A 125151-nucleotide genomic window follows, 5' to 3' on the forward strand; every position below is an offset into this window, starting at 1 on the left:
TGGCCGAGCCAGATTTGTGTGCAGGGAGGGAGGGCCGTGATAGCCCTCACCTCGAACAAATCTGGCGAGGCGAAGGTCGTCATAGCCCTTGTCAACTCATTCAAACTTGGCGAGGGTTGTCGTGGCCCTCCCCCAGTGGCCATCGTGGGCCGCAAGCCTTCACTAGGTTGCACAAACCTGGCAAGGGTTGCACGACTCTCGCACAGTGGTCGGCACTGGCTTTGTGGCCCTAGCTGTGGCTAGCGAGTGTCATTGGCCCTTTGGGGGAAGAGGATGGTAAATGAAATAAAAGAAAAAGATGAAAAAAATGAAAAAAATTTAAAAAATATAACAAATGAAAAAATTGTTAATGTCAGCATCGATCACGCCACGTACGATGACCTGTGTCTACATTATTGATTCCGGCTAAAATTGATTGGAAGGACTAAATTGGCAAATGTCAAAATTATTGGTCCAAATTGAAATATTTAAGACATGTTTAGAAATTTTTAGACAATTATCCCTTTTGCAACCCACTAACAGAGTGCGCCTACATGTGGTATGGTGTTTTTATAGGAGGTACGGATCCATTTAGTATAATAACAGAACGTTATTCTCTTGATAAAAAGGGAAAAAAAAAAAAACAAATGAAATGTTAAAAAGGCTTTGGAAAACGATCTATAAAGCTCCGGAGCAACACATTCTGTACGGGGTCGTAGAAAGTCACGTCATCCGCGAATGTTAACGGCGGCCAATCGTTCCTCTACTATAGGGAATGATGGGGGTGGTGGGTGGGGTCTTGTATTCACATCTCCGGAGATTCTATAGTTCTCTCGTTTTCTTTGAGGTAATTTCAATATGGTCCCTAAAATGTCGATTATTTCCTTATTGGGACCTCCGCACTCCTCAGTATCTTTTAGAGCCGCTTTTTGATGACGAGAGCTGGCCACTCACTACCTAGTAGGGGTGCACTTTGTCGCAGCGGACATCAACCTCGTTTCCATTAAAAAAATTGAGGAGGAGGAGGACTCATTTTGCATTCTCAAAAGCTCTTTGCCGATTTCGCATTTCCCCACGCTATTTCTTGCTCTTTTTTATCCTAAAGGTGTGGTTTGAAATCAATGAAGAATGATAACAGGCAAAAACGGTGGTTGTGTTATTCGGCATGGGCGCTGAGGTCCCGGGCACGGCCTCGATGGGCCTGGATCTGGACGTTGGGGACTAGGGGACGGACACTAGGGTTGCGGGCACGGCTTCTATAGACCCAAGTTCGGCATCAATGGAACGAGGCGCAGGCGCAGGGGACTCGTGCATGGGCACAAAAGTCCTGGGCGTGGCCCTAATGGAACCGGGCTCAGGAGTCGAGGACCTGGCACGGGCGTCGGAGTCCGAGGCTCGGCCTCGATGTTGTTGGGCCTAGCATCCCTGGCAAGGGCACCGAAACCGGTGTCTCAAAGCTCGGTCTTGGTGGACCTGGGCACAACCTAGATGGACCCGAGCTGGCCTCGATGGACCCAGGCTTAGGCTCTAGGGACCTGGTCCCAACCTCTCGGGCTCGAGAACGAGTTTGGGGTTCTTGTGTCTAAGTGCATAGTTTTTGGTCCATGTGCCGATATCTAGTCATATTTTAGAAAATGATTTTCAATTTTTCAAAGAAAAAATCATTTTCCTTAATCTGAGCTTTGGTAAGAAAACATTTTTTGTTGACTAGGAAAACATTTTCCGTTGACTTATTTCCCAAGCGATCCAAATCCCAAAAAATGACGAAAATGTTTTTTGCGAATCAAATGGAGCCTAGGTGAAAGAGATTTTTTTTTCTTTTTAAATGCAAATAGTATTTGGTAAAGTGTAATTTAAAAATACATTAAGAAACAACCTTGATTTTGATGCTGTTTGGAAAAAAAATTACACTTCGAAAAGACTTTAGCTAGTTCTTTTATAAAAAGATCTCAAACCTTTGCGGCAAGCTAGATTTAGCACCGGCCCGAGGAGGCGCGAACCCAGACGACCGTTGCCCGGGGTCATGGGCCGACGAATGTAAATGCAACAGTGGAGCTCCTTAGTCATCATCACAGAACGTAGCAAAGGCTGACGAATTCGGGTGGTCAGGAGCTTATATTTGTTTCTCGTCCCCTTCTCTTCCCTTCTCCTCCCGCAATTCTCACCAAGGCAATCGAGTCTCTTTGCCGAAACATTTCGTTAATATTCGCAACAATCTCTATATTTTTTTTTAACGATTGCACCTTAAAAATCGTCGGAACACTCCGCTAATCTCTAGCGATCGTGGCAGTTTCCTATAATTACTCAAAAGAGAATATGCAAATCTGGTGCTTCAAAGTTCAGATGTGAGGTCTTGAGTGAGGAATTCATCGATCACGACACATTTTCCTATGCTTATAATCACGCAACATGATGCATGCCACTGAGCCGAGCTTTGTCTCATTCCCGGCCTTGGCCCGAACAGGCTGATCGATGGTGGCCCAATTCGCGAGCCCGTGACCACGAGATTGTAAGAAGACCAGTGACCTTGAGAGTGCAACAGAAGTGTGCATGTAAAATTTTCAATCTCGAACACTGTCCCTTTTGCTCATTCCGTCCATTCATCAGAAGAGCAAGCCGTTAAGTAGATTTCGCGGTTTTCTCGACTATCTCGCTTCTGTAAGCATGCGCATGCTGTCCGGGCACTCCTAATTAACGATATGCAGCAGTCGAATGCATATGTGTTCGGTCGATATACATCTCGTCTCAAGAAGCCATGATGTGTTGTTGTGTTCAAGCCGTGGTGGTGGTTTTGGTGGCAATAAGTCATGGCTGTTTGGTATGGCGTCACAGGCGGAGAAGGTGGATTGTCATGGCGTTAACACTGGTACGAAGCCGGAGCCGGAGCCGGTCGTAGATAGTAGACGGCGATGGTGGTGACTGGAACGACGAGGTGTGATACCGATGCAACGGTGCCTATAGTCTAGGAGGAATGATGAGATCAATAATCTTCTCTTGGATATCGTTTGACAATTCCGTTATCTTATCCTCTCCGCACGTTGACTTTCCTCTTTACGTTAAAATGGCTCAATCTATCTTCACGTCCATATGGATCCTTATATATATTGTTGATAGATGGGATAATGACATAAATAGTCCTTGAATTTTGATTCAATGTGTAATTTGATTCGTGAATTTTTAATTTGTTTAATATAGTCCTTGGACTTTAGCCTAATATTCAAAGTGGTCCCTAAACTGTTGATTGGTTCAATGTGGTCTCTGAACTTTTGATACATGTTTAATTTAGTCTCTGAACTATATGAAAATATTTACTGTAGTCCCTGAACTTGAATTAATGGAAGAACTACATTGAACATTTTCATATAGTTTATGGACTAAATTGAACATATCCCAAAAGGTTAGGGACTATATTGAATAAATTAAAAGTTCATACACCAAATTATACATTGGGCTAAAATGCAGAGACTGTTTGTGCTATTTTCCCTTGATAGAACCAAGGACATGGCGGGTAGGATCAAAGTTATTTTGTCTTGTACGTCCCTATGATCAAATTGAACCTTTCTATTTGTTCTTATCGTAAAAATTGTTCAAAAAGTTGTAAACTTGTTGCATTTTTGCCAATTCATTTCTAAATCTTTCAATTTTACCAATCGAATTCTCAACATTTTCATGTTTTGCCAATTGATTCCATCCGTCCAATTTTGGCCGTTAAAGTGAACAGCCTACATGGCACGGCTAGTGCTTAGGTGAACAACATTTTTTTCTAGTTGTTTTATTTTTATTTTCGTTTTTTTTCCTTTGGTTTTTTTTTTTCTGTGTCGCCGAGGGTTATCTATGACTAGACATGGCCACAGGTCGATTTTGGCCCGGAACCGGCCCGGGTCAAACCCGGGACCGACCCGTTGACCGAGCCCGGTTCAGGTTCCAAAAAAAAAAAAACTTTGATTACATTTTAAGTTCAAGCCCCATCTCTTTCTCTCTTTTTTCCCCAAATTTGATTACAATGTACATTTTGATTACATTTTATATTGAATAATTCATTATTTCATAATTTGATAATTCATAATTTATTTTTTTAATTTTTATCGGCCGTTTCCGAATCGGGCCGAAACCGAAATCGGAACCGGCCCGGAACCGCCGGTTCCAGTTCATACTTGGCCACGAACCGAAACCGCCGGTTCCAAACCGTGGCTATGTCTATCTATGACCCTTGCTAGCTGCGCCCTCACCTAGGGGCATCGCGGCCCCGCCAACTACAAGCCTCCTTCGCGGCCCCGTCGGCCGTAGGCAAGGTGGCCCTCTCTAAGATCTAGTGAGAGCCTTCGTGCCCTCACTCGTGGTCGGCGAGGCCTTCGTGGCAGGCGAGTCACCGTCTTCTAGCTTTCGTGGGTACCTTGACAGACCAATTGCCGATTATAACAAGTCGTATTGAAACACATTTTATTGCAATTTCTATAGAAAGCATGGGGATATATAAATTCTTGAAATTTTTTTCAATGAAGGGCTTATATTTATTTATTTGGAATTCTAGACACAGTTTGTTTCGCAGAAACCATTATTCTTATTTCTTGACGTTTGGATCGCTTAGAAACACGAGTCAATTGAAAATGTTTTCGCACAAAAATTTAAATTCAGGAAAATGATTTCTAGTTTCCATACATGATTAAGTATCGACACTTGGGCACGGAAAGCCAATGCTCGTTCGTGTGCCCTAGGCAATGGGATCGGGTCCCCGTCACTTGTGCCTAGGTCCATCGAGGTTGGGCCTGGGTCCATTTAGACTACTCTCGAGCTGGTCGCCGTGCTTGGGTCCATTGAGGTCGGGCTTGGGATGCCAGGCTCAATAATATTGAGGTCGGGCCCCAGACCCTAGTGCCCATGCTTGGGTCCTCAACTTCTAAGCCTATGTCCATCTTGGCCAAGCACGGGACTCTTGCGGCCAAGTCCCTTACACTTGCGCTTTGGTCCATTGATGCTAGGCCCGGCCCCAGACTCCAAGCCTCGATGGCCTCGATGGACTCGGGCATGGGTGCTAAGATCCTGGGTTTGACTTTGATGGACCTGGGTATGACTGTAGGGGACCGGGTGCCGGGTATGAGGCTTGGTCTTAATGGATCCGGGTGTGGGTATCTGTACCGGAGTTTTGGGCCCAGCCTCAACTGACTAAGGCTTGGATGCCGGGGTCTCGAGCTTGGGTCCTACCGAGGCTTAGGCGTTGGGGACTTGGGTCCGACCTCTATAGACTGGGGCGGGGTGTTAGGGAGTTGGCACAAACAATAAGTTCTCGAGCTTGATTTCGGTGGATCCAAGATCGTTGCCTATGCTCGTGCCTGGGAGCTGGGGATCCGAGCTTGACACTCCGATGCTCGTGCCGAGTTCCTTGGCTACCTATGTACAAGCCACTAGCGCTCCGAAAATGTGTATGCCTAGTCAGGGATCTTCCTTACCAAAAGATGGAAAATATTTTTCAGTTTATTTTCAGGTCACAAATAAAAACACCGAGAAACATTATTATTTTCCCAAAAAATTAATCCCCGGAAAATATTTTTCAAAAACCGTCACATCCTTTTCCTGTGGGTTCGGAAAATCATGATCGGAATAGCGGACCAAAGGCTATGGAACTTAGGTGTGGGCTCAACAAAAGCCCTAGAATTTTCTAAGCTTATGAAACTGGATCCTAGAGAACCCGGGAACGCAGTGGTGGAGGTGAATCGCTGGGGACGTGAATGCAAGAGTGAATCTCGGGGTAGCGGCCCTCGGCCGCACGTTGAGGATCATACATCTGATGACTACCGCCACCTCCACCATTTTGTTTAAATCACATCATCGATACTAGCAACAAACTCTTCCCATTCATTCGTTTGATCCAAGCTCTTTGGCTTATAGCTCAGCTCCCTCCCTCTTTCGGGCGTTGCGCGAGCGACTGTGCGGAGCAGAGTTCCGAGAGGCAGAAGAGACGATGCGCATCTCGAGGCGGAGCCACCCACGCAAAGCCGCTCGCTCCGTCCGGCGCCGCCGGTCTTAGGTCCGGGGAGCCTGCAGCGACGGAGAGTGTGGGGGGATGATGATGGCGATCGGGATCGGATCGGGGGGAGCCTTCTCGCGGCCCTCCGCGGAGGAGCTGTGGCGGTCGAACGCCGGTGGCGGGTGGGCCACCGCCGCCGCCCTGCTCCTCGTGCTCCTCTGGCATTGCCGGGGGAGGCTGAGGCTCTTCTTTGGCTTCCTCTTCCGGTCTACGCTCCCCTCCGCCTCCTCCTCCTCCTCCTCCTCCGCCTCCGCCTCCGCCTCCGCCGCGTCTCCCCAAATCGGGTGAGCTATTCCCGTTCCTCGTGCTGCTTTTGATGTTTTCCTTCTGAATTTTCTTTCTGGGAGGAATTTGACTGGAAGTTTTCTGCTTCCGCAGCGGATTCTTGGAGACCGTGTCGGACGATGATTTGAGGTTTCTGATTCGGAATTTGGACGAGAGCAATTGCAATGAGGAGAGATGGGAGGATGTTGTCCAGAAAAGGAATAGCCTGGTCTCGTACTCCGCCAAGTGCTGTAGACCGAAGGTTTCTCCTGCTTCGATGTCATACTCTCCCATGCATTTCACGTGTTGTTCCGTTGGGTGGCGAGATTATTCAGTCCTGCTTGCATGTCGAGAGATGTTCTTAGGAAAGGAGAGGAGGAAATTGTACACCAGTATGATGATGCTTAGGTGTCGCATATTCCCTCAGTACTTGCTTGCCATGCCATTAAAATCAGCACAACCGCCATTGTTATATCATCAATGCTTTACCTTTGGCTTCCATTTGAACCTTGGAGATGGATGTTTGTTGCGAACAAGGGTGTTTGCAGTTAGCATTCCTTCGCCGCTATGGAATTTGGCTGTAAACACTGTTTCTGACCAGGTCTCCGTATTCTCTTTGCTCTTTAGTTCACGGAAATGGTCATATAAGAACTCGAGAGCAGCAGCCCGTGTAAAATTGTTCAAGTTAGGACAGCGAACTGTCATACTTTCTTACGTTAGTGAGCAACTCCTTGGTCAAACAGGGGAAGGCAATCATTTCATTAGTGGCCCGATGCATGGATAAATTGTGCATCCCAAATCTTTAAGGACCAAGAATTCGGATTTAGGCCTAATGGGTCTTTTTGGTGAAAGTTCAATCTGCATCGTTTAGAAACAAAAGGTATGTCAATTTAGTTTTGCTAAATGGAGAGGCGCTACGTGTCTTTTATCTTGAGACTCTTTCAAGGTGAGAGCCTGGCGTGCTACCTAAGAAAATGTGGAAGACATACGTTGCAACAATATAATTGGGAAAATGAGCGAAAAAAGTTCATAAATTTGGAAAGAAAAGGACACTATAGATGTCCAAAATGGCTGAAGCAACCTTAAACCTAATGCCAAAGATATTATTGATACCTACAAAAAGGAGTGCTTTATTGGGTGTAAAGGGACAAGGAGTACCCCATTGAGTGGTTATGTATTAGGATGTATCATTATAATTCGTAGTGCTTGATCATATTATTTTACTTTTGACTGAATGATCTCATCATCAGAGTCAATCTCAGGAAGTGCGTCTGCTTCTTTATAGGTGTAGTGACAATATCTTTGCTTTTATGAATTTCTTGAGCTGATTGTGAACAATCTCTTGCCTTTTTGTTTTTGGTTGCTTACAGGATGGCCCCTTGAAATACCTGAGTGTGACAGAATTTGAGAATTGCTCTCCTGAATTGCTGAGAGACTTTTACATGGACAATTTTTACAGGCAGCAATGGGACAAAACTGTTACTGAGCATGTCCAGTTGCAGGTGGATGTAAATAATGGAACTGAAATTGGTCAAACAATTAAAAAGTTTCCACTGTTGACAGCCAGAGAGTATGTATTGGCTTGGAGGCTGTGGGAGGACTCAGATGGAGCTTTCTACTGTTTTACGAAGGTAATTCATGCATCTCTATGTTCTGGTAACTCTCTGAATTGATGAGCTTTCTCTTTTTCAATGATGGAATCTTTTGAATAAATTACTTGCATACAACTAGATTCTCTCTCTCTCTCTCTCTCTCATTCATGCTCGCCATACTTGTTGTATTGCATGACAGGACCGTATGGTTAGGAGATCATATGGCAAGAGCTTTCGGTCCAACAGTCAGAACTTGAAACTAATACCACATGTCACTTGCCCTTTATTTCTGTACCAAAGTAATACTAAATTTCTTCCTAATTTCTGAAGGTTTATTCAGGAGTTCAGTCTTGAGAATACTTTTGATGGGATGACTGCCTATATTGGTTCATTGGTTCATTTCCATTTCAGAAATAAATTCATGTTTCAGCTCATTTGATGCCAAGGAAAAATGATTTGATTGTTTGGTGAGACTTGGATGATACAATATGTTTAGTTAATTGGCATAAGGCCTCATAACTTTTGACTTTGCTGCTTCATCTTCTTGAAACGGTAATTTGGTGAGCTGAAGATTATATCAGGAGTTTATCATTTTGATTCTCCGTGATTGTGACCATGGTGCTTATCATAGTTGATTCAGTAACAAACCACCAAAAGAAATGTTGTTAAAATTGTGGAACTCATTGGTAAGATCGGTCTAGAACAAGGCGGAGGGAGGCAACTACAAGGTGATTGAACAAATATTTTTGTCAAAGTACTATATTGTAGTTATAGCAAGTCATATATGTTAAAAAAAAAAGAAAGACTGTCAAGTTTTGGGTGCGTGTCCTTAAAGCTCGATTATCACATTTCACAATGAGTTTTCTTGAGAAGAGGTGTGCAAAGGAATACAATAAATTGGATCGGATTTTGCAGTTTTTTCTTCTGCAGTACCTCCACGTGACATGAGCGTGAAAGGGATTCAAGAATCAGTTTTCTTTTTATAAGGGCTATAATCATTATTTTGGCTGTTTGACCCCATATTGTTGGGTGGATCTCCAAAGATATGAAAGAAAGTTCTCCCTCTAAGCCGTATGTACATACGAATTTCATTGAATATGGCTTTCCATAGAATTCGATATGTATCCGTGAGATCGAGTATGGAATTCTGTTTACTCACTTGAAATTGAGTATCCGTTTCCCTCCCTTTCCTGCTCAGATTGGAAATCCTGGCAAGGAAAGCTTTTCATCGATATGTATTCTAGCAAGGAAAGCTTTTGACTTTTCTGAAGTTTCATATGGACAAGACTACTCCTTCCTTTAGAGGCTTCTCTAAGGAGGACTCGAGACTTTGTGCGAGAGGGAAGGGAGGAGTGTCTTGTTACTGGCTTACTTGTCTTTATCTTTATTTGGGCTTACCAAGGAGTTATGGGTTCAACACCAGACTGTGCTCTATATTTTGCTATCCTAAGTGCAAAGTGTGTTGTCACATCAATTCCACGGCTTTTATAACGAGGCTGCAATTATCCCCAGGTGTCGCTACTTTTTGAAGGCTGTAGAAACATGAATATTAAGTGATGTCTCAACTCTGGGTGCTATAACAGGTCCGAAAGATCTTTCAAATCGGTGGTTTGTTGTAGATAGGGACTGGTTTGACGATGTGCACCTAGAGCCTAGAGGAGAGTTGATACTCCAATTTCCTTGCTGCCGGCAAGGAAAGTTATGTGACCATATCAAGTTGTGGTGACTAATATTTTGGTCTTCTCAATTACCCTGCAATATGCTAGAGTAATTGAGATTTTAAGAATCATACACGTGATCAGGAATAGGTATCTATGGCCTTCTTATGTTGAACTTACTATTGATGAGAAGACTTTGTATTTGACGATAAAGGCCTTGTTCATTTATCTTCTTCAACCATTACCAGGAATGTCAACATCCCTCAGCACCACAGCAGCGGAAGTATGTTCGTGTTAAGTACTTTAGATCAGGATGGAGAATCAGGAAAAGTATGTTCTCAAACTTCTTGTTCTAGCGATATTTCTTTTCCTTGATAATAGATTCTGTTTGAAGCTTCATTGACTGGGACAATAACTCAAACCCTTAGTGGGTGTTTGATTGTTTGGTGTGGCTTGTGCACTGACCTTTCTGCCTCTTATTAACTTTTAAGAGTTGGAAATCAGTTTTCCATTTTATGTTGAAAATCTCAAATATGTTTAAAAGAATTATAACTCCATTAAAACTAAAATAATCTATTATTCTTAGCAAGAAATTCATGAGGGGCTTTTGGAATGTCTTTGGGTTTAAATTTTGCTTTTAGCCTTAGGCAATTTCACTCTTATATGATATTGCCTACCTGAAATCCTTATGACAGATAGATATTGACATTTAAAGTTATTCGAAATCGTGTAGATTCTTTTCAATTATATTTTAAAAAATTAAAGTAGATAATCATTTTTCTGTGAAAAAGCCCAACGGCAGCTTTTAACTTTTAGAAGTTGAGGCAAACATGCACTGCATGTCGACTACCTTATATCAGCAGGCTTATGGGCTTTTGCTTCATTCATGAATCTCTTTCCCCCCTGCTTTGCAGTTCCTGGCAGGAATGCCTCTGAGATTGGAATGTTCCATCAAGAAGATGCTGGTTTAAATGTGGAAATGGCAAAGCTGGCTTTCGCAAAGGGGATATGGAGTTACGTGTGCAGGATGGACAGTGCATTACGCAAATACTCATCGAGTCATCTGCAACATGGCTCATCTCTCAGTGCTGTCACTTTTATCCAGAAGGTCTGACAAAGAGATTAATTTGCTAACTTTAGTTTTCTAGGTCGTGGTTAGTTTCACCATAACCTGATTACCTGCTCATACATGATAAACAGAAATAGGGGTACTTCTGATTTTACGGTGGTCACTAGATTCATTGACCTCCTTGGTTCCAAGAAATGAGCTTACGCTGCTCTATCCTTTACCTATTTTCTCGTTTCATCTGCAAGCAAAGTCTCCCGAAATTTTCTACAGGGTGGCTGATATGTGCTTTTCTCCCACTCCTAGGTACCTCGTGAACTACAAATGTCAAGCAGCGCTAACTCTTCATCTGTGGCTGCAGCACCTTCAGTTCGTGTTGAAACAATCAGTGAAAAGAAGAAACTATTGAGAAGACCATCTAAGAAAGCACTTGCCAATGGTTTTCTTCTTCTAGGAGGTATCATTTGCCTGACTCGTGGCCACTCTACGCTTGGAGCTAAAGTAGCCGTCGGCTACGTGTTGACAAAACTGACTAAACGCGGTGCTTCTTCCAGTCAAAGACTGCAGAACTGAGGTACCGTGACCTAAGAAGTTGCTGGAACTGTATTGAAGGTCTAACGAGCAAAGTACATTTCGTTACAACACTAGGCTGATCTATTGGTACGACGACCACCAATTGGATGGTGTAGAAGAGGTGAAAAAGAGAGGTGCATGGGTTAGATTACACAGAGCAGAAAGAGAAAGAGATCCTTATTAAAGTTTTCGTAGTGTTTGGTCAAATGTATGTAGTTACCTGGAACAAGACTTACCAAATCCACACAACAGAATTGTCAGCTTTTATGCACAAATAGCCCATTCTAAAACTGCATTGTCTGCGCTGCAAATAATCCTTGATGATGTGTAAATCATATGATACGGCATTCTAATGTTGTAATCCTTTATTTAGTCTTTAACATTTTAGATGTTATGATATCTGTATACTACTTTCCAGATGATAATAGAGTGGTGGAGGAACAGCGAGAAGCAGTTGGAGTCGTCTTTGTACTCTTCTTGTGGGACAAAGAGTATGAGATGGAAGTGTCCGCTGGGTTTGAGAAGTATATCATTGGCAATCGGTCATGAAGTCCCTCCCCATGGAAAATTTGCGGGATTGTGCATCTGCTTCTCTTGCAAGAACATATTTCTGGTTTGAAATTGCAATTTGCTCTGTGATCACCTTTCCGTTTTCTCAGGTTCTACGACAAGCCTTCCTGCGATGGCAGAGTTTGCATCGATCAAATTTAGAAGCAAGTCTCATGTTCCGGATGACAGAGAGCGAAATTCTCAGGTCTTATAACAAGCCCTCCAGCGATGGCGGAGTTCGCATAGGTCAAATTTTGGAAGTAAGTCTCATGTTCCCAACTGGCATACGGCCAAATTCCCAACTATTTTTGTGGCCCTCGCGAAAATCAACAACATCGCCTGTTGCTGGCTGCTGCGAGGAAAACCGAGGTAAACATTCGTGTCAGTTTATGAGTGATCGTAGCCCTACTCTGATGAGTTGATCTTGTTTGAATAGAGTAGATTTGCCATTGTACACGTCATACATATCAATTCACAGCATGCTCCAAACGACTTGGCTTAAGCGAAAAGAAAGCATTTTGTACTGATCTTCAATTTTGAGTTCACTGAAAACGAAATTTATGCTTTTTTGACTTGACTTTCGTGTTGGGTTGTTGTTGAACAACTAGAGAATGAGGACTATATTCATAATTCGTTCTTTGAATTGGGTTATTTTATTCCTACGTCCTAATTGGAGAAAAAGACGTTGATGGATGGGTTACAATTTTTGGATTAATTAATAATACATTTGGGTGTTATTCATATTTGTAATCTGCCAATCATAAAATATCTAGAGGAAAATATGTTTTTTTTTAATTGTGAAGTGTCATCATTTCCTCAAAGAAGTATTCAAGTGACAATTAGGAATCGACGAAATAGAAATCATAATAAAAGGACTGTAAGACTAATTAAATGTCGAATTTTTAGTTGGAATTAAATCCTCAAAATAACTGTTCTTATTTTGTAAGACGTAATTCTAAAGGTCGGGATTACGTTATTCTAAACTTTGATTCCATATCTTTGTGAAACAAACGAGGCCTTTAAGGTGATGCAGTCTCATAAAATGTGTTGCCAAATATACGTGTTACGTACTATACGACTCTTTTGTTTACTAAGATTGTGCTACAATACCATTACATGTATACCAAATAGACCAGTTTAACAACGATGATACGGAAGCTTCGCGGTATTTAAGTTCGAGATTGATTTATAAATGTCACACGACACTTGTTAGTCCAACTAACCAAGAAAACATCGGTGCAATCAAGATAGAGTTTTGTATGGCACGGACTTTCAATGAACTTAAAAGATCCCTCAAGTTAATGTGTAATTGAGCTTGTTGATAGCCAAGAAGAAAATGTGTTATTGAGTTGCCGTTTGAAAATGGAAATGTGTGAATACTTGCAAATACATTATGCATCCAAGCATAAATTTGAGCAAGATTATCAAGCGATCGACGGATTGCTAATGTGTATATAGTATAATACACACGTTAGATAAGAATAAAGCAGGGCCGATTACTTGCAGCGCATGAAATACTTGGATGGCTAGGGTTGTTACATGAAAAAAAAAAATATCGTCATGAATGGATTAACAAGTGAGACAATTACCACTAAATTCAATCAACCCGATGACCTGATGTGTAGCATATCGGATCTTTGTGATATTGAAGACGAACATATCTATAGATATAGGGGTGTCTATGGTTCCGTTTGGTCCCGAGCCGAACTGTTTGGGTGTGTATTGACTTTGAACCCAACCGCGGTTCGGTACGGTTTTTTGGTTTTCTTTTTCGTAAAATTAAGAAGAAGTTTAGCGAAAAAGGAGAGAAAATATGTAAATTGTAATATTAAGAAGATGGACGGATATCAATTCGGTTAGGTAACACCTAAACTATCCAAACCGGAACGAGAAACGGCTATCTTGTCTTTATCCTAACCAAAACTCGAATCAAGCCCAAAATGGACAAAATTTGGGTTGGATTTCGATTTTGCTTCCGACGCCCCTGGTCAATAATATGCATAAAAGGTGGGATCAATGACTCATCTATCCCGTGAAGAGAAAAAAGGAGCAGACCAAAACAAGATTTACGGACATCGCCGTCGCTGGATTTTTTGTTTTTTTTTTTTGTCTTGTTTTGACTTCTCTCACGTCACGTGGATAGAAAAAGGAGGAGTGGAGGCTAAAGATAGCAGGTGGCGGACGGTCTTACTTGTACGGCCCCGGCTACTCCGTGAGGAGGCAAATTTGGGAGTTCGACCCTGAGGCCGGCACCGCCGTGGCGGCGGCTCCACGTCAAGCCCCTTGGGGACCGCCTCTTGCGCATGCACATACATAACACATACCGAGCACCCGAACACCCACACACGCGCGCGTGCTCGTTCTCATTCGGAGCTGGTCCATTATATTGTTTGAGCTTGGGCGCGCTGGAAAATCAAGTCGCAGTCTGTAGGGCTCGAGAGACACGTACTGAAGTACAAGCGCCGCCTTACGGGAGGGCTATACGCGCCAACCTAACAATCCGTTGAAACCATCAAGGCTAAATGTCGGGAGGGTCAAGGCCCAAACATTACTTTGGGCAAGATGGTCAAGTGAATGACCAATTGAATCCGATTGCTCGTCCATTGGGAGTAGGCAGATTTTTCCGCAACCAATTATTGACTAATACAATTATGTACATAGTATAATCCACACGATGAATCATGCTGGGACTAGGCAGATCAAGCCGCCACCAATTATCGACTGATACAATTATGTACATAGTATAGTCCACATGATTAGCTTGGTTGACAACAAGACAGAGATGACGGTGGCGGAATCGGTAGTATGAGATGATAGTGCGAGAGAGGGGTTTAACTAAATTATAAGTGTTGACAAGGAACGATGATTATATCACGAGTTTTTAGGAACTCATAAATGCCAATTCCATCACCAGATGCGAGATTTTTTGCGAGATCTCGTAATTTGAATGGTTATGTAACTTTTTCTCATCTATAAGATTGTTAATATAAACCGATAATAACATCATTCTTATATATTGTTATAGTAATGCCGAGCTTCTCTCACATACTTTTGAGAACGGTTTACATCCGTTCGTATCCCACATCGTGTAATTTTCATCCCGTTCATAGGACCTGTTTGGTTCAACTTTGAAAATGCTACTTGGGGAAATGCAAATACCTTTGGGTGAAAGCCTATTGAGGAAATGCAAATGGTGTTTGGTAAAAATATTTTGTAAAGCTTCTTTGGTCAAAATATAGTGTTTGGTAAATTTTTTTTGCAAATGGACTTTGATAATTATTTTATTTATTAAAAAAAAAAACAAAACCTACCATCGCCGGAGCCGGCCGCCGGCGAGGGCCTACGGTCACCGGCGAGATAGATCTGGCGCCGGCGGCCGTCGCCCGAGGTCAGGCGACCACCGGCGAGCCAGATCTGCCGCCGCCGGCGGTCGCCCGAGGCCAGGCGACCCTTGGCGGGGGTCACACGACCTAGGCGACGGCCGCCTGGGTTGCGCGTCCCAGGCGGCCGTCGCCTGGGTCGTGCGACCCTCGCCGAGGGTCGCCTGGCCTCGGGCGACCGCCGATAGCCGCAGATCTGGCTCGCCGGTGGTCGCCCGACCTCGCCGGCCACCCTCGCCGGCCGCCCTCACCGGTTGCCTGGTGAAGAACAGCTTCAAACCAAAAAAAAATATATATATATATATTGGTGAACAGCAGCATTCGTGGAATGCTGAAAGCCCAAGACTGGTCCGGACAATAACTCAAACCCTTAGTGGGTTTTTGATTGTTTGGTGTGGCTTTTGCACTGAACTTTCTGCCTCTTATTAACTTTTAGAGTTGGAAATCATTTTTCCATTTTATGTTGAAAATCTCAAATATGTTTAAAAAATTATAACTCCATTAAAACTAAAATAATCTTTTATTCCTAGCTAGAAATTCACGAGGGGCTTCTGGAATGGCTTTTGGTTTAAATTTTTCTTTTCGCCTTAAGCAAGTTAACTCTCTTATGATATTGTCTACCTGAAATCCTTATGACAGATAGATATTGACGTTTATTGTCATTCGAAGTCGTGTAGATTCTTTTCAATAATATTTTAACAAATTAAAATAAATAATAATTTTTCTGTGGGGAAGCCCAAAGGCACTTTTTAACGTTTAGAAGTTGAGGCAAACAAGCGTTGCATGTCGACTGCCTCACGTCAGCAGGCTTATGGGCTTTTACTCCATTCATGAGTCTCTTTCCCCCCTGCTTCGCAGTACCTGGCAGGAATGCCTCTGAGATTTGAATGTTCCATCAAGAAGATGCTGGTTTAAATGTGGAAATGGCAAAGATGGCTTTTGCAAAGGGCATATGGAGTTACGTTTGCAAGATGGACAGTGCATTACGCAAATACTCATCGACTAATCTGCAACGTGGTTCATCTCTCAGTGCTGTCACTTAAATCCAGAAGGTCTGACAAAGAGATTAATTTGCTAGCGCTTTAGTTTTTCTAGGTCGTGGTTAGCTTCACCATAAGCTGATTACCTGCTCATACATGATAAACAGAAATAGGGGCACTTCTGATTTTATGGTGGTCACTAAATTCATTGACCTCCTTAGTTCCAAGAAATCAGCTTACGCTGCTCTACTCTTTCCCTATTTTCTCGTTATATCTGCAAGCAAACTCTCCCGAAATTTTCTACATGGTGGCTGATATATGCTTTTCTCCCACTCCTAGGTACCTCGTGAACTATAAATGTCACGCAGCGCTAACTCTTCACCAGTGTCTGCAGCACCTTCAGTTTGTGTTGAAACAATCACTGAATAGAAAAGACTATTGAGAAGACCATCTAAGAAAGCACTTGCCGATGGTTTTCTTCTTCTTGGAGGCATCATTTGCCTGACTTGTGGCCACTCTACACTTGGAGCTAAAGTAGCCGTCGGCACGTGTTGACAAAACTGAGTAATTGCGGTGATTCTTCCAGTCAAAGACTGCAGAACTGAGGTACCCTGACCTAAGAAGTTGCTGGAACTGTATTGAAGGTCTAACGAGCAAAGTACATTTCGTTACAACACTAGGTTGATCTATTGGTACGACAACCACCGATTGGATGGTGTATAAGAAGTGAAAAAGAGAGGTGCATGGGTTAGAAAACACAGAGCAAAAAGAGAAAGAGATCCTTATTTAAGTTTCTCTGTGTTTGGTCAAATGTATGTTATTACCTGGAACAAGACTTACCAATTCCACACAACAGAATTGTCAACTTTTATACACAAACAGCCCATTCTGAAACTGCATTATCTGCACCGCAAATAATCCTTGATGATGTGTAAATCATATGATGCAGCATTCTAATATTCTTTTCCTTTATTTAGTCTTTAACATTTTAGATGTTATGATATCTGTATACTACTTTCCAGATGATAATAGAGTGGTGGAGCAACAGCGAGAATCAGTTGGAGTCGTCTCTGTACTCTTCTCGTGGGACAAAGAGTATGAGATGGAAGCGTCTGCTAGATTTGAGAAGTATGTCATCCGCAATCAGTCATGAAGTCCCTCCCTGCGGAAAAAAATGTGGGATTGTGCATCTGCTTCTCTTGGAAGAACATGTTTCTGGTTTGAAATTGCAATTTGCTATGTGATCACCTTACTGTTTTCTCAGGTTCTACGACAGCCTCCTTGCGATGGCAGAGTTCGCATTGGTCAAATTTAGAAGTAGTCTCATGTTCCCAACTGACATACAGCCAAATTCCCATTGATCTTGTTTGAAAAGAGTAGGTTTGGCATTTTTCACGGCATACATATCAATTCACGGTATGCTCCAAACAACTTTGCTTAAGCGAAAAGAAAGCATGTTGCATTGATTTTCAATTATGAGTTCACTGAAAACAAAATGAATGCTTCTTTGACTTAACCTCCGTGTGTTGATGTTGTTGAACAATTAGAAATTGAGGACTATAGACATAATTCGTTCTTTGAGGTTATTTTTTTTTCCTCCGTCCTAATTGGAGAAAAAGACCTTTGACTGATGGGTTACAATTTGAGATTAATTAATAATACATTTGGATGTTATTCATATTTGTAATCTGCCAATCATAAAACTATCTGGAGGAAAATATGGTTTATTTTTTATTTTTAACTGTGAAGTGTCATAATCTCTTCAAAGAAGTATTCACGTGCCAATTAGGAATGATGAAATAGAAATCATAATAAAAGGACTATGAGAGTAATTGAATGCCGAATTTTTAGTTGGAATTGAATCCTCGAGATAATTGTAGAGGTCGTGATTACGTTCTTCTAAACTTAGATTCCATATCTTTGCGAAACAAACGAGGCCTTTAAGGTGATGTAGTCTCATAAAATGTGTCGCCGATTATATGTTTTACGTAATATACGACTCTTTTTTTTTTTTTTACTAAGATTGTGCTACAATACCATTACGTATATACCAGATAGACCGGTTTAGCAACGTGATATGGAAGCTCTGCAGTATTTAAGTGCGAGATTGATTTATAAATATCACACGGCACTTGTCCGTCCAACTAACCAAGAAAACATCAGTGCAATCAAGATAAGAGTTCTGTATGGCACGTACTTTCAATGAACTTAAAAGATCCCTCACCTTATCGGGTAACGGAGTTTGTTGATGGCCAAGAAGAAAATGTGTAATTGAGTAGGCGTTTGGAAAGGGAAATGTGTGAATACTTGCGAATACATCATGCATCCAAGCATAACTTTGAGCAAGATTATCAAGTGATTGACCGATTGCTAATGTGTACATGGTATAATACACACGTTAAATAAGGACAACGCAGGGCTGATTACCTGCAGCGCATGAAATACTCGCATGAATCGGGTTGTTACATAAAAAAATCATTGTCATAAATGGATTAATACGTGAGACGATTACCACTAATTTCAATCAACCCGATGACCTGATGTGTAGTATGTCGGATTTTTGCGATATTGAAGACGAACATATCTGTAGCTAATAATATACATAAAGGGTGGGATCAGTGAGAACTCACTCGATAAACCGAGGATGGAGTTTTTCGCAACAAAATCCTTGGCTCACCCGAAAAGATAAGAGTAACACACTAAGAAGCAATTTTGTGGTAATTAAGACCAAAACATGATTTGCGGACATTGCTATTGCTGGATCTTTTGTTTTTTTTCTTTGTTTCTTTTGACTCATCTCTCTCACGCGGATAGAAAAAGGAGTGGAGGCTGAAGATAGCAGGAGTGGACGGGTCCCTACACGTACAGCACCAACGACTACGTGGGGGAGGCAGATTTGGGAGTTCAACCCCGAGGCCGGCACCGCCGAGGAGCGCGCCGAGGTGGCGGCACCATGTCAAGCCCTGTGGCGACCTCCTCTTTGCGCATGCAGGTACATAACACATACCACGCACCTGAACACACACACGCTCGTTCTCATTCGGAGCCGGTCCATTGTATTGTTAGTGCTCGTGTGCGAAAAATCAAGTCGCAGTCTGCAGAGCTCGAGAGAGACATAATGAAGCATAAGCGCCGCCTTACGGGGCTAAACGCACCCACCCAACAATCCGTTAAACCCGCAAGGTTAATGGCGGGAGGGTCAAGGCACAAACATTTCTTTGGGCAAGATAGTCAAGTGAATGACCAATTGAATCCGATAGCTCGCCCATTTGGACTAGGCAGATTAATTAGCAATCAATTATTGACTAATACAATAATGTACATAATATAATCCATACGATGAATCGTTCGGGAAGTTAACTTGGTTACAACAAGACAGAGATGACGGTGGCAGAATCGGTAACGTGAGACGACGGCGTGAGAGAGGGGTTTAACCAAATTATAAGTGTTGACAAGTAATTACATGATTATATCATGAGTTTTTAGCACTCATAAAAGTCAAATCAATCACTGGATGCGAGATTTTTTGCGTGATCTTATAATTTGGATGGTTATGCAACTTTTTCTCATCTATAAGATTATTAAAATTAATCGAAAATAACATCGTTCTTATATAATAGTAAAGTAATGCCTAGGTTTGGTCACATACTTTTGAGAAAATTGACGGTTTGCATCCGTCCGTATCCCGCGTGGTGTAATTTTCGTCCCGTTCATACTAACAGAGGAAAGGAGCCCATGCGTACTATTTTGTTGGAACCTAGGTAAGAGGGCAACATAGGACCCGAATTGCACATGACTTGAGTGGCACTGTTGCGCAAAGCTTTTTCGGCACTCCATCAATCTGTCTTGGGTGTACCATTTTCTCATTCCTCGCGATGGAACAATCATCACGGGCTGTGCTCTTCAGTGTGTCCTAATGAGACTACATGAATATGTTGATCCCATTAAGTTACACGTGTGAGTTGTGTTAGAGAAATCTCATATTGAATAAGTGGTGCGGTGTTGAGCAATTAATGTATCATAGTTCCCATAATTTATTGGCTTAAACTTTTGATTGAAGGTGGATTCCATTGCATATGTTAATGGGTTCGGACTTATGTTTCCTCTTGGCGATCCCCTCGAGTGAAGATATGGACTTCTGCCGTGCGCAGAATATTTATGCCTTCATCTGACAGGTTAAGCTTTTGAAATAATTGACAATGGTCCTACAAAATCTACATAGTATCAGATTTAGTTGCATATTTCCTCAATGTTAGAATATTTAAACAATAAATCACGCATTAATCTAATAGCTTAAATTTTTAGAATAGTGGGGAATGATCCCGTAGGAGTGAGTATAAATAGAGGTCCCTCGTTTCTCCACAAGCCCACAAAGAGGTCTCTTTTCTCTACAAGCCCACAAAGAGGTATCTATCTTTCCCTCTGTAATTGGAGAGAGAGCTTGCCTCTTTTCTCATCAACTCTCACACATCTCTAAAAAACAAAAGAGGTTTCTGTCTCTCTGTATAATTGGTTCATGCTCTCGCAATGCCAAAATAAGATCAACGCGCGATTAAGTTTCGATAGCTTGAATGCACAATGATTGTTTTTTTTTTTTGGTAAAGGAATGCACAATGATTGTTGATGGTGACATAATCTCGGAAAACGGAGCCCGTGGATGTATAATGACCTTGTTGGTTGAGGAGTTTTGGTCTGTAGCAACTCATTCTTCATTTTCTGTTGTGGGTTATTTTTCTTTTTTCATTTGCATCAGGAAGGACAGAACGCGAGGACACAAATACGGAGTCACAATTTAAGGAAGAGGTCAAAAGAGAAGATCAGAATGTGGAGGCTGAAGATAGCAACAGGAGTGGACGGTCCCTACTTGTACAGCACCAATAACTACGTGGGGAGGCAGATTTGGGAGTTCGACCCCGAGGCCGGCACCGCCGAGGAGCGCGCCGAGGTTGAGGCTGCTCGCCAGCACTTCTACGACCACCGCCACCGCGTCAAGCCCTCCCATGACCTCCTCTGGCGCATGCAGGTATGTAACATACGCCACGCACCTAAACATGCAGACGCACTCGTTCTCATTCAGAGTCGGCCAGTTTCTTGCTTGTGTGTGGGTGTGTGAAAGAACTGTCGTGTCCATATTTTCTTTTCTTTAAATTTGAGGACTAGCTGAGCCACAGGCACGCAAAGTGGTACCATGCATCGCATGCACGAACGCACGTATCGAACTCAACATTAATACCTTGAAACAATTTTCGATTACGTTAGCTAATTATGTATTTAGTTTCCGAGACATAAATAGCGTGCTATCCAGTTGCTGTCGGGCCTCCACGTTTCAAGCAGAAGATCCGTGGCCAAAAAATCTCTTTTCGGTCAAAAAAATTCAACCCCACCTTCCTCCGACTTCACCATATTCCCTCCCTCTCTTCTTGGTTTTGTCTGTTTCCTCTTCTTTCCTTTTCAAACGATCTCGCTATTGCTTCAATCCCCCAAGCCCACCAAAAGGGGAGAAGAACAGCAGAAGTATCAAAATTTGTGTACGGCGCTCACTTTAGTGTTAAATTTTTTTTTGATCATTTCAGTGTCAAAATTTTTGAAAAACGATCACTTAAGTGCCAACTCCGGTCAGTTTGATCGGAAATCCGACGTTGCATTTTTTTATTAATTTTTGAAGTTGATGCGGCTCTCTGGAGGTCTAGTCAGCATATATAGTCAGCATGTACACATCAAAATGACGTAGTTTAGCATGTACACTTAGATTTTTTAAATATTTTTTATGATTTTTTTTCCTTATTTTCTTTTTTTCTTCTCTTTCTTCTTCTTCTACCTCCGGTGACTGGAGGCTGATCATTGGCCACGGCCAGCCGCCTGGCCTTGCTTGGACGAGGCCGCCGTCGCCCGCCACAGGCGAGGGCAAGCCCCAGCGAGGGCTCCCCTCGCCAGATCCGGCGAGACCGCTGTTGCCCAGGCCATGGCCACCTCACCAGATCTGACGAGGCTCGCCCTCGCCGGGGCTCGCCCTCGTCGGGGCTCGCCCTCGCCGGGGCTCGCCCTCGCCAGGCAAGTTGAGGCTGACCCTTGCTAGATCCGGCGAGGCCGGCCGTCGCCTAGGGGAAGGCGACGCCCGCCGTGGTCTCGGCGATAGCCGGCCTCGCTGGATCTGGCGAGGGGAGCCCTCGCCGGGGCTCGCCCTCGCCCAGGCAAGGTGAGGCTGACCCTTGCTAGGGCTCCCCCGCCCTCGCCCAGGCGAGGGTTGGCGGGGCCTCACCTGTGGCGGGTGACGGCGGCCTCGTCCGGGCGAGGCCAGGCGGCTAGCCGTGGCCGGTCTCCGGTCACCGACGGTGACCGAGGATAGAAGAAAAAGAAAGAGAAGAAAAAAAGAAAAGAAGGAAAAAAAAATTCAGAAAAAATATTTAAAAAATCCAAATATACACATGGAAATGTCACGTATACTTATTTCTTCTCAAAAAATCCAAATCAGATTAAAATTTTAACTATAAAAGTCACGTATTAATTTGGCAGAAATTTCTCGCCGTTGGCACTTAAGTGATCGATTTTCCTTCGATTTGGTACTTAAGTGAGCCGGCGAAAACTTTTGACACTAAAGTGAGCATCGTATATAAATTTTGGCACTAAAGTATGCTGTGAAAATGAGCTCACCACCGTAGTCTTACGAGAAATGCTAGATTTTTACTCATTATATGGGGGAAGTAATCATCTCGATCTCGGGACTTAGGGTTTGTAGATTAATAACTCTTATCGTTTGCTGCCCTTATAGCGGTCAAGGACAGATAGGTTTTAGTGAAAGCTGTCTACAAAATGATAAATGATGTGATAAACACGCTTTTGGAGAGTTGAATCGTCCTAAACGTACAAATATCACTTTCATCACGTTAGGACTTTGGTATATCATTTTTGAACTAATCTGAGAGTTGTTTGAATCCCCGTTATAATTTTCATTGTTATTGTTCAGCACACCATTACTGTTGTTGCTTGACATAAAATTTAAAACTTTTACGTGTGGTAATACCAAGTGATGGGCAATCTTAAGCTGACGCATGGTCCATGATTTCTGCGCAGTTCCTGAGGGAGAAACAGTTCAAGCAGACGATCCTGCCGGTGAGGGTGGAGGATGGCGAGGAGATCACCTACGACAAGGCGTCCACCGCGCTGAGGCGGGCCATCCACTTCTTCTCCGCCCTGCAGGCCAGTGATGGCCACTGGCCTGCCGAGCTCTCCGGCGATCACTTCTTCCTCCCTCCCTTGGTCATGTGCGTCTACATCACCGGCCACCTCTCCACCGTCTTTCCCACTGAGCACCGCAAAGAGATCCTCCGCTACATATACAACCACCAGGTACTTTTTCTCGCAAAAAGAAAGACACCCAGATGGAGAAACTAGCAGACGAACTTTGAAAGAGTTTGACTTGAAACTTCGCGTGTGTTTTGCATAAATTTTATTGCAGAATAAAGATGGTGGGTGGGGCTTGCACATTGAAGGTCACAGCATCATGTTCTGCACGGCCCTGAACTACATATGCATGCGCATTCTCGGGGAAGGGCCCGATGGTGGCCTACACAATGCCTGTACTCGGGCCAGGAAGTGGATTCTTGACCACGGCGGGGTCACCTACACACCCTCCTGGGGCAAGACTTGGCTCTCGGTACTCTCTCACTCTTCCTTCATTAATCGATAAAAAGTTGTTCTGAAGAGTTCTGTGTGTTTGAGTGAATCGAAATGTGACATTGTGCTTGTGTGTTGTCTTGTCATGCACGCTCTGTAGATTCTCGGCATTTTCGATTGGTCTGGATGCAACCCAATGCCCCCTGAGTTCTGGATCTTGCCTTCTTTCCTCCCCATGCATCCAGGTTTGTTTTATCTGGATCTTGTCCTCGATGGTAATCTATTAGTAGTCCTGTATATTTAAGTTTGGACAGGTATTAAGACAGGTGTTGGACTAGATTTCAAACGGCATTTTTGCTGCATCAACAAGAATATGGCATTGGCTTTTAATTGAAGTGGCCACCCTTACAGAGTTTCCTTTGACAGATCAAAAGTTTCAACTTCTGTTTCGTGTAATTGTGTTACACCTTAGTTTCATTGACATGTCTGAATTGTCCCGTTTTGAACAATGCAGCTAAGATGTGGTGCTACTGTCGGTTGACTTACATGCCCATGTCGTACTTGTACGGGAAAAGATTCGTCGGCCCGATCACGCCTCTTATTCAACAGTTGAGAGAAGAACTTCATACTCAACCCTACGACATGATTTGCTGGAGAAAAGTCCGCCATCTTTGTGCCAAGGCAAGTAGCACTAGCTGGTCCAAAATATCGATCCAGAATCAGATAGTTTGCAAGTCAGCAAATTTTTAACGAAATGATTCGAATGGTTGTTGTAGGAGGATCTCTACTATCCCCATCCTTTAATACAGGATCTGATCTGGGATAGTCTTTACATATTTACAGAGCCTTTTCTCAACCGTTGGCCGTTTAATAAACTTAGAGAAAAGGCTCTTCAGGTGACGATGAAGCACATTCACTACGAAGATGAGAACAGTCGATATATCACAATTGGATGTGTAGAAAAGGTAATGAATACATAGATTTCAAGAGGAGAGAGAGACATGAATCGCAAAATTCACACATCATGGGAAACATCACTGAGAATACATCTTTTGCTTTGGACTTGAACAGGCATTATGCATGCTTGCTTGCTGGGTAGAAGACCCAGACGGTGACTCTTTCAAGAAACATCTCGCTAGGATACCGGATTACCTTTGGGTTGCTGAAGATGGTATGAAGATGCAGGTCAGTAGTAGTGTCACCGAACCATAACAGAATCGGCTCTTAAATTGAACCGATAAATACTTATGGTGCATATTTGAAAGATGGATGTATTCTTATAATAATGAGAAGATTGATTAAGTAAAGTGAGACCATCTAGAGGAAAGCTTAGTTTGGCGGTTGGCTCATTAATCTGCAGGGTTTTGGTAGCCAAGAGTGGGATACGGCCCTTGCCATCCAAGGTTTGCTTGCCAGTAATATGACTGAGGAGATAGCACCGGTATTAGCTAGAGGACACGACTACATTAAAAAATCTCAGGTCTGATTTTTGATTGTTGTGAGCATCTGCTTGTCTCCACACATCTTCCTAGTTTCCTTTGCTTCCTCACATAAAACGAACTGCATCGATCTGTTTACACATTCCAGGTCAAGGAAAATCCTTCTGGTGACTTCAAAAGCATGCACCGTCATATTTCTAAAGGATCTTGGACACTTTCGGATCAAGATCACGGTTGGCAAGTCTCTGATTGCACTGCAGATGGTCTGAAGGTAATACTCCAATGAACCTTCACTGCATCCGCAGGTTCATTCCAATCCAAAATTGCTCACTTTCTCACTGAATCTCTTTCCCTATTTATTCAGTGTTGCTTGCTTTTCTCAATGATGCCACCTGAAATTGTTGGTGAGAAGATGGAGCCAGAGAGATTATACGATGCCGTCAACGTCTTACTCTATCTACAAGTGAGTATACCATCGTTTTTCTTTCTTGAGCAAGACTTGAGAAAATCTTTGAGCCAGACAAGAAATATTGGCTAGACTTAGTTTGCTCCATGCATCCCAAAATCATGTTGCTTTTTAAGTCTTTCTTTGAGTTTCCTAATTTTTCCAGATGTCCAAGTCTGATTTTAAATTATAATATCATCACATCAACCATGGATGTCACTTGTTCCAGAGTAAAAATGGCGGATTGCCAGCATGGGAGCGTGCAGGAGCTCCGGATTGGCTCGAGGTAAGTAGTTACTAATTTTGTAGGAATTCCTTGATAGTCCTCACAGACTAAGACATGTCTCTTTGTTCATAAATTACTAGATCTGCACATTCTTTCTCATCATTTATCACTTGCAGGTCCTAAATCCGACAGAGTTCTTTGCAGACATTGTTGTCGAGCATGAACATGTTGAATGCACATCCTCTGCTATCAATGCTTTAGTTGTGTTCAGGAAGCTGTATCCCGGTCATAGGAAGAAGGAGATTGAGGATTTTATATCAAATGCCGTACAGTATCTGGAGGACACGCAAATGCCAGATGGCTCGTGGTATGTTCCCTTTCCATTAGGTATTTCTGAAGAATTCAGATAAATTAAGGAAACAAGGAACCAATTGAGCAATTCTTGCAGGTATGGCTATTGGGGAGTTTGTTTTACATACGGCTCGTGGTTTGCGCTTAAAGGACTAGCAGCTGCTGGCAAGACATATAGCGATTGTGCAGCAATGCGCAAGGGAGTAGCTTTTCTTCTACGAGCACAGTTGCAGGATGGCGGGTGGGGAGAGAGCTATCTTTCTTGCCCGACCAAGGTAATTTCGAGAGGGACATTCTACAGCATGTTTGGCTTTAGCTGTTTTAGTTGCATGTCTGGCAACATGGAAATCTAGACTTTCCTAACTGTGGAAACAATCGATGTAGAAATACGTACCACTTGAAGGAAACAGATCAAATCTGGTGCAAACAGCTTGGGCTGTGATGGGTCTGATTCATGCGGGGCAGGTCAGTGAGTGATTTTGTTGCTTGGGTCTCAATCGCATTATGTGAAGTTTCTGACTTTGATGTTTCATCTACCATCAGGCGGAGAGGGATCCGACTCCCCTGCATCTTGCCGCAAAGCTGCTAATCAATTCCCAAATGGAAGATGGTGATTATCCCCAACAGGTTTGTACCTTTCTATAACTTGATCTCATATAGCGTTTGTATCTCAGGAAATAGAAGAGTTCACGCCACCAGTATCCTTGGAAAGTATTTCCTGTGCACTAATCTATACAACTAGGAGAACATAGAAGATGATTATTGTCGATGCATATCATCTTACAAACAATCTGTTTAATTACTTGAAACATGATCAGGAACTAGTGCGAATAAAAAAAACTGAATCGGAGAGAGAGAATTCGAATGGTTTGAATTGCCTTACAACAAAACAACATGAACTAAGTAAGAATTTTGACTGCCGTTATTCTTAATAGTATAATTTTGCGTTGCAGGAAATCACTGGGGTTTACATGAGGAATTGCATGTTACACTATGGCGCTTACAAGAATACATACCCATTGTGGGCTCTGGCAGAGTATTGTAGCCAGGTTCCCTTACCGTCAAAAAGCCTCTGAAGAAACAAGGCATATCATCACAGCTTCAATATTGAGAAAATGTCCAATTCACAAGCTCGACAGAAATAAAAACCCATGAATGTTGTTTTTCTTGTATCATGAATACAGATCCGAAGGACTTCCGGTCCAAGAATAGAGGATCCAAATTAAGATGATGGTGTAACCATTAGTCATTTTAATATGATCTAAAGTATTCTGGAAACAAATGCAAATGAACAAATACATGTTTATACACATGTATCTACACCTTATGTGGGTGGAAGCATCGGAGCTTTTATATCATTTTTCCTATTCCTTTTTTTCTGGTGTCGAGTAAAAATCGTTTGTCATTTTCCCCTTATAATAGAACAGGACCGACACAAGATTCATGGACATTTGTTCATTTCAATTTTAGCAAATATAGCCTGTCTGATCTGTATAAGATTCTAAGACGACTATTCTTAGATCCATTAGCACACGCATATATAGACGATATTGTACTTTCTTTATCCTAATGAATCAATTTAGAGATTGACTCTCTTATATATATATATATATATATATATATATATATATATATATAGAGAGAGAGAGAGAGAGAGAGAGAGAGAGAGAGAGAGAGAGAGAGAGAGAGAGAGAGAGAGAGAGAGAGAGAGAGAGAGAGAGAGAGAGAGAGAGTCATCTTTATTTTCTCACCTGTTTTGTCATCTTCATTGAACTTGTGAAGAGGGAATGAGATTTGCACATTATTCTCAATATGAATGCTACAAACACTAGAGTTTACATTGATCTGCCAAAGATTGGTGGTTTTCTCCGACACATTAAAGTCTTCGCCTGTCCCAAGCACTGTCTCGAAAGGGGTATTAGATTTCAGCACCGTTTATGTCTTCTCCAGGAGAAAGGTCTCCTGTGCGGAACAATTCCCGTCCAGCCTCTCATGCCTCCCCCCTTCTTGACCAAATACAGACCCTCAGAGAAAACAGCCTGCTCTGAAAGATATTTGCAGAACACTTTAAAAGGTTCATTTCTCTCCCCCAATCTCTTCAGATATGCTTCAGCATTAAAAGAATGTTCATCGTAGTAGTATGATTCTCAATACAAGTGATAAGCATGTTCCACGAAAGATTAATCATTGAGGTACAAGTGAGATTCTCACATGATGACTTTCAACCTCTCTTTCCCTGTTAAATTCATGCACGCCAAAGTTGATGCCGAAACAAGGAGCCTGAAGTTAGAACTGAAGCCAACAATGGAGTTGTATAGTACAGGATGCAAAGAAGCACTCACAGCAAAACAGATGGTACTGAGAAGACAAGTATGTATTTCACGTGAAAAGCGGGTCCTTGGTTAAACCGAACTAACTGCAGGAAATGGAGATGCATTGCTGGAGAGTTGAAGAAGCTAGGCGTCTTGAAGAAGCAAGCTAGACATCTTGAAGAAGCACGATTTGCTCAGGCAGCTGCATTCTCAATTGTTAAAAAGAGAGCTAAGTGCAAAGCAGCCATTGAAGTACCAAAGCATCACAGAAGATAGCAGAAATAGAAGCACAGAGGAGAGCCAATTCGGAAATGAAAGCCCTCAAAGATGCAGAGGACATGAAGGTCTTGGATTCATTAAATTACAGTGATGCAAGATGCAGGATGAACACTATCAAAGAGATTGAAGCTGTGACAAATTCCTTTGACAAGTCCTACAAGATTGGGGAGGGAGGTTATGGGCCAGTCTTCAAGTGTTCCCTTGATCATATACCTGTTTCAGTTAAAGTTTTCATTCCAGATGCAGCTCAAGGAAGATCAAGTTTCAGCAAGAAGGGAGAGAGAAAAGAATGCAACCTTTTTTAAGCCTTGCACAGTTGACTTTGTAACTCACAAAGGTCACTGTTTATATCAATCGACGAACTGAGAATGTTAGGGAAGTGCCGCTAAGTGAACGGCAATCGAAGCAAATGTTGGACATCTAACTTCCGTAAAGTAACAGATGAAATCTGATTATATCTCCACATGTGTATCTGTCCCACCGCAAACAGATTGAGTTAGATCTTATAGAAATTGCATACCACCAATGAACCTATCAAAGTCGCTGGTGATAAAGCAAAGGGCATACAATTCAAGATTCTTCACATTCTTTATCTAGTGAGGCACAATTTTTCACATTCAAGATTCTTCTTGTAATTCTTTTGATCACATAGTGAAATCCAGCCAGTAGTCTGTTAGCGTGGGAGAGTGGACGTAGGCTTGATATAAACCGAACCATTATAACTTCTTGTGTGTAGTTCTCTTTATCCCTAATCTCCTTTTATATTGTTTACACTGCACACTATCACATTCATAATCTGAACATTATTCAGACTTTCCTGATTATAAATCGTTTCCGCTTTAAATTCATAAAAATCACTCGAATCACCTATTCACCCCCCTTTAGGTAATACCTGATTATAAATCGTTTCCTTTTTCTTTTCTTTTCTTTTTTTTCTTTTCTCCTCTCGCCGGCCGACCACCGGCGAAGCCCGGGAAGGGCTGGGCGAGGGCGGCCTTCCCCATGGCCGGCGAGGGGCGACCGACCCTCGCCGGCGATAGGCGAGGCCGGCCCTCGCCGGCCCAGCGAGGCCGCCCTCGCCGGCGTCGGGCGAGGGAAGCCCTCGCACGGGCGGGCGAGGGTCGCCCTCGCCGCCGGCGAGGGCGACCCTCGCCGGCGTCGGGCGAGGGTCGCCCACGCCCGACTCGGGCGAGGGTCGCCCACGCCCGACTCGGGCGAGGGTCCGACCCTCGCCGGCGATAGGCGAGGCCGGCCCTCGGCGGCCCGGCGAGGCCGCCCCTCGCCGGCGTCGGGCGAGGAAGCCCTCGCACGGGCGGGCGAGGGTCGCCCTCGCCGGATCGGCGAGGGCGACCTCGCCTGCGTCGGGCGACCCTCGCTGGTGTCGGGCGAGGGTCGCCCTCGCCAGATCCGGCGAGGGCAGCCCTCGCCAGATCCGGCGAGGGCAGCCCTCGCCTGTCACCGGCGAGGGTCGGCCGCCCCTTGCCGGCCATGGGCAAGGCCGCCCTCGCCCAGCCCTTCCCGGGCTTCGCCGGTGGCCGGCTGGCCACCGGCAACCGGCCGGCGAGGGGAGAAAAGAAAAAGGAAAGAAAAAAAAAAGGAAACAAATATTTAAAATTAAAAAGGCTGACTGTACACGCTAAAAAATTTTATTTAAAATAAAAAATGCTGACTGTACACGCTGACTTAACCTCCAGCGAGCCACGTCGGCGTAAAAAATGAATAAAAAATGCCACGTCGGATTTCCGACCAAATTGGCATCAAAGTGATTCGAAAAAAAGTTATGGCACCAAAGTGATCGCCGTACACAAGTTATGGCACTTGTGGTGTACTTTTGCCGATAATAAGATACTAAAGAGCAGAGCGTTGGATGCATAGCTTATATTGATTTGAAAGCGATTTACAAATGAATAACCAACCTAAGGTGGAAATAAAAAATCTGACTTGGAAACTTTTCAATGTAGGAATTACAGGTTCATCTTTCGATCAATGTACATTTAAACTTGTAATTCAACATCCAATCTTGGGCCTGACATGCAGGAGAACGATACGTCACCGTACTACAAAATATGCATAATTCTTAACTTATCATGCATCGATTAGTGATTGATTACAAAAATATGCATAAAACTTAGAGATGCAAAATTAGATTTGCTAGAATTTGAGATTTGCTAAAGTGATCATAAAAGAAAATTACTAGATAAAGCTCGTACGTGATTATTCCACGTGGTTCAACCTCACGTGAGCTTTACCCACTTAGACATTTATTACCAAAATATAAATAATTCTTTTGCTTCTTTTACATTGATTAGAGATTTATAATTAAAATATGCATAAGAACTAGAGATGCATAATTAGAGATTTGCTAGGATTAGAGATTTATTAAAGTAACCATCAAAAGTAAATTAACAAATAAAGCTTGCAAATGAGCATGCCACGTGACTCAATCTCACACGAGACATATGTATGTGGTGATGGTTGAAGAGATGGACTTGACGTTGAAAATGCACATGGTCAGATCTGGATTAGATGTTTCTTAATTGAGGGCTTGGACTCCCCTTAATGTAAACCCTATTTGTTCCCCATCAATTTAAGAACAATTATTTTACCTTCAAAAAGCATAAAGAAAAATATATATAATTTAATATCAAATTCATACGTCTTTACAAATTTGGAACGATCAGCATTAAATAAAAGTCAAATTTCAAAGCCAAGCAAGCGCCAAAAAATAAAATAAAATTATATAGACTTTGTTAAATACTTCATCGAGAAGTGTTTATTGAACGCGTTTGTTAAAAATAAAAAAACAAAAATTGCTTATCAAATGGATAGAATATTCACCCCACGATGGGTGACTCGTCGACAGCCAACATTTATTGCCACTGGTGGTTAAAAGGATATTTCAAGAGGAAGACGATATGAGAAGAGTTCATTGATGGAAAAAAGAAAGAAAGAGCAAGAGAAAGACTTAAGAGACTAGTTTGACGTGAGGTGGACAAACAAGGATAGGATATAGCGAAAGTGTTAGTATTAAGTCAACTGAAAGGTAAGGCGAAATGGCTTCGATTGTGAAAGTAAAATAGAGGACCGCTTGGATGCATGAATGGTCTTAAGCTTGGACCGTTACACTGCATAATGCGAGTCATTTCAATCAAAGGAAATGAATGGGAGGACCAAGAGAAAGAATACGCTCCCTGCGATGCCCCTCCGTACGGGACAATTTTCCCCTTGGAGTGCAGGGCGGGGCAACTCATGAGACGAGGATAGGAGTCCTCCAGCGGCGGCCACTTACAATATCATTTTAACCACCAATGGCAATAGATGTTGGCATGCGTAAATTGCAAAATATGCTAGCAGAAGCCAGGTCTCAAGAGAAGGTCATGTCTATAATTACGGCGTCCTCCTATTAGAGATGTTCACGGGATTAAGTCTCACTAGCGACATATTCAGAAATAATTTGAATCTTCATAATTATGTTGCCAAGACTCTTCCCCAACGAGCTATGGAGATTACCAATCTCGTGCTGCTTCACGAAGGAGGGAGCCCCAACAGTTCCCAAGATTCGCTTCACGAAAGAAATCGCATATTTTTAGGAATGTTTGGAAACAATACATCGTATTGGACTCGCGTGTCTGCAGAGTAGCCTAGAAGATGCATGAGAATCGACAAAATTGCAACCCAGCTACACTCGATCAGGAAGAAACTTTTTGCCGCCTCTTTACTTGGATGGATGAGACACGAATAGATGACATTGAAGGCAGCAAGTTCTTTATTTCCTACAGTGAATCTCTCTTGTGCTATTTGAGTATGAAAAGGCAAGGATGATTATCTGACTTTCCTAATTTCCTTGTGAATCTAAGAAAAAATCGTCCCCATATTCCTACTTTCCACATCCGATGTCACGCCCCGAATCCCATCGAGCTCGCGTCATCCCTCTTCGGTCGAAATAGGCGACATCCCAGGGTATCGCCGACCTCACTTATAAACATCAGAGGTTTAATCAACAGCGGAAACTACATATTACCCGGACAATTCAAAACTGGGGAAACATTCAGGGAGAATATAAGCATATTCGATTCCATTATCAAACTTATAAAATATTTACAATTTACAACCGCCATTTACACTTGCACATCGTATTTAAAACCACCGATACACCAAAAAGATCGATGACCTGGTATTCTAACCTCAAAAATGGTACTCCACAAAAACCTATTCCGAACCCCTATACTAGCCCCCACGCCCCTTGCTCGGCGTCCATTCGGAATCCGACTCCTCGTCATCCGAATCTGAACTCCCCTGGACAGTCTGCTCCTCCGAGGACTCCGGCTCTGCCTCAATCTCGATCGGATGATTAATGTCACCCGACTCAGCTGTAACTTCGTTCTGATACTCCTCAGCTAGTACATCGAAGAAATTGTACTTAGGCATGAAATTGGGATCCATATACTGCTCATACGGAGGTATATACTCTGGTTCCTCCTCAGGGTCCTCAGACTCGTCAGGCTCATTCTCGGGTTCTACCTCGGGCTCCACCTCTTCTGGTTCCTCCTCGGGAATTGGTTCTAAATCTATATCCATCGGGTCGTCTTCAGCCTGCGATGCTTCGGGCTCGGGTTCGTGCTCAGCCTCGAAAGATTCTTGAGTTGCGGGTGTTGGATGCAATCCAGACTAAGCTAAACTAGTCTCCGCACTGGTCAACTCTCCATCTATAGGGGGTATGACAGACGGGTCCCAATCTCCAACCAGGTCAAACGGAACATCAAATCCCCTCACGGGCCCGAACTCATACCCTGCTACATCCCGGAAGAACCAAGCAGTATAAACATGGGTCTCCCATAAAGGCAATCCTACCTCTACAAAAACAGTAGTAGTATGCTTAATCCAGATCATGCCATCTCCCATAGGAAATTCTGCAACCTCATACTCGGTGTGCACTGGTACCCCAAAACGCTCTGGTGGCGGTGGCGGAGGATTCATGGTTCAGGTCGGGATTCTGAAAAAATATTGGTTGAAACAACCATGAGACTACATGTAACAGCCCGAATTTCGATGTAATTTCCGGGATCAATGAAACTGATATTATTTCGCATTTCATTTTAGTAAGTCTCACCCAGAGCTGATCACTCTCGGGATACTAACCAATAGGGTATGGCTAACTAGAAGATGGTACGTGGACCGGGGACTCTATCGCGAAAGGGATACCGATCACGAGAGACGCTGAGGAAATATTTTGGGCCAACGTGGGCTGATCTTAGGAAAGAGTAATGGATTGGGTTTGGCCAAGGCCAACGATGTACGATTGGGACGCAGGTGATTCTGCGAGACCAAAGGTGCACGTGGTCAACCAGTCCGGAACTTGAACCTAATGATAATTTCTCATTCTCTCAATGATCGAGACCATCACGATACGAATAGCCTTAGGTCGATACGCGTAACCTCTAAACAGCCACCCGTTAGTGAGAGACCCTGAAATTTGAAAGTTTAGCGAGTTTTGTTCACGGAATTGGGCCCGGATTTCGATATCGATTTTCGAAGGCTTAAGAGACTATTTTTGGGAATCTGACGTTATATTACGCTGACCACACACGTTTGGAGTTAGTATGAGTAAAAATTGGAATTTCGGTCCGGGGGTGAAAAATTACGATTTTACCCCTCGGGACGCCAGCGTTGCTTTTCGAGGCCAAATGAGATTATTTTTCGAGGCCAATGCCATTTTGGAGTGGCCACGCATACCAGGAGTCGTTTTGGACAAAAACTGGAATTTCGACAAAAATTGGAAAAATAATATTATTTTATTCCCGGAACTTTGACGTGGATTTTCGAGGGCTTAAAAAGTGAATTTCGCGATTCCGACGCCATATTAGGTTGGCCATGCATATATGGAACGCGTATGTGCGAAAATTGGAATTTCGCCTCGGGACCGGAAAAATGACGGTTTTGCCCCTAGGCCAATTTTGGTTCCGAATTTTGGGAAATTTTTAAGGAAATTAATTAAATTTGGACTTATCTTAATTATGGCAGCAAAGGACCAAAGTGCCCATGGATTATAGGATAAGATTTAATGTGAACCATTGGATGAGGGGTAAAATTGTCACATTGGCTTGATTTTTGACACTTGGCACCCCTAGTCTGGATGTTTGACCAAGATAAACTCTCTCTCTCTCTCTCTCCTCTCACCCTCATTCTGGCCAGAACAGCTTCCTCTCCTCCGTAGCTCACTCCCCCTCTCTTTTTTTTTTTTCTCACTTGATTTTGCCTTGCCGGAACTTGCCGCCAGCCGCCGGCCACCGGAGCACGCCGCCGACCGCCGTGCCTCGCCATCGACCCCCTCGGTCCCCCGCCTCAGCTCAGCCTCGGTTCCGTCCATTTCTCTCTCCCTTTCCCCCTCTTTTTCTCTCTTTTTCTCATTTTCCGTTCTGTGAACAGTACCGCCGGAGCTTCGCCGGAGCTCTGCCGGAGCCGTCGACACCCGGGCGTTCAGCATGTCCATACGTCGCCGTTCAGCCCAGTCCGTACAATGACCGTACGGTTACTGTTCACCGTCCGTACAGTCACTGTTCATCTCAACCGTACGGTCGTCGCGGCCGTCACCGGCACCTCGCCGGCCACCCGTTCCCCGCCTGTCCGTACAGTGTCAGTACGGGGGTCGTACTGTTCACGCCGTCCCGTACGGGGTTACTGTTCACCGTCCCGTACACCGTCGCCGGGAATTCGCCGCCGGTTGCACTGTTCACCAGTGATCGGCCGCCATTGCCCGTCGTCGTGACCCTTGATTAGGTGAGTAAAATTCCTAAATCCGGATTAGGACTGATAGTGCATTTTTCTGGACTGGTTTAGGGATGCTAGTACTGGCAGTGAAAAATATTGTGTACCGATCGATAGGAATTATTATCGGGAAAATTGTGGTGAATCATTGAGGATTTATTGGGGAGAGTAATTAGATTAAATGACCAATTTAGGAGCCCATTGGAAAATTACTGGGTATGTCCGGGTTGACTGGTGGTACGTAATTTGTATTTAAGTGTGATTAATTGTGTACTGCCATGTCGCTTGTTGTGTGGCTGATTATTGCGGTGTGCGATTGGCCACTGTTTGGCTTGCAATTACTTATTGATTTGTGAATCGCACGTTATGCCACACGGTATTAATTGGGCCAATTGAGCACGTGTTGTGATATTGAGTGTTTGAATTATGTTGGTGCTCGTGGTGCATTACATTGCATAACATGGACACGCATTGTGTATGCCAAGAGTGAGGCATGTGATGAAGTTGTGCGAGAATGCGTGTCTGCCATGAGCATGTGATCACCTAAAATACCCTGAAGCGTTTTACGCTGGGTTCAGATAATAATGAGTTGTGTGATCACCTAAGGGCCTTCGGGTCGTGACCTTCGGGTCGATACCGTCCTCATGCACTTTGAAGCAGGACGATGCCCGGTACATCCGGAAGGCGACCATCCTCATGCACTTTGAAGCAGGCTCTGGTTCGCAAGGAGAACAGTGTTGCGCCTCATGCACTTTGAAGCAGGCTAGAGACACTGGGCCAGATCGGTTGCTGCGCCTCATGCACTTTGAAGCAGGCTAGACGCACCGGGCCGTGAAAAATTAATGACTCGAGTCGTAATAATAATGAATTAGGCAAGTGTGCCAGTGTGGGCCAGTGGACCGGAGAAATGCGCATGACATGTCGACGACATTTGCATGCATGAACATGCATAGACTGGCATACGAAGGTGTGAGAATCAGTGTATGAGCATGTGATTGGCATACGGGTGATCATGCGTGCCACGTATGTGCCGTGATTATTACATATTGATCCGTCTAACCTGCAGGGTCTGAGAATGGTTTGACTATTGTCGTGTTGTGATTATAAATATTTGTTTCCGGTCAGGAGGTTGCATGCTAGCCTAGCCTAGGTGTAGGGGTTGAACTCACTGAGATTTATCTCACGGTTGTGTAAACCGAAACATTTCAGACCCCCAGCCGTAGGATGCCGAGGACACCACCTCTTTTTGGGATACCGCATCATATCCAGCGGTCGTCTAGCGTACATCCCTGTGGAGACGGAGCAGCCTATGTGAGATATTACTCGGTTTTGTTGTGAACGTGGGGGAGGATTACTACCACACCCAGGAGTACGTGGCTTGGTATTATAGGGGGGCTGACGGCGTGACCGGACCCCCACTTTTGATCGAGTAGCTGCTGGTGTGTGCTTTTCACTATCGTTGTATAGTTGAAGGTTGTAAAAAGTTTTCTATGGCAATGCCAGTGTATATATATTTTCAGAGTTGTTTGATTGCTGGTTGTTCTACCTTGGTCTCATGTGTTTATTTGTACGGGTGTGTATATATATATATATTTTATATTTGTATACGTACTTCCGTATGCGATTGATCTCTGATTGGGTGTTGGGTCGGCGACATTTCCTGGGAACGTTGCACCATAATCGACCATGACGGGATGTTGCGTTCCAGTGGGGTAAGGGGTGTGACACTACATCTCAGTAAGTACACCCCTAAACCCCACCTAAGCTATCACGTACCTCCAGACAATCCCAGAACACAATCATACATACATCAAATCATCACATAGCAGGCACATCACATACAATCACAAACATGTACAAATCTCATGTCATGCACTCATTCCGTTCTCATTATCTCTTTTTCCACATTCCTTGCTAGTGACTCGCGTTGCAGTACACGCCTCAGGTTCACTGCGACCACTTATCACAACACTCCAGGGCCCGCGTTACAGTACACGCCTCAGGCCATGTTTCTCGCCCGCGTTAAGGTACACACCGCAGGCTCAACATCTACCACCTACTGCACAACCCGCGTTGAAGTACACGCCTCAGGCTGGCAGTCTTCCGGTAATACCGGGCATCATCCCGCGTTAAAGTACACGCCTCAGGACAACACAGTTCCCATGAACACATGTCATACCACATTTCTTTCTTGCTCATGCACATGCTCAACAAGCATTTACCACACTTAACTGGCCAATCACACATGGCCCGTGCACGCATCAATTCACACACAAAACATGCTCACCAAGCATTTGACATGGCCAATTTTAATAATTAAATTAGTCTGGCCCAAACGTGCACCCAACAGGCATATTTCAATCATGTAATTACACAATCATGCACTCAATTTCATCACCACAACTCAGTCGCAGTTCCAATACACATTAAACACCAAATTGCCATTTTTCTCTAACCAAACGGCGTCGAATCAACTCCAGCCCTTCACGACACTTTCTCACAATTAATTGCCGGTTCTAAAAATCCAAGTTGCGTCCCGATCGGCCCATCACAGCCCATTGAACAGTCACTCACAGCCAACTGTTGTCTTCAAAATCTCCATTAAAAATTTCCCGAATTCAATCCTAGGCCCGCCAATTGATTCTACTCCTAATCCGTATAATTCCATACCCAAATAAACCCGATTTCAACCAAAATTACCCGTCGATACCGAATATTCTAAGTCGGGTTTAGAGCGCGACTTACCTGGTTCTAGACTATCGCGGCTAGAACGGAAAGCGGCGGCAAATCAGTCGGGAACAGCGGCGAACGGCGGCGCAGCTTGGCACGGCGGATGGCGATCGGCGCACGGCGGTGGCGCGGCTTCCCTTGGCCGACCAACTCACGGCCAAGAGAAGGAGAGAGGGAAAACCGAGAGAAGGACGGCTTGGGATGGCGGCGGCGGTACGGCGGCCGGCGTACGGGTGGCGGTTCGGCAGGCGGTGGGCGGTGGCGCCGGCGGCGATCGGTGAGAGAGAGGGAGAGGGGATGATCGGAGGGGGGGTTTCACGGTGGAGAGGAGGCCGAATGTGGAGGAGAGAGAAGAGAAAGAGATAAGCTTGGACTGGTTGACCAAAATGGCAAAAGACAATCTTGTCCCTTTCTCACAAACGAAATCAACGGCCCAGATTTGATCTTATCTTGGAACCGACGGCCGAGATCGAATCTTACCAAAAATATCCAAGGGTATTTTGGAAATTTCATAAAATTCCAAGGGCAAAATTGTCAAATCCAAAAAGTTAAGGCAAAATGACCAAAATGCCCTTCCACCATAAAGCATGCCCTTTACAAATTCTTAGGGGTAAAATGGTCACTTTCCTCATTTCTCATCGAAATCGAATTTTTCTGAAGGAATCAGGACCATCCAAAATTGCACGTTCCATCCGCAACGTCGTCCTAACGTCCCGTTGTGCCTTCCTAATTTTCCGGTGTCCGATTTGGGCTAAATTAAATAATCAAATTTTATTAAACGCAACTCGAGCGTTTCTCAAACTAACGGGTGGCTCGTTGGGGAAATTCGCATATTCGATCCGTGACTGATAATAAATCGAGTCACGTAAAATTTTATTCGGTTCGCGACGACTTCGGTTGTCATTTAAATCGTGAGGATCGATCACTAGATTCGAGGGGCACGATCGTTTGGTATAGGTTTAGGATCATTCGTCCAGTCATTTCGCGGTCCGGCGGAATCACCCGCGATCCACTACTATGACAGTGGCGAGCTGACCCCTGGCTATCCTTGGATCGGCCAACAGTGGCTCAAAATGCCACCTCGACGATTTCATGGTCGAAAGTCAGTCCACGATCGAATTTCCTTTAGTCGCACGAATTTAAATCCCTAATTAGCCTTTCCCTACTGGTTAGTATCCTAGGAATGATCAGTTCCGGGCGAGAACTAACTACGAGTACATTCATAAAACTCAGTATTTTATAAATCCCAAATGGACCAATTTTCAGGATGTCACATCTGATGCATCGATTCATCTAAGAAAAGGATCAGCCCATCAATTCACGCTTTCTACCAATTTTTTGTCAGAATAGCATCTTCTCATTCCCACCAAATTTTGTTTATCCCCACATTTTTATGTCTAACTCAAGATTTCTAATAAACCCACATATTCTTAGCCCTGATACCACATAGGTAAGATTTTTCGTAAAATCAAATAGAAAATAAGATACTAAAGAACAGAGCGTCAGATGCATAGCTTATATTGATTTGAGAGCGATTTACAAATGAATAACCAACCTAAGGGGAAATAAAAAAAGTTGACTTGGAAACCTTTCAATGTAGGAATTACAGGTTCATCTTTTGATCAATATACATTTAGGCTCTGTTTGTTTCACGGAAAATAACTTCCAGGAAAACATTTTTCGGATTTTTCGGTGTTTGTTTCACGAAAAATAGACTAGTCATGGAATACATTTTCCCTCAATGGATAAAACACCTTCAAAAGTGAGGAAAATGTTTTCCACTTTTTGAAAAGAGGAAAACATTTTCCCCCCTTTCTTCTTTTATCATTCATTATAATTATTTTTATTTTCTTTTTTTAAAATTCTAATTTTTTTATTATCTTTTTTTTCTTTTTCTTTATCTTTTCTATCTTCTTCTCCGGCTGGTCGCTAGCCATGGTGGCGGCCGGCGACTGGCCACAGGCGAGCTCGAGCCTCGCCACAGGCCGGCAAGGTTCGACCTCACCATAATCGACCTCAGGCAAGGCTTGAGCCTCGCCCAACTCGCCGGATTTTACGAGGCTCGAGCTCATCGGCCGAGAAAGAAGAAGAAGGAAAAAAAAAAGAAAAAAAAAAGAAAAAAAAGAAAAGAAAAAAGAAAATTAAAAATATTTTTAAAAAATAAAAATAAAAATATATTAAAAGTAGTGTAAGGAGGAAATTCTTTTCCATACCAAACAATGGAAAATACTTTCCAAGACTTTTTCAGTTTTCAGCCAAATACCGGAAAATTGTGCCATTTTCCAGGAAAATAGCTTCTTGGAAAACATTTTCTAGAAATGTAACATTTTCCGCAAAACGAACGGAGCCTTAAACTTGTGATTCAACATCCAATCTTGGGCCCGAGTCGCTTGACATGCAGGAGAATGATACATCACCGTACTACAAATTATGCATAATTATTAACTTCTCGTACATCAATTAGTGATTTATTACTAAAATATGCAGAAAACTTAGAGATGCAAAATTAGATTTGCTAGAATTAAAGATTGGCTAAAGTGATCATAAAAGCAAATTACTAGATAAAGCTCGCACGTGATTATTCCACGTGGTTTAACCTCGCCTGAGGTTTACCCACTTATATATATACTTAGACATTTATTACTAAATTATGCATAATTCTTTTGCTTCTTTTACATCGATTAGAGATTTGTCATTAAAATATGCATAAGAACTAGAGACGCAGAATTAGAGGTTTGCTAGGATTAGAGATTTATTAAAGTAACCATCAAAAGTAAATTATTGAATAAAGCTTGCATATGAGCATGCCACGTGACTCAACCTCGCACGAGACATATGTATGTGGTGACGGTTGAAGAGATGGATTAGACATTGAAATGGCACATAGTAAGATCTGGATTAGATGTTTCTTAATTGAGGGCTTGGACTCCCCTTAATGTAAACCCTATTTGTTCCCCATCAATTTAAGAACAATTATTTTACCTTCAGAAAGCATAGAGAAAAAATATATGATTTAATATCAAATCCATACGTCTTTACAAATTTGGAAAGATCAGCATTAAATAAAAGTCAAATTTCAAAGCCAAGCAAGCTCCAAAAAATAAAATAAAATTATATAGACTTTGTTAAATACTTTATCGAGAAGTGTTTGTTGAACACGTATGTTAAAAATAAAAATTAAAAATTGCTTATCAAATGGATGGAATATTCACCCCGCGATGGGTGACTCGTCGACAGCCAACATTTATTGTCATGGGTGGTTAAAAGGATATTTTCAAGAGGAAGACAATATGAGAAGAAGTTAATTGATGAAAAAAATAAAAAAAGAGCAATAGAAAGAGCAAGAGAAAGACTTGAGAGACTAGTCTAACGTGAGGTGGACAAACAAGAATAGGATATAGCGAAAGTGTTAATGTTCAGTCAACTGAAAGGAAAGGCGAAATGACTTCGATTGTGAAAGTAAAATGGAGGACCGCTTGGATGCATGAATGGTCTTAAGCTTGGACCTTTACACTTCATAATGCGAGTTATTTCAATCAAAGGAAAGGAATGGGAGGACCAAGAGAAAGAATATGTGCCCCGCAATGCCCCGCCTATACGGGACAATTTTCCTCTTGGAGCGTAGGGCGGGGAAATTCATGAGACGGGGACATGAGTCTTCTAGTTTATTGCCATTGGTGGTTAAAAGGATATTTTCAAGAGGAAGACAATATGAGAAGAAGTTAATTGATGGAAAAAATAAAAAAAAGAGCAATAGAAAGAGCAAGATAAAGACTTAAGAGACTAGTCCGACGTGAGGTGGACAAACAAGGATAGGATATAGCGAAAGTGTTAATATTCAGTCGATTGAAAGGAAAGGCGAAATGACTTCGATTGTGAAAGTAAAATGGAGGACCGCTTGGATGCATGAATGGTCTTAAGCTTGGACCTTTACACTTCATAATGCGAGTTATTTCAATCAAAGGAAAGGAATGGGAGGACCAAGGGAAAGACTATGCATCACGCGATGCCCCGCCTATACGGGACAATTTTCCTCTTGGAGTGTAGGGCGGGGAAATTCATGAGATGGGGACAGGAATCTTCCAATTTATTGCCATTGGTGGTTAAAAGGATATTTTCAAGAGGAAGACAATATGAGAAGAAGTTAATTGATGGAAAAAAAAAAAAAGAGCAATAGAAAGCAAGATAAAGACTTAAGAGATTACTCTGACGTGAGGTGGACAAACAAGGATAGGATATAGCGAAAGTGTTAACGTTTAGTCAATTAAAAGGAAAGGCGAAATGACTTTGATTGTGAAAGTAAAATGGAGGACCACTTGGATGCATGAATGGTCTTAAGCTTGGACCTTTACACTTCATAATGTGAGTTATTTCAATCAAAGGAAAGGAACGGGAGGACCAAGAGAAAGAATATGCACCACGCGATGCCCTGCCTATACGGGACAATTTTCCTCTTGGAGTGTAGGGCGGGGAAATTCATGAGATGGGGACAGGAATCCTCCAATTTAATGCCATTGGTGGTTAAAAGGATATTTTCAAGAGGAAGACAATATGAGAAGAAGTTAATTGATGGAAAAAAGAAAAAAAAAAAAGAGCAATAGAAAGCAAGATAAAGACTTAAGAGATTACTCTGACGTGAGGTGGACAAACAAGGATAGGATATAGCGAAAGTGTTAATGTTTAGTCAATTAAAAGGAAAGGCGAAATGACTTTGATTGTGAAAGTAAAATGGAGGACCACTTGGATGCATGAATGGTCTTAAGCTTGGACCTTTACACTTCATAATGCGAGTTATTTCAATCAAAGGAAAGGAATGGGAGGACCAAGAGAAAGAATATGCACCCCGCGATGCCTCGCCTATACGGGACAATTTTCCTCTTGGAGTACAGGGCGGGGCAACTCATGAGATGGGGACAGGAATCCTCCAATTTATTGCCATTGGTGGTTAAAAGGATACTTTCAAGAGGAAGACAATATGAGAAGCAGTTAATTGATGGAAAAAAGAAAAAAAAAAAGAGCAATAGAAAGCAAGATAAAGACTTAAGAGATTACTCTGACGTGAGGTGGACAAACAAGGATAGGATATAGCGAAAGTGTTAATATTCAGTCGATTGAAAAGAAAGGCGAAATGACTTCGATTGTGAATAAGTGTTGGTTGTCGACAAGTCACCCATCAAGAACAAGTTACCTGAGGAAGAAGGACAAGGAAAATCAGCTACAATTTTTATTACGGAAGCTAAGCGATCGAACAATAAAATTGACAAAACAAAAAAATAAATTGGACATCAGATTTACGTGATTCGGTCGTAGTGACCTACGTCCACGGAGAGAGCAGCACGAAATTCCACTATAGATCAAGTGATATAACGGAGATTATAACCACACTCGAGTCACTCAAACACTCTAAGTATTTCCTAAGCCCCAATTACACTCAATAACTCACGCAGTGTTTAGCTCCATAATTCCTCACGAAATAATCTCTCAATCTCACGAAGAAATTATACACAAATCTCACCATAAGATTTACTCAGCTTGAACACTAAATTATTAATGTAATTGCACGAACGAAACCAATGCCAAGCGCTCGCAAGAAAAACGGCACTTCAAAGACCTCACGTACAGAGGCGTTGCTTCAAGGTTTCATAGACTGCACGAAGACCACGCTGCCTTTTATCAACAACGGCGTATCAGGACCCCTCTGTCCAAATATTTATATGCGTATAAAGGGGAGCCCCTTCTTCTTTGCCGACTTCATCAAGGAAAGATAATCCTCATCTTTTTATTTCTTTCTTTTTCTGACCAATCAGCAAATCCACAGAAGCCCACTTTCCATGGTCAAAGTCCAACAAATACTTTTGGACTTATTAATGGAAATAAGAAGCCAGAGTCCCATGCGGAAATTGATTTCCGTATATTCCCAACGGAGTCCAAGACGAACTTTCCTGTTTCACGCCCAAGACTTGATAAAATTGATGTCCGTATATTTCCTCCGTGCAGTAGATTTCCTTCTTTCTTTTTTTCTCGAAATTTATATTTTCGCTTCAAGCTCAAACTGAAGATATATTTTCAATAATTTTCCCCTTGAACTTGAAGCGTAGGGCGGGGCAATTCATGGGACGGGGACAGGAGTTGTCCAGCGTTTGCCACAGGCAATACATTTTAACCACCACTGGCCGCAGATGTTGGCTGGCGACTAGTCACCCTTCTTGGAGAAGTTGCTTCAGGAAGAAGGAGAAGGATAAAATAAAGAAATGAAAACAATTAAAAGAAGAGGAAAAGACAAAAACATTAAAATCAAAGGTAATAATACGTTTTTTTTCCCCTAAAATGGAATAAATTTTAATTGTAATTTTACCTTTCAAATTTAAAAAATATCTTACACTATATCCACATACATTTACCAGCTAATTAGAGACGATGGGACATAATAATTAAAATATCGTTATTTTAAAGGCTATTATGCACCAATCTTTGACAAATTGAAAACAAATACCGATTAATGACATCCCACATATAATATTTGGCATAAAAGTTAAATGAATAACATGTTTTATATCAAACGGGCTCTAGTAGCCCATTACCCATTCATGCCATGAAAATGAGAAAAATGGAATGATTTCAACCATCAATTTTAAGATGGATCACACAATTATTGCGCCAATGGTATACATTTACGCTTGCAGTTTGACTTATAATCCAAGGCCTGACATAGAACTATAATTCATCATCCAGAGATCAAAACAAAACTAGGCCGAGTTTCAAAATAGTCACCCCCTAAATGTGGACGGAAAAATTATCCAAAAACTCATAAACTATTGCACTTTTGCCATTTCAGTCTTAAACCTTATAATTGTGCCGATTGAATCATAAACTTTTTCACTTTTTGCCAATTGAGTTCTTCAGGCCAATTTTGGCTGGAAAATCGCCGACGTGGGCACCGGCTGTCTTATGTGGCATGAACGGCGCTGATGTGGACAATATTTAATAATATTTTAATATTTTTTTGAATTTATTTATTTATTATTTTCTATTTTTTTTCTTTTCTTTGTTTTTTTTACAACTCTAGCCGGCAAGGGCCATGACGCCCTCCCCCAAATCCAGGCGAGGATCACAACACCCTCGCCTGGTCTAGGCAAGGGCGTCTGTGTCCACGCCCTCACCGGCAAAAGTTGAAAAAAAAAAAGAACAAAGAAAAGAACAAAAATAAATAAAAATTCCAGCTAAAGATATTAAAATATTATAAAATTATCCACATCAGTACCGTATGTTCTACGTAAAATAGCTGGCGTCCACATCAATAATTTCCGGCTAAAATTAGCCGGATGGACTCAATTGACAAAACATGAAAATACTTATAACTCAATTGCCATAATTAAAAGGTTTAAGACTAAATTGACAAAAATGTAATAATTTTAGGATTTTTTGGACAATTTTTCTAAATGTGGGCATTTCCTAAGCATTTCATCCACATGGCTCGAGGACTTGCTTAGGTGTGATGATGCTTAGGTGTCGCATATTCCCAAGGTACTTGCTTCATGTCGCTAGTATGTAGTGGCCTTCACTATTGTACATGTGCTGAAACATCAGTGGCTTGGCCGTGCGAAAATCGGCACAACTGCCGTTGTTATATCATTGATGGTTTACCTTTGGCTTCCATTTGAACCTTGGAGATAGATGTTTGTTCCGATTAAGGGTGTTTGCAGCAGCGGAAGTATGTTCGTGTTAAGTACTTTAGATCAGGACGGAGAATCAGGAAAAGTATGTTCTCAAACTTCTTGTTTTAGCGATACTTCTTTTCCTTGATACGAGACTCTGTTTGGAGCTTCATTGACTGGGACAATAACTCAAACCCTTAGTGGATGTTTGATTGTTTGGTGTGGCTTTTGCTCTGAACTTTCTGCCTCTTATTAACTTTTAGAGTTGGAAATCAGTTTTCCATTTTATGTTGAAAATCTCAAATATGTTTAAAAAATTATAACTCCATTAAAACTAAAATAATCTTTTATTCCTAGCTAGAAATTCACGAGGGGCTTTTGGAATGGCTTTTGGTTTAAATTTTTCTTTTAGCCTTAAGCAAGTTAACTCTCTTATGATATTGTCTACCTGAAATCCTTATGACAGATAGATATTGACGTTTATTGTCATTCGAAGTCGTGTAGATTCTTTTCAATAATATTCTAACAAATTAAAATAGATAATAATTTTTCTGTGGGGAAGCCCAAAGGCACCTTTTAACGTTTAGAAGTTGAGGCAAACATGCGTTGCATGTCGACTGCCTCACGTCAGCAGGCTTTTGGGCTTTTACTCCATTCACGAGTCTCTTTCCCCCCTGCTTCGCAGTACCTGGCAGGAATGCCTTTGAGATTAGAATGTTCCATCAAGAAGATGCTGGTTTAAATGTGGAAATGGCAAAGATGGCTTTTGCAAAGGGCATATGGAGTTACGTTTGCAAGATGGACAGTGCATTACGCAAATACTCATCGAGTAATCTGCAGCATGGTTCATCTCTCAGTGCTGTCACTTTAATCCAGAAGGTCTGACAAAGAGATTAATTTGCTAGCGCTTTAGTTTTTCTAGGTCGTGGTTAGCTTCCCATAAGCTGATTACCTGCTCATACATGATAAACAGAAATAGGGGCACTTCTGATTTTATGGCGGTCACTAAATTCATTGACCTCCTTAGTTCCAAGAAATCAGCTTACGCTGCTCTACTCTTTCCCTATTTTCTGTTAAATAAACATTAAATGTCCGTTTTTATTAGTGCGTTATTTCAGCAGTTTTATAGGAAAATGAAATGTCAAGAGTCAGCAGTTACTCTTACGGGTGATAATGGGTTTTAATTTTGGTTTATGGCTATTAATAGAATTGCCTATAATTAAGTTTATTTCAGTTTTAGAAGGGCAGACTACAACCTATAAATAAATCATTGTATTGCTTGTAAGCATGACATACAGAATCGAGAATAAAGCCTCTCTTCAGAAATTATTCTCTTTCCACAAGTCCATAGTTTGCAGCCAACAATCATTTTTTTTACAAATTGGTATCAGAGCCGATGGGGAGTGTAATCAATAATGTGCCGCTGCCCCAATTAACGAAGGTGCACTACGAGAATTGGAGCATCCAAATGAAAGCTCTTCTCGGTTCTGTGGATTGTTGGGAGGTGGTTCAAGAAGGTTTCGAAGAACCAGAATCTACCGCAGGATATACGGCGGCTCAAAATAAAGCGTTGAAAGAAACGCGATCAAAAGATAAGACGGCATTGTACATGCTATTCCGAGCTGTTGATGAGTCGGGCTTTGAGAAGATTGCGAGTGCGAAAACTTCAAAAGAAGCGTGGGACATCTTGGAGACTGCGTACAAAGGAGCCGACCGAGTTAAACAAGTTCGCCTTCAAACTCTTCGCAGCGAGTTGGAAGGCATGAAGATGAAGGAGTCGGAAGGTGTGTCCGATTACATCACGCGTGTTCAAACCGTGGTGAATCAACTCAACCGAGATGGAGAAAAGTTGTCCGATGCGCGGGTCGTGGAGAAAATTCTGAGGTCGTTAACCGACAGTTTCGAGAATGTGGTATGTGCCATAGAAGAGTCAAAGGATCTAGCAACGTTCACGGTCGACGAGCTTGCCGGTTCCCTTATGGCACATGAACATCGTAAGAAGAAGAAGAAGAAGGAGGAGACACTTGAGCAGGCACTTCAAACCAAAGCATCGATCAATGACGAAAAGATACTCTATTCTCAAAACTTTCGAGGTAAATGGCGTGGCCGTGGTGGTCGAGGAAATAGTCGCGGTGGGAAAAACCGCGGTCAAGAAGGGTATCATGAGGAGAAGGGGCAATCAAACCAACATAATTGGCGTGGAAGAGGACGCGGTCGTGGAAGAGGCAGTCGGTCAAATTATTCCAACATCGAGTGCTACAAGTGTGGCAAATATGGTCACTATGCGAAGGATTGCAATTCCGATAAGTGTTACAATTGTGGAAAGGTGAGGCATTTTGCAAAAGATTGTCGAGTCGAGAAAAAGGTAGAAGAGACAACCAACCTAGCCACGGAAGATGAAGTGAAAGAAGGTTTTCTCTTAATGGCATACAACAAAGTCAACACCGACAACGACACAGTGTGGTACCTCGACACGGCTGCAAGCAACCATATGTGCGGGCACGAGCATTGTTTCAAAGAGATGCGAAAGGTTGAAGCTGTGTCTGTATCGTTTGGAGATGGCTCGAAGGTTGAGGTCAAAGGCCAAGGTACGATTTATTATTTACAAAAGGATGATTTAGTTGGGTCAATCCAAGATGTGTATTACGTACCAGACCTCAAGAGCAACATTTTAAGTATGGGGCAACTCATGGAGAAAGGTTATTCGGTTTTTATGAAAGACCGGATATTACTATTGAAAGACAAGCAAGGGCGTTCAGTCGCTCAAGTTGAAATGGGGAGAAATCGGATGTACAAACTGAATTTGAGAAGTGTACGAGAAAAATGTTTGCAAGTCAACGTAGAAGACAAGGCGTCACTGTGGCATCTCCGTTTTGGTCACCTACATCATGAAGGCCTAAACAAGTTGGCAAAGAAGAACATGGTGCACGGACTACCGGACATGGAATACGAGGGAAAATTTTGTGAAGAATGTGTGCTCGGAAAGTATGCGAGAATGTCGTTTCAAAAGAAGGCAGAATATCGGGCTAAGCAACCTCTCGAGTTGATTCATTCCGACATATGTGGACCATTCACCCCCGAATCTTTTAGCGGGAAAAGGTATTTCATTTCCTTTATTGATGATTTCTCACGAAAAACTTGGGTTTATTTTCTGAAAGAAAAATCCGAGGCATTCGAGGTGTTCAAAAAATTCAAAGTACTGGTGGAAAAGGCAACCGGTAGACACATCAAATCTGTATGATCCGATAGAGGTGGCGAGTACACTTCGACGGTTTTCATGGAGTATTGTGAGGAGCAAGGCATAAGGCGATTTCTAACCGCACCGTACTCTCCACAGCAAAACGGTGTGGCCGAGAGGAAGAACCGGACCATTCTCGACATGGTTCGGTCAATGCTCAAGAGCAAGAAAATGCCAAAGGAATTTTGGGCGGAAGCCGTGCAATGCGCCGTCTATGTTCAGAATCGGTGTCCACATGCGAAGTTGTATGATCAAACACCACAAGAGGCATGGAGCGGACAAAAACCGACAGTCTCTCATCTCAAAGTATTCGGCAGTTTGGCCTACGCACACGTGCCGGATCAGCGAAGAACAAAGCTTGAAGACAAAAGCAAAAGGTATATTTTTATTGGGTATGATGAGAAAACAAAAGGATACAAGCTATTCGACCCGATAAGCAAGAAGATTCTAGTGAGCCGTGATGTACGAGTTCATGAAGCAAATGAGTGGGATTGGAATAAAGCAACAGAGGGTATCATCAAAGTTGGAGAATCATCAACTGCTATACCAACAACCATACCGGAAAATTCTGAAACTATTGATGATGAAGATGAACCGCGACAACCCAAAATGCGAAGTTTACACGATTTGTATGATTCGACAAATGAGGTACACCTTGTATGTCTTTTGGTGGATTCCGAGAATATAAGTTTTGAACAGGCGGTGCGAGACAAGAAGTGGCAAACTGCCATGGACGAGGAGATTAAAGCAATAGATCGCAACAACACATGGGAGTTAGCAGAATTGCCGAAAGGAACTCAGCCCATTGGTGTCAAGTGGGTGTTTAAGAGAAAGATGAATGCTCAAGGGGAGATAGAACGGTATAAGGCGAGACTTGTAGCAAAGGGATACAAGCAAAAGGCGGGAATCGACTATGACGAGGTGTTTGCTCCCGTTGCAAGAATGGAGACAATCAGATTGCTCATTTCACAAGCGGCTCAATTCAAATGGCCGATATTACAAATGGATGTCAAGTCGGCATTCCTGAATGGTGTGCTTGAAGAAGAAGTTTATATCGAACAACCACCCGGGTACATGAAAATCGGAGAAGAAAAGAAGGTGTTGAAATTGAAGAAGGCACTTTACGGGTTGAAGCAAGCACCGTGGGCGTGGAATACTCGTATCGATACATACTTCAAGGAGAACGGGTTCGAGCAATGTCCCTACGAACATGCCCTTTATGTGAAGAAGAGTGGAGGTAATATGTTATTTGTTGCTCTTTATGTCGATGACCTCATTTTTATGGGGAATAATAATGAAATGATACAAAAGTTCAAGAGCACAATGACACGGGAATTCGAGATGACAAATTTGGGCTTGATGAAGTTTTTCCTTGGTCTGGAGGTAAGACAAGGAAAGACGGGTATCTTTGTATCCCAGGAGGCATATACAAAGGAGATTTTGAAGAAGTATAAGATGGAGTCTTGCAATCCGGTTTCAACACCAATGGAACCGGGTGCAAAACTCTCTAAGTTTGATGGAGGAGAACGAGTCGACGCAAGCAAATACCGGAGTTTAGTGGGAAGCCTTCGCTATCTCACATGCACAAGGCCGGACCTTGCATTAAGTGTCGGCATTGTAAGTCGGTTCATGGAGGAGCCAGTTTATTCACATTGGAAGGCGTTGAAGCGAATCCTACGGTACATCCAAGGAATAGTGTCACTCGGGTTATTCTATACAAATGCGGTAGATTACAAGTTGGTCGGGTACTCCGACAGCGATTGGTGCGGAGACTTGGACGATCGGAAAAGCACATCGGGTTATGTGTTTTTTATGGGTGACACGGCGTTTACCTGGCTTTCAAAGAAGCAACCGATCGTGACACTCTCGACATGTGAAGCTGAATATGTGGCAGCATCTTTGTGTGTACGTCATGCAATATGGCTCAGAAATTTGTTGGGCAAGTTGGAGCAACAACAACTCGGTGCGACTGTGATACGAGTTGACAACAAATCAGCAATTGAGTTGAGCAAGAACCCGGTGAATCATGAGAGAAGCAAACCTATTGACGTTCGCTTTCACTTCATCCGAGATCAAGTGAAGGAAGGAAGTGTGGAATTAGTGCACGTGGCAAGTCGGGACCAAGTCGTGGATATCTTCACGAAACCGCTACCGACGATACTTCTCGACAACTGCAAAAGATTGATCGGCATGAAAGATGGCAGAAGCATTTAAGTTTATGGGGGAGTCTTGTTAAATAAACATTAAATGTCCGTTTTTATTAGTGCGTGATTTCAGCAGTTTTATAGGAAAATGAAATGTCAAGAGTCAGCAGTTACTCTTACGGGTGATAATGGGTTTTAATTTTGGTTTATGGCTATTAATAGAATTGCCTATAATTAAGTTTATTTCAGTTTTAGAAGGGCAGACTACAACCTATAAATAAATCATTGTATTGCTTGTAAGCATGACATACAGAATCGAGAATAAAGCCTCTCTTCAGAAATTATTCTCTTTCCACAGGTCCATAGTTTGCAGCCAACAATAATTTTTTTTACATTTTCTCGTTATATCTGCAAGCAAACTCTCCCGAAATTTTCTACATGGTGGCTGATATATGCGTTTCTTCCACTCCTAGGTACCTCGTGAACTACAAATGTCAGGTAGCGCTAACTCTTCACCAGTGGCTGCAGCACCTTCAGTTTGTGTCGAAACAATCACTGAATAGGAAAAACTATTGAGAAGACCATCTAAGAAAGCACTTGCCGATGGTTTTCTTCTTCTTGGAGGCATCATTTGCCTGACTTGTGGCCACTCTACACTTGGAGCTAAAGTAGCCGTCGGCTACGTGTTGACAAAACTGAGTAATTGCGGTGATTCTTCCAGTCAAAGACCGCAGAACTGAGGTACCATGACCTAAGAAGTTGCTGGAACTATATTGAAGGTCTAACGAGCAAAGTACATTTCGTTACAACACTAGGTCGATCTATTGGTACGGCAACCACCTATTGGATGGTGTATAAGAGTTGAAAAAGAGAGGTGCATGGGTTAGAAAACACAGAGCAAAAAGAGAAAGAGATCCTTATTTTTCTTTGTGTTTGGTCAAATGTATGTAATTACCTGGAACAAGACTTACCAATTCCACACAACAGAATTGTCAGCTTTTATACACAAACAGCCCATTTTGAAACTGCATTGTCTGCACCGCAAATAATCCTTGATGATGTGTAAATCATATGATGCAGCATTCTAATATTTTATTCATTTATTTAATCTTTAACATTTTAGATGTTATGATATCTGTATACTACTTTCCAGATGATAATAGAGTGGTGGAGCAACAGCGAGAATCAGTTGGAGTCGTCTCTGTACTCTTCTCGTGGGACAAAGAGTATGAGATGGAAGCGTCCGCTGGATTTGAGAAGTATATCATCCGCAATCAGTCATGAAGTCCCTCCCTGCGGAAAATATGTGGGATTGTGCATCTGCTTCTGTTGGAAGAACATGTTTCCGGTTTGAAATTGCAATTTGCTATGTGATCACCTTACTGTTTTCTCAGGTTCTACGACAGCCTCCTTGCGATGGCAGAGTTCGCATTGGTCAAATTTAGAAGAAAGTCTCATGTTCCCAACTGACATACAGCCAAATTCCCATTGATCTTGTTTGAAAAGAGTAGGTTTGCCATTTTTCACTTCATAAATATCAATTGACGGTATGCTCCAAACAACTTTGCTTAAGCGAAAAGAAAGCATGTTGCATTGATTTTCAATTTTGAGTTCACTGAAAGCAAAATGAATGCTTCTTTGACTTAACCCCCGTGTGTTGATGTTGTTGAACAACTAGAAATTGAGGACTATATTCATAATTCGTTCTTTGAATTGGGTTATTTTTTTTCCTCCGTCCTAATTGGAGAAAAAGACCTTTGATTGATGGGTTACAATTTGAGATTAATTAATAATGCATTTGGATTTTATTCTTGTGTGTAATCTGCCAATCATAAAACTATCTGGAGGAAAATATGCTTTTTTTAAAAAATTTTTTTAATTGTGAAGTGTCACAATTTCTTCAAAGAAGTATTCACGTGACAATTAGGAATGACGAAATAGAAATCATAATACAAGGTCTATGAGAGTAATTGAAAGCCGAATTTTTAGTTGGAATTGAATCCTCAAGATAATTGTAGAGATAGTGATTACGTTCTTCTAAACTTAGATTCCATATCTTTGCAAAACAAACGAGGCCTTTAAGGTGATGCAGTCTCATAAAATGTGTCGCAGAATATACGTGTTAGGTATTATACGACTCTTTTTTTTTTTACTAAGATTGTGCTACAATACCATTACATATATACCAGATAGACCGGTTTAACAACATGATATGGAAGCTCCGCGGTATTTAGGTTCGAGATTGATTTATATATATCACACGGCACTTGTCCGTCCAACTAACCAAGAAAACATCAGTGCAATCAAGATAAGAGTTCTGGATGGCACGTACTTTCAATGAACTTAAAAGATCCCTCACCTTATTGGGTAACGGAGTTTGTTGATGGCCAAGAATAAAATGTGTAATTGAGTAGGCGTTCGGAAAGGGAAATGTGCGAATACATCATGCCTCCAAGCATAACTTTGAGCAAGATTATCAAGCGATTGATCGATTGCTTATGTGTACATGGTATAATACACATGTTAAATAAGAACCACGCAGGGCCGATTACCTACAACGCATGAAATACTCGCATGAATCGGGTTGTTACATAAAAAATCATTGTCATAAATGGATTAATACGTGAGACGATTCCCAGAAATTTCAATCAACCCGATGACCTGATGTGTAGTATGTCGGATTTTTGCGATATTGAAGACGAACATATCTATAGCTAATAATATACATAAAGGGTGAGATCAATTTGAACTCACTTGATAAACCGAGGATGGAGTTTTTCGCAACAAAATCCTTGGCTCACCCGAAAAGATAGAGTAACACACTAAGAAGCAATTTTGTGGTAATTAAGACCAAAACATGATTTGCGGACATTGCTATTGCTGGATTTTTTGTTTGTTTGTTTCTTTTGACTCATCTCTCCCACGTGGATAGAAAAAGGAGTGGAGGCTGAAGATAGCAGGAGTGGACGGGTCCCTACACGTACAGCACCAACGACTACGTGGGGGAGGCAGATTTGGGAGTTCAACCCCGAGGCAGGCACCGCCGAGGAGCGCGCCGAGGTGGCGGCACCATGTCAAGCCCTGTGGCGACCTCCTCTTGCGCATGCAGGTACATAACACATACCACGCACCTGAACACACACACGCTTGTTCTCATTCGGTGCCGGTCCATCAAATTATTCGTGCTTGTGCGCGAAAAATCAAGTCGCAGTCTGCAGGGCTCGAGAGAGACATAATGAAGCATAAGCGCTGCCTTACGGGGCTAAACGCACCTACCTAACAATCCGTTAAACCCGCAAGGTTAATATCGGGAGGGTCAAGGCACACGTACAAACATTACTTTGGGCAAGATACTCAAGTGAATGACCAATTGAATCCGATAGCTTTGTCCATTTTGACTAGGCAGATTAATCAGCAGTCAATTATTGACTAATACAATAATGTACATAATATAATCCATACGATGAATTGTGCGGGACGTTAACTTGGTTGACAACAAGATAGAGATGACGGTGGTAGAATCGGTAACGTGAGAGAGAGGTTTAACCAAATTATAAGTGTTGACAATATATCATGACTTTTTAGCACTCATAAAAGTCAAATCAATCACTGGATGCGAGATTTTTTGCGTGATCTTGTAATTTGGATGGTTATGCAACTTTTTCTCATCCATAAGATCATTAAAATTAATCGAAAATAACATCATTCTTATATAATATTAAAGTAATGCCTAGATTTGGTCACATACTTTTGAGAAAATTGACGGTTTGCATCCGTCCGTATCCCGCGTCGTGTAATTTTCATCCCGTTCATACTAACAGAGGAAAGGAGCCCATGCGTACTATTTTGTTGCAACCTAGGTTAGAGGGCAATATAGGACCCGAATTGCACATGACTTGAGTGGCACTGTTGCGCAAAGCTTTTTCGGCACTCCATCGATCTGTCTTGGGTGTACCATTCTCTCATTCCTCACGATGGAACAATCATCACGGGCTGTGCTCTTCAGTGTGTCCTAATGAGACTACATGAATATGTTGATCCCATTAAGTTACACGTGTGAATTGTGTTAGAGAAGTCTCATATTGAATAAGTGGTGCGGTGTTGAGCAATTAATGTATCATAGTTCCCATAATTTATTGGCTTAAACTTTTGATTGAAGGTGGATTTCATTGCATATGTTAATGGGTTCGGACTTAGGTTTCCTCTTGGCGATCCCCTCGAGTGAAGATATGGACTTCTGCCGTGCGCAAAATATTTATGCATTCATCTGACATGTTAAGCTTTTGAAATAGTTGACAATGATCCTACAAAATCTACGTAGTATCAGAGTTAGTTGCATATTTCCTTAATGTTAGAATATTTAAATAATAAATCACGTATTAATCTAATAGTTTAAATTTTTAGAATAGTAGGCAATGATCCTGTAGAAGTGAGTATAAATAGAGGTCCCTCGTTTCTCCACAAGCCCACAAAGAGGTCTCTTTTCTCCACAAGCCCACAAAGAGGTATCTGTCTTTCCCTCTGTAATTGGAGAGAGAGCTTGCCTCTTTTCTCATCAACTCTCACACATCTCTAAAAAACAAAAGAGGTTTCTGTCTCTCTGTATAATTGGTTCATGCTCTCGCAATGCCAAAATAAGATCAACGCGCGATTAAGTTTCGATAGCTTGAATGCACAATGATTGCTGATGGTGACATAATCTCGGAAAACAGAGCCCATGGATGTATAATGACCTTGTTGGTTGAGGAGTTTTGGTCTGTAGCAACTCATTCTTCATTTTCTGTTGTGGGTTATTTTTCTTTTTTCATTTGCATCAGGAAGGACAGAACGCGAGGACACAAATACAGAGTCACAATTTGTTCAGTTGAAGGAAGAGGTAAAAAGAGAAGATCAGAATGTGGAGGCTGAAGATAGCAACAGGAGTGGACGGTCCCTACTTGTACAGCACCAATAACTACGTGGGGAGGCAGATTTGGGAGTTCGACCCCGAGGCCGGCACCGCCGAGGAGCGCGCCGAGGTTGAGGCTGCTCGCCAGCACTTCTACGACCACCGCCACCGCGTCAAGCCCTCCCATGACCTCCTCTGGCGCATGCAGGTATGTAACATACGCCACGCACCTAAACATGCAGACGCACTCGTTCTCATTCAGAGTCGGCCAGTTTCTTGCTTGTGTGTGGGTGTGTGAAAGAACTGTCGTGTCCATATTTTCTTTTCTTTAAATTTGAGGACTAGCTTAGCCACAGGCACGCAAAGTGGTACCATGCATCGCATGCACGAACGCACGTATCGAACTCAACATTAATACCTTGAAACAATTTTCGATTACGTTAGCTAATTATGTATTTAGTTTCCGAGACATAAATAGCGTGCTATCCAGTTGCTGTCGGGCCTCCACGTTTCAAGTAGAAGATCCGAGGCCAAAAAATCTCTTTTCGGTCAAAAAAATTCAACCCCACCTTCCTCCGACTTCACCACATTCCCTCCCTCTCTTCTTGGTTTTGTCTGTTTCCTCTTCTTTCCTTTTCAAACGAACGCGCTATTGCTTCAATCCCCCAAGCCCACCGAAAGGGAAGAAAAACAACAGAAGTATCAAAACTTGTGTACGGTGCTTACATTAGTGTCAAAATTTTTTTTTGATCATTTCAGTGTCAAAATTTTTGAAAAACGATCACTTAAGTGCCAACTCCGATCAGTTTGGCCGGAAATCCGACGTTGCATTTTTTTTTATTAATTTTTGAAGTTGATGTGGCTCGCCGGAGGTCTAGTCAGCATATAGTCAGCATGTACACATCAAAATGACGTAGTTTAGCATGTACACTTGGATTTTTTAAATATTTTTTATGATTTTTTTTCGTTATTTTCTTTTTTTCTTCTCTTTCTTCTTCTTCTACCTCTGGTGACTGGAGGCCGACCATTGGCCATAGCCAGCCGCCTGGCCTTGCCTGGACCAGGCCGCCGTCGCCCGCCACAGGCGAGGGCAAGCCCCAGTGAGGGCTCCCCTCGCCAGATCCGGCGAGACCGCCGTTACCCAGGCCATGGCCACCTCACCAGATCTGACGAGGGGAGCCCTCGCCGGGGCTCGCCCTTGCCGGGGCTCGTCCTCGCCAGGACTCGCTCTTGCCCAGGCAAGTTGAGGCTGACCCTTGCTAGATCCGGCGAGGCCGGCCGTCGCCTAGGGGAAGGCGACGCTCGCCGTGGTCTCGGTGATAGCCGGCCTCGCTGGATCTGGCGAGGGGAGCCCTCGCCGGGGCTCGCCCTCGCCCAGGCGAGGTGAGGCTGACCCTTGCTAGGGCTCCCCCGCCCTCGCCCAGGCGAGGGTTGGCGGGGCCTCACCTATGGCGGGTGACGGCGGCCTCGTCCAGGCGAGGCCAGGCGGCTGGCCGTGGCCGGTCTCCGGTCACCGACGGTGACCGAGGGTAGAAGAAAAAGAAAGAGAAGAAAAAAAGAAAAGAAGGAAAAAAAATTCAGAAAAATATTTAAAAAATCCAAATATACACATGGAAATGTCACGTATACTTATTTTTTCTAAAAAAATCCAACTCAGATTAAAATTTTAATTATAAAAGTCACGTATTAATTTGGCCGAAATTTCTCGCCGTTGGCACTTAAGTGATCGATTTTCCTTCGATTTGGTACTTAAGTGAGCCGGCGAAAACTTTTGACACTAAAGTGAGTATCGTACGCAAATTTTGGCACTAAAGTATGCCGTGAAAATGAGCTCACCACCGTAGTCTTACGAGAAATGCTAGATTTTTACTCATTATATGGGGGAAGTAATCATCTCGATCTCGGGACTTGGGGTTTGTAGATTAATAACTCTTATCGTTTGCTGCCCTTATAGCGGTCAAGGACAGATAGGTTTTAGTGAAAGCTGTCTACAAAATGATAAATGATGTGATAAACACGCTTTTGGAGAGTTGAATTGTCCTAAACGTACAAATATCACTTTCATCACGTTAGGACTTTGGTATATCATTTTTGAACTAATCTGAGAGTTGTTTGAATCCCCGTTATAATTTTCATTGTTATTGTTCAGCACACCATTACTGTTGTTGCTTGACATAAAATTTAAAACTTTTACGTGTGGTAATACCAAGTGATGGGCAATCTTAAGCTGACGCATGGTCCATGATTTCTGAGCAGTTCCTGAGGGAGAAACAGTTCAAGCAGACGATCCTGCCGGTGAGGGTGGAGGATGGCGAGGAGATCACCTACGACAAGGCGTCCACCGCGCTGAGGCGGGCCATCCACTTCTTCTCCGCCCTGCAGGCCAGTGATGGCCACTGGCCTGCCGAGCTCTCCGGCGATCACTTCTTCCTCCCTCCCCTGGTCATGTGCGTCTACATCACCGGCCACCTCTCCACCGTCTTTCCCACTGAGCACCGCAAAGAGATCCTCCGCTACATATACAACCACCAGGTACTTTTTCTCGCAAAAAGAAAGACACCCAGATGGAGAAACCAGCAGACGAACTTTGAAAGAGTTTGACTTGAAACTTCGCGTGTGTTTTGCATAAATTTTATTGCAGAATAAAGATGGTGGGTGGGGCTTGCACATTGAAGGTCACAGCATCATGTTCTGCACGGCCCTGAACTACATATGCATGCGCATTCTCGGGGAAGGGCCCGATGGTGGCCTACACAATGCCTGTACTCGGGCCAGGAAGTGGATTCTTGACCACGGCGGGGTCACCTACACACCCTCCTGGGGCAAGACTTGGCTCTCGGTACTCTCTCACTCTTCCTTCATTAATCGATAAAAAGTTGTTCTGAAGAGTTCTGTGTGTTTGAGTGAATCGAAATGTGACATTGTGCTTGTGTGTTGTCTTGTCATGCACGCTCTGTAGATTCTCGGCATTTTCGATTGGTCTGGATGCAACCCAATGCCCCCTGAGTTCTGGATCTTGCCTTCTTTCCTTCCCATGCATCCAGGTTTGTTTTATCTCGATCTTGTCCTCGATGGTAATCTATTAGTAGTCCTGTATATTTAATTTTGGACAGGTATTAAGACAGGTGTTGGACTAGATTTCAAACGGCATTTTTGCTGCATCAACAAGAATATGGCATTGGTTTTTTATTGAAGTGGCCACCCTCACAGAGTTTCCTTTGACAGACAGAAAGTTTCAACTTCTGTTTCGTGTAATTGTGTTGCACCTTAGTTTCATTGACATGTCTGAATTGTCCCGTTTTGAACAATGCAGCTAAGATGTTGTGCTACTGTCGGTTGACTTACATGCCCATGTCATACTTGTATGGGAAAAGATTCGTCGGCCCGATCACGCCTCTTATTCAACAGTTGAGAGAAGAACTTCATACTCAACCCTACAACACGATTTGCTGGAGAAAAGTCCGCCATCTTTGTGCCAAGGCAAGTAGGACTAGCTGGTCCAAAATATCGATCCAGAATCAGATAGTTTGCAAGTCAGCAAATTTTTAACGAAATGATTCGAATGGTTGTTGTAGGAGGATCTCTACTATCCCCATCCTTTAATACAGGATCTGATCTGGGATAGTCTTTACATATTTACAGAGCCTTTTCTCAACCGTTGGCCGTTTAATAAACTTAGAGAAAAGGCTCTTCAGGTGACGATGAAGCACATTCACTACGAAGATGAGAACAGTCGATATATCACAATTGGAAGTGTCGAAAAGGTAATGAGTACATAGATTTCAGGAGGAGAGAGAGACATGAATCGCAAAATTCACACATCATGGGAAACATCACTGAGAATACATCTTTTGCTTTGGACTTGAACAGGCATTATTCATGCTTGCTTGCTGGGTAGAAGACCCAGACGGTGACTCTTTCAAGAAACATCTCGCTAGGATACCGGATTACCTTTGGGTTGCTGAAGATGGTATGAAGATGCAGGTCAGTAGTAGTGTCACCGAACCATAACAGAATCGGCTCTTAAATTGAACCGATAAATACTTATGGTGCATATTTGAAAGATGGATGTATTCTTATAATAATGAGAAGATAGATTAAGTAAAGTGAGACCATCTAGAGGAAAGCTTAGTTTGGCGGTTGGCTCATTAATCTGCAGGGTTTTGGTAGCCAAGAGTGGGATACGGCCCTTGCCATCCAAGCTTTGCTTGCCAGTAATATGACTGAGGAGATAGCACCGGTATTAGCTAGAGGACACGACTACATTAAAAAATCTCAGGTCTGATTTTTGATTGTTGTGAGCATCTGCTTGTCTCCACACATCTTCCTAGTTTCCTTTGCTTCCTCACATAAAACGAACTGCATCGATCTGTTTACACATTCCAGGTCAAGGAAAATCCTTCTGGTGACTTCAAAAGCATGCACCGTCATATTTCTAAAGGATCTTGGACACTTTCGGATCAAGATCACGGTTGGCAAGTCTCTGATTGCACTGCAGATGGTCTGAAGGTAATACTCCAATGAACCTTCACTGCATCCGCAGGTTCATTCCAATCCAAAATTGCTCACTTTCTCACTGAATCTCTTTCCCTATTTATTCAGTGTTGCTTGCTTTTCTCAATGATGCCACCTGAAATTGTTGGTGAGAAGATGGAGCCAGAGAGATTATACGATGCCGTCAACGTCTTACTCTATCTACAAGTGAGTATACCATCGTTTTTCTTTCTTGAGCAAGACTTGAGAAAATCTTTGAGCCAGACAAGAAATATTGGCTAGACTTAGTTTGCTCCATGCATCCCAAAATCATGTTGCTTTTTAAGTCTTTCTTTGAGTTTCCTAATTTTTCCAGATGTCCAAGTCTGATTTTAAATTATAATATCATCACATCAACCATGGATGTCACTTGTTCCAGAGTAAAAATGGCGGATTGCCAGCATGGGAGCGTGCAGGAGCTCCGGATTGGCTCGAAGTAAGTAGTTACTAATTTTGTAGGAATTCCTTGATAGTCCTCACAGACTAAGACATGTCTCTTTGTTCATAAATTACTAGATCCGGACATTCTTTCTCATCATTTGTCACTTGCAGGTCCTAAATCCGACAGAGTTCTTTGCAGACATTGTTGTCGAGCATGAACATGTTGAATGCACATCCTCTGCTATCAATGCTTTAGTTGTGTTCAGGAAGCTGTATCCCGGTCATAGGAAGAAGGAGATTGAGGATTTTATATCAAATGCCGTACAGTATCTGGAGGCCACGCAAATGCCAGATGGCTCGTGGTATGTTCCCTTTGCATTAGGTATTTCTGAAGAATTCAGATAAATTAAGGAAACAAGGAACCAATTGAGCAATTCTTGCAGGTGTGGCTTTTGGGGAGTTTGTTTTACATACGGCTCGTGGTTTGCGCTTAAAGGACTAGCAGCTGCTGGCAAGACATATAGCGATTGTGCAGCAATGCGCAAGGGAGTAGCTTTTCTTCTACGAGCACAGTTGCAGGATGGCGGGTGGGGAGAGAGCTATCTTTCTTGCCCGACCAAGGTAATTTCGAGAGGGACATTCTACAGCATGTTTGGCTTTAGCTGTTTTAGTTGCATGTCTGGCAACATGGAAATCTAGACTTTCCTAACTGCGGAAACAATCGATGTAGAAATATGTACCACTTGAAGGAAACAGATCAAATCTGGTGCAAACAGCTTGGGCTGTGATGGGTCTGATTCATGCGGGGCAGGTCAGTGAGTGATTTTGTTGCTTGGGTCTCAATCGCATTATGTGAAGTTTCTGACTTTGATTTCTGACTTTGATGTTTCATCTACCATCAGGCGGAGAGGGATCCGACTCCCCTGCATCTTGCTGCAAAGCTGCTAATCAATTCCCAAATGGAAGATGGTGATTATCCCCAACAGGTTTGTACCTTTCTATAACTTGATCTCATATAGCGTTTGTATCTCAGGAAATAGAAGAGTTCACGCCACCAGTATCCTTGGAAAGTATTTCCTGTGCACTAATCTATACAACTAGGAGAACATAGAAGATGATTATTGTCAATGTATATCATCTTACAAACAATCTGTTTAATTACTTGAAACATGGTCAGGAACTAGTGCGAATAAAAAAAACTGAATCGGAGAGAGAGAATTCGAATGGTTTGAATTGCCTTACAACAAAACAACATGAACTAAGTAAGAATTTTGACTGCCGTTATTCTTAATAGTATAATTTTGCGTTGCAGGGAATCACTGGGGTTTACATGAGGAATTGCATGTTACACTATGGCGCTTACAAGAATACATACCCATTGTGGGCTCTGGCAGAGTATTGTAGCCAGGTTCCCTTACCGTCAAAAAGCCTCTGAAGAAACAAGGCATATCATCACAGCTTCAATATTGAGAAAATGTCCAATTCACAAGCTCGACAGAAATAAAAACCCATGAATGTTGTTTTTCTTGTATCATGAATACAGATCCGAAGGACTTCCGGTCCAAGAATAGAGGATCCAAATTAAGATGATGGTGTAACCATTAGTCATTTTAATATGATCTAAAGTATTCTGGAAACAAATGCAAATGAACAAATACATGTTTATACACATGTATCTACACCTTATGTGGGTGGAAGCATCGGAGCTTTTATATCATTTTTCCTATTCCTTTTTTTCTGGTGTCGAGTAAAAATCGTTTGTCATTTTCCCCTTATAATAGAACAGGACCGACACAAGATTCATGGACATTTGTTCATTTCAATTTTAGCAAATATAGCCTGTCTGATCTGTATAAGATTCTAAGACGACTATTCTTAGATCCATTAGCACACGCATATATAGACGATATTGTACTTTCTTTATCCTAATGAATCAATTTAGAGATTGACTTTCTCTTATATATATATATATATATATATATATATAGAGAGAGAGAGAGAGAGAGAGAGAGAGAGAGAGAGAGAGAGAGAGAGAGAGAGAGAGAGAGAGTCATCTTTATTTTCTCACCTGTTTTGTCATCTTCATTGAACTTGTGAAGAGGGAATGAGATTTGCACATTATTCTCAATATGAATGCTACAAACACTAGAGTTTACATTGATCTGCCAAAGATTGGTGGTTTTCTCCGACACATTAAAGTCTTCGCATGTCCCAAGCACTGTCTCGAAAGGGGTATTAGATTTCAGCATCGTTTATGTCTTCTCCAGGAGAAAGGTCTCCTGTGCGGAACAATTCCCGTCCAGCCTCTCATGCCTCCCCCCTTCTTGACCAAATACAGACCCTCAGAGAAAACAGCCTGCTCTGAAAGATATTTGCAGAACACTTTAAAAGGTTCATTTCTCTCCCCCAATCTCTTCAGATATGCTTCAGCATTAAAAGAATGTTCATCGTAGTAGTATGATTCTCAATACAAGTGATAAGCATGTTCCACGAAAGATTAATCATTGAGGTACAAGTGAGATTCTCACATGATGACTTTCAACCTCTCTTTCCATGTTAAATTCATGCACGCCAAAGTTGATGCCGAAACAAGGAGCCTGAAGTTAGAACTGAAGCCAACAATGGAGTTGTATAGTACAGGATGCAAAGAAGCACTCACAGCAAAACAGATGGTACTGAGAAGACAAGTATGTATTTCACGTGAAAAGCGGGTCCTTGGTTAAACCGAACTAACTGCAGGAAATGGAGATGCATTGCTGGAGAGTTGAAGAAGCTAGGCGTCTTGAAGAAGCACGCTAGACGTCTTGAAGAAGCACGATTTGCTCAGGCAGCTGCATTCTCAATTGTTAAAAAGAGAGCTAAGTGCAAAGCAGCCATTGAAGTACCAAACCATCACAGAAGATAGCAGAAATAGAAGCACAGAGGAGAGCCAATTCGGAAATGAAAGCCCTCAAAGATGCAGAGGACATGAAGGTCTTGGATTCATAAAATTACAGTGATGCAAGATGCAGGATGAACACTATCAAAGAGATTGAAGCTGTGACAAATTCCTTTGACAAGTCCTACAAGATTGGGGAGGGAGGTTATGGGCCAGTCTTCAAGTGTTCCCTTGACCATATACCTGTTTCAGTTAAAGTTTTCATTCCAGATGCAGCTCAAGGAAGATCAAGTTTCAGCAAGAAGTGAGAGAGAAAATAATGCAACCTTTTTTAAGCCTTGCACAGTTGACTTTGTAACTCACAAAGGTCACTGTTTATATCAATCGACGAACTGAGAATGTTAGGGAAGTGCTGCTAAGTGAACGGCAATCGAAGCAAATGTTGGACATCTGACTTCCGTAAAGTAACAGATGAAATATGATTATATCTCCACATGTGTATCTGTCCCACCGCAAACAGATTGAGTTAGATCTTATAGAAATTGCATACCACCAATGAACCTATCAAAGTCGCTGGTCATAAAGCAAAGGGCATACAATTCAAGATTCTTCACATTCTTTATCTAGGGAGGCACAATTTTTCAGTTTGGATTCTGTTTATGAGATTCTTCTTTTGCACAGTGACTTTTTTTATGAGGATTTGTCCGTTAAAAGAGAAACCAGAATTACGGTAACTTAAATTACATTATCGTTTTAATCTGTCCATTTGTCACGGTGAAGCAGGTGGAAGTACATAGCCGCATAAGGCATCCCAACATGGTGCTCCTCTTAGGTGCCTGCCCTGAGCACGGGTGTCTAGTGCACAAGTTCATGGCCAACGGAAGCTTAGATGACCTTCTCAGGCGAGGCAAATCCCTGTTCTTTCTTGATAACTTTGATTCCGAATTACTGCAGAGGTAGCCACGGGCCTTATGTTTCTCCATCAGACAAAACCGGAGCCTCTAGTCCACCGAGACCTTAAACCAAGAAACATCTTGCTCAGTTACTACTACTTCAGCGATGTTGGATTGGCAAGGCTAGTTACTCCTTCGGTTGCAAAAGCGAGACTGAGTAACGAATGACATCAACTGTGGGAACCTTCTGCTATATTGATCCCAAATATCAACAAACTAGAATGCTTGGTGTAAAATCTGATGTATATTCTCTCGGAATCAATCACAAGAAATGACCAATAGGAAGAACTCGTAACATCAGCACGTCCATAGAAAATGAAAACTTTTCAGAGATGTTAAACCCCAATGTCCCTAATAGGCCTGTTGAGGAGGCCTTGTGCATTGTGAAGCTGGCTTGCAGGGTGCAGAGTTAAGACAAAAAGATCGGTCTGATCTTGGCAGGGTGGCTTTGCCAGAGGTTAACAAATTGAGAGATTTTGCTGAGAACATACAAAACAGCTCATTATTAGGTGGCGCTGTACTCCCGTCCCCTCATCACTCTCACATTTCCAGTGCCAGGATAAAAACAAATTCTCTTCACTAAAATCTGGAAACTGGCCCCAAACATCCCCCTAAAAATGTTCCGCCACTAAGATCTTTGCTTAATGCACATTTCTAACATAATAAGAAGGCATGACTTGTTTTCCAAAATGTTGTGGCAGGAGGTGATAGGCGATCCTTTGCTCGTACATTCAGGAAGCTCAAGGAACCACTCCAACACTTTCAGCGAAAGCAGCTGGTTAGTCAGTGTATAACTTTGTTACTAGCATCTTGATCATACACACCATTTTAAATTTTCTGAATTTTATATTCCTCCTTGTCAGGACAGTGCTCGTGGTTATTCCCAGCAGGTTTGGAACTTTCTGTAACTTGTTCCCCTGCCTTTTATGTGCATGCAAATTGCCTGTACTGTAGAACGTCGGACAAAAAGGACGAGTTTGATTACTTGGAGCCTAAGCAGAAACCCAAAAGTGGTACCTTACAATGAAATATATTATATCTTCAAAGCTTGTATGCCAATATACTGAATACTCAGTTATGCCTATATTGCAGAAGATCACTGAGTTTTCATGAAGTGTACGCGCATTGTGTTGTCTACCGGGCAACGGATGTTTGTGGGCTTGCCGGATCATTGTAGGCAAGTTCCAGTCACATCAAGGACCCTTTGAGGAAGCAGAGTACATAGTCTTGTGTATACTGTCACCGTATATATCTGATGGACACAGATAGAAGAAGCTGTTCCTTTCTTTCATTCTTTCAGTTCAGACTAGTTCCAACACCAATTGTTTTTTTTTTTTGGTAAGGAGTTCCAACACCAATTGTTTGTGACTCCTATACCTTATATCAGAAGGACCTGTCTTTTATCTGCTGTTAGTTTATGAAAGACCCCAAACAACATGCTTTTGGTCAGTTTGGCTGATTTTAAGGAGCATTAGATTAGATCACGGCGGTTGAGCTGCGAAAACTTCCCATAGGTTTCTTCTTTCTGTTAGACGTTGAGTGAAAGTTGCTGATATTTTGAAGAAGGCAGAGCTTGGATGATGATGAAGATGATGCAGATGCATCACTGTGTATTAAATGATTGTCTTTCCTGAAAAGCCCGCTTTATGAATACAAATCAGTAGATTAATTCACTGACCACAAGCTAAGTATAAGTGCTCGACGTGCAGTTAGCTCAAATTCTCTTTTATTTGTGAGATCATATCACAAATACCTTGTCTGTAGGATTATACTGACTTTTTATAATATGGTACACTCTCCATTATGTCAATATGCATATGAGGAAACGCTGAATAAGTTTACAAAAAGTGAATTGATTGTAACTTAAATTTCGACTTCATTCTTTTTTAATTGGAACGAAAATTTTCAAGCCCATATTGAATAAGGGTATTGAATGGCAATTTATAAAAACAAAAAGAGACACAAGATTTAACGAATCGGACTGAAATTGTGCGGCGACCCTAGCTTATAGGGACTAAGGAATGGATTTGTGTGTATGATTCTCTACACAATTGAGCATAAAAAAATCCATATTTGGGTCACCCTTTATGTTATAAATCGGCGACACAGCGGAAGTGGATCGAAACTTTTCAATTAAGTCGGGAGCTATAGAAATTCGACAGAGAAATAAAACGAGGAACAATAAATGACACAAGAAATTTACGCGATGCGGTCCAAATGTCGGAACCTATGTCTACGGGAAGAACCGACAAATAATCCACTAATAAATCGGAGAATTACAAAGTTACAATTACCTACACACTCGAGTGTTTCCTAGTCCTAATATATGCTCAATACCTACGGTGTTTAATAACTCAACTCAATGGACTCACTCTCGGCACAAATCTCTCCATCTCTTGAGAGCTCTCTCCTTTGCTTTTCGTCTCTGGAGCTCTCTCTGGAGTCTATCTATCTCTCTCCTTCCGTCTCTTACTTTTATAGAAGTGGGGAGCAATTTCAAGAGAGAAGGAAGTCAAGAATGCGCCCATAATCTTTGAAGATAATCATAAGAAGGGGTGGGTCGCCGTCTTCAAACATCTTGTCCATGGTCGTTCAGCTCCTTCAATTAAGGCACATGGTAGCTTCACCCTTTCTTTCATTTTGTCGGTCTCGACTGAATGAAATAGCAAAGAAAATAAACCAAAGGAAGTGAATGAACGAAGACAAAACAAGTCCACAACTTTTACTTTGGCTTTCATCTTCAGCGTAGGCACATGTGCACGCATTTAAAGAAGGGGGAAATTGATGGACTTGAAAGACGCGCACATCTTTGACTTTAAACAAATACACGCGTGTGCAGAGGACGTTCATGCTTTGCTTCCCGATTGTCAATTTTGCGCGAGACTTTGAGCATAAATGATCTACGAGTGTGTGGGGTCTCGCGTATGGGCTCAAACTCGAGGCACAATTTAACACTTTATCTACTTATAAGTGGACTTTTTCTTCATAAAAAAAGGATAAGTGTATTGAAAGTTCTAAAATTTATCGCGAAGGTAAAATCGAGTTCTAGAACTTTAAGATAGTACAACCAAATTCTGAAATTTGTCAAACTGGTGCAGTAAATCCCTTTGTTACTCTGTCCAATTTAGCTAACAGAAATTGTTGATATAGCTTTTGTTATGACTTTCTTAAGACACGTGGTACCGATGTGGTGCCCACCTAGCGCCATATCAGGAAAAAAACTTGAAAATTTAAAAAGATATAAAATCAAAAGAAAAAGAGGATAAGAACTAACAAAAAAAGCTAAAACTTTAAAAAAAATATATATGACCATCGTGCTGTTCTACTTTGTCGGTGAGGGCCGATGACCCTCGCCTGGCTACTGGCAAGGGCCAGCGAGCTCTCTTGCCCAGATCGGGGTGAGGGCTTGACAGCACTCCCCATGTCGTGCGGTGGTGGTGATGGTGGTCCCATGAATCGGGAATTCTTACTAAACTAGAAATTCTTGACCTTTGTACACTTGGTTTTGATTATGAATTTTCTGGTTTTTATGGATTTATTTCTGGAATTTGGGGGTTGATGACATTGTGTGGGTTTCTCATCTTCGCTCATTAAAATACCTTGACATGAGGAGCACGGTTGTTGCCAGGCACGAGACCTCCTCGCGGTACTCAGCATGCTCCAATCTTTATGTATTTGAGCTTGTCTGGTTGAGCTTTACCAATTTCCGTCTTTCTTCTAAGCATATCACCAATTCCACTTCTTTTATTGATCTTCGATACCTCGATGTTTCACTTAATCATTTTGAAGGTCCAATTCCAAGTACTCCGCTTCGAAACACGACTCCTTTGCAGCATCTTGATCTTTCATGGAACTCTTTCAGCTCGTCAATTTCAATGTGGTTTGACAAGTTTAGGCCCTTGTCTGTGTCACATGGTGGTGGCGACACCATTGCCGCCACCGTGCCACATGGGGAGTGTTTGATCTGGCGGAGGGCTCACAAGCCCTTGCCCTGATCTGGCGGAGGGCTCTCAAGCCCTTACTAGTTGCCTGGCGAGGATACCCTTGCCGACCCTCGTCAATTGCCGGGGAAGGTTGTCGGCCCTCGCCGATCGTTGGCCTTGCCTATCACCAGGTGAGGGTTGCTAGCCCTCGTCGAGGAAGCTGGGGGCGACACCGCTAGTTTTGTCTTTTTCATTTTCTTCCCTCTTTAGCATTTTTTACTTTCTTATCTCACTTAATTCAGATTTGTGGGCGGAAAAAAAAGATCTGGGGGGAACATGACATGGTTTGGGCATTGGTTCACACTTGGTTCGGTAATAATAGCCACCTAGCAAAGAGAAAGTAACAAAAAAGAGCTATGCCAGCTTTTTCCTTTAGCCAAATTAGATGTAGTTAACATATTTCGTTGTATCAATTTGACAAGATTAAGACTCGATTACACTATCGAAAATTTTTAGAACTCGATTGCACTTTCATGATAAGTTTTAAGATTTTCGGTGCACTTACCCATTACTATTTTTACACTAATCTGTAATGATTTCGAATATTCGATATAGCTGAAAATAAAACACTACAAGAGAAAAAGAACAAAGTTGAAAAGAAGAAGAAGCTATAAACACGACGTAAGTGCCGGAATAGCAGTACCCGATTACATAATTCATTGCGTGGCCATGTCCAAGATACATGCATCTTTATCGCCCCTAGAGTAAAGCCACGTACCTCCTAAGTAAGCGGTTAAGCAGCTTCGTCTAAATGGCATCCCAGAGACGTGTGCGGGTACCGACACGTTAAAATGAGAAACGCATCCATGGAGTCCACCCTCCCTGCAATGCAAACGGACAAGCTGCGGAGGCCCCTGTCGATAGCTTCAGCTACCCCTGCTTTGGTGATGTACTCTGGTAACAGCACCGAGGATCCAAGGCGGGCCCCTGGTTACCGGTCTTCTCGCACTCCTATGCCCTCTATTTTAACGTGGGAACTCATTGCTTAATATACTCGAGTGAGATTATACCTAAGTCTTGATCATAATTACAGAATAATACTTTAAATTTCATCGAGGTCCGAAGAAATTCATGGCCGTTTCTTTATGCTAACTTGAAGATTCTTCCCTTAATTGACGCGATATCGAAAGATACGACGTTTGAAATCGATGGTGAGAAGAGCGTCGAGTAATTGAAGATGACTTGACTTTGTGTAAGCTTAGTGCTTTAAGTGAAGAATGTCAAGATTTAGGCGGAACCGCGAAGACCAGCCGCGCTACCTTCCCATCCCCACAGCACATCTGTCTCCTCGCCTGCTTTTGGAGACCTTCTTTGCCTTTGGCGACCTCTCTCGTGTTTAATAAATATGAAAAACACTGGGACGATGTAGCAGAAGAACAAAAGGGATTTTTCTATTAGTCTCAAATTCAATGATTAAACTTAGAAAAGAGTTTTGCGCAAATACGATGAATGAATGGTCGATACGGAGACAAGGAATGACAGATAGCTACTCAATCGAATCCTCATTTTAATTGATTTGCCGGTTCTTTTAACGTGGTCGTGTGAATCACGTTTATAGACTTTATAAGATGAAAGCGTACATACATGACTTTTAATAGAACTTCCGTCCCATCGCACCTTCCCTAAACTTACGGGAAGATACTCGTTCATTTGGAGTATAACGTAGTATAGACATACAAAACATATGCCGTATCGTACTCTGGGAAAATTACTTTGATTTTCAATTTAGTTAGTTTTTTTTCGTGAAATTATCAACGAACAATTATCATTGATATATCCAAGTTATGATAGTGTCCCGACATATTAACACATCGTAAATATAGTTTTCCTTTTACAAAATCTTGTAATTTAAATGGTTCTGTTTTGTATGTAAGTCTTTCTGATTTATAATATAATTGGTATATACAAATGATAACATTTTATATATATTATCAAAGTAACGCCGAATTTTTGTCACGTACTTTGAGAATATTGATGGTATATACTCGTTCGTATCCACAATCGTGTAATTTCTATCCCGTATAGTACTAACAGAGGAGATGAGCTCATGCCCCTGGGTCGGTACTAATTTGTTGCATCCCAGGTTAGAGGGGAATATATGACTCGGATTACACATGACTTGAAATACATGGGGAACGAACAGATATGTTTCATCGTTTCTTCAATGAAGTATTCATGTCACAATTGGAATCACGAAATCGAAATCATAATCACAGGACTGTGATAGTTATCAGATGCTGCATTTTAATTGGAATTGAGGCCTCAAGAATCTTATTCTTATACCGTAGGATGTACTTTCAAATGGTCGTAATTACATTCTTTTGAATCTAGATTCCATTTCCCGTAAAACAAACGAGGCTTCTACGGTGATGCGATCTTACAAAATGTGTTGCCAAATACACGTGTTACGTACTATATGTTGTTTTTTTTTTTGTTTCTATGAATGTGTTACAGTACAATTACATTTATGTCAAATGGACCTTTAATGGGCATAGACCAATGATAAGGGGTGCTAAGATGTTAATCAGGGAAAACGAAGATAAGGCTTGTGGCATGTATGCTATCCCACACACAAACGGTTTTCTAGGCCTTTATAAATGGACTGCCTTTTAGCTATCAAGCCCCCCTTCGAATTTTGATTAGCACCTTAGAACTACTTTATAGTAGCAGAATTTTGATGCACAGGTTTCAAATCATGGCAAGTGCAGAGCATACTACTAGGACTAATCAGCGCACATACGTTTGTTTAAAGAATCATACCAGGCAGAAAGGTAGAAGTGAAGATTTAGGGACTCATAATGCACATAAGTTTTATTTCTCAAAGCTTTTCTTGGGAGCCGATTCTGCCTCCAAACCTTACAAGCATTGCCTAATGTAGGCACAAAAGTAGACAAACAGCTAATTATTGGTGAAGTTCTAGAAGTCACCAATAATTTAACACTCTCCGACTGACTACAAAGACTTTTACAACTGACAAATTGACTACAAAGACTTTTACAACTGACAGACGACTGAAGACTCATAATACACTCTTGGACAACAGTTTTCCTTCTTGCTACAGTGCTGCTACATAACTCCTGTCGCGCCATGCTTTTGGCACGCTAAGGAGGTACTTCCATTTATCACGAATGGGAAAACTGTCTCCGAATGGCCTACAAAGGTCCGATACGTATATTTCACCCGAACGTCCTACAGATATCCCATTACTAGACAAACGGAGGTCTCTCTCAGACCATATCTCATGTGACAGCAGGTTATAATTTTTTTATCTTTCTATTCAATCTAAGTTTTCGACTTGGAGTCGCCACCAGTCATTATTGGTAGGTTGACTAAAAACCTAATCGAGGTATGGGAGAAATACCATGATTCTGCGAACCAAATATATGGAAATTTATGAATTTTTCTCATTTTTTTGGGTTTTCTGAGAATTTTTCTCATTTTTATGAGATTTTCAGAAATTTTTGAATTTTTGAGAATTTTCTTTGAATTTCTCGAATTTATGAGAATTTTGGATTTTCTGAAAATTTTTTTAAGGATTTTTAAATTTTTGAATTTTTTTTCAAAATTTTTAATTTCCTGCTGGAAACCGAATTGGGTTGAACCGATTCAGATCGGTCCGAGGGACTCGGACCGGCCGGCGCTCCAGCGAGTGACAAAGCCAAAACGACGCCGTTCTTCCCCTTTCTCTCTATGGCATTTCACCGAACAAGTGATATGCATGAACCAAGTTTGAATGTTCTCAAGGCCGCCGGTTTGGATCGATCTCCGACAACCTCTAGCAAGATTTTGTCCATTTCGATTGGTTCTAAGAAGATCCCTCATTATCTTCTATGAATCTAACCTAACCAATTCACCGCCGGACCATTGCCGGCCGGCAAAAACTGAACCTAAAAAATGCTAATTCGAAACCAACTGATTCGATCTTTCTAACATTCAAACTTTAATTCTGATCGCCCTAGCCGTTTAAATCGATCAAAATCATCATAAAAACATCAAGCAAGGTTAGAAACTACTAACTTGAGCGGCCATTAGCCGTAAGAGGCACTCCTGCGAGGTCTAGGAGCTCTGGCGAGGGTTTTCAATGGTGGCCGACTCGGTTTATGCATATACATTGGTTTATAATGCAATCAAGCAACAAAAATGGGATCAGAAACTTGTTTTAGGCATCAAGGAACTCAAAATCATCAAAGAAATCGCATTATTAACAATATCAAGCTCAATCTCATTTTCTGGGATTCTGAAAACTGTGATGAAGATCATACTTTACCTACTTCAATGGGGCTCAAATCCGAATTTTCGAATCAATCGACGACCGTGGAGCTGTTCTTTGATAGCTGGTCTTCAAGGTGGAGGTCGCCAACTTGCCGGGAAAGTGTAGGACGCGCCGGTCGAGACCTATTTTCAGGCCATGACGATCAACTCTGTAACAGGTCCTTTGGTGAGGAAACCCACCGTCGGGACCGATTTGCCAGTGCTTTTCCGATTGAAAAAGCGCCAATCACTCGGCCCTGGGAGTCTCGACTCACCCTCAAGCACGATCTCTCTCTCTCTCTCTCAGTAATTTCGTCGAAGAGTTAGTCCTCTTGGATAATGATCTTCTTTCTCTTTTCTAGCTCGATTTCCCGCCCAAAACTTCATCCCAATCGACCTCCGAGTTCTTTATAAGGAATCTTTGATCCCAACCGGAGATTCTCCAGCTGTTAAACTTGTTTATCACGTGTTCCATTAGTCCAAGTAAGGCGATGGAGAGGTGGCCCCAGGAAAGATATTTTCCCCTTTCCTGCGTGGGTAAACTAGCTAGTGGAGAAGATGACCAACCTGGGTCAGGTCGGGTCGATCCGACCGACCCGGCAGACTCGAGTTGGTCTATTTTTGTAAATTCGACCCGATTTTGACCCCATTTTTCAATTTTAACCCCAAAATTGGATTCTTCAGCACATTTTGCATCCAAATATAAGATTTGTACTAATTTTCATCAAAATTAAACCCAAAATTCCTAAATTTTGAACTTAGGTTAATAGAGCTTATGTTCAATTCAGTACCTAGATGATCTGATTGAGTAAAATTGATGCCAAAATTGGATTACCGATGACCGATTAACCATAGAAATGGTGCTGCCTTTGTTCGACAAATTCGAATTGACTAAGATCCCCAATTTGGGCTTAAAATCCATAATTTTCAATTGATTTTTGGGATTTTTCAATTATTTTGTTAAATTGTAAAATTGGACCGACCAATATGCAATTCAAGGTCCCTGAATCATTTATTGTGAAGACACTATGGACTAAAAATGACTAGAAATTACTAAATTGAATTTTTGGTTCAATTTTGGGTGTGAATTTGCCCAATTTTGGGAAAAACATATCCCCAATTAAAATTTTCCAAAATTGATGCTGTAATGATGAAATTGGATTTACAAGAAAACTAATGACTATTTTTATGGAATTTGTGAACTTCATTTGGTATTTTTCTTGATTTTTCACTCATTTTGGCCAAAAGAAAATAAAGAAAAATTCAGAAAAATTTACTTTTGGTTTAGAAATAGGTTCCTAAGCATGGCCAAGGTTCCTAATCCTAATTTTGTGATTTTTTAGAAAATTTTAAAAATGGGCAAAAAATCAGGTGTCAACAGTTGCTACAGTGTTGAACAGTGATAAACAGTGACTGCTACAGTGATGAACAGTACATTGCTATAGTCTTTTCCCAACAACGAGCCATTTTTTTCAAGCACGCTTGGTACACCTTCATAGGTCGTACTTATGGATGGGCTCTTCATTGTCATCAACAGTCTCTGTCCTTTTGTCATCTGTATTCTCTAAGGAGTTGTGACATTCACAATTCAGACCCCTAATCGATCAAGGGAGATGGCCAAGAAACAGGTATATGGAACGACCCGAGGGTTGGCCATAGGCCAAGTGATTTGGTCAGAACGGGCAACCAAAGGATCGATTATGGTTCGATCGAAGGATCGACCATGGATCGACTTGGGAATGTGTAGTGGATCGACTCATCATTCACGCAATCAATTAGAGTAATTCGATCATGGAACGACCGTTCGACCATAAGGGTCGGTCGTGGGACAATCAGGTACCAAGCCGATCGCTAAACAGTTATGGATCGATGCCGGTTGGGCATGAGCCAATCGCGGGTGATTCCACTTGGTAATGCACCAATTGCGGGCAACCATAAACCGATTTCGTGCGATCGTACGTCGGTTACGGATTGATTCCACGCAACTACATGACAACCGAGGGTCGGCCATGGATCGTTGATGCTTAAACATGGACCCATCGCGAATCGATCATGGATCATTGCGGTGAATCGAGATAGGCCATGGATCAAGCCAAGAACACTGTTGCTCGATCACGAGCCAAGCTTAGTGCTAGTCGGGCGAGCTAAGCCATGTGCCTTGCCGTGTGCCAGGCCCCATGCCTGATCGAACGCACGTTCCTGTGTCCGGCAGTTGTGCCAGGCACCGTGCCCGACCAGACCAGGCTCAGTGTTCGGTCATGTGCTCGACAGGCTAGGCTCAGTGCTCGGCACTGCGCTCGTCCAGACTTGACTTGCGCTTGGACCGCCCGATTAATTTGGTCTTGTGCCAATTAGTCCGAATGTTGGTCCGGCTAAGTTCGGCTATTCTCAGAGGTACTCCAACCCTGAACCTCGGTTCAAATAAGATAGTCAATCGTGCATGGTCATGTAAACCCTCGAATACCTTGATTTGTTTACAAAATGCGGGGTAAGATTTTAGAAGCCTGGTACCCAATAGAAAGGCAATCCGTTGGCTTAGGCAATTTGTGCCAAGAGTTTAGTGTTCTTCGAAGACTAGAAGCAAGTCTCATGCTTAGGATTTAATGGGCAAGAAGACAAATTAACTTGGTCCAAAGTCAAGCCAATGAACACATTCCTTTATAAGTTAACCCAATAATAGAGGTTTCTTGCTAGAAGACTAATAATTAAGGATAAGCTTAGGTGTCCCATCCCAATAATGGAGGATAGTGATTCACCATCTCCATTAATGGACAAGCTTGGAGACAAAGCCAAGAACCATTCGGCCAAAGGGAGTCCACGACCAAAGAGTGTTCCATGCGCAAACAAGAAGAACAAGCCAATAATGGCAACTTGCTTAGAAAGCTTTAGGGCATTAATGAGCAATTAGGCAATCATAGCCCTATTTAGAGACTTGGGGACCAAGTTTAGAGATACTTAGTTTAAATTAAAGCTTGCAAGAGAAGCTTAATTATGAGCAAAGATTTTCAAGGCAATGATGATCGTGATATTAGACTTTTGGATCACTTTCATAATAACCTTGGAAAAATAGACAAAATAAAAGATTACGGAGAGAAAGGCTTGTCTTGGTGAGCAAGTATTGGATAAGATCAAATCCAAAGCCTATGATTACACCAAATCTAGGCATTGAATGAAAAAGGATAAGTCACCAAGCTTAAGTGTCTCTTACATCATTACACCTCATTATATACATGATGATTCATGCATTAGGTGGTCAAATATGAAGAGGGCAAATGTTCACCTTGGGCTTAGGCATGCCACACCATCTATGCAGGCTTGCCACCTCTTTTTGTTAGGCTAGCCAACTCATCAAGATAGACTTGCAACTTCAAGAAATTCTATTGGTTCAAATGGAAGGGTAATTATGAGAGGTTTGCCTATAAATGGAGGTTCCAATCCTTCATTTTTCACTTCACCACTCACTTTTCTCTCCCTCCCTCCCTCACGCCACTCACTCTCTAGGCCGCCCTCTCTTCTCTTGGTTGCGCCCTTACCCGCGCCGTGTTGCTCAGTTCGCCACTAAGCCACCACCAACCACAATCTTGGAGGGTAGTAAGTAGACTTACTAAATCTTAGCTAGGATGTCGTGTTACGTTGTTGGGTGAGTCATGTTCTTATTGTGCTTGCGTGGATTCTGTTGATTGTGAACACTTGATATAACTTGCCACACATGTTTATGCATTTTGTAAAGTTTGCTCATGTATTTAGCACGATGAGTGAAAGCACGTTCGGGCCATGAATGAGTCTCGCTTGGTTCGGATCGGCGTCGAGGCGTGTTGGAATGAGCCTTGCTTGGTGGGTCGGTATTAAGGCGTACCGATCCAAACCTTGCTTGGTGTAGGTCGGCGCCATGATCAGTCCATTCGGATCACGAACTTGGTTCCGCGCCTAGCATGACTTAAGATTTTGAGGATTTATGGCATGACGCTCACTTTGCGTGAAGTACTCAAGTTGATATGATACTTGTTGGCATGATCACACGAGGGAAAAGGACAGACGTCGCCCTTGATTGGGGATGTTACCCGATTGAGTTCGGATGAATAGCGATCCCCGTTAATTAGGGGACGTTACCCGATTAAGTTCGAATGAAAAGCCGTCACCCTTGGATTAGGGGACGTTGCTCGGAGAATTTTCGGAAGAACCGTACCAACGGTTGAGATAATGAATCCCTTGTGTGCATGCTTTTGGTTGAGATGTTGTTGCTTGAGTAGAAAGGCATGTTGAGATCATCTCATGCACAAGAACAAGTGTGGTTGAAGCATCTTTGCTATTGATATGCTATCAATTGATGTGGCTATGACATGTGCTTTGTTCGATGGCGAGGCGTCCTCCTATCCAAAGTTTAGTGAGTTTTACTTACTGAATCCTCGACTCACTCCATTATTTTTCAGATTTATAGGCATGGAAGTCTCACACTAGTTTTGGGAGCTGTAGACATGCTAGAGGAGATAGGAATTTCCCCCAGCCTACACGGATACGTATAGTGTATTAAAAAGGAAAACAAAGCTCGTAAAAAGAAAAAGGGCATGTAAAAGTTTGGCTTGTAAAATATATATGCTATCATGTAAATACAATGTTTACACATGATGCTTGTCGTAACTCCGTTGTTTGTTTAATTATCCCGAGTTTATACTTCCGCTTGTTCGTAACGATAAGATAAAATTGAACGGGACGTAATGCTCTAAATGATAAGATAAAAGAAATGGGACGGCGACGTGTCTGGAACGTCGCATTAATAACCCTGAGGTGAGGATGTGACATCCAGTTTTGGTATCAAAGTAGGTTTCCCTTCCAGTAAGTGCAGTTCGAGACGACCTGTGACTACCCGATTCGATGAGGGCGAGGAGTGGCATCGGGGTCGTAAGACCTGATCAAGGAGCGATTTTAACAAAAGTGGCGCTGGGGCAATAAATACCTAATCATTGAACGGCTTTTGACAAAGGTGGCGCTGGGGCAAAAAGCCTGATCATTAAGCGGCTTCTAAATAGAAGTGGCGCCAGGATGATAAAGACCTGATCATTGAGTGGCTTCTAAATAGAAGTGGCGCCGAGGCCAAGGCCTGATCATTGAGCCGCTTCTGGCAGTCTTCTAGGACGGTGTAGGGTCGGTATTAGAGCGGGGTTATTACCTGGAATGATAAGGTGCGATGGGAGTCTTGGGATAGTTAGCCAAGAAAAGCGCAGCGCATGTGATGCTTGAATTGTTGATCTTGGTTTATCTTTTCTGATGCTAGATTTTGACCACTGACCTATTATTGTAGAAAAATTTTCTTAGAATTCCTATAGTTGCAACATGAGTGCTCAGGACCAGACCACAACCTCTAAAGGAAAGTCAAAATTTAACACCACGACCTCGAAGGGAAAGTCCAAGGAGAACCCCCGACTGGATGGGATTCTGCAAGCTCTCGAGACCATTGGAAACTTAATGGAGGCAACAGGCTCAACAACAAGCGGTCAATGGAAACGGGAATGGAAATGGTGATCGTACGAAACATGAGTTGGTCGAACAATTTCTGAAGTTACGACCCCTAAAATTTGTCAGGACGGGAGATCCCGAAGAAGCTAAATCATGGATCGATGAATTACAGAAGATATATGCATTCTTAAGGTGCTCTAATGAAGAAAAAGTGACTTTGGCGGTGTATCAACTGCAAGGTAACGCCAGTTACTGGTGGAAGGCAACGAAGAGAATAGTATTTCCTGATGATATTGCTGTAACCTAGAATGCTTTTGTCTAGGCATTCAACGGAAAGTATTTTTTCGAATGTGCTCGAGACAAGAAAACGGTGGAATTTCTACAACTGCAACAAAAGAACATGACAGTAGATCAATATGAGGCAAAATTTGCCGAACTGTCGAGGTATGCCCCCAAATTGATCGAAGATCCCGTAGAAAGGATGAAGAGATTCCGAGATGGTTTGAAACCCGACATTCGAAGTCAATTGGTGCCGCTGAATCTCAAGGATTACAACAAGCTATATAAACGAGCCCAGCTAGTAGAGAAAGACTTCCTAAAACGAGCTGCCACAGCAACTTACCAAGGAAAGTCTTATTATCTAGCCTCTCAATCCAACCAGCGTCATGACAAGAGGCCGATGCAGGAAGGAAAAAGTCCCTTTGCTCCTAATAAGAAAAATAAGAATCAGAAGCAAATTCTCGTTCAAGGTGACGCATGCCGCATTTGCGGAAACCGACATGGAAATGCTCCGTGCCCAATGCCACCAGGAGCATGTTTTGGCTGTGGTCAACAAGACCACCATATAAGGGACTGCTCGCAACGACGGCAAGTGATGCAGCCACAGCAACCACAAGCGATGCAACGAGATGGAGTTCCATCACATGATAATCGTCCTCCAACTCAAGGAAGAATTTATGCAATTACTCAAGAAGAAGCAAAAAACTCCAAGACCGTTATTACGGAGACTTGATAAACTGGGTGATTGGAACTGTACTGTACCATGTTGTCATAGTATTTATAGATGACATTTTGATGTACTTGAAAGGTCCAAGTAAGCATGAGCTATATTTAAGGATGGTGCTGCAAACACTCCGAGCACACGCATATTATGCCAAATTCAACAAGTGTGAATTTTGGCTAAACGGTGTAGTATCTCTAAGTCACGTAGTGACCGGCAAAGAATAATAATCAGAGGGGCGCAGTGGAAGTGCGGTGGATCCAGCAAAAGGGGGAAGCAGTGATAAATTGGTTAAGACCAACAATAGTGACTAATGGTTAGACAGAAAGAACCATCCATACATTGGAAGACATGTTATGAGCTTGTGCCATTGATTTCAAGGGAAGTTGGGACGAGCATCTACATTTTATCGCGAATCGGCTAGGATCATTGCGGTGAATCGAGATAGGCCATAGATCAAGCTAGAAACACTGTCGCTCAATCACGAGCCAGACTTAGTGCCAATCGTGCAAGTCAGGCCTTGTGCCTTGCTATATGTCAGGCCTTGTGCCCAATCGGCTAGGCAAAGGCTAGGCCCCATGCCTGACCAAATGCCCGTTCCTGTGCTAGACAGTTGTACTAGACACCGTGCTCGACCAGACCAGGCTCAGTGCCCGATCATGTGCTCGACAGGCCAGGCTCAGTGCTCGGCACTGCGCTCGTCCAAACCTGACTTGCACCTGGACCGCCCAATTAATTCGGTCTTGTGCCAATCAGCTCGGATGTTGGTCTGGCTAAGTTCGGCTATTCTCAGGGGTACTCCAACCTTGAACTTCAGTTCGAATAAGATGGTCGATCGTGCATGGTCACGTAAACCCTCGAATACCTTGATTCATTTACAAAATGTGGGATAAGATTTTAGAAGCCTAGTGTCCAATAGAAAGGCAATCCGTTGGCTTAGGCAATTTGTGCCAAGAGTTTAGTGTTCTTGGAAGACAAGAAGCAAGTCACATGCCTAGGATTTAATGGGCAAGAAGACAAATTGACTTGATCCAAAGTCCAGCCAATGAACACCTTCCTTTATAAGTTAACCCAATAATAAAGGTTTCTTGCTAGAAGACCAATAATTAGGGATAAGCTTAGGTGTCCTACCCCAATAATGGAGGATAGTGATTCACCACCTCCATTAAAGCCAAGAACCATTCGGCTAAAGGGAGTCCACGACCAAGGAGTGTTCCACGTGCAAACAAGAAGAACAAACCAATAATGGCAACTTGCTTAGAAAGTTTTAGGGCATTAATGAGCAATTAGGCAATCATAGCCCTATTTAGAGGCTTGGTGACCAATTTTAGAGATACTTGGTTTAAATTAAAGCTTGCAAGAGAAGCTTAATTATGAGCAAAGATTTTCAAGGCAATTATCATCATGACATTAGACTTTTGGATCACCTTCAAAATAACCTTGGAAATATAGACAAAATAAAAGATTATAGAGAGGAAGTCTTGTCTTGGTGAGCAAGTATTGGATAAAATCAAATCCAAAGCCCATGATTACACCAAATCTAGGCATTGAATGAAAGAGGATGAGTCACCAAGATCAGGTGTCTCTTACATCATTACACTTCATTAAATACATGATGATTCATGCATTAGGTGATCAAATATGAAGAGGACAAATGTCCACCTAGGGCTTAGGCATGCCACACCATCTATGTAGGCTTGCCACCTCTTCTTGTTAGGTTAGCCAACTCATCAAGATAGGCTTGCCACTTTAAGGAATTCTATTGATCCAAATGGAAGGGTAATGATGCGAGGTTTGCCTATAAATAGAGGAACCAATCCTTTATTTCTCACTTCACCACTCACTTTTCTCTCCCTCACGCCACTCACTCTCTAGGCCGCTCTCTCTCCTCTTGGCCGTGCCCTTATTCGTGCCTGTGCACGTGCCGCGCCATGTTGCTCGGTTCGCTACTAAGCCACCACCAATCACAATCTTAGAAGGTAGTAAGTAGACTTATTAAACCTTGGCTAGGATGTCGTGTTACGTTATTGGGCGAGTCATGTTCTTGTTGTGCTTGCATGGATTCTTTTGATTGTGAACGCTTGATATAGCTTGCCGCGCATGTCTATGCATTTTGTAAGGTTTGCTCATGTATTTAGTATGATGTGTGAAAGCACGTTCGGGCCATGAACGAGTCTTGCTTGGTTCAGATCGGCGTCGAGGCGTGTCGGAACGAGCCTTGCTTGGCGGGTCGGTATTGAGGCGTACCGATCCTAGCCTTGCTTGGTGTAGGTCGGCGCCATGACCGGTCGGTTCGGGTCACGAACTTGGTTCCACGCCTAGCATGACTTAAGATTTTGAGGATTTATGGCATAACGCTCAATTCGCGTGAAGTACTCAAGTTGATATGATACTTATTAGCATGGTCACACGAGGGAAAAGAATAGCCGTCGCCCTTGATTGGAGACATTGCCCGATTAAGTTCGGCTGAATAGCCGTCATCCTTGATTAGGGGACGTTGCCCGATTTGAGAAAATAAAAGAAACGGGACGGCGACGCACTTGGAACGTCACATTAATAACCCCGAGGTGAGGCTGTGACATGAGCCTTTCAACTTCTGCGACTTCTAGGGCTACATCTTCACGAAGATCTAAGGACTTTTGTCTTTTTTTGTGGAGACTCATAAAAAGTTGCTGGAGCGTCTGCAGAACTTGAAGCAACATCAGCGGAACATGATGGAATGCTTGGCTGGGGAAAGTTCCCTAATTGCAATGACAGACTGCTTTTGTCAAGACCTAAACTGAGTGTAAGTTGTAACTCATTGTAGTTGTATGGGTCTTGTGATAATGGTCCTCTCTATGGATCCTGTGACTGAGGCGCTTGGGATGAGGATGGGATCTCTTGAGATGAGGATGAGGCAGCAGTATCCATATCAGCTTGCATATATGTGCCATAATATTGTCCTGATGCTATATCAATCACTATCTGATACTTGTGATCAGCTGAATGATCCCAAAATGCGTTGCTAGAATTTGGTGGCCGTATCTCTGGTGGTATCACTTGGTTGTATTGGCATAGAAGTCTCTAGAGCTCTCTATATTCCTATGGAAGTGCCGAGATTTTGCATGAAATAGTTTTGAAGAACTTCTCTGAAATTGGCTGAGGCTTGTATTTAGTTACTCTTACATCAGCTGGGGTTTTGTTCACATCTCCATTTAGACGAATAAAAAACCATGACCTGTGAAATAGTATTGTTGTATGCAACTGCGGATTGGGTCGACATGCTCTAAGTTGTTCCTAAAACATACATTTCCACGCTTCCAATGGTTTGAACCAATTAAACATATCACCTAAATGCTTAAACTTCTTTTCTCTCGAGAGAATTCTGCCAATAATGGAAATTATTTTAGTTATTGGAAACTCAATGGCTATGGTATAAAGATTGAACAAATACCAATAAAACCACTTGAATTCTTCTGGGAATTCATCTTCAAGGTTGAGGGAGATAGGATGGATGAAAGGATAATCTGGATACAGTCCACTTGGTCTGAGACTTAATCCTCCGTACCTACTAAAAATCAGCAGTTGATATTTCCATATTAGTGACGGCAGATTTTCAAAAATGGTGTTGTCTTGGATGTATGTAGGAACTTCTAAGGGTAATGCTTGCTAGGCTAAGAAGGTTTCATCTTGATGGGCTTGAATCTACCAAATGGATTTCACGATACATACATGTTTCTGGATGTAATTGGTGCAGCAAGTTCTTTTGGCCGCGATAAAAAATCAGCAAGCACATTTTTTTTTCCTGCTATAGACCTAGTTTCAAAGGAATACTTTGAAAACCATTCTGCCCATTTTAAGAGTTGAGGATGAGGAATTTGCTTTTGTTTGAACTTCAACATCTGGGAGAATGAGGACATATCTAGTTCTACTAGAAAATGATGTCCAAGAAGATGAAATTCAAATTTCTTGATGCCATACCTCATTGCCAGTATTTCCTTGAAAGTAGAATGATAATGCATCTCGTTTTGCATAATTCTTCCACTTTTGTGTCTACAGATTTTACGTTTCTCGTTAATTTCTTCGAAAAGAACAGCAGCCCAATATTCATTACTAGCATTTGTCTGTAGAATTCTTTTCCCAGTAGAAGGGATTTGTAGGGGAGGAATATGCTGCAAAATTTCTTTAAGGTGCCTGACTGGTTTAGTCTGCTGGGGTCCCCATGGGGGAACATTCTTTTTTAGCATATGTTGTAGTGGACTCACCAATTTAGTGATTTTGGGAACAAAGTCGATGAGATAATTAACTATCCCAAGAAATTGCTGAATTTGTCTGTGAGAAAGATTCTCATCAGGAAATCTCTGCAATTCTTCAGCAATATGAGAACAAGGGTAATATGACCCGTCCTTAAGATGCATTCTGAGAAATTGAATTTCTCACTGGAAAAATAATCATTTTTTCTGGGACAGCATAATGTCATATTTCTAGACCAATTCAGCAAATTGGCCTAACAGTTTACAATGGGAATCCTCATCAGGGCTATAGAGGAGGATATCATCAATGTAAATTTGGACATTAGCCAAAATAGGCTGGAAGATTCTGCACATAGCTTTCTGGAACAATGAAGGAGCAGTTTTAAGACCAAATAGGATCACCGTCCACTGAAAGTGTTGATTGGGGATACAAAATCCAGTTTTGCGCCTGTCATCTGGATAAATTCCCAATTGCCAAAATCTAGCTTTAAGGTCAAACTTAAAATAGATCTTAGCTTGAGATAGACTGGAGAACAACGAATTCCGATGAGGTAATGGAAACTTATCATCTTGGAGGAACTGATTGAGAGGTTGGTAATTGATGACGAGCCTTATCTTTCCTTTGTTATGTTCGAAATGCTTATTCACGTAGAATGCTTCATAAGACCACTGAGAATCGGATGGCTCAATTAATCCTTGGTGAAGCAAGTCTGAGCATTCTTTTTGTGCCAAGATCAAATGGTCTAGATTCATCCATGAATGAGTTGTTTTTGTGGCATTGATATCTTCACTTTTCTTGAAAGGTAGATGGATGAAAAAGTCAGGATTTTTCCACATAGGGTTTGGGTATTTAAGGACAAATTCCATGCACCAAGAAGGGTTTACATGATAGGGTCTAGTATATTCATTTGGATGGCAAAAAATTATTGGATATCCACAAGCTCTTTAAATTGTCCTTTGAACCAAAGTCCATTAGACAAAATTCTAAGTTTGGGAATCTGGGTCAGGACATCCCATCCAATAATGATATCTTCATCTGGTGAACTAGAACCAAGGATTTTAGTGGTGAGAGAACATTGTGAGAAAAACTGAAGGGCAATCGGTTTACTTCGGACTCTTGTGGCAAAAGTATATCCAGAGGCAGAATTGAAATACCGGGAGTAAGAAGTTGAGTATTCTTCTGGAAGAATTTTGGTGTCAAGAATCGAAACACTAGCTCCAGTATCTATCTTTCCAAATATGCTCCAATAAAAGTCTTTGTAGTCAATCGGAAAGTGTCAAATTATTGGTGACTTCTAGAAATTCACCAATAATTAGATCACCAATAATTAGCTGTTTGTCTACTTTTGCGCCTACATAAGGCAATGCTTGTAAGGTTTGAAGGCAAAATCGGCTCTCCAAAAAAGTCTCGAGAAATAAAACTTGTGTGCATTATGAGTTCCTAAATATTCACTTGTACCTTTCTACCTGGTATGATTCTTTAAATAAACGTATGTACGTTGATTAGTCCTGGTAGTATGCTATGCACTTGCCATGATTTGGAACATGTGCATCAGAATTCTGCTACTATAAAGCAGTTCTAAGGTGCTAATTAATTTTTTTGTGGAAAAATCCTGACTTTTTATTCGTCCAAATGGAGATGTGAGCAAAACCCCAGCTGATGTAGGAGTAACTAAATACAAGCCTCAGCCGATTTTAGAGAAGTTCTTCAAAACTCTTCTATGCAAAATCTCAGCATTTCCCCAAGAATATAGAGAGCTCCATAGACTTCTATAACAATACAACCAAGTGATACCACCATAGGTATGGTCACCAAGTTCTAGCAATGCATCTTGAGATCATCCAACTAATCACAAGTATCAGACAGTGATTGATATAGCATTGAGACAATATTATGGCATAGATATGTAAGCTGATATGAATGTTGCTGCCTCATCCTCATCCCAAACCCCTTAGTCACAGGATCCATGGGTAGGACCATTATCGCAAGACCAATACGACTACAGTGAGCTACAACTTGCACTCAGTCTAAGTCTTGACAAAAGCAGTCCGTCATTACAATTAGGAAACTTTCCCCAGCCAAGCATTCTATTATGTTCCGCTGATGTTGCCTCAAGTTCTGCAGACGCTCCAGCAACTTCTTATGAGTCTCCACAAAAAAGACAAAAGTCCTTAGATTTTCGTGAAGATGTGGCCCTAGAAATCGCAGAAGTTGAAAAACTCCTTAGAGAATACATATGACAAAAGGACGAAGATAGATGATGACAATGAAGAGCCCATCCATATGTACGACCTCCGAAGGCATACTACGCGTGTTTGAAAAAAATGGCTCGTTGTCGAAAAAATGCTGCAGAAAAGGTACTGTAGCAATATATTGTTCATCACTGTAACAGTCATTGTTCATCAATATTCAATAATGTAGCATTACTGTAGCAGCGCTGTGGCAAGAAGGAAAACTGTCGTCCAAAAGTGTATTATGAATCTTCAGTTATCTGTTAGTTGTAAAAGTCTTTGTAGTCAGTCTGTCAGTTGTAAAAGTCTTTGTAATTAGTTAGAAAGTATCAAATTATTGGTGACTTCCAGAACTTCACCAATAATTAGCTGTTTGTCTACTTTTGCGCCTACGAAAGACAATGCTTGTAAGGTTTGAAGGCAGAATCGGCTCCCCAGAAAAGCCTTAAGAAATAAAACTTGTGTGCATTATGAGTCCTTAAATCTTCACTTCTACCTTTCTGCCTGGTATGATTCTTTAAACAAACATATGTGCGCTGAATAATCTTGATAGCATGCTCTACACTTGCCGTGATTTAGAACCTGTGCATTAGAATTCTGCTACTATAAAGCAGTTTTAAGGTGCTAATCAAAATTCAAAGGAGGGCTTGGTGGCTAAAAGGTAGTCCCTTTAATAAAGGCCTGGAGAGCCGTTTGTGTGTGGGATAACATACCTACCACAAGCTTTGTCTAAAAAGTCTTAAACTTTTCAATTTTGCCCATTGAATCCTAAATATTTTTACTTCTTGCCAATTGAGTCAATCTGGCTAATTTTGGCCGGAAATCGCTAACTTGGCACTGACATGGACAATTTTTAATAATATTTTTCATTTTTCATTTTTTTTATTTTTCTTTTCTTTCTTTTTTTTCCTCCCCTTCTTTCTCCTCTAGTCGGTCGCCGGGCCTCAGCAACCGGCCAGAGGGGAGGGCCGGCGAGGGCAAGCCTTGCCATGGCTGGGCGAGGCTCAACCTCATTGGATCTAGCGAGGCTCTACCTCACCCAACCATGGCGAGGGTGAGCCTTGCCTTGGGCCGGCGAGGCTTGCCTTAGGCTAGCAAGCTCAACCTCGCCGACCCTCCTCTCTGGCCGATTGTCAGGCTTGGCGACCGGCTGGAGGAGGAAGAAGGGGAAGAAAAAAAAAAGAAAAGAAAGAAAAGGAAATTCTTTTAAAAAAAATATTCTAAAAAACATTAAAATTGTCCACGTCAGCGCCACGTAGGCCACCCGGCGTCCACGTCGGCAATTTCTGGCCAAAATTGGCCGGATTAACTCAATTGGCGAGAAGTAAAAAGGTGCAGGACTCAATTGGCATAATTGAAAGGTTTAGACTGAATTGGTAAAAATGCAATAATATGTTTAAGACATTTTGAACAATTTTCCCATGATATTACAACTTGATATGGAAGCTCCGTAGGATTAAGCTGATGTCAAGTTTGTATACCTGTTCCGTTATTGCCCATCAACCAGAGGATGGAAAAGCATGGCTCTTTGTAGGGATAATATATTTGCATTATTTTGCTTTTGTTTGGCCAACCTGAGTACTATTTTAAACGAGATAAAGAAGGTATGGAGAAGCTAGCGACCGAAAACGTGGGTATAAATAGAGGTCCCCTTTCTTCTCCTGAAGGCCACAACAACACTCGGTTTTGGAGAGAGAGCTTGATTCTTTTCTCTATCAACTCTCACATATCTCTCACAGTCGAAAGAGGTATACGTCTCTGTGTGATAGGCTCATGCTTTTCCCTATGCCAAACAAACATCACTCCGGGATATGTTTCGATATCTCTCATGCGTATTTGCATGCATATGGTGACAAAACCTCAGAAAACAAGCATGGTTCATGATTATATAGTGACCTCGTTCATCGAGGAGTTTTGATTTGTAGCCACTCGTTCATCATTTTCTTTTGCGGGTTGTTTTCTTCTTTTTTACTTGCATAATCATCAGGAAGGACAGTATAGGGGAGTCAGGATATAATCAGTTGAGGGAGGAGAGAAAAAGAGAAGGCCAGCATGTGGAGGCTGAAGATAGCAGAAGGAGAGGACGGTCCCTACTTGCGCAGCACCAACAACTACGTGGGGAGGCAGATTTGGGAGTTCGACCCTGAGGCCGGCACTGCCAAGGAGCGTGCCGAGGTCGAGGTCACCCGCCAGCACTTTTGCGACCACCGCCACCAAGTCAAGCCCTGTGGCGACCTCCTCTGGCGCATGCAGGTACATAACATACACCATGCACCTAAACCCACATACATACACACTCGTTCTCATTCAGCAATAGGCACACAAAGAGGCGCCGTAGATTGCATACATGTACTTACGTTGTACACGCAAATACATATCGAATAGAATCAATTTCCAATTATGTTAACTAATTGTGTATTTAGTCTCGGCGACATAGATAGCGTGCTATCCAGTTGCTATCGAGCCTCTACCTTTGAAGGAGAAGATATGTGGCCACACACCCTTTGAGAAAATTACCAAAAATGTCATAAACTTATTACAATTGTGCCAATTTAATCCTAAACCTTTTCTTTGCCAATTGATTCCTAAATCTTTTGCTTTTGTGCCAAATTAGTCAATCCGACTAATTTTGATCGGAAATTGCTGACATAGACGCCGACTGTCCTATTTGACGTGACTGACACTGATGTGGACAATTCTTAATAATTTTTTAATATTTTTTATTTGTTCCGAAAACAAGCTTGTCAGGCGAAGCGATCATCTCTATCTCGAGACTTGGGGTTTGTAGATTACTAGCGCGAATCCTTTGTCGTCACTTCTGACGGTGAGGGACAGAGTTTTTACCGAAAGCCGTTTACAAAATGATAAATCGTCATAAACGCAATTATGGAGGGATGAATTTTGTCTTCCACTTACAAATATCACTTTAATCACTTTAAAACTTTATTACATCATTTGTGAACTAATCTGAGAGTTGTTTGAATCCCCTTCATAATTCAACATTTTCATTAAGTGACGGGCATGCTTAAACTGACGCATGGCGCACGATTTCTGAGCAGTTCCTGAGGGAGAAACAGTTCAAGCAGACGATACCGCCGGTGAGGGTGGAGGACGGCGAGGAGATCACCAACGACAAGGCATCCACTGCCCTGAGGAGGACCGTCCGCTTCTTCTCAGCCCTGCAGGCCAGCGACGGCCACTGGCCCGCCGAGAACGCCGGGCCTCTCTACTTCCTCCCTCCCCTAGTCATGTGCGTCTATATCACCGGCCACCTCGACTCTGTCTTCCCCGTCGAGCACCGCAAAGAGATTCTGCGCTACATCTACAACCACCAGGTACTCTTTTCTCCCAAAAAGAAAGACACCCAGATAGGGAAAATAACAGAGGAACTTTGAAAGACTTCGACTTGAAACTGTGTGCGCGCGCTCTGCATTAATTTTGTTGCAGAATGAAGATGGTGGGTGGGGCTTCCACATTGAAGGTCACAGCACCATGTTCTGCACGGCCCTGAGCTACATATGCATGCGCATTCTCGGGGAAGGGCCTGATGGTGGCCTGGACAATGCTTGTACTCGGGCCAGGAAGTGGATTCATGAACACGGCGGGGTCACTTACATACCCTCCTGGGGCAAGACTTGGCTTTCGGTACTCTCTCACTCTTTCTTCAATAAGTGTCAAAAATTTGTACTCCAGATTGTGCTGTGCATGTTTTTGAGTGAATCGGATAAGTGACATTGTGCTTGTGTGTTGTCTTGTCATGCTTGCTCTGTAGATTTTCGGCCTTTTTGATTGGTCTGGAAGTAACCCAATGCCCCCTGAGTTCTGGATCTTGCCTTCATTCCTCCCCATGCATCCAGGTTTGTTTTCACAGATTATCTTGATCTTGTCCTTGATGGCAATCTATTAGTAGTCCTGTATATTTAATTTTTGACAGGTATAAAGACAAAGGTGTTAGACTAGTTTCCAAATTGAAAGCCCGTGGCATTTTTGCTGCATCAACAAGAAAATGGCTTTGGCTTTTTATTGAAGTGGCCACCCTTCCAGAATTTCCTTTGAAAGACAGAAAGTTTCAACTTCTGTTTCGTGTAATTGTGTTTCTCCTTAGTTTCATTGACATGTTGTCTGAATTGTCCTGTTTTGAACAATGCAGCTAAGATGTGGTGCTACTGTCGGCTGACTTACATGCCCATGTCATACTTGTACGGGAAAAGATTCGTCGGCCAGATCACACCTCTTGTTCAACAGTTGAGAGAAGAACTTCATACTCAACCCTATGACACGATTTGCTGGAGAAAAGTCCGCCATCTTTGTGCCAAGGCAATTATCCCTATCTGGTCCAAGATATCGATCTAGAATCAGAGAGTTTACAAATCAGAATTTTTTTAATGAAATGACTGGAATTATTGTTGCAGGAGGATCTTTACTATCCCCATCCCTTAGTACAGGATCTGATCTGGGATAGTCTTTACATATTCATAGAGCCTCTTCTCAACCGTTGGCCATTTAATAAACTTAGAGAAAAGGCTCTTCAAGTGACGATGAAGCACATTCACTATGAAGATGAGAACAGTCGATATATCGCAATTGGCTGTGTAGAAAAGGTGATGAATACATAAATCTAAGGAGGAGAAACACATAAAATGCAAAATTCTTGCACTGTGGGAAAACATCACTGAGAATATATCTTTCGCTTTGGACTTGGACAGGTGTTATGCATGCTTGCTTGCTGGGTAGAAGACCCAGACAGTGACTCTTTCAAGAAGCATCTTGCTAGGATACCGGATTACCTTTGGGTTGCTGAAGACGGAATGAAAATGCAGGTTAGTACTTATGCTACAACAGAATTGGGCTTCATCTGAAATGATAAGTACTTATGCTGCATATTTGTAAGGGGAAGTATTCTTATAATAAGGAGAAGACTAATTTAGTAAACTGATACCATCTAGAGGAAAGCTTAGTTTGGTGGTTGGCTCGTTCATATGCAGAGTTTTGGTAGCCAAGAATGGGACACGAGCTTGGCCATCCAAGCTTTGCTTGCCAGTAATATGACTGAAGAAATAACACCGGTATTAGCTAGAGGACACGACTACATTAAAAAATCTCAGGTTTGATCTTTGATTCTTGCGAGCATCGCCTGTCTCCAAATATCTTCCTAGTTTCTTTTGCTTCCTCACATAAGCTGAACTGCATCAATCTGTTTACAACATGCCAGGTCAAGGACAATCCTTCTGGTGATTTCAAAAGCATGCACCGTCATATTTCTAAAGGATCTTGGACATTTTCGGATCAAGATCACGGTTGGCAAGTCTCTGATTGCACTGCAGAAGGTCTGAAGGTAATAATACTCCAATGAATTTCTTCACTGTATCCGCACGTTCAATCCAATCCTAAATTGCCCAGTTTCTCACTGAATTTTTTTCCCTCTTTATTCAGTGTTGCTTGCTTTTCTCAATGATGCCACCTGAAATTGTTGGTGAGAAGATGGAGCCAGAGAAATTGTATGACGCTGTCAACATCTTACTTTCTCTACAAGTGAGTATACCATTGTTTTTCTTTCTTGAGCAAGACTTGAGAAAATCTTTGATCTAGACAAGAAATATTGGCTAAAATTTGTTTGCTCCATGCATCCCAAAATCACGTTGCCACTTAAAGTCTTTCGTTGAGTATGATTGTAAATTGTAATATCATCACATCATCCATGAATGCCACTTGTTCCAGAGTAAAAATGGAGGAGTGCCAGGTTGGGAGCCTGCAGGAGCTCAGGCTTGGCTAGAAGTGAGTACTTAATAAATTTTTTGGAATTCCTTGATGGTCCTCACAGACCAAGACATGTTTGTTTGTTCATAAATTACTAAATCGAGACATTCTTCCTCATCATTTGTCACTTGCAGCTCCTAAATCCGACAGAGTTCTTCGAGGACATCGTCATCGAGCATGAATATGTTGAATGCACATCCTCAGCTCTCCAAGCTTTAGTTTTGTTCAGGAAGTTGTATCCCGGGCACAGGAAGATGGAGATTGAGGATTTTATATCAAATTCCGTAAAGTATCTGGAGAACGTACAAAAGCCAGATGGCTCGTGGCATGTTCCTCTTCCATTGGGTATTTCTGATGAATTCAGATACATTAAGGAAACAGCTAACAAATTGAGCAATTCTTGCAGGTATGGGTGCTGGGGAGTTTGCTTTACATATGGCTTATGGTTTGCGCTTGTAGGACTAGCAGCTGCTGGCAAGACATATGGCAATTGTGCAGCTATGCGCAAAGGAGTCGCTTTTCTTCTACGAACACAGTTGCCAGACAGCGGGTGGGGAGAGAGCTATCTTTCTTGCCCGAAGACGGTAATTATAGAGGAACCTTCCACAGCATGTTTGGGTTTTTCTAGCAACACGGAAATCTTGATTTTTCTAATTGCCAAATCGGTCGATTTAGGAATACATACCACTTGAAGGAAACAGATCAAATCTGGTGCACACCGCTTGGGCTATGATGGGTCTAATTCACGCAGGGCAGGTCAGTGGATGATATTGTGGTTTGGTCTCAATCGCATTAACTATACTTTGATGAATATTCAATGTGAAGTTTCTGACTTTGGTATTTCATCTACTATCAGGCGGAGAGGGATCCGACTCCCCTGCACCGTGCCGCAAAGCTGCTTATCAATTCACAAATGGAAGACGGTGATTACCCTCAACAGGTTTGTACCTTTCAGTAAGTTGATTTCATACAGAGTCAATACCCCAGGAAATAAAAGAGTGCACGCCACCAATATCCTTGGAAAGAAGTTCTTGTGCAATCCATACAACTAGGAAAACCTAGAGATGATTATTGTCCACGCATATTATCTTACAAACAATTTGTTCAACTACTCGAAACATCGTCAGGAACTAGTGCAAATAAAGAAAACTGATTGAGAGAGAGAACTCGTTCGGTAAGATTTGCCTTGCAACGAAACAACATGATCTAAGCATTAACTTTGCCTGTGGTTATTCTTTTTAGTAAAAAATTTTGAATTGCAGGAAATCACTGGGGTTTTCAAGAAGAACTGCATGTTACACTATGCCGCTTACAGGAACATATACCCATTGTGGGCTCTCGCAGAGTATCGTAGGCGGGTTCCTTTACCGTCAACAGCCCTTTGAAGAAAAAAGGCATATCATCACAACTTGCTTATTGAGAAAACATACATTTCACAAGCACAACAGAAATCAAAACTCATATATTTGCTTTTTCTAGTATGATAGATGTAGATCCGATGGACTTGCAATCCGAGAATAGAGGATCCAAGCGAAGATAACGGTGTATCCATAATTCACTGTAATGTAAAATTTGTTGAAATAAATGGAAATGGTACAATACAAAGTGGCTGGAAGCCTTGGAGAACTTACATCATCTTTTCTATTCCTTTCGTTCTGGTGTCGAGTAAAAATGGTTTGTCATTTTGCCCTTTTTATTAGAATAGGTACCCATACAAGATTCACAGATAATTGTTCATTCTAATATTATTGTCGTTCTTTATTGTTGTACTCTTTTCTCTTATCCTCTAAATGATAAACGAGACAACACAGTCCTTCTATTTATCATATATAGATATAGCCCATCTGATCTATGCAACATTCTATCTTGACGGTTCTTTGATCCATTGACACGCATATATATAGACAATGTTGAACTCTCTTTATCCTAATGAATCAATTTAGTGATTGAGTTTCTCCTATTGGGATTTTGTTAGACTGGCTTCAAAATAAGAAAAATCCTCCTCAATGAGGTATTATCAATTGCTTCTTTTAACTCCATACATCCAATGTGTGACTTCTTTTCTTTCATACCACTCACATGCCTACTCAACATTCTTTCTCTCATATGTGAGTCTCTACCACATTGGGCCAGTCCCCCTCAATCCAAGTTCGATATTCTTCTGCACCAACAAATTTTGAACCGGATCTCCAATCATTTTCAACCAATGCAAACACACCTTTCACCCATTAGTCTCCTCGTGAACCTACCCGTGATGGCAAAACGTACTCGACAATTGCAAAGATCAATAAGACTCTTTATTTGGTCTAGGGTACCAATGAACATTGAGAGCTTGCTGATTAACCATCGGCTGTGATACCATTGTCGAGGGAAGTTTGGCAAAAGTAAACTACCTTTATAATGTGAAAATCCAAGAGGGAGCCCATAACTTGAGTCCATTAACAATCTAATTGGACCTATCTTCACTAAATAATTAAATTCATTGACTTATGGGCCAACGAGAAATTATTAATTATTTCATCTATGAGCAAGCAAATTGAAGAATGTCTCTTTTGAGATGATTTGGATGAAGTTCATGGACCTTGAGTAAGTGAAAACTTTAGGGGCTAAGTTAGATTGAATTGCTTAGTACTGTTGACTTGATTGATTTGATGGTGGTGCTTTTAGTTTAAGTTTGATTGTTAAGTGTGATTGAATTTTGTGTGGGCATGTTGAGATTTTCAATTGATTGATTTGAACTAAGTGATCTACATACTTAGGATGTGCTTGGCGGATCTCCTAAAGGTATGGTTATCTTTTGGGTAAGGAAAATGGAAAATGGCAAATTGGACCTAAAAATGACATTCTTATATTTATGACTTAGTGTTGGTCGATCAGATCAAATTGTCTATTTTGACCGAGTCCCGATTTCGGAGTGAGATGCTGATTTCTGACTGAGATGCCAATCTCTATTTAGGTTGTCGATTTTCTAACTGCAATGTAAAACTAACCATTTCACCAAATTCTGATTTTCCGTCGATTTCAAGCATCTTACCGATTTTTAGACCAAACTGATTTCTTGACGAACTTATTGATATTACCAAATTGACTCATTTTCAAGATGTCAGTTTTTAAGTATTGATTCCACAATTGCTGATTTCTAACCAAAGTTGCCTATTTCTAAGTTATTGATTTCTAAGTACCCATTTTGAGCTGTCGATTTATGTACAGAAGATTTAATGTATATTAGCTGAGGTTAAATCATTTGTACAATTGGGAATAAATTAGTTACTCGTTGGATGATTGAAGTGAAGTTAAATTATTTATTCATTCGAGGTTCAAATTTTATGGGAAATTTCAAGTCATGACAGGTAGGATTTTCTCTCTGTTAGTTTTATGAGCGAGCTTTATGTGAGATAACACTTTGAGGGTTTGCTTAAGGACTAATCCAAACTTGCAAAACACTTTAGCGATTGAGCGATTGTAACTCTATAATTTTTCAAGTTCATAATGAATTTACTTCACAACCGAGTCTCCTCGTGGAATAGGAAACGATACTAAGACCGAACCATCTAAATCTCTAGTATCCTCATTGTTCCTTATTGAGTTTTCTAGCAATTTCATCTTCTCGTGTTTAATATTGAATTGCAAGATCCGTTACCTTTAGCATTATTTTACAACAAAACGGTTGTTTGTGTTGAATGATAAAGGTAAGGAATATCTTACCCTTTTATTTACTTTCTAAATTTATGTTTTTATCTAGATTCTACTGTTTATGCATTTTGACTTTAATTGAAAGCGTTTTTTTGGGAAAATTTCATTTTGGTACCCAAAGTGGAGCCTTTTTCTCAATTTGGTACCCAAAGTGGACATAGTCCCAAATTGGTACCCAAAAGTGCCCATTCAGTCTCAATTTGGTACCCAAAGTACCCATTCAGTCTCAATTTGGTACCCAAAGTGGACATAGTCCCAAATTGGTACCCAAAGTGCCCATTTAGTCTCAATTTGGTACCCAAAGTGCCCATTCAGTCTCAATTTGGTACTGAGTTCGCCGGCCGGTCAAATGCTCACCGGCCGCAAGAAAATTTATGTTCACCTATCGAACAAGATTTTTTTATTTTTTATTTTTTTTCCCTTTTTCTATTTTTTTCTTTTCCTTTTCCTTTTCTTTTTTTTTTCCTTCTTCCCTCCGCCGGCCACAGCCATGGCCGGCGGAGGTCGCCGGCGTCGGCCCTCGCCGGCGTCGGGCGAGGGCGGCCCTTGCTTGGGTCGGCCCTCGCCCGACGCAGCGAGGGCGACCTCGCGCCCAGGCGAGGGCCGCCTCGCCCGACGCCGGCGAGGTGACCTCGCCCTCGCCGGATCCGGCGAGGGTCACCCTCTCCGGCGTCGGGCGAGGGCGGCCCTCGCTGCGCCGGGCGAGGGCCGACCCTACCGGATCCGGCGAGGGCGAGGGTCGCCTCGCCGGATCCGGCGAGGGTCGCCCTCGCCGGCGTCGGGCGAGGGCGGCCCTCGCCCGGGCCGGGCGAGGGTCGCCCTCGCTGCGTCGGGTGAGGGCCGACCCAAGCAGGGTGGCCCTCGCCCGACGTAGGCGAGGGCGACCTCGCCCCCAAGCGAGGGTCGCCCTCGCCCGGACGCCGGCGACCTCCGCCGCCATGGTCATGGTCTGGCGGAGGGAAGAAGGAAAAAAAAAAGAAAAGGAAAAGGAAAAGAAAAAAAACAGAAAAAGGAAAAAAAAAAAAAATAAAAAAGTAAAATACTGCTCCTAGAGAACAAGAATTTCTTGCTGGCCAGTGAGCATTTGACCGGCCGGCGAACTCAGTACCAAATTGAGATCGAATGGGCACTTTGGGTACCAAATTGAGACCGAATGGGCACTTTGGGTACCAATTTGGGACTATGTTCACTTTGGGTACCAAATTGAGACTGAATGGGCACTTTGGGTACCAAATTGAGACTGAATGGGCACTTTGGGTACCAATTTGAGACTATGTCCACTTTGGGTACCAAATTGAGAAAAAGGCTCCACTTTGGGTACCAAAATGAAATTTTCCCCGTTTTTTTTAATATGTAACTTGTGTGGGTATTTGTTGAGGCTAAGAATACAACCTAAAGGGGATGAATATGTTGTTTTAAATGATTTTGACAATTTTTCGAGGAATACTTCAAGTTAAACTTGAGTGGATGCGGAATCAGATTAACAATAGCAAATGTAAGTAATTCTATCAAGGAGATGGCAAGATGAATGAAGAGATAAAAGATATTGCAAGCACATATTTAGTGGTTTAGCTTATATCAAGCCTACGTTCACTCTACCAGATTAATAGCCACTAACAAGGCTATAATCCACTAATCTTCTTAAGAGAGGTTACGAAGAAGCAAATGCTGCTTTTACCCAAAATTGATCGATAGTACTATCGATACACAATCACCTCCATTACACTTGTACGCTTCTCAACTCGCATATTATGACAAGCAATAAAATCCTTTCATAGAGAGATTCGCAAGTAATGAGAAATACGTTTTCAAGCAATAGAGAGAACGAGACAATTCAGGGTGATAAGCTTTCTCAATTCCCGCCAAGTCCTTCAGCATGCTCTGAATCCTTTATGTAGAGTAGACTTTCAATCCCCAAACTTGCTGTTGGAGAGTTTGTAAAGGAGGTCAAGTGTCATTAGACTCTAAAACAATTGCCCATACATACTACTCTCGCTGACAAAAATGAGGTTTCCCTAGGTGGAGTCTTCTGCCTCTCTGTCAACTATCCGTCTCTTTGGCTGCTTGCACAAAACGAGTACAAATGTTACGACTCAACTCCAGGCTTACTACTGCGAACTCTAAACCCTTAAGATGGTTGTTTACCTTTTGTTTTCATTCAATTCGACCCAAAAGTAGTTAAGGTCTTCTTATCTAGGTAATAGAAGCACGTCACATGTTTTCCATTCGGTTGATAGAAGGAGTTGCCTCTGCTAGCGACTCAACGAATTTGTTTAAGATACATGCTGAAAACTTAATTTCGGTCTACTATGCTCCGATCCTTCTAAGCATGTTAGCCGCACTGGATTTTCTCAGTTGTTCACCTTAACATGTCCATCCAAGCCCTCGCAAACTCCTTGTTCTACCAAACTTGTCACCTTCTACTCAAGTCCATGCAGCTTACTGGTACCTTGACGCCTAACACCTTGTTCACCGTTGATAGTGGGAAAAGCATTCCTCATTTCAATTCACTTGCTTAGAGCACGTCTGCATCTATCATATAACTACAAAATAAATTATTTTATCATTTTCAGAATATCATTAGGAGGTTTTCCTAACAATATACGCATTACTTAAAATGGTGAAAATATACATGAATCTATTTACGCATAAAACACGGGTTAATGGTTTTTATAAGACTAATAGTAGGCACGCTACTATATAGTTACTAGCCAACCCGACTTTATAATATTCACAATTTTTATTAATCTGCGCAATAACATCCTTAGCCATTTTGATCCACGCCCGCTTTGATTTCTTCATTCTTTTTTCCCTAAATGAGCATTGTATTCGGCTCCTAGAAGATTGTTTGCTCCAAAGTTCGAGTAACAAGTTCCTACGAAAAAGAAAAGAATGCATTTTTGCTACCCCTTTAAGACCACTTGACAACCTATTCGTTTTCCGATGTTGTATAGAAAACGGATTGGGATGGGACCCTATAAATTTAGAGGGTCCAAACCATGCCAAACGCACTGTCAAGCCCCTGATGCATCTCCGTCACCGTCGCAGCTCGACCAAATGTTGTCCCGATTACCTCCGTGCCTCCTCATTGCCACCGCTATGCTCGCCCCGGCTGCCTCGAAGCCAGTCTCGCGTCCCTTGGGTGACTGGGTTGAAGCTGTAGAGGAGAGCCGGTGGTTGTGACCTGAAATCTCGCAATCACTGAGGGTATCACTTGTTGCAACACCCTGGCTAACAACCAGGTGCACGGAGAGGTCGAGTGAGATCGAGAGCGGGATCAAGGTTGGGGGCTTTCGATTAGCTGATGCCAAGCACGACGAGGGGGGTCTCCAGCAGCATTGACGTGCACCGGAGGTTGCGAGTCAACTCCGGTGGTGCTCCATTTTCAATAGGACCAAAAGAGGTTTGACTAGTTTGGGGGGGTAGGAGCAAAATGGGAAGAGGGAAAAGAGGAAAAAAAAAAGCAGAGAGAAAGGAAAAGAAAAAAAAATTGAGGCGATTGATCCGAGTTGTCTATTTGCTTAGCAGCCGATGTCTTCATATATTAAGAGGTCAAATTTATGAAGGATCTCAATGCAAAAAATATATTATTCTACAAAATCGATAGTTAATACACAAATTCGAGCTCTTTACGTCCAAAGAATTGAACTTATTCGTCGTAATTGAGAGAGTGCAATAATAAATCGAATATTTGATTTTCGTGGTTTGGTCAGTAGGACCTACTCCGTAGGGAGAGTAGCATGAGATTCCACAATCAAACGATATAACGAATATTATAACCACACTCGAATCACCAAACACTCTTAATGTTTCCCAGCCCCTAATTTAAGCGGCCTAATTCCAAAAAAAATCCCAAACCTTACACTTTGTCCCAATTATACCCTGAACTTTTTTTTGTCTCAAAAAAAACCTCAAACTTTTCTCCGAGTCCCAAATCTACCTTACCGTTATAACTATGTTCAATTAACGTCAGAAAAAAAAAAAAAAAAAAAAAAAAAAAAACCGGAACAGCAGCGTGCGGCGTGGCCAAGCCTTCGCCGGTGGCCGCCGCCACAACCACCGGGAAGGAGCGGCGACCCTCGCCTGGGCCTTCCCGAAGGCCGGCGACCCTCGCCTGGGCCTTCCCGAAGGCCGGCGACCCTCGCCGGCCCCGGGCGAGTCGCCGGCGAGGGCCTGCGGCCCGATCACAGGCGAGGTTCGCGCCTCCCGCAGATCGGGCACACGCAGCCCTCACCGGCGATTCGCCCGGGCCGCGTGAGGGTCGCCGGCCTTCAGAGGCCCAGTGAGGCCTCGCCTGGGGTCGGCGGCCCTCGCCTGGGCCTTCCCGGACAGGCCGGCGACCCTGCCGCCGGCCTCGGGCGAGCTCGCCGACGAGGGCTCGCGGGCCCGATCCGGGGAGGGCGCGACCCTCGCCCTCTGATCGGGGCTGCGATCCCTCGCCGGCCGAGGGTCGCCGACGCCCGGGAGGCCCGAGGCGAGGCCTCGCCACGAGGTCGGCGGCCCTCGCCTGGGCCTTCCCGGCCGGCGACCTCGACCAGACCCGGGGCGAGTCGGCTCGGCGAGGGCCTCCGCTCCCGTCCGGGGCGAGGCGCGACCCTCGCCCCGAGATCGGGGCCGGAGGCCTCGCGGCGACTCGCCCGGGTCGGCGAGGTCTCCGCCTTCGGGAAGGCCCAGCGAGGGCCGCCGCTCCTTCCCGGCGATCATGGCGGCGGCCACCGCGAAGGCTTGGCCATGCGCACTGCCGCCTTCTTTTTTTTTTTTTTTTTCCGACATTAATTGGACGGAGTTATAACGGTAGGGTAGATTTGGGACTCAGAGAAAAGTTTGAGGTTTTTCTTGAGACAAAAAAAAGTTCAGGGTATAATTGGGACAAAGTGTAAAGTTTGGGGTTTTTTTTGGAATTTGGCCTAATTTAAGCATAATAAACTCACATAGTTTTAGTCCTCAAAATTTCTCGGAAACAATCTTCCAATCTCACAAAAAAATTACACAAAATCTTAACACAAGATTTTCACGGCATCAAATGATGTAGATACTCCTTTTGGATTGCTTCATAATGTAATTTACGAGAAGCTATCTCTTGGATACAATTCATGAAAAATTTCACACTTTTTTTTTTTTGCGTTTGAGCATGTTTCCTATTTTCTATACGAAAAGTGGGTCTTCTTCATGAATTACACTCTAAAGCAATCCAAAAGGAGGATTAGGTTTGGTTCGTGGTCTAAAACTTGAGACATATTCTCAACATTAAGATAATATGTTAAGATGAGTTTCTGTAAAATTAGTATATTAAGGATGTTTAGCAAGATTTTAATTCAGGTGTCGTGTACGGGCCGGTCTTTTTAATGGTCATTCATAATCTAACGCATCAATTTTAAACATCCAGAAAGCTTCTTTTCCTTGACCTTCATGTATTGTTGTTGTTGAACAACTAGAGATCGAGGATTATATTCATAATACTCTCTTTGAATAGGATTATATTTTCCTCCGTCCCTAATTGAGGAAAAGATCTCTAATTGGTGAGCCACAAATTTACACATCACCCGCGTACAAAGTCAATTAAAAATACATTTGGGTGTGAGAGTGTGCGTGTTTGTCAGAGAGTTTAAATAGAGAGTTTAAATGCGAAGTTTCACGATTTTTTTAACGCAGTATTTATGTCAAAATTAGGAATCCACGAAAGTGAAACCATCATAACAGGACTATGAGAGCGATTGAATGTCGCATTTTAGTTATTTATTTATACTAAGAACATGTTACAATACCATTACATCTATGCCAAACAAACTCTTAACAAGCTTAAAAGCTATGGCAGTTGAGTGAACGTTTTTAAAAAGCTATAACATGAAGTTTTCTTAGAATTCATGAAACTCAGATAATCGATAAAAAAAAATTATGACACTCAAGTGAGCACTGTACGAAAGTTGTGGCACTTGTGATATCATTTCCCTTTTACAAATTGATATGGAAGCTCCGAAAAATTAAGCTAATGAAAGCGATGCATGGATCCAGTTTGTACGTGCGCTTCAGTTCACTAGGTTTGAGATTGATTCAAATCAATCGTTCGACACTCATTTGTCCGACTCACCGAAAAAACGCGAGTGTCGTCAAAATAGATTTTTCAAGGAACATAAGGAAAACCATTTAATGCTTTGTACAGTACGTACTTCCAAAGAACTCAAAAGTCCCTCTAATGCGTAATTGAGGTTGTGTTTGAAAAGGGAAATGCATGTATACTTGCGTCCAAGCATAACATCGAGCAAGATCATCAAGCGATTGGCCAATCGATTTTGATAGCTTGGGCATTTGAGTAGAACACAAACAAAACTAATTGCACACCTTCCCATGGCGATTTCAGCATTTCTCTCCTCGCCTACCTTTGGAGACCTTATCGCCTTTGCCTAACTCTCACGTGTTTAATAAATAAGAATATTGCAAGGTCGATTTAATTAGTCTCTTGTGTAATCAGGAGGCTGCCTTAGATCCTTAGTGGTGGTTACACAAAGTATCTCACCAAAGCAGGGGTAACCTAATCTACTGACAAGGGCTTCAACCACCTGTCCGCCAACATACGGACGGTGGATTGCACTGATGCATAACGTGTCGGTGCCCGCACGCCTTGCCCCCTCGTTAAGAAATAGTTTTTCTTCCCTCACGCTACGGAGTATCCCTGATGTTTAACATCCCAGAGTTTAGACGAAGCACTTTTAGGTCTTACTTAGGACCATACCTCTCACGTGTTTAATAAATAAGAATATCGCAAGGCGATTCAATTAGTCTCGATGATTAACTTAGAAAAGAGTTTTACACAATTATGATGAACGGTCGATCCGGACACATGCACCGACAGCTTAGCTACTCAATCGATTCCTCACATTAATTACTTTGTCCATTCTTGTAACGTGGTCGCGTGAACCACGTTAATAGATTTTAAAAGAACAGAGAGCCAATGCAATAAAAATCTGCAAATTTGGGAATCACCTTCATTAATTACTTTTTCCTTCACGCGTGAAATCATCGTCCTTGCCAAGGACCATCCTGGGGGAAGAAAATTGACTATGGCTATCCTAAAATATCTCTCTCTCTACAGGTGCGTAGTTTTGATTCATTTTTCAATATTCCCTTATTAAACGGGAGATTTGAATAAGGAAATAGCAACACAATTCAATCTGTTAGATTCAGCATTTTTATAAAATCTTGTCGTTTGAATGGTCCTCTCTCTGTGTGTAAGTTTTACTCATTCATAATATAATTGGTATAAACCTGCTTACCCAAAAAAATAACCAACTTTTGCTTATTATCAACAAGTGATAAACTTAGTCAATGAAAGCAGAGTTTGGCCATCTATGAACAAAATTATCGATAACTTGAAGGGAATCGAAAACTCGCCAGTGAAGTCATTGACGACACACAACGTGAAAGTTATCGACAGGAACCTTGAAGTTGATCGACGAATTCATTGATATCAAAAGCGAGCAATCAACACGAGGATAACCGCTGAGTGGTTATTTCTATTGTCGCTAATTGTTGTCACTTTTTATAGATAAGTGTTTTAGATAATAGGAGTTGGTAGATAATGTAACTTCTTATAATCGCCGTTACGAAGGTATCTCTTTTTTGGTAACCATTTGTAACCGTCGATTGTAAATTTTAAATAGCCACACCATACTTTTTTTTTTTTTGGTAACCGAGGATCCGCCACCATTCCCCGAGGACGAGCTCGCACAGGTAATCGAGGCGCTTATACCTCGGGGGAGACTAGCCCAGCAACCCACCGCTACACCATACTCTTTGTAGCCCTAAAAACAAACAAACCCGTTATCTTTCAATTCATTTATAGTAGTTGTAGTTGTGGATCTCATATATCTTGTCCTTGATTAAATTCCGGCGTGTATCTTAGCTGTAGTTTCCAGATATCTCGTCATCGATTAAATTTCGGTGTTGTATCTTATTGTTATCTCGTTTTATCATCAATTAAATTCTGTAAAATATTGTGTACTTTGACGTGGATAAAATTTCGTTGAAGTATATCTATTGGTTTCCTTGTGCTCTAGTGATATATCATGTTTGGAATCACCATAAAACATGTCTCCTCTTTTAAAAATCAAAGAACGACTTTCAATAAAAGTTATTTCATCATCTGGATAAATTCTGACGAAACAAAATCCATGACAGCATCATTTTTATATAACATTAAAATAATGTCGAATTTTGTGAGGATGTACTTTGAAAGGTTGTGATTACATTTGTTTTTTTAACTTAGATTCAATTTCCTGTGAAACAAACAAAGCCCTTTAAGGCGAAGTAATCTTACAAATCGTGTTGCCAAATACACGTGTTATGTACCATACGATTTATTTATTTTTACTAAGAACGCGTTGCGATACGATTGCATTTATATCAATCAGACTCTTAACGGGCTTAGACCAATCATATTACAACTTTGACATGGAAGCACCGGAGGATTAAAGCTGACGAAAGCGATTCACGGTCAAGTTTGTGTACCTGTTCCGCTATTGTCACCCAACCAGATGGAAAAGCGTGGCTCTTTGTCGGGATGATACATCTGCATTATTTTGCTTTTGTTTGGCCAACCTAAGTGCCATTTTAAATGAGACCAAGAAAGTAGGAAGCAGCTAGCGACCCAAAAGGTGGGTGTAAATAGAGGTCCCCTTTCTTCACCTGAAGGTCACAACAACACTAGGGTTTTGGAGAGAGAGCTTGATTCTTTTCTCATTAACTCTCAGGTATCTCTCACAGTCGAAAGAGGTATAGGTCTGTCTGTGTGATAGGTTCATGCTTTCGCTTTGCTAAAACTAAGATCACTGCGGGATATGTTTCGATAGCTTTAATGCATATGTGCATGCATATGGGGACATAACCTCAGAAAACAAGCATAGTTCATGAAAATATAGCGATCTTGTTCATCGAGGAGTTTTGATTTGTAGCCACGCATTCATCATTTTCTTTTGCGGGTTGTTTTTCTTTTTTATTTGCATAATCATCAGGAAGGACAGTATAGGGGAATAGCGATATAATCAGTTGAAGGAAGGAAGAAAGAAAAAGAGAAGACCAGCATGTGGAGGTTGAAGATAGCGGAAGGAGAGGACGGTCCCTACTTGTACCGCACCAACAACTACGTGGGGAGGCAGATTTGGGAGTTCGACCCTGAGGCCAGCACCGCCGAGGAGCGCAGCGAGGTTGAGACCGCCTGCCGGCACTTCTACAGCCACTGCCACCAAGTCAATCCCTGTGGCGACCTCCTCTGGCGCATGCACGTACATAACATACACCATGCACCTAAACACTCATACATACGCTCACGTTCTCATTCAGCAACAGGCACACAAAGAGGCACCCGTACATACGTGTCAAACTCGACATGGATAGTTAGAATAAATAACCAATTACGTAAACACACTTATGGAGGGATGAATTATGTCTTCCGCATACAAATATCACTTTAATCACTTTTGAACTTTGGTATATCATTTGTGAACTAATCTGAGAGTTGTTTGAATCCCCTCGTAATTCAAAATTTTCATTGTGTTCTGAAAATGAGAAAGACAGTCACTCGCAAACACCAATTGGAACTACGGGGCCAAAAAAATGTAATTTCCCGAAAAACTAACAAATTTTGTTTGTCTTAAACAAGTTTTTATGACAAAACCAAAAGTATATATATTTAGAGTGTAATGAGATTGGTAACCATCACTTAATCCTACAGATGATTTATGATTTGCTAACGTTGGACATCCTTTTCTGTGAGGAAAAAAAAATGGTTAGGCCACACAAAGGTACTGAACGTCCCCTTAAATGTTTGTAAAATTTTTTATTTAGTTTCGTCTCGAAAAGTCAAGTCAATGTTTGTGGAAATTGAAGCCACAAATAAAAAAAAGACGTATGACATACGAAGTAGTTTCGACCCAATCTGTGTGCCAATACCATGATCCCGATAGAGTCATTGTGGCAAACGTGAATTGATTCTCCCGAACAACTACTTCAACCGGTAGTTGACTCGAAAATTATCATTTCACATCATTTATCTCGTCAAAAGAGAAACAAAAAGAACTCACCCGGTCGACAAAAATTATCCAAAAAAATCTAAACTTATTGTACGGCGGCCAATTCAATCTTAAAATGTAATTTCCCAAAAAACTAACATATTTTGTTTGTCTTAAACAAGTTTATATGACAAAACCAATGTATATGTGTTTAGAGTGTAATGAGATTGGTTACCATTTCTTAATCCTATAAGTAATTTATAATTTGCTAACGTTGGACGTCCTTCTCTGTGAGGAAAAGAAAATGGTTGGCCCACACAAAGTTGCTGAACTTCCCCTTGATGTTTGTGAACTTTTTAATTTAGTTTCATCTCGATAAGCCAAGTCAATGTTTGTAGATATTCAAGCCACAAATAAAAAAAGACGTACGACGTACTAAATAGTTTCAACCCAATCCGTGTGCCGATACCATGATCCCAATACCGTCATTGTGGCAAACGTGAATTGATTCTCCCGAACAACTACTTCGAATAGTAGTTGACTCGAACCTTACCATTTCATGTTGTTTATCTCGTTAAAAGAGAAACAAAAAGAACTCACCCGATCGAGAAAAATTGTCTAAAATGTCCTAAATCCATTGTATAACTGTCAATTCAGTCTTAAATCTTTTAATTATGCCAATTTAGTCGTCAATATTTGACGATTTGCCAATTTAGTCATGAACATTTCAATTGTGCCAATTTAGTCATAAACATTTTGATGATTTGCCAGTTTAGTCCTAAACACTTAAACAATTTGCCGATATAATTCTCCCAGCCAATTGTCCAAATAATAGGTCTAGAACTAAATTGGCAAATTTTCAAAAGGTTTAGAACTAAATCGACCCAATCGAAAGGTTTAGGACTAAACTGCAAATCGTCAAAAAGTTTAGGACTGAACTGGCACAATTAAAAGTTTAAGACTAAATTGACCGACGTACAATAGGTTTAGGACATTATGGACAATTATCCCGCGTAAATTCCGATGTCGGCTCTAAGCAATCTTTGCTCAAGTTCGCATCATTGTAGAAACGCGTTGCTGAAGTATTGATGGAACGTGAGTCCATGAACAAGTTATAGATAAATGATTGGCATAGAACACAAAGATGGACTCCCAGAGTTATTTTAGTTGGCCGGTTGGGAAGAGTGTCGGGAGGGCATACCATACCAGTACAGCAGCTGCACCAGCAACCATTGTCTTCTTGTCGTGCTCAGCGTCACCAAGTACGACGATACGATGCGGCCGAAGCGCATGAATGAAGAAGTCGAGATAAAATATGAAGATAATCACGTTGTTGTGGTCTATTTCGAAGGGTGAGAGACTTTCAAACGAAGGAAGGGTCAGCCTCACATGCGAAAGCTGAAACCCTATAAACAAAGCAGATTTTTGTGGACTCCGTGCCTAATGAACATAGTCAAATGGAGGTCGAGATATCAAGCACGTGTGAAATGAATATAAAGAAGGGATCCCTGAATTTTTTGTAAATGTTCTATATGGTCCATGAACTATATGAAAATGTTCAATACTGTCCTTCCATTAATTCAGTATTAGTGACAACATTGAATATTTTCATAAGTCTATGAAGTAAATTGAACATATACTAAAAGTTCAGGGACTGCATTGAACAGATTAAAAGTTCGAAAATCACATTGCACATTGAGCTAAAGTTCAGAAACCATATTGAATAAATTAAAAGTTTAAGGATCGCATTGCCCTTTAAACCAAAATTAAGGGACCATTTAATATGTACGCATCACATCATCTCGCGTTTAGCAATACGATTTGTCTAAATTCGAAGAATCCCGGTTTGTCTATCTGCTTGGTAGCTGATGTGTCCAAATCTTGGGGGGGGGGGGGGCGCGCGGTGGGAGAGAGAATTTTAGAGAATACTGATTTTAGAAGATCTCAATCCAAAGGATACACCTTCCGAGAAGGCCCATACTTGATACACAGAAATCCATCTCGCTCCGTCCAAAGAACCTTCACATTCTTGGTCCTAGTTGGGAGCGGTTCAATAATGTTCGAATACTCTATGAATATCGAGATTTGCCCATGATATGATAGCATAAGATCCCTCCACGATCGATGTATGGTTCTTCTGTTCTTTTGTCTTGTTGTTGAGCTCGACTGAAATTATAGGTGCGTTCCCCCTTCTCACGGGACGGAATGGGTGCGCTCTAGTCAAAGGAAGCATCCCACGGTGAGATTAAATCAATTTGAGAAAAAGGTTGTTCAGTGTGCATCAGCTATGTATGCACCAGAGTGAAAAAGTAATCCAATCGGAAGCAAATTTTAAAAGTATTCGAATGCGAATTCGGTTGAGATGCATGTCATCTTCAGGTTGCTTGTTGCACGACGCGCATGAATCCTGTAATCGATGCATAACATTCTTTCTCGTAAGGAAGACCCATGTTTATCTCTAGTTAACTGGGGCTAGATGATCAAATTACGAGGGTCAATTTCATTTGTTGTTATTAAATTTTAGTCAATCACCTTCATGCACGAATTTGAGCTAACAATATAAGCCTCGAGACAATTGGCTCTAATGTGAGTTAGATTAAAACATGAAATTCATTAGGAATGATCAATTTCAAGATGAGTCGCTTCCCAGCCTATAAAAGGGAATGGATCCATTATATGTTTTGTGTGAAAAACCAAATGTTTTAAATATAAAAGTAGTATTATTACACTACAAAAATATATGTTGGTCAAGTGATTATATTGTTTGTGCACGTTGTAAACTTTGGTCACAAGAGTACTTTTATTTTCTTCTAAAGAGGCTTAAAAACCGATTCTCCCTAGAACTAGCCTTGGACCGATCAGTCCAAACCAATTCGGTCCAGTTTCCAGGTTAAACCAAGCCCAATGCTCACCGTAAGTATGAATTGTAAGAATGAGCCAAATTTACCTCTAACTCGGCCAAAGAGGCATATACCTCCAATTTGGGTAGGTGGCAATCTTGCATGCCTTCTATCATCACCAAGAAGTATATGTGTAAAATGGGATAATCATCAAAAAAGTCCTAAACGTATTGCATTTGTGTCAATTCAGTCACAAATCTTTCAATTATGTCAATTTACTCCTAAATATTTTCACGTTTCACCAATTAAGTCCACTCGGCCAATTTTAGTTGGAAATCGCTAACGTAGACGCCGGTCAGCTCTGGGGTGGACAAATTTTTTTTAATTTTTTATTAATTTTTTATTTTCTTTTTCCTTTTCTTTTTTCTTATATTCTCTTTCCTTCTTTTCTTTTCTTTTCTTTTTTCACTATGGCTAGCAAGGGTTGTCGGAGTTCGCTAGCCACTAGGTGATTACTTAATTCTACAGGCGATTTATAATTTGCCAAGGTTGGACATCCTTTTCTGTGAGGAAAAAAAAGGGTTAGCCCACACGGAGATATCAAAACTCCCCTAAATTGTTTGTAAACTTTTGTATTCGGTTTCATCTCATCAAGTCAAGTCAAACTCGTTCGAAATTGAAGCCACGAATGAGAAAAGATGTATGGAACAGTATGAAAAAGATGCATTTATACAATCAATTAATCAAAGCAAGACAGAACTCGCACCTGTAGAATCGCTAGAAATTCAATATCATTTCTCAGCGAAATGGAGTTGGTGCTTTGGTCCGGCCCAAAAGGTCACGTCCTGGTGTTGATGCTCAATCTCGCCGTATTATAGGTACGCAATGCTAACAAAAAATTTGATATATGCGGGTCCATGAATGAACTGATAAATGATCTGCATAGAACACTAAGATGGACTGGATGAGTGTGGAAAGCCGTGTACCAGTACAGAACCGGCGACCTTTCTTTTCTCGTCGTCCTCGGCATCGCTAAAAAGTATTGATGACATGACCGTAGTGCTCGACTGAGAAGTTGAGATAAAGTATGAAGATATTGTATTGTTGCGGTCCAAGTAGACTTGAAACGAAGGACGACTCGGTCAGCCTCAGATGCAGCAAAAAAAAACGGATGTGCACAAGGGGAAATCGCCGCAAAGAATGGTGGTTGTGGAAACAGATAGAAGAAAATATGTCCCCCCCATCACTTCCGTAAGATTTTGCTACGTCGGAAGGAGTTTGTGAAGGGTTCATCAACGAAAAACAACACAGCGGAATATAGAACCCTAGACAGGATTCATGTATATATTGAAATCGAAAAGGAATTTCGAAACGTACCTTTTGCAGATCGAAGATAAATCGGCAACCGATTGTGTCTGGATTAGCGCCCCAAGTGTTGCGCCTCTACCGGTATCCACACACACGAACGGAATTCTCCAACGATCCACGTGCTAGCGAAAGATCTTGAAGTTCCTTTTTCTTGAACGCCTTTTGATTTTCGATACTCTGTCAAAAAACCCTAGACAGAGAACGATTCTCTATCTATTTATACAGCCTCATTATCCAGCGGAATTAAAAGAAGTGGGCCGGGCGATTTGGGCCCGCCAAACCGTCCACCTTTAATCGTACGTTTAATCGTTATCTCATAACACACACGACCGCATAGATAATTTAAATAAGAGAATAAATTAAAATCTACTTCTTAAGTAGATCAAGGCGCACAGAAAATATTAAGTCCGTTCGCTATTGTGTGGGACCCTGTAGGTTCACTAAACATTAGCAGTGTGCTCAAAACTCGTTTTGGCCCACAAGTCATAAGCGGTCTCTAGCAAGATATTATGACTACCTAAGTATAGTGAAGGTCGATTTTCCGACACAACCTAATCCACAACTAATATTAGAGTATCAACCTTGATTGATTCCTAGGACAGACCACTAACAGTTTGGTGGGTGGACATGGTTTGACCGAGATTTAGAGGTTGGTAAATTTCGGGTTACTTGCGTTAAACGTGTTGAGGGAAGCACCGCGGAAGTTTAATACCTTCATTATGAGGAGATTTAAGAGGAGCCATAGCTTGAGCCTATTGGGTAATGAGTTAGCTAGATGTTATTAACCATTAGCTCTAATACCACTGTCGGGAAAACCACAATCGGCAATCGCAAAGGTCGATTGGGTTCCTTGTTTAGTCCAAGATACAGATGCACGTTGTGGGTCGACTGATTAACCATTAGCTCTAATATCACTATTGGGGGAAGCACTATAGAAGTATAGTTACTTCATGAGAAACGCAAAAAGGAGCACATAATTTGAGTTCGTTAACAGATTAGTTGGACCCATTTTCACTCGAAAACTTAGATCAACGAGTTATGTCCAACTAAACATTATTTAATTACTTTATTTTTCTCTAGTCATCCAATGTGAGGCTTTTTGGTCGTAATTGGGAGTACTTCAATAATGTTGGAATGCACTCTGATTATCGAGGGTTGCTCATGATAACATACGATGCCTCAATGATAGATCATTGGTTCGTTCGATTTGTTGTTTTGGTCGCTGCGCGCAACTCCAATTATTCGTCAGTTTCCACTTGTCACGCGATGCATTCTAGTCAAAGCATCCTACCGTTAGAGATTAAATTAATTCGAGAAGGTTGTTCCAGTGCACATCAGCTATATGCCACGTAATGACGCATGAAAAAGTAGGCCAATCCCAAAGCAAAATTTGAAAATTTTCAAGTGCAAAATTACTTGAGATGCGTGTCATGTAAGTATCCATTTGACTAGTCATACCACGCACATGGATCATGTAACTGATATATTGAATTCTTTCTCATAAGGAAGAACCAAATCTATCTCTAATTGACTCGGGCTAGAGGCAATTAGCTCTCATTAACTTGGGTGGTGGCAATTATCCATGCCAATTATCATCATCAACGTATAAGATATGCTAAAATATCGTCTAGACTAGAGAAATTGACAGCATACTCCCCTCTCTCTTTCCAAAACTTACTTTTCATTGAGAAATTACTTGTCATAGAGAGAGAGAGAGAGAGCGCGGGGGTGGATGAGAAAGAAGAGAGAGGGAACCAAGTGATCCTGTTAGACAACATATAGGCTTAAACTTTTGGATTGCATTTTCTAGCATGATATCAAAGTCAAACCCGGTCCCTTTCACGCGCGTATCCACCCTTGTTAGTTAAATTCTACGTGACACTCTTCATCTGGCTTACACGTAAGAGGAAGCATTGAAATATCACATATGCTTAACAATGGGGTTTGTATACTCTTTATATACATATGATCTTTCTCCACTTATCGGATTAAGTTTTTGGGTTATACTATTTATCTTGGTAGCAGGGCTAGTCAATCCTAAGGTATACGGGTACACATTGCACCAAATGCACTCCTGAGTGCACCCTTGATCCATCCTCGGTGCACTCCGAGTGCAAATCTCATCTTCTTTTTGTTTAAAAACTACTAATATCTCTCTCTAAATTCAATCCTCAACATTGTATGTCTCGTCCGATAGCCACGTCAGCCTATTTTGTTATCGCGTTGCTTACCACAGCAGCCATGATAACCTCTTGTCGTGACAACTAGCCTCCTGCTGCGACTACAGCATTCTGTCGTGTAGCTTGCACAACAGCCCCAACAACACATAACATCCACATAAGTAGCCATGTCAACGTCAACCGGTTCTCTCTTCAGCACACCGAACCGCTTCGGCGATCCACATGGGCATTCTTTGTTGAATAAACATTAAATGTCCGTTTTTTAATTAGTGCGTTATTTCAGCAGTTTTATAAGAAAATGAAAAGTCAAGAGTCAGCAGTTACTCTTACGGGTGATAATGGGTTTTAATTTTGGTTTATGGCTATTAATAGAATTGCCTATAATTAAGTCTATTTCAGTTTTAGAAGGGCAGACTACAACCCATAAATAAATCATTGTATTGCTTGTAAGGCAGACACAGAATCGAGAATAAAGCCTCTCTTCAGAAATTTTTTTCTCCACAAGTCCATAGTTTTGCAGCCAACAATCATTTTTTTACAAATTGGTATCAGAGCCGATGGGGAGTGTAATCAATAATGTGCCGCTGCCCCGCTTAACGAAGGTGAACTACGAGAATTGGAACATCCAAATGAAAGCTCTTCTCGGTTCTGTGGATTATTGGGAGGTGGTTCAAGAAGGTTTCGAAGAACCAGAATCTACCGCAGGATATACGGTGGCTCAAAATAAGGCGTTGAAAGAAACGCGATCAAAAGATAAGACGGCATTGTACATGCTGTTCCGAGCTGTTGATGAGTCGGGCTTTGAGAAGATTGCGAGTGCGAAAACTTCAAAAGAAGCGTGGGACATCTTGGAGACTGCGTACAAAGGAGCCGACCGAGTTAAACAAGTTCGCCTTCAAACTCTTCGTAGCGAGTTGGAAGGCATGAAGATGAAGGAGTCGGAAGGTGTGTCCGATTACATCACGCGTGTTCAAACCGTGGTGAATCAACTCAACCGAGATGGAGAAAAGTTGTCCGATGCGCGGGTCGTGGAGAAGATTCTGAGGTCGTTAACCGACAGTTTCGAGAATGTGGTATGTGCCATAGAAGAGTCAAAGGATCTAGCAACGTTCACGGTCGACGAGCTTGCCGGTTCCCTTATGGCACATGAACATCGTAAGAAGAAGAAGAAGGAGGAGACACTTGAGCAGGCACTTCAAACCAAAACATCGATCAATTATGAAAAGATACTCTATTCTCAAAACTTTCGAGGTAAATGGCGTGGCCGTGGTGGTCGAGGAAATAGTCGCGGTGGGAAAAGCCGCGGTCAAGAAGGGTATCATGAGGAGAAGGGGCAATCAAACCAACAGAATTGGCGTGGAAGAGGACGCGGTCGTGGAAGAGGCGGTCGGTCAAATTATTCCAACATCGAGTGCTACAAGTGTGGCAAATATGGTCACTATGCGAAGGATTGCAATTCCGATAAGTGTTACAATTGTGGAAAGGTGGGGCATTTTGCAAAAGATTGTCGAGTCGAGAAAAAAGTGGAAGAGACAACCAACCTAGCCACGGAAGATGAGGTGAAAGAAGGTTTTCTCTTAATGGCATACAACAAAGTCAACACCGACAACGACACGGTGTGGTACCTCGACACGGCTGCAAGCAACCATATGTGCGGGCACGAGCATTGTTTCAAAGAGATGCGAAAGGTTGAAGCTGTATTTGTATCGTTTGGAGATGGCTCGAAGGTTGAGGTCAAAGGCCAAGGAACGATTTATTATTTACAAAAGGATGGTTTAGTTGGGTCAATTCAAGATGTGTATTACGTACCAGACCTCAAGAGCAACATTTTAAGTATGGGGCAACTCATGGAGAAAGGTTATTCGGTTTTTATGAAAGACCGGATATTACTATTGAAAGACGAGCAAGGGCGTTCAGTCGCTCAAGTTGAAATGGGGAGAAATCGGATGTACAAACTGAATTTGAGAAGTGTACGAGAAAAATGTTTGCAAGTCAACGTAGAAGACAAGGCGTCACTGTGGCATCTCCGTTTTGGTCACCTACATCATGAAGGCCTAAACAAGTTGGCAAAGAAGAACACGGTGCACGGACTACCGGACATGGAATACGAGGGAAAATTTTGTGAAGAATGTGTGCTCGGAAAGCATGCGAGAATGTCGTTTCAAAAGAAGGCAGAATATCGGGCTAAGCAACCTCTCGAGTTGATTCATTCCGACATATGTGGACCAATCACCCCCGAATCTTTCAGCAGCAAAAGGTATTTCATTTCCTTTATTGATGATTTCTCACAAAAAACTTGGGTTTATTTTCTGAAAGAAAAATCCGAGGCGTTCGAGGTGTTCAAAAAATTCAAAGTGCTGGTGGAAAAGGCAACCGGTAGACACATCAAATCTGTACGATCCGATAGAGGTGGCGAGTACACTTCGACGGTTTTCATGGAGTATTGTGAGGAGCAAGGCATAAGGCGATTTCTAACCGCACCATACTCTCCACAGCAAAACGGTGTGGCCGAGAGGAAGAACCGGACCATTCTCGACATGGTTCGGTCAATGCTCAAGAGCAAGAAAATGCCGAAGGAATTTTGGGCGGAAGTCGTGCAATGCACCGTCTATGTTCAAAACCGGTGTCCACATGCGAAGTTGTATAATCAAACACCACAAGAGGCATGGAGCGGACAAAAACCGACAGTCTCTCATCTCAAAGTATTCGGCAGTTTGGCCTACGCACACGTGCCGGATCAGCGAAGAACAAAGCTCGAAGACAAAAGCAAAAGGTATATTTTTATTGGGTATGATGAGAAAACAAAAGGATATAAGCTATTCGACCCGATAAGCAAGAAGATTCTAGTGAGCCGTGATGTACGAGTTCATGAAGCAAATGAGTGGGATTGGAATAAAGCAACAGAGGGTATCATCAAAGTTGGAGAATCATCAACTGCTATACCAACAACCATACCGGAAACTTCTGAAACTATTGATGATGAAGATGAACCGCGACAACCCAAAATGCGAAGTTTACAAGATTTGTATGATTCGACAAATGAGGTACACCTTGTATGTCTTTTGGTGGATTCCGAGAATATAAGTTTTGAACAGGCGGTGCGAGACAAGAAGTGGCAAACTGCCATGGACGAGGAGATTAAAGCAATAGATCGCAACAACACATGGGAGTTAGCAGAATTGCCGAAAGGAACTCAGCCCATTGGTGTCAAGTGGGTGTTTAAGAGAAAGATGAATGCTCAAGGGGAGATAGAACGGTATAAGGCGAGACTTGTAGCAAAGGGATACAAGCAAAAGGAGGGAATCGACTATGACGAGGTGTTTGCTCCCGTTGCAAGAATGGAGACAATCAGATTGCTCATTTCACAAGCGGCTCAATTCAAATGGCCGATATTACAAATGGATGTCAAGTCGGCATTCCTGAATGGTGTGCTTGAAGAAGAAGTTTATATCGAACAACCACCCGGGTACATGAAAATCGGAGAAGAAAAGAAGCTGTTGAAATTGAAGAAGGCACTTTACGGGTTGAAGCAAGCACCGCGGGCGTGGAATACTCGTATCGCTACATACTTCAAGGAGAACGGGTTCGAGCAATGTCCCTACGAACATGCCCTTTATGTGAAGAAGAGTGGAGGTAATATGTTATTTGTTGCTCTTTATGTCGATGACCTCATTTTTTTTGGGAATAATAATGAAATGATACAAAAGTTCAAGAGCACAATGACACGGGAATTCGAGATGACAGATTTGAGCTTGATGAAGTTTTTCCTTGGTCTGGAGGTAAGACAAGGAAAGACGGGTATCTTTGTATCCCAGGAGGCATATACAAAGGAGATTTTGAAGAAGTATAAGATGGAGTCTTGCAATCCGATTTCAACACCAATGGAACCGGGTGCAAAACTCTCTAAGTTTGATGGAGGAGAACGAGTCGACGCAAGCAAATACCGGAGTTTAGTGGGAAGCCTTCGCTATCTCACATGCACAAGGCCGGACCTTGCATTAAGTGTCGGCATTGTAAGTCGGTTCATGGAGGAGCCAGTTTATTCACATTGGAAGGTGTTGAAGCGAATCCTACGGTACATCCAAGGAACAGTGTCACTCGGGTTATTCTATACAAATGCGGCAGATTACAAGTTGGTCGGGTACTCCGACAGCGATTGGTGCGGAGACTTGGACGATCGGAAAAGCACATCGGGTTATGTGTTTTTTATGGGTGACACGGCGTTTACCTGACTTTCAAAGAAGCAACCGATCGTGACACTCTCGACATGTGAAGCTGAATATGTGGCAGCATCTTTGTGTGTACGTCATGCGATATGCCTCAGAAATTTGTTGGGCAAGTTGGAGCAACAACAACTCGGTGCGAATGTGATACGAGTTGACAACAAATCAGCAATTGAGTTGAGCAAGAACCCGGTGAATCATGAGAGAAGCAAGCATATTGACGTTCGCTTTCACTTCATCCGAGATCAAGTGAAGGAAGCAAGTGTGGAATTAGTGCACGTGGCAAGTCGGGACCAAGTCGCGGATATCTTCACAAAACTGCTACCGACGATACTTCTCGACAACTGCAAAAGATTGATCGGCATGAAAGATGGCAGAAGCATTTAAGTTTATGGGGGAGTTTTGTTGAATAAACATTAAATGTCCGTTTTTTAATTAGTGCGTTATTTCAGCAGTTTTATAGGAAAATGAAAAGTCAAGAGTCAGCAGTTACTCTTACGGGTGATAATGGGTTTTAATTTTGGTTTATGGCTATTAATAGAATTGCCTATAATTAAGTCTATTTCAGTTTTAGAAGGGCAGACTACAACCCATAAATAAATCATTGTATTGCTTGTAAGGCAAACACAGAATCGAGAATAAAGCCTCTCTTCAGAAATTTTTTTCTCCACAAGTCCATAGTTTTGCAGCCAACAATCATTTTTTTACATTCTTCGGGTCTTTCATCCAAACTCCGATTGACTTCTTCCATGCACCTTAAGTTTGAGGGGATGTTAGAGATAATTTAGATATTTCTCTAGCATGTTTTCGTATGTTAGAGTTATTTAGGTTTATTTCCTTTGATTTTACAATCTCTCGAGATTGTGCATATATCTCTCTTGATTATGCATAGCATTGATTGATTATGATTTATATCGTAACATCATGTTACCTTAGATAGTTATCTTGTACAACCTATATATAATCTTATGTTCTCTTCATTATAAAGATGTCAAAATATACAAAAATTTCGCATTTCTCTCTTCCGCATATATTTCTAATCCGATCGAATCACGCAAATAAAATTCATTTGTTGTTATCGTGTAATTTTCAATCATGTCAATAGAACTTTTGATTTCAACCACCGGAATGCACTAATCCAACCCAAGATATTAGGCTAGAGGTACTTGGCTCTAGTGTGAATGCAGAAAAAAGATGGCATCAATTGCAAGAAAGCGCCATATTTACCTTAAACTCGGTCAAGAGGCAAATCCCTCTAATTTGGGTAGGAGGCAATCATGTGTTCTTGCTATCATCACCAACTAAGTATATATAAAAAAAAACATATACCAAAAAAAAATACTATACCCCTGTTGGATGTTTGTTTGTAAAACAAACAAAATAATGCTCTTTCCTTTGTCCCACATAGGAAAGTTTTGAGAAAGTGGGCCATTTTATAACTGTGAATATCTTCTTGCTCTTTAGAGTGAAGACAATGGGGTGTGTGCTAGTCCACACAACACCCGCGTACGGGTGCGCGAACAATTGCGCGATTTTGGCGCACTTAGCACTTAGCACGCTTGCGCGGCCGCGGTTTAATTAGCATTAATCCCTTTATTTTTTATTTTATTTCGTAAGGTTATCTCGTTAATCTTTATTAGTTGAAAGGTTGTTTTTTGTTTATTAAATAATTTTCGAAATTATGAAAATTAGGAATTTTATTTATATATATTTTTATTTTATTTTATTCCGAATTTTACATGTGTCTTTTCAAGACAACTTTTGGAGATTATACTTGTTCAGTTTTCAATCTTTCCCGAAGGGTTGCATTTGTTCAGTTTGCAACTTCTTCCGAAGGAATATCTTTGTTAGCTTTGCAACCTTTCGTGAAGAGTTGCTTATGTTCTTTAAGACCGATTTCTATATATGTCAGTTTTTGGCAAGAAGGAGAAAATCAATCAATTTTTCAAGTCTTCTTTCGAAAACTACAGCCATTATTTTCAATTGTTTCCTAGAGAAACCCTGGAGAAATACTAGAATTGCTATCTAGTATTCTCATTTTGAGACTTTTTTGTATCCCGGAGGATTTTTGCCGGTGACCATTAGCAACATTGTGGGGCAAATAAATCCTTAAGGAAAGTGATATCACGCCTCAAAGTTCGACTTCATTGCTCTTTTGATTCGAAGCCATTCTTTTTTACAACAATCTTAAGGATTTATTTCTATTCAACAATGGAGTCGGAGACAATCAAAATCATGAACCAAGACATGGTCAAACTGGATCGGTTCGATGGGAACAACTATGCTCGCTGGAGGGACAAGATGATGTTCCTACTCACTGCCCTGAAGATATCCTATATTCTGGATCCAAAATTGGCGCCTATTGAAGATCCGAGGCCTACTACCGAGGGAGGACAGCCAAGTGCGGAAGTTGTTGAAAGGATTAACAAGGAAAAGAGGAAACGTGAGGAGGACGAATTGCTATGTCGTGGACACATTCTGAATACACTGTCTGATAGATTGTATGACTTATTCACTAAGATGAAGTCGGCTAGAGAAATTTGGAACACACTGGAATTCAAGTACAAAGCGGAGGAGCAAGGTACCAATAAGTATTTGATCGCGAAGTATTTTGATTTCAAGTTTATTGATACTAAGCCCTTGTTGGAACAAGTCCACGAATTACAAGTGCTCATCAACAAATTCGTGCCCTCAAAATTGAAATTCCAGAAACCTTTCAAGTTGGAGCAATTATTGCAAAATTACCTTCAACTTGGAAAGACTACGGAAAAGGCTGATGCATAAGTCGGAGGACTTCACCTTGGAGCAAATACAGAAACATCTTCGTATTGAGGAAGAGTCACGTATACGTGCTAATTCTGTTTTGTATGATTCCAAGGTAAATGATGTGGAGAGAAAAAGAAAAATTGGCCAGAACTTTAAAGTAAAGAATGGGCATACATTTAAGAAGACACACAAGAAGAGTAAGGGTTGTTGTTTTGTTTGTGGCAAACATGGATACTATGCCAAGGACTGCATTCACCGCAAGAGCATATCAAAGGACAAAAACATTCCAACGGTGAAGGCAGATGCAAATTTGGTTGAAGAGAACTATGTGGCCATGATTTCAACCATGTTTTCAAATATGAATATTGCTGAAATCAATGGTTCGATGGCTATGGTTTCTGAGATCAATTCTACTACTGTCCAATCCGGTTGGTGGTTAGATTCTGGAGCGACAGTCCATGTGTGCAAGGACAAATACATGTTCAAGCAATTTGAAGAGACTATCGACGCAAATGTTCAAGAGGTCCTGATGGCGAATAATGCTCTTCCAAAGGTTGCTGGCAAAGGCACCGTGGAACTTGACCTTACTTCTGGAAAGAAGATTACTCTTCTTAATGTTTTTTATGTACCTGAAATTAGGAAAAACCTAGTTTCAATTGATTTACTTTGTAAGAGGGGTTTTCGAATTTTGTTTGAATCCGACAAGGTTATCCTGTCGAAGAATGGGATGTTTGTGGGGGAAGGGCTATGCCAATGACGTCATGTATCAACTAAGTATCAATAATATTTTCGTATCTTCTGCTTATACTATTGAGTCTGCTTCTTTATGGCATAGTAGATTAGCACATATAAATTTTCGCTATTTAACAAATATGAAAAAGTTAGACTTGATTAATTTTAATGGCGAATTAGACAAATGTGAAATATGTGCTAAGTCTAAACTCATAAAGAAACCATTCCCTGGTGTTAATAGAAATTCGAATTTGTTGGATTTGGTGGATAGTGATATATGCGAATTCAATGGCATGTTAACTCGTGGTGGTAAAAGGTATTTCATTACCTTTGTGGATGATTGCAGTAGATATCTTTATGTTTATCTCATGAGGTCGAAGGATGAAGCTTTTACCATGTTCAAGAAATATAAAGCTGAAGTTGAAAATCAATTGGAAAGGAAAATCAAAGTTCTACGTTCAGACAGAGGTGGAGAATATTTCTTAAATGAATTTTCTTCATTTTGTGAAGAACATGGTATTATTCATCAAGTTTCCGCACCATACACTCCACAACAAAATGGTATGGCTGAAAGGAAAAATCGATCTCTCGGAGAAATGGTTAATTGTATGCTTTAGAATTCAAAGCTACCAATTAATCTTTGGGGAGAAGCATTGCTTACTGCATGTTATATTCATAATAGAATACCATCTAAGAGAAATAACGTGAGCCCTTATGAATTATGGAAAGGTAGAAAACTGAATATGTCGTACCTTAAAGTGTGGGGGTGCTTGGCATATTACCGAGTACCAGACTCCAAGAGGACAAAACTTGGTCCTAGAGCTATCAAGAGTGTTTTCATTGGATATGCTGAAAATAGTAAAGCCTATAGACTTCTTGATTTAGAGTCCAATGTCATTGTGGAATCAAGAGATGTTGAATTCTTTGAGAATAAATGTTTTACGAGTTCTGAAATTATTGAAAATAATTCAAAACCCATAGAAACTCAAGCAGATTCTCATGAGAAAGGAACAAATGATTCTAGGGACATGACTGAATTGAGGAGAAGCACTGGAGCAAGAAAATCTAAGGATTTAGGTCCAGATTATATTACTCACGTTTTCCTTGTTGAAGGAGACAGAGATAATAACGTGGTAAATAAATACCATTTAGTATTAAATTTAGAAGACGATCCTAAAAGCTTTGTTGATGCTATATCTTCTAGAGATGCTTCTTTTTGGAAAGAAGCTGTAAATGATGAAATTGACTCAATTATGTCCAATAATACTTGGGTATTAGTAGACTTACCAAAAGGATCCAAGCCTATTGGTTGCAAATGGGTTTTTAGAAGAAAATATCATTCTGATGGTTCTATCCAAGCTTTTAAGGCTAGACTAGTGGCAAAGGGGTATAGACAAAAGGAAGGAATAGATTATTTTGATACGTATGCTCCTGTTGCACGTATAACTTCTATTCGAATTCTTTTTGCTATAGCTTCCATTTATAATCTTTGTGTTCATCAAATGGATGTCAAGACTGCTTTCTTGAATGGAGACTTAAATGAGGAAATTTACATGGAACAACCAGAGGGTTTCGTTCTTCCTGGAAATGAAAGGAAAGTATGTAAATTGACGAAGTCTCTTTATGGGCTTAAGCAAGCTCCTAAGCAGTGGCATGAAAAATTTGATTCAGTCATATTGTCTAATGGTTTCATCCACAATAGTGCTGATAAGTGTATATACTCTAAATTCACTAAAGACTTTGGTGTCTTAGTGTGCTTGTATGTTGATGATATGCTTATCTTTGGAACGAATATGACTGGAATAGTTGAGACTAAGAAGTATCTAACCTCCATGTTTAAAATGAAGGATTTAGGTGAAGTAGATACTATCTTAGGTATTAAAGTTAAAAAGCATGGTGGGGGTTATTCTTTGAGCCAATGTGATTATGTTGAAAAAATGCTAAATAAATTTCAGCATCTTGGTTTCAAGGAAATAAGTACTCCATTTGATTCCAGTATTAAGTTAAATTATAATACTGGTAGAGCGGTAGCACAACTTGAATATGCGAGTTCTATAGGGTCTTTAATGTATGCGATGCATTGTACTAGACCTGATATTGCTCATTCTGTGTACAAGTTGAGTAGGTATACTAGTAATCCAAGTATAGAACATTGGAGGGCTATTACCAAAATTTTTGGTTATCTTAAGAGAACTAAAACTTTAGGTCTGTTCTATAATAATTATCCGGCTGTATTAGAAGGATACACTGATGCTAGTTGGATTACAAGTGTGGGTGATAAACATTCCACTTCTGGATGGATTTTCACACTCGGCGGAGGTGCTGTTTCTTGGGCGAGCAAGAAACAAACATGTATAACTCACTCAACGATGGAATCCGAATTCGTTGCGTTAGCGGCAACTGGGAAAGAGACTGAATGGATTAGGAATTTGTTGTTGAATATCAAATTATGGCCTAGTCCTATGCCTCCTATCTCTATTCATTGTGATAGTCAAGCTACTTTGGCAAGAGCTTATAATAGCACTTATAATGGTAAGTCTAGACATATTAGTCTACGACACGAGTACGTGAGACAATTGATTCAAGATGGTACCATAACAATTGTCTACGTGAGGTCAAGTAATAATTTAGCTGATCCTTTTACAAAGGCTTTACCAAGACAAATGGTAACTACGACCTCGAAAGAAATGGGGCTGAAACCCTTTAATTAAAATCACCAGTAATGGTAACCCAACCTTTTTCTAGAACATCACTAGTTACAAGGTTTAATGGGTAAGAACAAGTTACTGAATGTGATTATTTGATACTAACGCTAGCCCTGATATGAGAAGTTAGTATCGCCTGTTACGTTTTAGAGGATGAATTGAATTCTTAATGAAGTATAGTACAAATTTGTAATGTGTTAATAGTAACAGAAACACATGGTAGATACTTCACCTATATGAGCTTAGAAGTGGTGCCACTTCTTACGAAAGTTTGGGTTGCTTTCTAGAGAGCTCATGAAACAGGATCAAGCACAAGGCCATAATAGTGCGGAGTAATATAGAACTTCTCGCTGAAACAAGAGGTTAGTATATGTGCGGTATGTCCGATTCTATTATTTAAAAGTACAAGTTTAAAGCCAAGCTACTTGTCCCTTTAATAGAGTTTTGAGATACTTGCACTAAGTAAACGTTTAACTCGAAAGAAACCTTTATGCATGTATATTAATCTCACCGAAATCTTGGCTGTAATGTTTTTTTTAAAAAAAAATTTAAAAAAGTTTTTATTCATGAAATCTTTGTTTTACAAACAAAGTGGGGGATTGTTGGATGTTTGTTTGTAAAACAAACAAAATAATGCTCTTTCCTTTGTCCCACATAGGAAAATTTTGATAAAGTGGGCCATTTTATAACTGTGAATATCTTCTTGCTCTTTAGAGTGAAGACAATGGGGTGTGTGCTAGTCCACACAATACCCGCGTGCGGGTGCGCGATTATTAGGCGCACTTAGCACGCTTGCGCGGCCGCGGTTTAATTAGCATTAATCCCTTTATTTTTTATTTTATTTCGTAAGGTTATCTCGTTAATCTTTATTAGTTGAAAGGTTGTTTTTTGTTTATTAAATAATTTTCGAAATTATGAAAATTAGGAATTTTATTTATATATATTTTTATTTTATTTTATTCCGAATTTTACATGTGTCTTTTCAAGACAACTTTTGGAGATTATACTTGTTCAGTTTTCAATCTTTCCCGAAGGGTTGCATTTGTTCAGTTTGCAACTTCTTCCGAAGGAATATCTTTGTTAGCTTTGCAACCTTTCGTGAAGAGTTGCTTATGTTCTTTAAGATCGATTTCTATATATGTCAGTTTTTGGCAAGAAGGAGAAAATCAATCAATTTTTCAAGTCTTTTTTCGAAAACTACAGCCATCATTTTCAATTGTTTCCTAAAGAGACCTTGGAGAAATACTAAAATTGCTATCTAGTATTCTCATTTTGAGACTTTGTTGTATCCCGGAGGATTTTTGCCGGTGACCATTAGTAATATTGTGGGGCAAATAAATCCTTAAGGAAAGTGATATCACGCCTCAAAGTCCGACTTCATTGCTCTTTTGATTCGAAGCCATTCTTTTTTACAACAATCCCCCACTCCCACACACACACACACACACACACACACACACACATACACTCTTTCTCTCTCTCCGTCGCTTCACAAAAAATATATATTTTTTGAAACCCTAACTTTGCTCATTCAGCACTCGCTCCTTTCTAAGGCCGCATTAAGATTCAGAGAGTATCCATCGCTTAGAAACACACATCCCAGCATGCTCACATGCGTAATGTTTCTCCATCGACTCAATAAGAGAGGAAGGATGGCGAAGGAATCGATGGTGCTGATCTAGATTTCACGTGCATCTACTTCCTTATAGCCTACATGAAAATCATCGATGAGCCTACCAGTTGATATTTTAATAGTAATTTCTGACGACCTCGAATTTCTGATAACACTAATAGTTCAATGTCCAATACTATAAGAGAAAAGAACAGAATAAAAACAGGCTATAAACGCGCCCTCCAATTCGGACTAGCGGTACCTTGATTACGTAATTCATTACGTGGGTATGTCCAAGATACATGCAGGCCCATGCATTCTTTGTCGACCCGATCTGTTAGGTTTCTTAAACGAAAGAGTTAGGTTTCTTCCCATTACTTCAAATATTTTATCATATGCTTTTGGCTGTCACGAAATACATATGTTGAAAGAGGACTCTGAAGGTTTTGGAATGTTTGTGTGAACCGCTGAAAACAGAGTCGTCGAAGGCAGAGCGAAGAGACACTTTATGGTGCGTGCGTAAAGATGCAAGATTTTTCCTCGCTTTTTGATCGAGGGTCTCTCGGTCAGATGCATCGAAAGTCAAAGAGAGTTTTGACCTTCTGTATTTTGTGTGGAAACGTTGACTGAAAAGTTAGGTCTCTGACACTCTGTGACACCATAATGGAATCGTGACGGCTATTCGGAGCAAACATCGATTTCTCCGACTTTTGAAGCTGTGACTTGACTTAGCGCTGAGGAAAGAGTGGATCGAGCGCACATTTTTCTTCACACTACAATTTCTTACCTTTCTCATTGCAGATTCAAACTGTTCTGATGTGAATTCGAACGTGGCTTGTTGACAGCCAGAGGCAAACCCTCTTCTTTTTCCAATGATGATACGACGTTGAGGGCTTTGTGGCTTTGTGGTGGGGTTGAAAGCTTCTTGGTGATGGTGACTCTGAAAGACTTATAGCTTTGTGTTGGAACGAACCACTAAGGATGATCTAACCTCGATTTCCTCCAAGTTTGGCATCAATGGACCACAGATTAAGGCCCCATCCTACCATAGATGAGGAATTAAGTCAATAACTTGCACCTAGCTATATATGAGTTTAAAAGGTCTTGCTCCCTCACTAATCACAGCCTGAATCGGGTAAGGCTCCATCTGCACAGTGGTTGGGCATGACTCTCGAGATTACTCTGATGAGTGGGTTGCGGTGTGATTTGATTACAATATCTG

General features: G+C 41.7%; 3 protein-coding genes, 1 long non-coding RNA gene and 1 pseudogene across 7 annotated transcripts; all 5 read left to right on the top strand.

The window, feature by feature from the left end:
* Positions 1-5721: 5721 nt before the first annotated feature.
* LOC115662425 (uncharacterized) lies at positions 5722-11715 on the top strand. Of its 2 annotated transcripts, XM_056311910.1 has the most exons (7): positions 5722-6288; positions 6383-6530; positions 7639-7899; positions 9767-9848; positions 10433-10626; positions 10891-11158; positions 11576-11715. In XM_056311910.1, exons 1-6 carry the CDS (start codon positions 6041-6043, stop codon positions 11155-11157), a joined length of 1200 nt encoding a protein of 399 aa, XP_056167885.1. In that variant the 5' UTR covers positions 5722-6040; the 3' UTR covers position 11158; positions 11576-11715. The 2 variants fall into 2 exon arrangements, with proteins under 2 accessions (XP_056167885.1, XP_030440437.1); XM_030584577.2 differs by lacking the exon at positions 11576-11715 and having other exon boundaries at positions 5723-6288; positions 10891-11539.
* A 9145-nt stretch (positions 11716-20860) lies between these two features.
* LOC115662424 (beta-amyrin synthase-like) lies at positions 20861-27727 on the top strand. Its single transcript, XM_030584576.2, has 16 exons — positions 20861-21089; positions 23138-23413; positions 23523-23720; positions 23841-23925; positions 24195-24361; positions 24457-24645; positions 24752-24865; positions 25041-25160; positions 25268-25390; positions 25484-25582; positions 25794-25850; positions 25967-26157; positions 26239-26416; positions 26526-26606; positions 26685-26768; positions 27095-27727. Exons 1-16 carry the CDS (start codon positions 20889-20891, stop codon positions 27215-27217), a joined length of 2286 nt encoding a protein of 761 aa, XP_030440436.1. The 5' UTR covers positions 20861-20888; the 3' UTR covers positions 27218-27727.
* A 28099-nt stretch (positions 27728-55826) lies between these two features.
* LOC115662422 (beta-amyrin synthase-like) lies at positions 55827-93353 on the top strand. 3 transcript variants are annotated; one of them, XM_056311908.1, is made up of 17 exons: positions 55827-55852; positions 56082-56360; positions 58409-58684; positions 58794-58991; positions 59112-59196; positions 59466-59632; positions 59728-59916; positions 60023-60136; positions 60312-60431; positions 60539-60661; positions 60755-60853; positions 61065-61121; positions 61238-61428; positions 61510-61687; positions 61797-61877; positions 92663-92746; positions 93069-93273. In XM_056311908.1, exons 2-17 carry the CDS (start codon positions 56160-56162, stop codon positions 93189-93191), a joined length of 2286 nt encoding a protein of 761 aa, XP_056167883.1. In that variant the 5' UTR covers positions 55827-55852; positions 56082-56159; the 3' UTR covers positions 93192-93273. The 3 variants fall into 3 exon arrangements, with proteins under 3 accessions (XP_056167883.1, XP_056167882.1, XP_056167884.1); XM_056311907.1 differs by lacking the exons at positions 92663-92746; positions 93069-93273 and adding exons at positions 61969-62052; positions 62379-63011; XM_056311909.1 differs by lacking the exons at positions 55827-55852; positions 56082-56360; positions 58409-58684; ... (10 more) ...; positions 61510-61687; positions 61797-61877 and adding exons at positions 88087-88302; positions 89109-89384; positions 89497-89694; ... (8 more) ...; positions 91941-92390; positions 92482-92562 and having other exon boundaries at positions 93069-93353.
* Positions 63598-65480, top strand: LOC130138267 (U-box domain-containing protein 34-like; annotated as a pseudogene).
* Positions 93354-104173: 10820 nt separating the features above from the next.
* Positions 104174-105017, top strand: LOC130138308 (uncharacterized). Its single transcript, XR_008816711.1, has 2 exons — positions 104174-104268; positions 104508-105017. It is a non-coding gene; the product is annotated as an uncharacterized LOC130138308 (long non-coding RNA).
* Positions 105018-125151: the final 20134 nt, after the last annotated feature.

The sequence above is a fragment of the Syzygium oleosum genome, unplaced genomic scaffold (genome assembly GCF_021117445.2).
Source record: "Syzygium oleosum isolate NSW1041296 unplaced genomic scaffold, Sole_v2.1 Sole_v2.05, whole genome shotgun sequence".
Lineage (NCBI taxonomy): Eukaryota > Viridiplantae > Streptophyta > Magnoliopsida > Myrtales > Myrtaceae > Syzygium > Syzygium oleosum.

What these genes read in the sequence shown, in the direction of transcription:
- LOC115662424 (XM_030584576.2), top strand. Translation starts at nt 20,889, where the DNA reads ATGTGGAGGCTGAAGATAGCAACAGGAGTGGACGGTCCCTACTTGTAC. An exon ending in TCCGCCATCTTTGTGCCAAG is followed by an intron (nt 24,362 to 24,456) that starts GCAAGTAGCACT and finishes TGGTTGTTGTAG; the next exon opens with GAGGATCTCTACTATCCCCA. An exon ending in CAAATGCCAGATGGCTCGTG is followed by an intron (nt 26,158 to 26,238) that starts GTATGTTCCCTT and finishes CAATTCTTGCAG; the next exon opens with GTATGGCTATTGGGGAGTTT.
- LOC115662425 (XM_056311910.1), top strand. Translation starts at nt 6,041, where the DNA reads ATGATGATGGCGATCGGGATCGGATCGGGGGGAGCCTTCTCGCGGCCC. An exon ending in AGGATGGAGAATCAGGAAAA is followed by an intron (nt 9,849 to 10,432) that starts GTATGTTCTCAA and finishes CCTGCTTTGCAG; the next exon opens with TTCCTGGCAGGAATGCCTCT. An exon ending in CTGTCACTTTTATCCAGAAG is followed by an intron (nt 10,627 to 10,890) that starts GTCTGACAAAGA and finishes TCCCACTCCTAG; the next exon opens with GTACCTCGTGAACTACAAAT.
- LOC115662422 (XM_056311909.1), top strand. Translation starts at nt 88,102, where the DNA reads ATGTGGAGGCTGAAGATAGCAGAAGGAGAGGACGGTCCCTACTTGCGC. An exon ending in GCTACATCTACAACCACCAG is followed by an intron (nt 89,385 to 89,496) that starts GTACTCTTTTCT and finishes ATTTTGTTGCAG; the next exon opens with AATGAAGATGGTGGGTGGGG. An exon ending in CAATTGGCTGTGTAGAAAAG is followed by an intron (nt 90,651 to 90,755) that starts GTGATGAATACA and finishes GGACTTGGACAG; the next exon opens with GTGTTATGCATGCTTGCTTG.